Source organism: Notamacropus eugenii, chromosome 2 (genome assembly GCF_028372415.1).
Source record: "Notamacropus eugenii isolate mMacEug1 chromosome 2, mMacEug1.pri_v2, whole genome shotgun sequence".
In the NCBI taxonomy this organism is placed as follows: Eukaryota; Metazoa; Chordata; class Mammalia; order Diprotodontia; family Macropodidae; genus Notamacropus; species Notamacropus eugenii.
The window spans coordinates 515481204-515625382 of NC_092873.1; the positions used below are offsets into that span (position 1 = coordinate 515481204).

Consider the following 144179-nt stretch of genomic DNA (forward strand, 5'->3'; position numbering starts at 1 on the left):
AGATCTATGAGTCTCAAAGTGCCATCTGGGGATCCCTGGGAGTCCCTGAGATCCTTTTGGAGGTCTGTGAAATCAAAACTATTTTCATTATAATACTATACTTCTGCTTCTAATATAGTAAATATTGGCAGATATAACCCACAACAATAAACACATTTGGGGAGTGACTCTCAGTAACTGTCAAGAGTGTAAAGGGATCCTGAGACCCAAAAGTCTGAGAAATGCTATTATAGATAATCTGAGATTGGGAGGATGTTGGTCTCTTCAGGAGTTCGCTAAGAAAGGTCACTGAGTTCAGCTTCTCAGCATTACAGACCATTCTAGTTGCAACCCTCTTTTTCCAGATGGAGAAACTAAGATCCAGAGAGGGAAAAGGATTTGAGAGGGACCAAGTTAATGGCAAGGTTGACATTAGAACCCAGGCTCCCTGAGTAGTGGTTCAGTGGTGTTTACATCACAAATGAGATCTCAGATGGCAGAGTGACAAGTGCCACAGAGGCCTTCAACTGATTATTGGGGAGGGGGTAGGGAGGAAAGGGGAGGAGATGGCAGATAGAATCTAAATGACCTCTGGGTCTAGCTTGTCAGGCATCAAGGACCTGCTTGATCCTGATGAGCCCCTGGAGGCCTTGGAGGCAATCAAACCTCTTAGGCCATCTGCCTCTCCTCTTGGATGTGTGGTGGTCAAGCATCCAGCTCCAACTTTCTTCTCTTTTTGCTCCTACATGGTAGTGTGTTTTGGTGATGATATTTTGTCCAGGTACCCTGGAAATACCTATTGGATTTCTGCCCCTTGTCTGTTTTGTGGGATGGACTCAAAGTCACCATCCTCCTCAGGTGGGTTTCATTATATTCTGCTCCCCACCCTCCACTCTACTCTGATACATCAATGAAGAAAGCACTTTTTGCCCATTCTGGGTGGAATGGGGCTGGCTCGTGGTCCGTGGATTGGTCTAGGAGGGGTCTGGCATCTGAGATAGCAGCCTGGCTGCCACTTATGACTCTTGTGACCTTGGGCGAGTCATCCCTTTCCTTCTCTGGGTCTCAGTTTGATCATCTATAAAAGGGATGGTTGGGTTAGATGATATCCAAGGTCTCTTGCAGCTCTATCTCTGTTAGATAATACGACTTTAAAAATAAGTCACACCCTCATACCCTCAGAAACGCTACTTACTTGATACTTATAATAAATCATGCTCAGATTGAGGTACGTGAGCACTTGTTATTATTATCCCCATTTTACAAAGGAGGAAATTGAGGCAAGTGGTGGTTAAGTGACTTGCCGAGGGTCACAGAGCTAGAAAGTGATTGAGGGCAGATTTGAACTCAGGTCCAGATCTCTGTGAACTACGGCACCCCCTAGCAGCCTCTGGTTTAACACATACCTGGATTTGGATGACCTTTTTAATATATGATGGAGATAGAAAGACAAAATTAAGAATCTGATTCTTTAAGGAGTTTATACTCTACTAAGGTCCCATAATCTGAAGCTCTGGGAGCCTGTCCCTGTGGAAAAGCAGTTTCTTTTTTTGAGGAGGTTGTGTTAGGAGCTAGCTGTGGCTGTGGGCAGTGCAGGAGAGTTCTCAAAGCCAGATAAGAAAGCTCCAAAGGTAGGCTTTCAATGTCAACTTTACATTACACCACAAAAGCCTGGTGGAACTGGGAGGGATTTGAGAGCTCATCCAGGCAGATTGCTTTACTGATGAGCAAACTGAGGCCCAGACTGGAGAGGTGACTTGCTTACCGTCATGTGGAGAATTTAGTCAACAGTTCACAAGGATTTAAGTCTTTACTTTGTGCCAAGCACTGTGCTAAGTGCCAAGTAAGTAGAAGATTTTTATACCAAGGGAGCCCAATGTTGTTAGTATTTCTTATGACAATAATGTATCTTCCTGTTCATTAACAGTTCTTATATTTTTTGGTCTCTGGACCCTTTTACACTAAAAATTATTGAGGATCCCCCTAAGAATTTTTGTTTATGTGGGTTATCTCTATTGATATATACTACATTAGAAATTAAAACAGCTTAGTATCATTACAAAAATTGTTTTGACCTCATGGATCCCCTGAAAGGGTCTTTGGGGACTCCTAAGTGTCCTCGGACAACTCTTTGAGAACTGCTACTCTAGGTTTCAAGAGGCAGTTGTAAAGTAATGGCAAGAACATGTCATTTGGATTGAGAATGGTGTTCAGAATTCTAGAATCTCAGAGACAAAGATGACTGAGATGACTTAAGACTCAAATTTTTAGCATATGGACTTTGGCGAGTACTTGTCTTTCCCAAACATCGGTTGCCCTCATCTGAAAAATGGGAACCAGAGAATCTCATAGTTAGCATGAATTTTACAGGTTATCAAGCCCAATTCCATAATGGGAAGAGAATCTACCTTTTAACATCCTAGACAGGTGGTCATCCAACATTTTCTTGAAGATTTCCCATGAGGGGAAAGCTGCTGTCCCAAAGCAGTCCAATTGGTTTTTCAGACTTTAGGCCTAAATTTACTTCTGCAGTTTCTACCCATTATTCTCACTTCTGCCTCTGGGGTCAAGCAGAGCAGGTCTATTTCTTTTTCAATGTGATAACTTTTCAGGTACTTGGAGGCAGCTCTGATTGTCCCCCAAGACTTTTCTTCCCTTGTCTCAATAGCAGTTCCTCTAATTGATTCTCACATGGCATGAACTGGCAACCTTTCCCCATCTTGGCTGCTCTCCATTGGATACTCTCCAGGTTAGCAAAGTCTTTCTTGAAGTATGATACCTAGAAGTGAACTTATTACTGTGGTCATACTCCGATAAAAAGAGGGTTCAGGAGTCTCATCACCTCCTCATTTTGGGGTGCCATGCATTTTAAAATGCATTCTGATGCATTCTTCAAGTATTGACTCACCCAATTGAGTTCGATGTCCAACGTAACTGCCAGACTTTTTCCAGGCAAATTTGTCTGCTATATTGCTTACATCTTGTTCTTGAGAATTTGATTTCCTGAATTTAAGTATAAGACTTAATTCTTTTCCTCACTCAGATACGCTCCTTTGAATTGGACTCTGCCATGTTCATGCCCCCAGGAACCTCATCATTTGGAAACTCATCATTTTTCTAGATTTCATCAACTTTGTTACTCAAACCATATCAGTATCTTCTGCCCCTCTGATCAGAGGGCTGGAGGATGGAGCAAAAGATTCTCCCTAAAACCTCCATTTAAAGAGGGGTCCCAGGGTAACTACTTCTTTATTTTCCATCTAGCTGCACTCTTTGGGCTGAACTCCAGTATGTCCCTAGCCAAGTACTATCTCCCTTATTCCCTCACCCCACAGCTTTTCAGCTTCTTTTTGTGGGTTGTCTTCTCCCCTTAGATTCCCTCCTTTGAGAGAAAAGAGAATCTTTTTCTGTATTTGTATCCTCAGTGTATTAGCACAGTGCTTGGCACATGGCTGTTGTTCATCTTTTGTTTTCAGAGGACCAGCAACATCACAGGTGATGTCTTGACTTACACCATGGATTGGATTTAAGTGAGGCAGAGCTGCACAAAGTCATCTTCCAGATCCATCCAAGTCCATTGGTAGGACAAAAAATCAAGATGGCTGGAGACGGTCTGGGATGTAGTGGATGACTTTGGCGTCTCTGAAGTCTGACCAAGCTCTAAGGGCTCCACAGTGCCTTCTTCAGTTGTCTTAATGGCTATTGGAGAAAACTGTTCTCATCCACCCATTCTGCTGGGGTAAGTCTTCACATGCTTGGGGTAGATACCCTCTAACTCACTGATGGGTTTGAGGTCTGCCAGTCACCCTCAACTTGGCTTAGCCTGTCTGCCAAGACAGTTTCACCAGGGTATGGCCCCTGCAACGCTACAGCTTCTTGCAGCCACAGTTACAAGGAGGGTGACAGGCAGACCCCAAAGGTGTAAGAGCAGACCTCACCCCAGAGGTGCCAGTCCTCTTGAACATCACTGTCAGCTTGGAAGACATACTAGAGTGATGTGTTTCACAGATCTCTACTGGGCCTGGGCCTGTTTCATATTTTTTTTCAGTGACTTGCATAAAATCATAGATAGCATAGGTAAATGTTTATCAAATCACACAAAACTGGGAGGGATTGTTAGTACCCTGGATAGCAGAATAGGATCCAAAAATAACTTGGTCCACTAGAACACTGGGCCAAATCTAATATTATAAAACTTATCCTATTTTTTATCATAAATTCTTCACTTAAATAAAATCATTGTCACTATTACAGGCTATGGGAGGTATGGCCAGATAGAAGTTGGTCTTTAAAAGACTTGTGGTCTTAGTGGTCCACAAGGTCAGACACTTAAAAAAATCACTGTCACTCTTATAGACTATGGGAGATGTGGTCAGACAGAAGTTGGTGTTTAAAAGACTGGAGGGAGGGGATTCTGTGATGATGGCAGAGTAGGACAGAAAATTCCAAACTCTCAAGATTTTCCCCCTCAAAAATGATAAAATAGTGTCTCAGGGCAAACACAGAGCATAAAAATAAACAAAAGTAGGGGCACAACAGGGTCCTCCTGGAAAAAATAGGAGAAGATCTGAAGAAAAGTCCTAGGCAGAGATTTTGTTCCAGTGAAGAGCAAGCACCTCCAGGCTAGGACTGCTTGGACAACAAGCAGTGAGCCCTGGGTTACCAGTTAGCTGGGTGGGGAGGCTGCCTTGACTCAGCCACAGGAACTTTAACCCCCAGACAGTGAAGGGAATTGGATGCCAGGAACAATCTAGGGAACTTCTGCTGACAAGGAATGCCAGACCCAGCTGTGCTGCAGAGACATTTCTGGTGAGAAGGGACCAGCACATGCTTGGGAGTGCAGAAGCAGTGGGGCAGGGGCACCACTGACTGTGGGCACTAGAGGCCTTGTTTCCAGTTTCAGGTCAGAGAGGAAAACTGAAGATCTGAGGACAGAGGTACCATCCCCCACACTCCAGGACTAGAAGTGATTATGGTAATTAAAGTACTATGAAAGTATTAAAGCACTATTGCTACAAAACACAAAAAAAGAATCCATTCACTATGGGAATAGAGAAGACTGGAATTCATCTTGAGAGGAGGATATTGAAGCAAAGCAATCCTATTCTATCCCAAAGAGTAACACCAAATGGTTACCTGCCCAAAAACAACTCATAGGAAAACTTAAAAATACTTTAAAAATCAATGGAGAGAAATAGAGGAAAAATTAAAAAAAAATAAGAACAATCCAAGAAAAACAAAAAGATTATGAAAAGAAAGTCAACCAATTGGAAAAGGAGATCCAGAATCTGGAAAATCGAATGGGATAAGGGGAAGCCGGTGAAGTTATAAGAGATCAAGAAAGAATAAAATATAAAGAATGAAAAAATAGAAGAGAAAGTGAAACATCTCTTTAAAAAAACAACTGATCTGGAGAATGGGTGGAGAAGAGAAAGCATAAGAATAATTAGACTACCTGAAAGCTATGATCAAAAAAAGAATCTTGATACAATAATCCAAGAAATAATTAAAGAAAATTGTCCTAAAGCATTAGAACAAGATGGGAAAGTAGAAATAGAAAAAATCCACCAATCACCACCTGAAAGAGATCCTATAAGGAAAACCCACAGGAATATTATAGTCAACTTCTAAAACCCCCAGTTCATGGACAAAATATGATGAGCAACAAGAAAAAAAAATCTAAATATGGTGGTGCCACAACTAGAATCACACAAGACCTTGCAGTAGCGACATTGAAAGACCACAGATCTTGGAACACTGCATATCAAAGAGCAAAAGAATCAGAGTTCTGGTTAGAAATATCATACCCAGCAAAGATAAGCATAATCCTAAATGAAAAAAAATTTGGACATTTTATGAACTATCAGTCTTTCAGGGCTTTGTTAAAAAGCAAAAAATAAGGAACCTGAACTTAAGAAGCTTTTACATACAAGAGCCAAGAGAAATATAAGCTACATATCAAAGACTAATTACAAAGGGCTCACTAAGACTGTTTACTTTTTATGCATGTAAAATGTATGTCTAAGATTGTTATTACTAATTGAGTAGTTCGTAAGAAAGAGTGGGGTAGACCTGAGTATGATATAACTTTAAAAAATAAAAACATTTAGGAGCAGCTAAAAAGAGTAATTATACAAATGAGGTGAAAGAGGAAGAACAGATTCAGAGAAATTAGATGGGGGAGGATGGTAGTTCTGGAAACCTCCTTTCCTAGGGAATGGGTTCAAGAGGGAACAATACAGATATATCTTGAAGAGGATAAATGCTCCTAAATTCAGAAAAAAATAAAATGTTAAGGGGATAGGAAGGGGAAAGAGGATAAGGGGGGATCTGTAGAGAGGAGGGTGAGGGAATAGGTTAAGGGGAGTTATAGAAGATCAATGGGAATGGGAGGATAAGGGAGGAATACTTGGAGGGGGGTAGGTTAAGTAATAGGAGGGCAAGGTAGCAGGTAGAAGTAAAGTAGAGGAGTCAGGAGGGATAGGAAATAAGAGATACACACAAACAAGAGAGAGAGAGAGAGAGAGAGAGAGAGAGAGAGAGAGAGAGAGAGAGAGAGAATGGGATGAACGAAGGAGATGAGAGTATAGATTGCTGCTCTCTTGCCCTGGAGAGTATTGTGCTCAGATCTGGACACCATATTTAGGAAGAGCATTGACAAACTAGACATCACCTATCAATTGAGTGGGGAAAGATGGATTATGAATGCATGTGAAAATAATTAAATTTGCTTAAATTAGAAAACATAGGGCAGTATGGGGTGTGTGTGGCCAGGAGGGTAAAGGGCCCTAAGTCTATGTTCTGTGAGAATAGGCTGAAGGAACCGTTGTTGTTTTTATCCTTCGTTCTCCAAGAGGATCTTGGCATCAGAAAGGTGATGCCATGACTTGCAAGCGAATTGGATTTAAGTGAGAGAGGGCTGTGCAAAGTCACAGAGATGCTTAGAATGGAGGAGAGAAGATGCAGAAGGGACAAGGCCAGTGATTTCTGGGATTTGAAGGGCTGTCCTGTGAAGGAGGGTGTGACTTGTTTTGCTTGGCTCCTAAGAGCAGAACCAGGAGAAGCTGGAGAATGGGAGGAGAGATGGGAATTTAGGCCAATTTAGTTTTGAGGTTAAAATAAGCAAACAAACATTTCATCACCCTTAGAGTCATTCCTGTGGTACATTGGGCAGCCTCAGGGGATGGGGGACTCCCTTCATTGGTGGGCTTTGAGCATAGGCTGGAAGACCACTTGTCAGAGGTGTTTCTGGAGGGGGTTGATTCTGGACCCACCAAGCTCTCTAACAAGTTTGAAGCCCCGTGCTTTGAGGGTCCTTTGAGAGACGGAGAGCTGAGAGGGAGCCTGATGGATTATTACTCAGAGAAGACCAAAAGAAAACACCTAGTCCTCATTCCAGTTGGCACAGGAATTTAATTAAATTTTATGTAGCATGATGAATATTTATTGAGTACCTACAATGTGCAAGGCTCTGTGTTTATGAGTGAGTAATAACATCTCTCGAGAAAATCAGAGCCGAGAGGGACCTTAGGACGTAGAATGCTTGGGCTAGAAAGGACCTGAAAGCACAAAATATCAGGGCTTAGAGAATTCTTAGACCCTGGACTTAGAACTGGAAGAGACCTTAGTACCTAAAATGTAAGAACTTGGAAGATGATAAGAACAGAGAATGTTCTACTGGGGCCCAGGGACTTTGAACATAAGAGTGTTTGTACTAAGAGGGGAAAGGGGTGTTAGGGATCATCTAATTAGACACCCTTCTTTTAATTTTGGCCACTTGGCAGCCCTTATCCCAGTTTGGATGGGGAGGAAAAGGAAGCCCAGACATGAGGAACAACCTTCTATAGGTTCTGTGCTAAGTTCTTTGAAGCACCTCCTGATCTGTTTAATAAAGCTCATGAAGCTGGGCAGAGCTCTTCCATGCATCAGCTTGAATTCTTATGCATACACCTGACAGAGCTGCTGAATGCACACTGTGTGTAGGAGGCCCTACATATTTTATTGCAGCAGTTATCAAGCACATGGCAGATTGCTCCTGCAACACTCTCTGGTGGGGGCTCGTACCACATTAAAATAGAATTGAAAATTTAACAAAATAAACAGAAATACAAGAGGACACAGGCAATATTAACATGTGGTTTTCTATGCTGCCTGCAGGGATCCTTTTGTACCACTGCTTCTGAGTTTGATACCACTGTTTTCATAGGAAAATGCTGCATAGTTCCAATTCTATCACTTATTAGCTGTGATCTTGGGCAAGTCACCTTAGTCCTCAGTTTGCCTATCTGTCAAATGGGGAGAATAGCTACTATTTATATGGTGCTTTTGACAGTACTTGACACCCATTATCTTAGTTGATACAATTCTCCTATTTTACAGATAAATTAGGTGAGGGGGGCAGCTAGGTGGTACAGTGGATAGAGTGCAGGGCTTGGAGTCAAAGTTGAAATCTGACCTCAGACACTTCGTGGCTACATGACCTTGGGCAAGTCACTTAATACTGTTTGCCTCAGTTTCCTCATGTAGAAAATAGGGACAATCACTCTCATTTTACCTATCTCCTGGGGGTGGTTCTGAGACTTAAGAGAGAATATCTATATAGAGAGTTCCATGGCCCCAAGAGAGGATGTTTGTAAAAGGTCCAAGAGAGAGACAGTGGCCAAGCAGGAGCCAGGCCCAAGGCCTCCTTCCTTGGGGTCCAAATTGGGATAAAGGCTGCCAGGTAGCCAAAATCAAGCCTGACAGCTGCCAAGTGTTTTTATAGCTTCCCCCTTCCTCTTCTCAGCCTCTCCTTTTTCAGATTTAAATATAATCCTGTCCAGGTCTAGAGAGGAAACAGTCATTTGCCTCTGAACACGAAACAGCATTTTCCAAAGACCCCATGAGCCTCCCAGCTGGTGTGTCTGTCCTTTGTAACAGCAGAGAGCAGCTTGTTCCAATTTGAGCCTGTGTCGGCCCTTCTTTTAGGAGGAAAGCTGCGACAAGTTCATGTGGACACACACACACACACACACACACACACACATACACACACGTCCAGGGCACACTCTGTTCTACCCAGGACTTGATGGAAACTTTTTTTGGGGCTGGCAGGAGAGCATGGTTGTCTTTATTTCTTTCTATCCCAAGAAAGGTTTTGGTTCTGAACCTCTGGGTGCTTTATGAAGGCCTGGGAAATGACCCTCCATGAGATGTCCTGGGCTTCTACTGGAGAGCTACAGGGCAGAGCAGGGATGGAGGATAGAAGGGGAGTCCCAGGGGATGGTGTCTCACACACAGATCCCATTAGCAGTGCCCCAAGGGGCCCTGGTCAGGAGAGGAGAGAGGGAGAAGTGTAAGCAGCTCCCTGGCTGTCAGGAGACATACCTGGCATGTCCAGGGCTCTCTTCTTGCCCCAAAAAGCTCCAGCTCGTAGGATCACTTCCTTCATGGAAGCTTCCCGATCACCTCTGCTGACAGTGACCAGGACATCAGACTTAGGACCTTAAAAGCTCTCTAGTCCAACCCCTAAATTTCACAGCTGAGGAAACGGAGGGCCAGGATCACACAGGCCCAAGAATCAGAGCTGATTTTCCTTTACTCTGAATTTCTACAGTAATTAGAGGTGGAACAGCAGGATTTTGGAGGCTGTTGTGTATAACACCTTCTCTCACAGATAAATAACAATTAAACTTACCCCAGAGATGAGAACTATCTCACTGAGGTCTGACAGTGACTTCATGGCAGCCTTAGGATAGGAAGCTTGGACCTAGTCATTCACTGGCTTCTTCATTTCTCCACCGGGCCTTGAATCTCATTTTCAAACCTTGTTGTCAACATCACAGCTCTGACTTTGCCTCTGGAACTGGGGGCTCCGAGAAGGAGTCCTTGTCTTGCCTGGAAACAGCCCCTGCCCCCTTCCCCACTGACAAACCAGACCTTAGTTCTTAGTCCCTGTCTTTCCCGGCCGCCATAGTTTCTAATTCTTCTCTATGTGATGCTCCTTCATTGGAATATAAGCCCTCTGAGGGCACAGACTTCCTGTTCACTTGTATTTGTTTTCAGTGTTTAGCACAGCACCTAGCACACAGTAAGCTTTTTTTCATAAAATAATTGATTATTCAGAGGCAAAGCAGATATACCAGGTCCTGCAGCCAGGATGGTCTGGGATGAGATCTTGCCTTACACAACACTGAGTTAGTCAATTAATCTTTACAAACTTCAGGCCTACTCTCTGTCTAGTAGGCTATCCTCCCTATACACTGAGGGAGAGAATTATCATGTACACATACACACACACACACATATACACACACCTGTACTAGTCAGCCAGACTGGTTTAACACAAAAAGACCTTGTATTGGACTTAGAATTCCTGGTTCTGTCTTTTAAAGTTGTGCGGTCATCTATAAAATGGCGACAAGACTAGCCCTGTGGCCTTCATAAAGTTGCCAGCATGGATCCAATAACATCATAGTATCAGAGGATTTAGTTCTTCTAGTGGGGTCTCCTGCACTCATCTCCTGGTGTCCTCCTGGGAAGTTCTCATAGTCATCTGAAATCCCAGCCCCTCCAGGCAATCCCACAGTTGGGTCTGAACCAGCCAGTGGCCATCAGGGGCTGCTCTCCAAGGTTCCATGAGTTCTAACTGGATCTGGGAAGGCAGATGGCAGCAATGGTCATGAATATGAGGTGCCTGCTTCAGGGCTTACCTTAGGCACTCACAAAGTGTAGAATCTCAGAATTATAAAATCTTGAGTCACAGAATCTTTGAGTTGGAAAGGATCACATAACCCATAAGTTGGTAGTACTCAAACCCCAATCTCTTGGCTGCCACCAGTCCTCCCAACACTCTTCTCTAGAACTTATAATAAAAAGACCCTCTGGCTAGTGGGAAGAGGGGTCTTTGTTATTGTGGTTGAACAAACTAGTGAAGAGTTTTCTTGAAGAGGATTTGGGTTGTGGGGAGGCGGGTGAGAAGCTACTTTTATAATTAGGTGTTTCATTTTATTGGGTGTTCCTTGGGGAGTCTGTCCTGTGTCTAACATCCTATTTTAAGAATAGGAGGCAGAAAGAGAATGAGTGAGGGGGAGAGAGAAGAAAAGAGAGAAGGCAAAGAAAAGGAAGAAAGAGAGAGAAGTCAGAAAAAGAAGGGAAGAAAGAAAAGAGAGAAGGAAGGTGAGAAGAGGGAGGGAAGGAGAAAAGGAGAGAAAAAGACAGAGGAAGGAGGGAAGAAAAAGGGAGAAAGGAAAGAGAAAGGGGGAGGGAAGGAGAAGAGGAAGAAAGAAAGGGAAAAGAAAAGGAGGGATTAGGTGGAAAAAGAAAGAAAGTGGGGGAGAGAGAGAAAGAAGAAAAGAAAGGAAAGGAAGAGCAAGAGGACAAATAGGCTTGAACAGGCTGCAGACTCAGGAACAGAGAAGTCGGATTCCAGGGAATGAGAACAATCCCGTCTTTGTTTGTACTAATGGGACTTCCTGAGAAGGAGCCTGTGTGAATTTCTCTCGCTAGTAAAGCAATGGCCAAATTAGCCTTTCTTTTTCTTTACCATTTTGGTCAGAAATACTTTATTCTCACAAAAGAAAATAAATCTTGTTGGAAATTTAGGGCGGCGATTAAGAGAAGGTGTTTACGGAGGTAGTTCAGACAGGTCTGTTCACTTAGAATACCACTAAACATTAAGTGCCTACTGTATGCAAAGCCCATCAGGATATTAAGAGAAGGGAGAGCGTTTTCTCCAAGTCCTGGTCTCTGCCCCTTTGGAGCTGAGTGGGAGCCTTAGTGGGGGGAGGGAGGAGGTGGGGAAGGTGAGTTAAGACACCAACACACAACTGGAGCACACAATCCTATGTGAGAAGCACACTAGACAATGGCTAAGCCAGGAGCTCAGATCTTCAGACTTGACAGAGCTGGAAGGGTCTTGAGACGTCTACTCACCTCCTTTGTTTTTCAAATTTATTGATAAAGTGTATTGCTGCACTTGGATTTATCATCTGTTTATACACTATCCTTTTTCTTTATAATCAAGAATAAAAAAGAGGGAAAAAATAGATCAGCATTTTAAAATGAATAATTATAATTATTTTATAATTATATAATATTATATATTATATAATTATTAGTAATAATAATTAATTTTAATTAATAGATGCAAAAAGTCCAATACTTTATGCACCATTCCATCCCCATAGACCTCCATCTTGGCCCAGAAAAGGGAGATGCCTTCCTATGTCTCTTTTGTCGAGCTGAGGCCAAGCCCGATCATGCCAGTTTCACAGCTTGTTTTTAGTGTTTTATTCTTTCCATTTACATCTTTGATGTCATGATGTATGTGGCTTTTCTGGTTCTGAATCAATTCATGTAAGTCTTCTCACACTTCTCTGTATTCATCATTTTTACAATCTAGTAATTTGCCATGACGCTTATGGATGACGATTTGTTTACCAATGAATGGGGATCTACCTTGCAACTCTTTCATTTCTTATAATGAAAGTGAGGAGAGCTAGAACAGAGCAGTGACTTGACTGAGGTCTCATGGATCACAAATAAAAGAGTTAGGATACAAACCTAGGTCCTTTGACTCCAGAAGTAGACCTAAGGACCATTAAGCTAGTGCCTGATGGAATGCTTTGCACTCAGTGGAGAATTAATAAAATGTGTTAAATTGAATTTGTTGGTTAATATAAAGTGGCAAAGGAGAAAGAGAAGTGAAATTGCACTTAGGAGATGAGTGAAGACCTTGTGCTAGAAGTAATTATGTGGCTTTAGGCAAGACAATTCTTTCTCTGGGTCTCAGTTTCCTCATCCATAAAATGGGGAGTATAACACTAGAATTACCTGTTTTATGGAGTTGTCCTGCAGCTCAGATTAGGATATAGAAATATCAAAGAGCTTTGTAGAGAATAAAGTTCTGGATATCTCTGGGTTTTTTTTTACTCCCTGTGTGACTTCAGACAGACCAAAGGTTTGTTCTCTAAAATCTCCAAAGTCTTTCCCGGCTCCCAAAGAGAGATTGCTATTGCCATCCTATTAATGACCCAAGGTTAGCCTTGGATCAGGAGGGACTTGGGATTCTAGTACAGCCCCCTGCCTGGAAGCATTAGAAGGGACATCGGCTATCTTTAGCTCATCTGTTTCTGTTTCCAAAGGCCATTCTTAAGAAACCATTTGGGGACTTCCTTGACAGTAATGGAAGGGCTGGGCCTTCTCTCTGGCTTTATGATTTTATTTTCCCTTCTCCCTTGTGGCACAACTTCCCAGGAAAAATTAGCTTCATTTTGGTTGTGTTAATCTGAATACTGAAAATTCTAAACACTACAACTGGAAGGGTTTTTAGAGGTCACGATCCATACCTGAGGCCCCAAAGCTTGTAAATCGGTAGAGTTGAGATTCAAACTCAGACCTTTGTACCCAAGGACTGCCCTGTTTCTCTGACATTAGCCTGCCTCTCCGGTAGAGTCAAGTGGGTTTGAATTATCTACTATGTTATGTCATATAGGACATGCTGGACAAAGAGCTGGACAAGGAGTCAGGCAGACCTGGGTTCAAACCTTGCTTCTGACATATACTGGTTAGAGGATCCTGGGCAAGTCATGTTAACCTGTTAGCACCCCAGGTAACTTTCAAAGACTACAGGTGTGGAGCAGGTGTTGGTAGATGGAGCTTTCTTACCCTATACCAATATAACTTCAAGTCTAGATTACCCTGTAGGAAAAAAAAAGATTGAAAGCTAAAAGATTGTAAGCTATCTGAGGATGGCAACCTTGCCTTGTACTTTCCATGCTTAAAGATTTGTGAAACATGTTCCCCATAACAACATGGGTCAAGTAAGCAGATCAAAGATGATTATGCCCATTTTACAGGTAAGGAATCTTAGGCTCAGATCAAAGCGACATGCCTATGATCAGAGTAATACAACCTCAGTCTCCTAGCTCTGAGTCTTGGGCTCTCTCCATCCTCTGTCATGTACTCAGTCTCTCTTAGATATCTCAGTTTCCCCTGCAGCTTCTCAGACATGGCTTCCACAGACTCATGGGATCTCAGAGTTGGAAGGGAGCTCATCTAGTGTAATTCTTACATGAACAACAATTTCTTCTACAAAATCCCCACTAAAGGGCCACTTGTGAAGACCTCCAAGGAAAGAGAAGACCTCACTCCTCCAGGCATTGGGCCCTGGAGCAGTTGCAAGGTTAACAGTGATAATGCAAATGACGGAGCAGGCAAGGGGAGCAGAAACGACCACCACCCTGCTGCTCAGCTCAGTGAGTGGCCCTGTTCACAGAGATCTCAAGATGCTTGCAAATTGTTTTTTTTTAACTGCTTATAATCATTTCATGAATCTTTATTACCTGATTTCCCCTTTTTATGTTGGAATAAAACTGCCCCTTCCATATCTGTTTTCACATTTGTAACTGTTTTTATTTCTACTTTCTTGTTGGGGATGACCCATCTGACGAGGGCCCCAATGAGCATGGTTCCTCAGGAATCTCAGGTGGAGGTAAAATGGAAAACTGAGGAAACAGGCAACCCCATGGTGGTGGACCTGGGGCAACCAATGAGAGCTGGTAAAAGGCAGAGACTGGCTTCAGTCTTCAGTGCCCAATCAGGCCCAGTGATAGACTTCTATCTCTAAATTCTATGATTCTCTGATAGAGAAGAAGATGGGAAGCCATGCAGGGCACTCTGAGAAATGGAGAGATGAGTAAGACACTGCTCCTGACTCCTTGAAGCTCATAGTCTAGTAAGAGGGATGAGACAAAGATTCACAAACGTAATTTGAGGTGTTGTAATAAATGTCTCAGGAGAGGAATAAATGACCCTGGTCATGCTGATACATTTCCAAGTGGATTAGGCTACGTGGAGAAGTGCTGGGCCTCCCCTTCTTGGAGGGCTTTAAGTAGAGGCTGGGTGACCACTTCTCCACAGCACTGAGGAGCAAGGAGGACTTTTCTCATGCAGCAGCTGCTGAGGTCCTTTCCAACCCTCAAATCCTATGACTGTGAAGTTATCATTATACTAGAAGGAAACGGTATCAACAAAGCAATCCCACTGATCAAGGAAGCATCCATTAAGAGTCTGCCTGGTGCCAAAGATATGAACACAAAGAATGGAACAGTCTGTGCCCTCAAGGAGCTTTTAACTAGTGTGGATCTGAGTATATACAGAATAAACATAGAAAGAATAAATGCCAAAGCACATGAAGCTGTCCAATGAGGAGAGCACCAGCTCTTCGGGGAGCAGGAAGACCCATGGAAAAGGTGGTGCTTGGCCATGTCTTGAAGGAAGAGGGGGATTTTATAAGCAGGAGTGAGGAGGGAGAGCATTCCAGGAATGAGGGACTGTTAGGGCAAAGGAGATGGGGAGATGCATGGCATGTGTGAGGAACAGAGAGAAGCCCATAGAAGGCTAGAAAATGTGGGAAGGAAAGGTGTGGGTTGGACGACATAATTCCTGAGGCCCCTTCTAAGAGTGATTTTGAGATTTCGTGACTTAGAGCCAGACTGTCTTTCTCCTCCCCCCTCATAATTGGGTGGGGGCACAGGGGACCAAGGATAGGTTGCTGGAAGAGTTGGCAACTGAATTGGACCTTGGAAAATGAGAGTTTCAGCAGGTGGAGCAGGTAGAAAAGGGCATCATAGGCAGAGGAATATTAGGGCCCAAAGGCCAAAGACAGGTTGGAGAAAATGTTGGGAGAACAGAGAGAGTTAGTCCAACTTAGTTTTAATACTTGGAGCTATGCTACTGGTGCCACCATGTTAACTAGCTAACATGTTAGTGTTGACACCAACCAAGGTGACCTTGAATTCACTTCCTTCTTGTGCTTCAGTTTCCTCTTCACTTAAATAAGGGCATCAAATCCATGAGAAACCTTCTAGATCCTTGCACTGACATCATAGGAGGAACTATTGAGGACCTGGAGAAGACAGACTTGAGGGTTGGGAGTGGGTCATGAGAGCCACCTTCAGGCATTGGAAGGGAGGTCATTCAGAGGATTTAGCCTAGTTATGCAGGGGTCTAGGGGGCAGGCCCAGGAGTAAAGGGAGGAAGCTGCCAAGAGGCAAATTTAGGTTAGATGTGAGCTGTCCCAGTGTGGAGAGGGCTGCTTCTGAGTCTGGTGGTTGCCCCTCTTTGGATGTCCACTTGGAGATTTCTTTTGGACACAAGTCATATCCCAAGGGGACTGTTGAGACCCTTCCAACTCTCACATTCGGGGATCCCTGTCCATTCTGACCTGCAGCTCTTGGCTCCAGTTCACTTGACTGGTCTATTGTGACTGAACTTTCTGCTTTGGTTTCTGTCTGTTCCCAGAACCATCCACAGGAAGCTCACTCAAAGGCACAAATCAGACCCCAGGGACCCTTGGCTGCACTGACTGCCTGGGTTCCTTTTCTGTCTCCCAAAGGCATTTTTTTTCAAGGTTTGAACATCAAATGGAGACATTTGGCAGCAGAGCTCTTGCCAGACTCATTTCCTGCCTTGGACTCAAACAGGGATGCAGCCACGTCCTCACAGGAACCAGGCCAGGCCTTCCACGTGGCCTGCCCTGCCGTCCCCAGAAGATTCTGATTCACTCTCTTGTGGACCGCTTTCCCCTTCCCTGGCTGCACCCTGACTGGCTTCAGTATCCCAACATTTTGTCCAGCTCTCACTGCAGGCCTAGAGAAAAGAGTCAGGGTAAGGGAGAGATGCCCCCCAATGTAGGCTGGGCAAAAGAAGGGTAGAGTGGAAGAATCCCCAGACTTGGAGCCTGAGTCTTGGGTTTGGATCCTGGGGTTTGAAACCTAACCAGCTGTATGACCTTGAACAAGTTGTAGGGTCATAGGTTTAGAATTGGAAAGGACCACAATGCTCATCCTGTCCAGATCCTTCATTTTACACAGGGGAAACTGAGTCTCAGGGAGGTAAAGTTACTTTTCTAGTCACACAAGTAGTAAACAGTAGAATGAGGACTCAAACTCAATCTGGTATTCTTTCCACTTTACCTCAATTTCCCATCTCTGAGTCTTAGGTGTTTTTTTTATCTGTTGAATGAGGGGTCTAGACGAGATCAGAGGTTCTTAACTTTTTCTGTTAGAGATCTCTTTGTCTAGCCAGTCTGATGAAGCCAGTGAACCCCTTCTTAGAATCACATTTTTAAATGCATCAAATAAAATATGTAGGATTAGCAAGGAAACCAATTTTATTGAAATGCAGTTGTCAAAATATTTAAAAAAAATTCATGAACTTCAGGTTAAGACTGGCTGTTCCCGGTCTAGCTTTAAATCCCATAATCCTATGAAAGCCCAGAAAATGAGGAACACAGACAGACACAAGCGGTCTCTCCTCCCCGCCTGGCAGCTTGGTGTGAGTGGGCCTAGGGGAGACTTCTGCTCACCTTTGGCCTGGAGGGATGAAGGATTGAATGTGCTTATGTGTTGGGGCAGCAGATGGAGCCTTCAAACTTCATGTCAGTAAAGACAGAAATCAAGGAGAATCTTGTACTGGCAATGATAAGGTGCTTTAAAAAGCTGAGGTTCTTTATTAAAGAAATCTGTACTCACAACTTGGGTTCAGGTTACTCTCCCCCAGTGTGCTTAGCGTGTACAGATGCAAATTCCATCAGAGAACCAGAAAATCTTAAAACTTATAGCAGAATGGAATCCAAAAAAATGGGGTCTTTGATGCAGAAAATCTTAGAGTAATAGAAAAATTGAGTTGTAGAATCATGGGAACTTTGAATCATAGGAGCATTGGGTTTTGTCATAATAGAACCTCAGAATATAAAAACTTTAACATTTTAGAATAGTTAGCAAGCAGGGCAGCTAGGTGGTGCCATAGTGCAGTTAGTGCCATAGTACCATAGTGCAGGTTCCAAGCACTGAGCTTGGGGATCAGGAAGACATCTTCTTGGGTTCAAATCCAGCCTCAGACACTTACTACCTGTGTGACCCTGGGCAAGTTATTTCACCCTGTTTGCCTCAATTTCCTCATCTGTAAACGAGCTGGAGAAGGAAATGGCAAATTGCTCCAGTGTATCTGCCAAGAAAACCCCAAATGGAGGCAAGAAGAGTCGGACACAACTGAAAAACAACTTAACTAAGCTATTAGCGCCAAAAAGAATTGACATGGTATCTTGGAAAGAGTGCTAGTCCCAGAGGTAGAAGACCTTGCTTTAAATCCTAGCTCTGACCTTTATTAGCCATGTGATCTTAGGCAAGTGCTCTCTGTCTCTGAGCTACAGGCTCCTCTTCAGTAAAAAGAGGTCTAAAACGCTAGAATGAGTTCCCTCACACTTTTTTTTTTTTGAGGAAAGTGATTTGTAAATATTGTAGGAGAATATAAGGGGGTATTGTTCATTTTATTTAACCCATTCTTTTTCCTAATGCAGAAATTCCTGACAAGTATCCAGTTAGCTTCCATAAATACCTCTTTTGATGGGTGTGATCTCCCAAAGCAACCCATTCCAGCCCCTCAGATAGTTCTGATATTTAGACAGTCCTTCCTTTTATTGAACAGAAATTGTCCTTAATGTAATTCAGTTTTTAAAAGGCACTTATTTACCTGTTACGTACAAGGTATTTTGTTTGGTTCTGAGGATGCAAAGTTTAAAACAAAGCAGTCTCTGCCCTTAAAAAACTTGTATTTTGCTCCTACAAGAACCATTCAAATATTCGAATTTAGCTATTATGTCCATCCCCTCCTCCAGTCTTCTGTTCTCCAATGTTACCACTTTTTTTAACTGATCCTCATATGACATGAACCCATGGCTCTCCACTATCCTGTGTTTCCTCCTCTGGTTGCTCTTTGACTTATAAACATCATCCCCAAACTGTACACAAGACTTTCTATGCCTTCTGAGCAAACCTGAATACACCTGGACATTTACTTCTCTAGGCTGGGAAACAAAGTCTCTCTTAATGGATCCCCAAATATCATTGGGTTTTAATGTGACAATGTCACGTGGTTGAGTCACACTGAGCTCTTTTTTCAGATAATTTGCTGTCTAACCAGCCTCCCCCATTGTATACACTGAGTGTTATTACACTGGGGGACCTGGAAAGTGTCCTGATCTCTCTGCTTGAAGATCTCAATGAAATCCTGGGAGCAGAGGTTGGATGGTTGCTGGTCAGGGAGACTTATGGAGGTGCTAGTTGGGATCCATGGTCATGGAGACTCCATTAAGCTTTGACACTCTGTTTCTGACATTTTAATCTCTGAGCCTAATCTGCAACTTTTTCCCATTGCTCATGTGACCAAGCAGAAGGAAGCTAATCCCTCCTCTCCCAGAGAGCCATTAAAAGGCTTGTATTCCTTCAAGGATTGACTCAGGTGCCACCTTTTCTGGGAAGCCTGAAACTGTTCTCTATTTCTTTGGGAGAATCATGGCGTAGTGGAGAGATTGCTGGTCTTGAACATAGTGAGCAAGCTGCTTAACCTGTCTGAGCCTCAGTTTCCTCATCTGTAAGACGGAGAGAACAATCCACACACTACCTATTGTGAGACAGCACAGTGTCCAGCACACATAGGTATTTCATAAATGCTTGTTCCTTTTCCATTTGAAAATGTTGAATCACCTCTTAAATCTCAACACAGAGGGCCTAGACACTTGCTACCTAACCTGTTGGTGAAGTTTCTAAATCATTAAAATGTTGGGGTTGGACTAGGCTACTTTTGAGAGCACTTCTCAAAGTCTCAAGTTACCTTGGTGGTCATCTACCCAATCAGACTAGGGTCACCAAGAATGGTATCTACAATATACCTGAAGACTGTGAGTATGTGTGTGTGTGTGTGTGTGTGTGTGTGTGTGTGTGTGAGTGGGGGGGGGGGGTGTGGCTGATGCAGGGAGGGGAGCCTTCCATCCCCTGAGGCAGTCCGTATCAGTTTGAGATGGCTCTGATTTGTAAGAGAATGTCTTCTTCATAAGGAGAGAGATTAGATTTGTGATTTCATTGGTATTAGGAGGCTATCCTTATGTAACCCACAACACTCCTGAGACCCCCTCAACTAGATTAATATGTAATTGGGAAATAGTTAAAAAATATATAAAAATAAAATAAAACATAGATAACATTTTAAAAGTAAGTCAGCATGTAGCTGCAAGAGATCTTTATGTATGAATTAGGGACTCTTGTTTCTAATTGAGTTCAACAACACTGGTATAGGGAATCCCATGTGGGGAACAGCCCTCTGCCAAGGCAGACATGCAACTTTTCTGTAACTTACTGTCTCAGAGAGCTTTGTAGAGTGATAAGTGGTTAAGTGACTAGCTCAAGGTCAAAGGCAAGTCACTTAAGATACATAGATTGTTCATCCTTCATTTTCAAAGCAGACCAATGATATAATGGGTGATGACTTGTGAGAGAATTCTAGATATAAGTGAGGCAGAGTTGTGCAAAGTTGTCAGTCTCACTCTCTCTTCCTGAGTCATCCAGGTCCATTGGCAAGATAAAAGTCAAGATGACTGGTATGGTCCAGGGTGCAGTGGATGACCTTGGCATCTTCTACATGCGATAAAGATGGGAGCACTCTAGTACCCGCTTCATCTCTGGAGAAAATAGAAGGGGGATAGAAAGGAATATACCTTTTTCTCAGGGGTAGATGGCACATATACACAAATTGACCATGAACTATGGCATAAAAACCTCACAATCCAGTGCAGAAAGGCAGATAGTCAATGCATTCTTCTCACATCATAATGCAATAAAAATCATATGTAATGAAATGCCAGGGAAAGGTAGACCAAAAATTAACTGGAAACTAAATGATCCAATCCTAAAGAATGAGTGGGTTAAACAACAATTCATAGAAACAATAAACAACTTCATTCAAGAGAATGACAATAAGGAGACAACCTACCAAAACTTATGGGATACTGCAAAAGCAATTCTTAGGGGAAGTTTTATATCTTTGAATGTCTACAGGAATAAAATAGAGAAAGAAGAGATCAATGAAATGGGAATGAAGTTGAAAAAGATAGAAAAAGAACAAATTGAAAATCCTCAAGTAAATATCAAATTAGAAATATTAAAAACCAAAGGAGAGATTAATAAAATTGAAATGAAGAAATATATTGAACTAATAAATAAAACTAAGAGTTGGTTTTATGGAAAATCCAATAAAATTGATAAACCTTTGGTCAATTTGATTAAAAAAAAGAAAGAAGAAAACCAAATTACCAATATCAAAAATGAAAAGGGAGAACTCACCTCCTACAAGGAGGAAATTAAAACAATAATTAGAAATTACTTTGACCAACTGTATGCCCATAAATTTGACAATCTAAATGAGATGGATGAATATTTTTAAAAATATAGATTGCCCAGATTAACAGATGAGGAAGTTGAATACTTAAATAACCCCACCTCAGAAAAAGAAATTGAACACCCCATCAATGAACTCCCTAGGAAAAATCTTCAGGGCCAAATGGATTTTCAAGTGAATTCTATCATACATTTAAAGAACAGTTAATTCCAATACTATATAGACTATCTGGGAAAATTGGTGAAGAAGGAATCCTATCAAATTCTTTTTATGATACAAATATGGTTCTGATACCTAAACCAGGAAGAGCCAAAACAGAGAAAGAAAATTATAGACCTAGTGCCTGTTACTGGGGAACATCTTTACATGTTTGGGGGAGCCATCCCTCTACCTCACCAATGGGTTTGAGCCCTATCAGTTAGTTACCCTCAACCCGTTTTAGCCCATCTTTTGACATGGTTTACTGGAATATGGTTGCTGCACATGCTATAACTTCTTGGAACCACAGGTGAGAGCTGGGTAAAGGTGGACACCAAAGGTGGATGAGTAGCCCCAAAAAGGACCTGACAAGCAGACTAACTCCAGATTCCATGATCACAAATGTGTGTTTCCTAGGCCAAGGCTTATCCATTGCATGTTGGATGAGTTGAACCTTGTGATTTCCCCAAGTATAGAAAACTCAACTGCATAATTTGTGGTCATAGATACACAGATATACAGCTAATATCTGGCAGAGATAGGACTTGACCACAGGTCTTTGCAGTTCCAAGGCTGTCTCTTCTCCATTCACCATTTTACACTGCCTTTTCCCTTGTGCCATGCCAAAATTTACCCATTAGAAACTTGGACAAAACAACTGTCTTTTCCAAACTCAAATCTCTAATTCCTTAAGGTACTCCACTTACAACGTTATCCGGAGTCCTCAGTCCTTGGACAGAATTGATCAGACTAGTTCTCTATCAGAGATCAAGCCTGAAGCAAGACAAGATTTTTTAGTCAAGTACTTAGGAAACTACCATACACACTCCAAGTCCTTGGTTAGGATAACCTATTAGCTTACATATTGTCTCCCTCCATTAGATTTTGAGTCCCTTGTGGGCAGAGACTGTTTTTTGCCTTTTCTTTGTATCCCCATCACTTAGCCCCATGGCTGGCACATAGTAGGAGCTTAATAAATGTTTGTTGATTTTATAGGCATTTTTATAGCACTTTTATGTATGCTCTCTCATTTAAGCCTTACAACATCCTTTTGAAATCTGTACTATGATTGTACCCATTTTTTGCATAAGGTTGAGAGAGATAAAACAAGTTGCTCATTAGTAAGTGGCAGAGGCAGAATTCACACTTGTGTGAGATAAGATCACTGAGGGCTGGAGCAGGAGGGGAAGGCTCCATGGAGGGGATGTCTTGGCATTCTCAGGACCTAGCACAGCCCATTGTATTTACTCCAATGAGTCAATGTATCATCGGTGATCTTAGCAACCCAGGCAACCCTCCAGCATGTGGATCTCCACTCATTTACTGTGGATCTTGGTGACCAAGTCCTCCTAAAGGGCTGTTTTTTTTTTTTTTTTTTGCCACTTTCTCCTGGCATAGCAGAGATAACTAGGGAACCATGGGGGTTTTCACTTACCATCCCTAGTTCCTCAATGTGTGAGTAGCACATTTCTGTGATTTCAGCCCATTCTTAGCAGTTACAGCCTAGGCACCTTTTGAAAGCCCTCTGTGTGACATTCACTCATTTTTCATTCCTTAGGGCTATTACTCAGTCATACAACAATAGAAGAATTAGTATTAAAAATTGGCATTTTTAAGAGGAGAAATCTGGGGTTACTATAAGAGCTTTGCAATTTCTTGAAGTTGATATAACCTATTTTCTTACCCTTGTGGGCTACACTAGTTGTCTACACTGGTAGCATTTGTCAAAAGTAACCTTGATCCCAGATATAGATCCCGATGGATGAGCTCTATATTCAGTCATTTGATGGAATGTTCTAATTTGAACAAAAGTCATTCATCATCCACCTGGGCTTTATTGTGTGGATAGTCAGACCATACTCTTTTGAAAGGCCCCAGATCTCTTTCAGGAGGCTCTGAAATATTCCTGGGGTTGATATGACCAGCATAACATTCTCCACAAACAGGAGAATCTGGAGAACGTCAGTATCTCCAAGGAACCCTTTGCTGAGAATGTCTCCTGTTTTAGGCCTCACCTGACATTAATGATCAGAGAGTTGTTGAGCAAGGTGATATCTCTTGTTACATCTTTCATGGAATCTTATCTAATTTTGACATGTAGATGAAATCCCTTTCTCAGGCTTTCATTTTATAAGGAGAGCTCATAGAATCAGAATGTCAGAATTGGAAGGGAACTCAAAACTTGGAATCCCAGAGTTGGAAAGCATTTGAGAGCTAAGGGCATCAGAACTGGGAGGGGCCTTAGAAAGGAGAATATTAGAACTGGGAGAGTCTTTAAAACACAATGTCAGAACTGGATGGCTTTAGGACAGGGAATGTCAGGACTGGGGAGCACTTTAGAATAGAAAATGTCTGGTGAGAGATCCCTAGAACAGGGAATGTCAGAGCTGGGAAGGGCCTTAGAACAGAAGATGTTAGAACTGGGAAAGATCTCAAAATAGAGAATGTTAGATTTAAATGTCTCCTAACTGGATAGAAACATCTGCCTTGCCCAGGATGACACTTAGAATGCTGATGATGTCTCTCAGAATGGTCACCTGGTGACTCATGTTCCACCAGTCACTCTCAGATCCCTTCCTGGAGGCAGATTTTGGTGGGGACAGTGGGAGAAGAGACTATGAGATCCTCAAGTGTCCTCCTAGCAGAAGGAACCAGAGCTGAGGAGGGAGGATCCTGGTCTCCCAAGGAAGGCCCTTGGGCCCTTGGGATCTGGGTGTGGCTGGTTAGTGTCTACCACTTCCTTCTATTATACATCCAACCTCTTAGAGGTTAAAAAAAAACCTCTTAGGTTCCTTCCCTGCTAAAAATAGTGTTTTGTTTGCAAGTCCTCCCAGCCTGGGAGCTTCCTTCCCACCTTCCCTCAGGAGGGCTAGGGGGCTCTGCCCTTGGCACTGACGCAGGAACTCGAGCAGAGGAGATGCTCATTGCACGAAAGTGGGAAGTAAGACTTCCCCTGCCTTGGCTCTGTGTGTGTGTGTGTGTGTGTGTGTGTGTGTGTGTGTGTGTGTTTAAAGCCTGTACTTATATTTGGTTTATTAATTAATTAATACAAAGCAATGAACCTATAAGTATCTTGCTATCTCTCTAGCTTATTTGGTGACAAACTCAGAGGACCATTTCCTTCATTCTTCCTTCTGCCATGGATACAGTCCAAATTCTCAAATCTGTGTTTTTCTAGAATCCTGAAATGTCAGAGCTGGCATGGCCCCTAGGCAGGAGGATGCTGATAAATGTTTAATGATTGGCTCTGATAATTGTTCAACAACCAGCTCTGAGGAATGTTTAAAGACTGACTCTCCCAAAATAAATATGTCTCACAACTCACTTTTAGGTTAAATTTGAATTATTAGCAATTTTTCCCATCACTTTCTGAAGTCTAGACAATGAATAAAACAAAGAATCGGGCTTTGATTTGTAGCATTTGCCAATTTCTCAGGTATAAATGCTCATAGTGAAAATTTAATGATTGGTTCTCTCTAAGGTCAGTTCTCTTAGAGAATGTTGGAGTTGAAAGGGGTGTTAGAACACACAATGTTAGACTGAAAAGAGTCCTTAGAACTGAGAATGTCAGAACTGGAAAGAGACTTAGGACACGCAACATTCCACCATGATCTAGTAGCCTTCCCATTTCCAGATCATTGCCCCTTTTGACCTCTTCCTCCGTTGGTCAGCTTCTCCTGCACCCTTTCTTTTAGGGAAAGTGTCCAGGCCAACCACTTTCTCTTCTTTCTGAGCTCTGCTCCTGACTTTTCAGACTTTTCTCTGCCATGTCCCAAGTGGGTAACTTCTTTTTCACTAACTCTATTCAGTTTCCTTTTATGTGTTCTCTTTTCCTATTAAAATATAAGCTTCTTGAGGGCAGGGAATTTTTTTTTTTTACTTTTATTTCTATTGCTAGCACTTAGCACTATGTCTGGCCCATAGAAAATGCTTAATAAATGCTTGATAACTTATTGACAGAATGTCAGAGACTGAAAGAGACTTAGAACACAGAATGTTAGACTGCAGAACCTTATGAAGGGATATTAGAATACAGGAAACTAGAACACAGAATGTAGAATATGAAACTGGTAGGAACCCTAGGATATAGAATATGAGAAAAAGATATTAGCATTTGAAGGAATGGGACAATATTGAATGTTGTTATAGATGATAAAATATTAGATATTAATATTAGATGATGAAATATTAGACGTGGAATGGACCTTAGGATTTTACAAATGAGGAAACTGAGGCCAGAGAGAACAAGGGGCCCAAGGGGCAGTCAGAATCGGAATCCAGGTGTTCTGGCTCCATTTGCAGTGTTTTTTTCTCCTCTGACTATGGCTACTTTCCATCAATCCCCACAAACACTCAGTGTAACTCGGGGCCCCATGTGCCCTCGTCTCCTCCCCAGTAGAACCTGCGCTATTATCTATCCCAGATGTTGCCTAAAGAGAGGAATGAACGTTCTCCAGGGCTCCAATTCTCTGTGGTTGATTTATTGCCTGGCTTCAGTTGGAAGAGTTACCTCGAATAACACTGACAAATGATAGCCTGTTATTTCTGGGCCAGCTCAAGGTGGATGAAGATATCAAGGGAGAAAGTGGAATGGGTTAACTCTTTAGCCCCTGAGTCCCTGTGGCTCAGGGCTTTGTTCTCCTGAAAATGTGGCATTCAGACAAGTCAGGCCTCTGGCTCTGGGGACCAGGTGGTACAGCTGAACAAGGAGAGAGAGGGTGGCTGGAAAGGGTGGTTACTTGGGGCTGAGATATGACAGTCTTTGGGGGCTTGGCAGTTTCCCTCCTAAAACTGCTCCTCCTTCAGACATCCCTTTGTCTTCTGAGGGCACCCCGTTCTTCTGGTCACCCAGGTTTGATGTGTAAGAGTCAAAGGAGTCATCTTCATGGCTTCATTTTCCTTACCTGCCCCTCTCCCCTCCCCATTATGTAGCAAGTGGGAGGAGGGAGAGAGGAAGGGATTCCCCCCACTCCCTTTCCCCATAGTGGTTGATAGAGACTTGTGACTCAAGCACTTGGCATGAGAGATCTTTTCTTGTTTAACCAGTTGGAGAAACCAGGACCCTCAGTGACTTCTACACAAGCACAGAACAGAGATGAGCATGACTGGGGAGAGGAAAGTTCCATCTTAGGAAGTCACCTCTTGAGTAAGGTCAAGTTGATCTTCTTATCTTTTGTAAGGAGCCTAAACCACAGTGGGTCCGAAAGGCTTGGATGGCCTCACAAATTGCTGTTCGTCCTTAGTTCTTGAAGAAGATCAATGACCTTAGGAAGGTGATGTCTTGACTTGCAGATGAATCAGATTTAAGTGAGGCAGAGGTACAAAGTCATCAGCCTCACTCTCTCCTCCAGGAATCAGAGTCCAGTGGCAAGACAAAAGTCAGGATGACTGACAATGGGATACAGTGGGAGATCTTTGCCTTTTCAAGCTAAGGTTTTCCCCAGGTCTCAGTTTGTCTGAGGGAACACCCATTCAGTGGTTAAAGACTAGGCAAGAATTGAGTTAAAAGATGTCCTTGTTTGCCTTCACAAAAGAATCAATCCACTGACCGTCTAGGACTTAGTGAGAAAGAACATCGTTGGAATGTCACCTCTTACTCTGATAACGATTCCAGTCAAGTTCAGTTCTTTAGGAGGGTGTGGGATGAACACAGACTGCTATGTGCATGCTCTAGGTGTCTCTATATCTGTTCATAGACTCCTCTGGGCCCTTTTTATTTTTTTCATTTAAAGGCTCATCCATATCTGATATCCACATTGACACAAGTTATATACTTGTAGGAGCTTGAGACTCCCTTCCCCCATATTTGGGGGAATTTAACAAGTTTGTTAAGGGGATGCTAAGACATAAGCTATACCATGGGGTTTTTTTTCCTGAGACACCCTAGGTGGGAGCATTGGACAAAAGAGAGAAACTAAGCCTCTCAGGGTCCATCCCCATGACTCACTAATTATAATCCCAGAATCCTAGAGGAGTGAGGGCTTCCATATGGGTTATACAGATAAAAGATGAGCTCTTCATTCAGCTCCTTAAGATCAGGGGGTGTTTTCAGTTGGGTCTTTGTTTCCCCAAGGCCTAGTACAATATCTGAAAACACTTTTGAATTGAACTGAATTTTTTTGAGAGAGGGACTAGATGTGGGGGCTTCATGGTAAGCCCTCTTTTTGTCAGCTCCCAGGTCCCAATTCCCTAGAGTACAAGCAGAACTCAAATCTCATTCTCATTGGCCCTCCTCCCACCCTAGCCTCAATCACAGAGCCCTGTATCCCGGAGCTGTGGAGCTATGTGGCAACTGAAGGATGGTTTCCAAATTAGCTTGTTTCCAATGACTTCTGATTTTAGGAAGTCTCTTCTGCTTGGCATTTCTAGCAATCACTGATTGTGCTGGTCTGGAATTATTGGGATCATGGTGCAAAGAGAGAAATGCCTGCCATAGCATAAACAGCCTTGACTTCTCACATAATTCTAGTTGGAAGGAGCTGTGTTGGCCATTTAATTCCACCCATAATAGGAAAGAAATCTTCTCTCAGTAACAAGGAGTGATTTAGCTGTGGCTCAAAGACCTCCAATGAGGTGGGGGTGGGGAACCTCTTGAGGTGACCCATTCCAACTTTGGGCAGCTCTCATGTTAGGAAGTATCCCCAGACAGTCAAGACCAATTCTGCTCATTGATTCTTGTTCTACTATCTGAGCTGAAGCAGAACAGTCTTTCACATGACTGCTTTTTAAAGATTTGAAGGCAGTTGTCATATTTCCGTAGGCCTAAAATCTTCATTTCTCCAGATTAAGCATCCCCAGATCTGTGAGTCAATCAAGCCTTATATAACATGGACTCAAGGCCTTTCATCACCCTTATTTCTTCCTCTGGATATCATCCACTTTATTAGTGGCCTTTTAAAATGGCAGCCCCTATAACTAGGCACAGGTTAGAAAGTTTCTTTAGGCAGCTAGGTGACTCAATGGATAGAAATCTAGGCCTGGAGTCAGGAAGACTCATCTTCTTGAGTGAAAACTTGGCCTCAGACACTTACTAGCTGTGTGACCTTGTGCAAGTCACTTAGCACTATTTGCCTCAATTTCCTCATATGTAAAATGATCTGGAGAAGGAAATAGCAAACCACTCCCCTACCTTTGCCAAGAAAGCCCCATGGCCAGTATTGGCATACTATGTATAATCTATGAGGTCATATAGAGTTGGACACAACTGACCAACAACAGTTTCCCTGTTCTTGGAGCATGTCTCTCTCAGTGCTTCCCAAGATCACATACATCTTTAGTTGTCAGATCAAAAGGTTGTTGACTCTTGAGCCTCAATTTAGTCAACTGAAAAGTATCCTACTAGGTTCTTCCTAAGCATCCTACTATGTGCCAGGCATTGCGCAAGGGCTGGGGATACAAGAAAGGCAAACACAGTCTCTGCCCATGAGGAACTCACATTCTAACGGGGGAGGCGAGAGCCATGAACAAACAGGAGTCCAAGCACATCTTTCAGAACAACTGTTAGCTCACTGTGCTTCTCCCATCCTGTAATAGTGGCTAGCCCAAGTATAACACTTTACATTTATTACTTGTGTAAAAGTTTCTGACCCAAGGCAGGGCCTACATTTATTAATGATTAGGGAGGGTGGGAGAAGGTGATTCTGTCTCTGGGGACAAAGGAGATGGGATCCAAGCTGGGAAGTAATTGTAAAGCAAAAACCAGGCAGGGTTTGATGCAAGGTGGTCACTGAAGGGCTCAGTTCTAAGGAGCAAAGGCAAGTTAGACACTTAACTATAAGAACAGGTATTTGGCCTGAGTCACTTAAGACCCCATTTGGGGTTTCCTTGGCAGAGATACTGGTGTGGTGTGCCATTTCCTTCTCCAGCTAATTTGACAGAGGAGGAAACTGAGGCAAACAGGGTGAAGTGACTTGCCCAGGATCACACAGTTAGGAAGTATCTGAGGTCAGATTTGAACTCAGGTCCATCTGACTCCAGGACCCTGCTCTATCTACTGTACCACGAAGCCATATCTTGAGATGCAAGCTAGGAGGACTATACTATCTGAGGAGGTAAAATATAAGGAATGTGGTGAAGATGACCTTTTGTCTGACTCAACCTGGCTGAGGTATGCTGTGTTTAACAACTAGCTTTCTGAAAAATACAAAGGATGCACTTTTAAGTATAATATACTTTACTGACAATTTCTCCAACTTTTTTCAAAGTCTAGAAATCAGCATAATAATACATCAAGGCCTGATGTGAAATATTTGCTGATTTCCAAAGTATAAATGCTCACATTGAAAATTGGACAATGAACCCACTTGATCTCTTTGTGATCAAGAAGAACAATGCTGTGAAAGCCCTTTGGAAGTGATCAAGCGCCCCAGGGGGATTATTAGTATAGTAAAGGCTCAGCAGAGACTCTGGGGGTGAATGTGATCGTGGAATCACTCATCAGTGCCAGGCTATTTAGAGGCGACTTCCTCCAGAGCTTTGTCATTCCGAGTGTGAATCCGGAAGCCCTACAAAAATAGCCAAGGAAATACAGGGAAACAGGATGATATCCGACGGACAGTCCTGGAGAAAGAGGACCATGGAGGGGCCCAGATCCGGGAGCTGGAGGAAGGACGAAGGTGTTCCAGCTCGAGTCTCTCGTGGGGCCTTGAGGCCTTCCATGCTGCAGGGAAAGAAAGGACCTTGAGGCTGTGGGAGGACAGTGAGTTAATTGGCCGGTATCTCCATTCGGGCTGCCCAGGAGCCCAAGGACTGTGGGAACACAGTGTCCAAACTACTGCGTTCAAAGGGGTGGGGGTGGGGGCCTCCTTGAATCAGCCCAGATGAAAAGGGACACACTTCTGTTGCCAAGGTCTCCAACAATATTTGCTTCAATTCAATAAGTTTGTACTGAAACTCTTATGTGTTCAGCTCTGCAGTGGTCACGAGGGGGGCATTAAGAGAAGTAGATTGAATCTAAAATGTCAGAGCCAGAAGGGACCTTGGAACAAAGTTCTCTGTCTCTGTCTCTCATGTTGTAAAATATTGTATTCTGTAGCATATCATATATCATACTATATTGCTTTGTGTAGCATCATATTATATTCTAGCCAGCTAAGTGGTGCGGTGGATAGAGTGCCAGGCCTGGAGTCAGGAAGACTCACTTTCCTGAGTTCAAATTTGGCCTCAGACACTTACTAGTCCTGTGAACCTGGTCAAGTCACTCCATTCTGTTTGCCTCAGTTTCTTTACCTGTAAAATGAACTGGAGAAGGAAATGACAAACTACTTCTGTATGCTTGCCAAGAAAATTCCAGTTGGGGTTGTGAAGAGTTAGACATGACTGAAATGGCTGAATAGCAACAAAATGTTATGTTATATCATATTATCTTTTTATCTGACTCTGTTCTAAGATCCCTTCCAATTTAGACATTCTATGTTCTAAGCTACAGATATTATTTATAATATAAATATTCTGATCAAGATATTATATACATACATATATATGTATATACATAAACACACAAAGACAGAGAGAGGGAGAGAAAGAATGAGAGAGAGAGAGAGAGACAGAGAGACAGAGACAGAGAGAGACACAGAGAGAGAGACAGAGAGAGACTGGAACCATTTTGAGGGAAAGCTTTGAATACTGAAGAGTTAAGAGAAAGTTGAAGTTGAAGAGAAAGAGCTTTTATCCAGACTATCTGAAAAGTCTTAGTGCAGGCTTAAGCTAGTAGATCCTACAACTCTACTAAGACTTTTGAGACACCTTGTCTTACACAGATGGGACTAGTTGGGGACAGAGGAATCCTACTCATGTTTGAGCCAAACTGGAACCTAACAAATCGCCCCACATTATGACATCTGGGGGATTGTTATCGGGGAGAGAGCAGCAGGAGCTATGACAGTCCTGGCCTCAAGTTTCAGAGCAGTTTCTGAGTTTTAGAAAGCTTAGTTGGTGACCCTAACCAACTGAGAAAAGAAGAATGTTTTGGTTACATTCTAATACCCAGGGACTATGCCCGCCAGCAAGGAGCTCTGGGGGTATTCCACAGGCCCTGGATATGGGCTCAGAGGACCTGGATTGCAGTGCAGATGCTGCCATTCACCTCCTGTGTGGTCTTGAAGGATTTCTTACCTTCTTGGGTGTCTGGGCTTCTTCCTGTATAAACTGAGGGAGCTAGGGATGACCTGGGCGACCTCTGTGGTCCCTTCCTGCTTCAAGTCTGTGGAATGGGGCTGCCTGGTCACAAGGACCCTGAGATTTTAAATTCTTCCTAGTTTGGGAAGAGGGAATGAAGCAGACTTTGGAGGGCAGAGGTTCTTCCACATGAGGGACTCTTGAGGGAAGGAGGAGCAGGGAATGGAGAGGCAGCTGTGGCCCATGGCATGGTGGGAGCCAGTGTCGGCCATATCTAGAGCTGCCTTCTTCGAGACCATCAGAGAAGGCTTCTGAATGGACAAGCAGGGGCATGTGTGGCTGAACATTGTCATCTTGAGCCGTCATTCCTGGACTAACGAGGAAAACAAATCAACCTTGTGCCAACTCTGCCTTATTTCTGTTTAATTGGGCTTTTTGTTTATTCTATTAAAAATATGTTTGTCCAATTTAATACTGTTTCTCATAAACACCAGTGGTGGGCCCTGTCCTTATGTTGCCTCACATGGCGTGAGGCTCCAATGGCAGCCTCACGGGAGACTGGCCTTTCCCATGGAAGGGCTGGGGTCTTAACCTCCTCCAGCTGATTGCTGGAATTGAGACCCCTAACTAAGGACACTCGGGCAGGAGCCATGCCATCATTGTACTTCCAAGGGCAGAATAACTAGGAACTTGGGTTATATTTATAAATCTATAAAGTATCAATATATTTGTAAATATGTCCTGTAGACAAGAGCCTACAAGTAACTGATAGTTACCTCAGCAATATTCCCTTGCTTTAAGCTTGGAGGGAGGGAGGGATAGCATCCCCTAAGGTCCCCAGGTTCTCTCCTCTTCAGTTTTAGGAAGTTTATTTTAGAGCAACAGTTATGGAGTTCAGTCACAAACTTTTTGAATCCTCCAATTAGGAAAATTCCTCAGACATTATTTGGACTCTAATACGTAAACACATATGTACATACATATACATACCTGTATATACATATATGTATATAGAACACATTATATATGTGTATGTATGTATCTGTATGAGGCTTCTGACTCCAAGTCTAGGATGCTTTATTTCACTTGACCACCCCAGGTTCCCTCTTTATGCTCAAATCCTAGAATTTTAGAGTTAGAAGAGACTTTACTAGTCTTCTAATTCATTCCATAATCAACAAAGGATCCCCACAACCACCCACCCACTAAGTGGTTGTCCAGCCTTTACTTGAATGCTTTTCTCTCCCTCGTGTCATGAAGGTCTCGGGTGCCAGGATGAGATTTAAGTCCCAACCTTTCATCTGAGTCTGGTCATGAAGGAAGACTGAAGGAGACATTCTATTGGGATGGTGCAGTTCCTGAAGACATCTTCCTCCTGAAAGACCAGAACCCTTTCTGGGTCATGCAGAGTCGCCATTGTGCGGTGGTCAGAACACCGGTCAGTAGCTCTGATGGTCACTCATCTTGTGACTTCCCCTAATTGAATCTCAGTTTCCTCATCTTGAAAACAGAAATGATGAGAATATCACAGCTTATAAAGGCTTATATAAAGAATATCACAGCTTATAAAATATGACAGCTGTAAGAAGCCTCAGAAGCCAACTGGTTTGACCCATTCCTGAACAAGCTTCCCTCTCCACCATCCCTGGTAAGTATGTACACAGTCTTTGCTTGCAGACCTCCAAAGAGAGGGAGCCCATCACCTTTTGAAGTGACTCAGGCTCCTTTTGAATCTCTCCTTGTTGGGGAACCTCCAAATCTGCCCCTTCATACCTCTGCCCCACTGCTCCTGGCTTTGCTCTCTGGAACCAAGCAGAGACACCCTATGATCTGTTCTACGTGATAGCCCTGCAGATGCTTTGAGACAGCACCATCCATCTGAGCCTTCTTTTCTCCAGGCTGATTGCCTCCTCTTTCCTTCAGTACATCTTTATATCTGTGTGAGTTTATTTTGTGTGAAAGACTTTTAAAACCCTAAAGTGTTATTTTTATGCATGTTATTAATTAGGACAGTGATATAAATACAAGAAGGGCAACTAGAAGGTGTGGTTGGCAGACTGCCAGGCCTAAAGTCAGGAAGACTCCTTTTCATGAGTTCAGATTCAGCCTCAGACACTGACTAGCTGTGTGACCCTGAGCAAGTCACTTCACCCTGTTGGCCTCAGTTTCCACATCTGTATAATGAAATGGAGAAGGAAATGGCAAACCGCTCCAGTATCTTTGCCAAGAAAACTCTAAATGAGGTCAGGGAGAGTCAGACACAATGGCACAGCAATAATGAAAGATAAATTTGAGGAGATATTTCCAAGCCCACCTCTCATCTTTCCCCTTGGGTCCCTCATTCTAGAGCCTGGGATGTCAAGTTCTGTTTTGGGGGATAGTGTGGGTTTCCCTTCTTCTCATTGACAGATCACTGGCCAGGGCTGTCTGGAGGGCCAGAATTTATGGAGTCATTTTGAGAGGCCCTAACCCAGTCCCATAATGGACCATTCTGGGGGTGAACTTTCTCCACAGATAGTCTGAATTTCTAGGTCAGAGAAAGTTGATGGATGTGAAATATGAGGCTTAGAAGCAGTAAGCAGCTTGCCTAGGGTAACACAGTGAGCTGGGGGCAGACCAAGCTGGGATTACAACCCAGGCTCCCTAACTCCTGACTACTCCTGGCCTTTATCACACACTCTTGTCTTTGGTGTTTATGTATATTTCCTATCTCCCCCTCCCTTCGCCCTAATCCCCAGCTAGGCTGTTATTCTTGGACTGCGTCTTCTTCCTATCATCTTCCTATCCCGTCTCCTCGGGGCCCCTGGACCTAAACTTTGGGTCTTGTTGGGTTCAAGGGCTTGGTAAAGTTTAGTCCATTCATTCATGGTAGTGTGTATGATGGCCACTAGAGGGTGGCATGGACACACTCATATGGATCTAAGGCCATGATGGCTGGCTGGAACAGGCAGGACAAGAGACAGCTTAGATCAGCATGTCAGAGCTGGAAGGAATCAGAGACACAACCAATTCCAATCCTCTCAATTTACAGTGGAGGAAACTGAGGCACAGAGGGGGCATCGGAACATAGATTCAGAGCCAGAAGGGTCATTTGGTTGTCCAGTCATGTCCAGTTCTTGGTGTTCTCATTTGGCGTTTCCTTGGCAAAGATATTGGAGTGGTTTTTGCCACTTCCTTCTCCAGCTCATTTTACAGATGAGGAAACTGAAGCAAACAGGGTGAAGTGACTTGCCCAGGGTCACACAGGTGGTAAGCATCTGAGGCCAGATCTGAATTCAGGAAGATGAGTTCTTGACTCCAGACCTGTCACTCTATCCACTGTGCCACCTAGCTACCCCTCTTAGAGGTCATAGGAGCATCGATTTAGTCAGTCAGTAAGCATTTCTGAAGCACTTACTATGTGTCAGGTAGTCTGTTAAGTGTTGGGGATACAAAGAAAGGAAACAACTTTGTCCATAGTCTCCTGGGGGCTCACAGTCTATTGGAGGGAGACAACATGGCAACAATGGTATTACAAGCAAGATATCGACAAGATAAATTGGAGACAATCAGCAGAGAGGAGTGAGGAAGGACTTCTTGCAGATTTCTCTCACCTGGACAAGAAGATAACAGCCTCTTAACTGGACTTTTGGCCTCTAATCTCTTCCCATTCCTGTCCACCCTCTGCTCAACTGCCAAAGTGATCTTCCCATGGAATAGGTCTGACCATGTCACTCCTCTACTCAAGAAATTCCAATGGCTCCCTCTTACAGCTAGGCTCGAATATATAGTCTTGTGTTTGGCTTTCAAAGTTCTCCATGACCTAGCCCCTTTCCAGTCCTCTTCCACATTAATCCCTGCCAGGAATTCTAGAATCTCCCCATGTTGGCCAACTCTCTGTTTCTCCAACATGAGATCCCATCTCCTTTGCACTGATGTCCCTCAGTCCTACGACCCTCTGCTTTCTTACCTCTACCTGTTGTAGACTTCCTCAAGGCTCCTGTGTCATGTATCAACTCTTCCAGGAGGCCTTTCCTCACCACCCTACCCCAGCTCCTTCTGGTCCCTGTTCTGTGGCTGCCTTCCATCTGTTCTGTATTCATCTAGCATGGTTTGGTTTCCATGTCATCTCTCCCATCTTAGAGCTCCTCGAGGACAGGGATTATTTTTGCCTTTCTTTGTATCTCTAGCATTTGGCACAGTGCCTGACACACAGTAGGTGCTTAATAGATGCTCTTGGTTTGATTGGTCAATTGTGTCCAGTGCCCTTTTCCTGGCACTACATTACATGCATGACCCTATAGTATCAGGGGAGAAAAATACAAGATTAGGTTCCAATGGACGGTTGGGGATCCAGAGTCATGTCCTTGAATGCCAGTCAGAAGAGTTTGAATTTTATTTGGAAGACAATAGGAACATAGAAACCAGGTCATAGGTCATAGGAGATTCTCTTCTGTTTAGCTTAAAGAAGAAGTTTGTCTCATGTAAAAGGGAAGAGCTTTGTTCTGATTAACCTCAGATGGCAAAACCATGGGCTAGGGGCCTTAAACCCATCATCCAAGCTACAGACTGACTTGACTCAGCAGCTCATCACCAGGGTAGCCATTGGAAGAAGAATTTTTCCAGTCTTGACAACTTACTATGTTTTAGATGGGACATTCAGAGTCAGAAGGGACCTTCGAAGTCATTTTGGTGTTCAGTCATTTCAGTCATGCCGAATTCTTGGTGACCCCATTTTGACAGTGATACTAGAGTGTTTGCCATTTTCTTCTCTAGTTCATTTTACAGATGAGGAAACTGAGGCAAATAGGGCTAAGTGACTTGCTCAGGTCACCCAGCTACTAAGTATCTGAGGCCAGATTCGAAGTCAGGAAGATGAGTCCCATGGATGGTCCCATGAAAAGAATTAGGTTGGGATCTGGGCAAGCAGGGTTTGATTCTTGGCTCTGCTACAAATTTACTGGATGACCTTGAACAGGTCCCTTCAGTTCCCTGGACCTTCTTTTCCTCATTGGTGGAATGATGAAGTTGGACTAGGAGCAAACAGCAAGCTGCTGAGGCCCAGGGATTCCTTCTCTGAATAATTGTAAATACGCCAAATAAAATACACAGGATTACAAAGAAAACTGATTATATTGAAATGAGCTATCAAAATAGCTATAAAAAACCAAGTTACTGGTTAAGAACCCCAGGTAAGGAGCCTTTTATGGTGAAGTAGAGGATGAAGTCTTCAGCAGAGAGGAGAAGGAAGCTGGTGGTGTTGGAGGCTTAGGGAGAAAAGAGACAGCTTGGCAGCTTTGCTGAATGGGAGAAGAAACCAGTTAGGGACAAGCAGTTCAATAGCTTTGCTATAATCAGGGCCCACTTGAGATCGATTCATGTAGAATGCATTTGGTGCAATTTCACGATTTCCTCTAGTTCTGTTCATCAGTACATGAGTAGGATGGAAGCGGTGGCTTGTGGGAACAACCTAGGCAATCGACCCTGCTACTTAATGAAAATAATTGCCTTATTGTTGTTATTTTTAGGAGGCTGTTTGAAATGTTCCCAATATAGCTCTTATCTCATCCATGTGTGAATGGTGCCCAAGAACCCGACAACTAGCAGGGTCTCCACCATCACTTGTCACTTGCCCCACCTTCAGCCTGGCTCCTACCTAAGTTCCTTGACTTTACCATTTGCCCTGGGACAGCACTCTTGATGTCTGGGGATTCCGTGCCACTACGTGGTGGTGGCAGGTAGGGGTAGGATGGGATGGGTGGGTAGGGAAGTGGGATGGGGGTGGGGCCTCCCATCTGCCTTGGAGCTGAAGTCTCCTAAGTATGATGTTTTTTCTGATTAGAAGGGGGGCTCCTCGAAAGCAAAGATTGTCTCACTTTTCTATTGTAACCCCATGAATTTAGGACAGTGTTTCATACACTGATGAGAGCTTAATAAAAGCTTTTTCATTGTCATTACTCATTCAATCAGTGATCCATTCTAAAGAATTATAAATAAACAAATTTCCTGCATTGTAGGACTCCAGAATAGTATAGTAGGTTCTTTTCTGTTTTGTTTTTCATTTGGTATTTTATTTTTCTCAATTATATATAAAAACAACTTTTAATATTCATTTTTATATAGTAGACTCTTAGTAAACATTTTACAGCTTCATGGAAACACAGAATCTCTGAATTAGAGTGGACCTCTGAGGACATCTAGTCGTGCTACCTATCACAGAAATCTCCTGTATAATATCCTTCCTAGATGAAAGCCAGCTTCTGCTTGAACACCTCTAGCGATGGGCAGCTCATTACCTGTAAAGGTAACCTATTCCATTTTATATTAGTAAGTTCTTTCTTGTATTGGATTGAAATCTACCTTCATGAAGTTTTCTACCATTGTTCCAAGATTCTACTGTCTGGGGCCAAACAGGACAAGCTGTTCCTTATACTGAAATATTTGTTGAATGAATGAATGGATGGATGACTGGCTACTTTCTGAGCCCTCCTATAGTGCTGAGTCTATGTGAGTCATCTGACCTGGAGGTCTTGCTTCCCAGAAAGCACCAACTTTTCCAGGGTTCAGCTGCTTGAGTATTCCAGTAATGGGGAAGGAGGTCTGCTTTAAAATCCAGATGTTCCCACTTCAGTTGCCTGCTCTTTGAAACCCACTGGTCTTTGGAGAAGAATTTCACTTGGTTTTCTTGTCTGACATTAATAAGAGCTTAAGGCAAGGCACTTGACCCCAGAGGCAGGGGCAATCCACTCCCAAGGGAAAAAAAACCCAACATGTCATCTAAGATGATGGTAATTCAATTGACCCGAAGCCAGGTCTGAACTAAATTAACATGATTTTCAGTGGTTGATATCGAGGCTTAGAATCGGAGACTTGACTTTGAGGGGTCAGCTGGATCATCCTCCTCCCTCCTGGCAGGACCACCTGGGAACTACTGTTCTACAACAGGGAAAAGAATCCAGTCTGCATTTACAGACCTCCTGAGAAGGATGGCTCCCTCCCTCAGCCAGCCCCCAATCCCCACAAATAGATACTGCAGCGCTTAGGAATCTAAATGTCAGCAAGTTCTCCATCATTTCTATTCAACAAGCATTTATTAAACATCTAGTAGTTTTTTAGTTGTTTGCATCAGAAGGCAGGGAGGTTTAGATTCACTGTATCACGAACCAGGTGCCTCTGAAGGCTTGAGCAGGAGATGGAGGTAATTTAAGCAGTGATTACACTAGACTGGTCTGGTAGTCCTTTGCCTAATAAGGGGTAGGGAGGACCCAGAGTCCAGAAGTTCTGCTGGGAAGTTGTAGTAAAACAGGATTGTGCAGTAAAGAGAGAAAATCTTGCAGGTAGAGGGGAAGGTCTAGAGAAGAAGGGAAAGATAGAAGAAGCATTAAAAAAACCCATTGGGACATGATAACTGAAAAATAATGGAGATAATGTGGCACAGTGGATAGAGTGCTGGGTTTGTAGTCAGATGACTGGAGTTCAAACCCAGCGTCAGAAACATCCTGGGCAAGTCACTTAAACTGTGTTTACCGCTGGAGAACGAAATGGCAAACCGCTCCAGTATCTTGCCAAGAATATCTCATAGACAGAGGTCCATGGGGTCACAAAAAGTTGGACTTGACTGAAATGACCAAATGACAAATGGGGATAAAGGAGAAAGTTAGGTCAAGAAAAATAGTTAATGGGAAGGAGAAGTCTCGAAAGCAGCAGAATACGATAGAAAGAGCCTAGCTTTGGGAGTCAAGAGACCTGGGTTTGAATTCTAGCTTACTATTCACTTGCATGACTCTGGGGAAGTCCCCCAGCTTCCAAAAGCCTCAGTTTCTTCTTTTATAAAATGAAATGTTTGGACAAGGTGGTCTCTGAGGCTCTTGGATCCGTGATCCCTGGGTCAGCACTCGATTCATGGTCAGACTTGATCACAGGTTCCCAAAGTGGATGATGCCACCCCATGGGGGGCACTGGAATGATTCAGGGGTGGTGGTAACCTCTGGTGTGCATTTAGCATTAGCGATTGGGGCATTGAATAAAAACAAGGGAGAGGTGGAAGCATATGGAAAAAAGAGAATATAAGAAAATTTTGAAACACTTTGTACATGTTTCATCTGTTCTGTAATAGAGTTAAAGTCGTAGTGATTATATTATTTTCCAAATAAACACACAAAATGCAAGTTATAAACAATCGGTGGTCAAATCCACTGACAAGTCTTAACAAGCACGCATCCAAAGGCGAACATGTAGCACATTGTCAGAAAGTCCAACATGCATCAGCAGGAATACGTGCATGTAATGACTTGTTTACAGTACAATACTATAAGGTTACACAACACCATATTGCATCATCCAAGTTTCAATACAGGAAAACCCCCACACATTGACAATAAACTATTAAATTTAAGAGGTGCTATTTAAAAATATTTTATATTTTTTGAAATGATGCAAATAAAAAAAAAATTAAAGGGTTAAGGGATTTCCAGGGGGGCACTGAGTAATTTTTTGTTTTAAAGTGAGTGGCAGGCCAAATAAGTTTGGGAACCTCTGGACTGGATGGTCCCATGATCTTAGTGACAAGGCAAAGGTGAAGTGGAGAAGGAATTTTGGGATCAGAGGATCTCAACTGGAAGGGAGCTTGGGGCTATCGAGTCTGACCTGTGGCTGAGCCGTAATCCCCTCTGCATCATACCTGAGGAAAGGTCATCTGGCTCCTGCTTGGAGACCTCTGGGCAAAGGGAACTCACTGGCTCTGCTGTCATTTCCATTTCACTTTTGGACAGCTCTCATCGCTTGGAATTGAGTTTTTTTTTCCTTCTGATATCAAGCCTAAATTTTCCCCTACAGTATTGAGACTTTCCCTCATTGCTCCTGGTTCTGTCCTTTGAGGTTAGTAGAATAAGTATAATCTTTCTTCTAGGAGACTTGACCCTGAGCAAGTCATTGAATCTCTCAGTCTCAGTTTCCTCATCTGCACAAGGGGGATAATAATAGCACACAACTCACAAAGTTATTATGAGGACCAGGTTAGATAACATGTGTATAGAGCTCTGGAAACCTTGTTGTGGTTGTTTAATCACTTCAGTTTTGTCTGATTGTTTGTGACCCCATTTGGGGTTTTCTTGGTAGAGATACTGGAGTGGTTTGCTGTTTCCTTCTTCAGTTCATTTTACAGATAAGGAAACTGAGGCAGAGTTAAGTGACTTACCCAGGGTCACACAGCTAGTAAGCGTCTGAAGCTGGATTTGAACTGAGGAAGGTGAGTCTTCTTGATTTCAGGCTTGGCACTCTATCCACTGACCTACAGAGCTGTCCTTAAAGTGCTAAAATGTTATTTTTATAATTATTGTATTATATATAATAATTAATATATTATATTATTAATATTATACTATATATTATATATAAAATATATAATATTAATTATTGCCAGGCCTAGAGGCCTGTATTGGGCTACCCGAGTCTTTCTTACCTGTCCCAGGTCTTCGGTTGGCCAAACCGGATAAACGTATGAGAGAAAGGACGTTCCAGAGTCGAACAGGGGTTGAGCTTTATTTCAGGGTCTAGTTACAAGTGCAGGGGGGTCTTCCTTAGGAGGAAGAGGGGGAGATTTCCTAAGGAGGCTAGGATCTTAAGGGCTTGGAAATAGAAGTACAAGAGGGGAGAGAGGGGGAGGGGAGAGAGGAGAGAAAAGAAGCGGAGCCTACTGTCTTCTTGGCTCCTCACGTGCTAAGAGAGCTTTCAGGCTTCCTCAATCCTACTTAACCTTCAGCCACACAGTTTGCATCTCAATACCGTGCTGTTAGGTAACTAGGTGTGCTCCAATCCGGGACGACCTCGAGGGCAGGGAGACTCCACCCATCACGTATCTCCCGGGGAGAGGCGGAAATACCCGAGCTAGCCGAGCTAGCTCAGTCTGACCTTCTCGAATCCCCGCTGTTCATGGAGGGCCTCGTAAGACTCTAAGATTTAGAAGTCCCACTTTTACCCGCCCGAGACCGTCCACACGGAATTGAGCTTCCAATCCCAACAAATCATACATTATATAACTATTATAATTATGTAATATTTATACCAATGAAATATCCGGCATGGTACACTGGAAAGAGTGTGAGATTTAGGTGCAGAAGTCTGAGTTCAGATTTCGCCTCTGCTCTTTCCCAACTGTGAACACAGTCCTTTACCTGATCTGTCTGAGCCTCAGTACCTTCACCTGTAGAATGAGCCAGTAGAGGACTTGGCCACAGACGTTGCTCCAGGCTCTTGTTCTAGGAGTCTGTGATCTATGACCCATGAAATACTTGAAAGCAGTGATCACATCCCCCTTGTCTCCCAGAGGCAGCTTGGTCTGGAGCAGAGGACAAGGTTTGGAGATCATAAAGACGAAACTGAAGAGAGTCCAACTTGCCCAACTTCATTTTACAGATGGGAAAACTGAGGCCAAATAAGGTGATGAGGCTCCCCCAAGACTGCACACATGCCAGGAGGCAGAGTCAGGTTTGGAATCAGGCCCATTGGCTCCAAATCCGAGACCTTCTCCCTCCACTCCATGCTGCCTTCTGCTTGGTAACCCTAAATTTGACTTCTCCCTTAGAAAGCAGGTGTGGGACAATGGCAACCATTCCCTGCTTTTGTGAGTCTATCTCCAGCACAGCCTAGCGCTGAAAGCATTAACATGGGTTTTGTCTTTCTTTACTGGTTATTGGTGGAGTAGGGACGGTTGGACACTGGCTGCTAGGTGTCAGTTATCTCATCTGTGAAATGGGAATTATGATTCTTGTTTACCTCACAGGACTGTTGTGAGGATCCTGACAAAATGTATTTTAGAAACTTGTGGTTACAGGATGGTCACTATGACCCATGTGACTCATATGCCCCAAACCTCAGCCAGCTGAGGATCAACCCCTACTACTTTCCCCCTTTCTTTCCTGTCCCCAAACCACATGCGATGTTCCCAATGTGGAGCCCCAGGAGGTCCAGCAACACTGACCTTCCAATACAATGTCTCATCTCCCAACTCTGTGCTTTTGCACTGGTGGTCTCCTATACCTGGAGGGCTCTCTCTCCTTGCCTCCCCATCCGGGTTTCCTGTAGATGCAGCTCAAGCCCCGCCTTCTACAGGAGGTTTCCCCCATCCTTCCTGACTACTGAATGTTCCTTCCCTCTGAGATAAATGCCAACCTACCCTTTAAATATCTCCTATACATTTTGGGGACTTTGTCTCTCTTATTAAAATGTGAGTTCTTTGAGGCCAGGGGTTGTTTTGCTTTTTATTTTTGTACCTCACACTTAGAGCAGCTTCACATATATAACCTGCACTTCAGGAATGTTTGTTGACTGGCTGACTAATTGTCTGGGGATAGCTTGGGGGGCAAGGGTGTGGCCTTGACTTGTCCATTCCCTTCTGGATTGCCTGGGTCCTTGATTTCATCGTGTGTGTGTGTGTGTGTGGGGGGGGGGGGGGCAGGGATACTTGACCCCTCTGTGATGCAAGGCTTGGGTGGTCCAAACTTCATCTTCAGGACAGGCTTAGAGGAACAGAGGAAGGTTCTTGCGGATAGACGTTTAACTGGCGTTCAAAAATGTGTGTAGAGCACGCTTCGAAGTTTAATTTACATAATTAATGTTCTTCCTATCATTTAAAAAAATCTGGACAATTAACAAAACAATCAAGTGCTGATTTGAAGTCTTTACCGATTTCATAGGTGTAATTGGTCACACTGACATTTAACTGCTGGCCCCTGGGAGCTGGTGAGATTGGCTGCAGCTTATTAGAGCCTAAATGCCCCTTGCTGGAGCCTGGCAGAGAGAAGAGTCCAAGGCTTATCTTTGGAGGCTGCCGTGATCAGTTTCAGAAGGGAGGGTCAGTCCGGCCAGCCTCAAGCGACAGATCATGGTGACTCTGTGGCCAGTATTCCTCTGGGCACATTCATAGAAGTTGGACTGGGAGACATCACTGAGGCAAGCCTGGGGCTGGGATTTGCTGTGTCCCCCCCTTACAGTCAGGACAGCCTGGAAGAGCAATGGGAAGACTTAGGAGGCTGAGTCTTCAGAGGTAAACATTGAAGTAGCTAAGGACCAAAGAGTCTCTGAGAATCAGGGAATGGAGGAGTGGTCTCTGCTGACAAGAAGCAGCTGGTGAAGAGGGGGAGGAAGGCAGCTAATGAAGTGATAGAGAAGAGGCTGTAGGGTCTGTGGCTTAGAATAATGATCTCTGACATTTATGTAGCTTTCACATCTGAAAAGCACTTTACATCTAATACCCAGAGAGCATCCGTCATTTGCTTACTAGTAAATTTCAGAAGTGGGTTTTGAACTCAAGTCTTTCTGACTCAGGACCCAGAGCTTGCTCTTTGTCTCTCAGTCCAGAGATGAGTCTTGAGGGCAGGCTCTTTCCCCCTTTTTATGGAGATCAGGATAACACTTTCCCTTCTGGTACTTCTCTCATTCTTCCAGATATTTCAGTAATCACTCATGAGGTTAGTCCAGTAGTCACATATAGCAGTCTCTTCAGAATATTTGCAAGCCAAAGGAATGTGATTCAGTGCATATGTATTAATACGTGTGTATGTGTTTGGGTGCTAAGCTCCAGACAATTTGTGGGTATATTTCTGAACTTTAAGTTTTGAGTCCCTGAAAGGTCTGGGGATTAAGGAGCATGGGGATTGTGGCCAGTTGGTTTAGATGGAGCTCCTGCTAGTAGGTCCCCAAAGTATTAATTCTAACATTTTGGGAGCTGTGATGAAACCCTGGTCGAAGCTACTTGGTTGTGTGCTTTTGTCCTGATGGACCAAGAGGCTAAAAGCCTGTGTCTCCATTTCTGCATCTGTAGGGTTGGATCTAGGCACTTAGAGTCTGGGAAGTCATGCTATCCCTCTACTTCCCTAGAAGCTGCTGGATGGTGGATAGTGAGGGAACTCAGTCTGTGGGGACGTGTACCAATGCACACGTGCTTCCCCAGGGTCCAACATCTACTCGGAGGGGCCTGTTCTGTCTGACCTGTGCTCCAAAAAATTTGAGTCTTTGATAAAGACCTCCTTTTTTTTTGGTCCTGGCTCAAAGGGTGGCTCCTTCCCATGAGCATCTGAGCCAATTGAATAACCCCAAGTGATTAGATAAGATCAAAAATCCAAACAAAGGTTCCCCAGATGGCTAGCTCATTAAATTGATCAGGGAATTCTTTCAATGTCTTCCATCTGATGGGCAAAGGTTGAGTCTCCATTAGTTTCTGTATGGGAAAAGACATATTGGAGCAGCTTTAGGGGAACAAATGATCTGGAGCTTAGTGAATGGTTGATGTGGGAGCTTATGTGAGAGGGATCAGTGCCATCAGAGGCCAAAATGAGAGCCTCAGGGAATGGGTGGGATGCTACAAAGAATGGGTAAGTGTAAGGTAAGACTTCTCCCTAAGTGGGATGAATTATCTTGAGACATATTAAGTTACCTGTCATTGGAGCTTTAAAAGATGTAGACAAGCAGTACAGAGGATAGACTCTGGGAATTAGAGTCAGGACCTGCATTCAAATCCTGCCTCAGACCCTTAGTAGCTGTGTAACCTTGGGCAAGGAAATTAATTTGTTTTGATTATTCTTCTGTACAATGGAGGTAATAATAGGTCCTGTGTCCCAGGGTAATAGTAAAGTTACGATGAGACAAAAGAGGTAAAGAACCGTGAAAACAGGGGCTATTCACCCTTTTTGTGTGTGTTTTGGACCCGTTGGACATTCCAGTGAAACCAGTGGGCTCCTTTCAGAATCATGTTTTTAAAAGAATGAAATGAAATACACAGGATTACAAAAGAAACCAAGTCTATGGAAAAGGTATCTATCTATCTATCTATCTATCTATCTATCTATCTATCTATCTATCTATCTATCTGTCTGTCTGTCTGTCTGTCTGTCTGTCTGTCTGTCTGTCTGTCTATCTCTCTCTCTCTCTCTCTCTCTCCATCCAGATTTTGTTGTTGTTGTTGGTCCTTTGTTTACAAAAAGGACCAATGAGATAATGAGGGTGATGACTTGTGGGTAATCTATGTATCTATCTATCCATCACCTATCTATCTATTGATCCATCCATAAGTATCTCTCTGTCTCTCCCACAACAAATTACCCAATACCAAGTTGGAAAGCTCTGCCTTAAATCATTGTCTAAATTAAAGGATAATAAATCTTTGAGCTGGAGAGTTCCTTAGAGGTCATCAAGTCCAACTCCTTCATTTTGTAGATTAGGAAACTGAAATGTTAGTCATTATTCTTTAATCACATCAATCAATACTTATTAACCACCTAACCAATACTTTAACAAAAGAGAATTTGTATTACAAAGATAGAAGTCAGACAGCCCCTGACTGCAACAAACTATTCTACACAATTCTGTACAAACCACCCATAGAGCAAATACTAGGTAAGTTTTGGGGGAGGGGGACGTTAGCATCTGGGGGTGGCCTCATCCTTTGAGCTTTTACGGAAGCAAAGGGAGAGGTAAGCCAAGGCAGGATGATACCTAACCACTCAGTGGAGATTCTCTGCTAGGCTCAGGTTGGCCAAGCTGACCACGAAGGTCCCTTCCAGCCTAGAGATTCTGGATTCCTATAAATATCATTGGGCCAATGGAGTGAATTCAGACAAAGAGCTCTAGGAAAACTCAAGGAAGAAGTGTTTACCTCCTTCTTAGAGGGGTCTAGGAAGGCTCCATTGACCAGCAAGGCCCAGAGGAGAGGGCACTGCCTTGGGAATGAGAAGATCTAGACTTAAACCTTGGCTCTAACACTTTGACCTAAAGTGTGAACTTCAGCAAATCATTTCATTTTCCTGGGCCTCTGTTTCCCCATCTGTAGGATGAGGTAGTTAGACAAAGATATTTCTAAGGTCCCTCCAGATCTAAATCCAAATCCTCTGATTTCCATGCCTTCCCATATCAAAGGAACCATCTCTGGCCATCACTCTCCCACATGTATCATCTTCTGTTATTAAAATGTAAGTGATCTAGATGACACAGTGGTTAGAGCACCAGGCCTGGAATCAGGAAGACTCACCTTCATGAATTCTAATTTGCCTTTAGAAACTTACTAGCTGTGTGATCCTGGGCAAGTCACTTCACCCTGTTGACCTCAGTTTCCTCATCTGTAAAATGATCTGGAGAAGGAAATGGCAAACCCCTCTAGGATCTTTGTTGAGAAATGGGGTCATAGAGAGTCAGATGTGACTGAAAAGTGACTAAACAGCAAACCCCTTGAGGGTAAGAACTTTTTGGTTTTTATATTTGTAGCCCAGTTTATGGCACACAATAAGTGCTCAATAAATGCTCTTTCATTCATTTGCTGGTCAGTCCTTCATACGTCTTTTCATTGATCATTACTTCCTTTGTTGGTGGGTTGGTTAGTTCATTTTTCTGTTCATTCATTCAACAAGGAATGCAGGAAGGGAAATAGTATAACAAAATGCTAAAAAGGCAGATTGGAGACAACCATCATGCTGAGGAGCTTGTGGTCTCACCTTAGAGGCCACAGGGATCCAGAGAAGGGGAAGGCAGCGAGACAGGTGTTAAAGAAAGCTGGGGGTTTGGTCAGGAGATCAAGTGGCCATCTCTGCCTCTCATCCCTGTGTGACCTTAGGTGAGTTGCCACTTCTCTGGGCCTCAGTTGCCTCAGCTGTAAAATAAAGTGATTGAGCTCGATGGCTTCTAAGGGCACCTCTAGCTCTAGACTCTGTGAGGGTTTGGGTTGGGGATGAATGTGGCAGCTCTGTGTCTTAGGCAGATCATCATGGGGGCCATGTGATAGGTGAAATGGACAAGAGAACTGGGACCCATGAGACCAGTTAGGAGAACTGAAGATCATTAGCCTCCTCAGTCTGACTCTAATTTAGTGAAGCCCAGAAAAGTGGGAGTGGGGGACAGGAGGCCAGCTTGGAGGGGAATGGGAGGGAAAATGGTCCTGAGGCTTGGGACTGGAATTCAATGGCTGATCAGCTGTTAGCCAAAGGAAGTCCCATTTTGCCTGGCCTGGTGGAATCACCAGAGGGACTCCAGCCTGTGGAAGGCCAGGACATTCCCCTGTTCTCCAATGATGTGGCATCCATCCAAATAGACTCCATGTTGCTCTTGAAGCCCAAATCTATTCCAGATGTGGCAAGTGAGCTCTTTTCTCCCCTCCCCACAAACTGGAGCCAAGTCCTGGCGCTCAGGCTGGGCCCCATGACCTTCAGGTGTCCTGAAAGTGATGGGGGGGGGGCGGGTCAGAAACTGCTAAATGGTGTAGGACTCCATTCCCCCCTTGCCTCTGAACTGAAGCATCATTAAGGGGAAATCCCAGCCTCCCCTTTGGAGAGCCAGTGGTTAAGACTTCTCAAGTCTCCACAATTAGCTTCCTGAGGGCTCCTGGAAACAGAACATGGTGAATATCTAGGTTCCCTGAAGCCCCCTCCTGCCTCTCCTCTCACAGCAGCCCAGAATACCAGCTGAAATTTACCCTCCAAAGAGTAGGCTGTCACCCTGTGTCCCTACACTTAGCATGGCACCTGGCAGATAGTAAGCACTTAATAAATGCTTGTGGATTAAATATAATAAATTTTTAGGAGAGGGAGACTGTGCAGGGCATCTAGCACAAACCTTTCATTTTATGGTGAGATGGAGGCCCAGAGAGTTAAAGAAACTAGTTCAAAGTCATATAGGCAGTGAGCAGCAGAGAGGGAATTCAAAGCCAGGTCATCTGACTCCAAAGCATTGCTCTTCCCACTGGGCCTCATTGTCTTTCCTCTCACCTTGGGTGATATCTTCAAGATTGGGGTTAGCTTTATGCTTCAGGCTCTCCACACTATTCTGAGCAAAGAATTGGATGAAGTCTCTTATATTATCCTAGATGAGATGGGGAGATGTGGGCCAGACATTAGTATATTTGGGTTGATTCAGAACCAGATGAATGATTAGTCATTAATAGTTTCATGCAGAGGGACTGGCAAATATTTAACAACTAACTTTCTCAAAAAAAAAGTGCACAAGACCCACTTTTAAGTGTAATCTGCTTTCTCCATCATTTTCTTAAGACTAGACCATAAACAAAACAATAAATTGTCTGGATTTGCAGTTTGCTCAATCCTGAGGTAAAAATGTTCACACTGAAAAATTAGCAATTGACTTGAACTGGCTCTAGCACATCCCTAGTCCCATGTCAACTTGGAAGTAGGTTGGTAGTGGAGTGCTCTAGAGATCTGTGCTTGGTCCTAAAGCATTGAACATTTTTATCTGTAATTTGGATGAAGGTATGGATGGCAGGTTTAGCAGATTTGAAGATAACAAAAAAACCCTAAGGTCTAGCTGAATGACATGGTCAAGAAATATCAACCAACCAAGTGATAAACTCTTGAATTAATTACTACTCAGCAGTCTAAAGGCCAGGAGGCCTGGTTAGAAACTATTATAGTAGTCCAAGTGAGAAGTGGTGAGGGCCAAGACTAGGATGGTGGTGATGGAAATAGAGGAGAGGAATGGAGGACATACCGTGAAGGAAGGACAGTATGAGGCAATAACTGCATTTACTTCAATTTAAATAAGCATTTATCAAGTCCCTACTATGTGTCAGACACTGTTCTAGGCCCTAGGTATACAGAACAAGATCAAAAACAGTCTGTCTTCAAGATGCTTCCATTTCTTGGGGGAGACAAGCAACACATTCAGAAGTAGGTGTGACTTCATGGTTAAAAGTCAACTGGACTCTAAAGATGGAGACACTAGAAATAGATACAGGATAATGAAAAGGAAGAGGGGAGTATTTCAACTGTTCAGTTGTGGATGTGTTGAGCTGAGGTTCTGATGGGACCAAAGAATCACAGAATCACCAAGTCTCAAAGTTGGAAGGGACATTAGAGGTTGTTTGGTCCTAACTAGACCTGAACAAGAATCCACTCTTCATTATTCCAAACAGTGGTCATCCAGTTTCTGACTAAAGAACTCTAGTGATGAAGATCTCACTACTTCCTGAGGCATACAGATGTTTGGAGAGGTAATGCTGGGAGTGAAGTAGGATTGCAGATTGAGATTTTTAAATGCTAGAAATCCCAGGAAGTTTAAGGACTCCTACTCATCTTGTGAATGAATGAATCAATGAAGTGAATTAAAAAACCAAAACAATTGATAAGCATTTATGAAGCACCTCAAAATTCCAGGCATTATTCTACATGTTAAAGCTATGAAGATAAAAACTGAACAATCCATGATCTCAGGAAGCTGACATTGTAGTGGAAGAAACAAGATGCACGTGAATAATTATATTTAAGATGTATTCAAAGTAAACCCAAGATAAATTGCTTTTTTCTTCTTTTTTAAAAAAAATTTAATCAATTTATTTGTTTTCAGTTTTCAACAATCACTTCCAATAAGTCTTAAATTTTCTCCCCTTCCCTCTCTCTTCCTTCACTTTCCCCTTCCTCCCTGAGACAGCATGCAATCTTATATGAGTTCTACACATACATTCTTATTAAACCCATTTTCATATTAGTCATGTTGCATAGAAAAATTAAAATGAATGGGAGAAACCATAAAACAAAACAAAACATAATACAAAAGAAAATAGTCTGCTTCATTCTGTGATCCCGTTCCATAGTTCTTTCTCAGGATGTGGAAGGCATTTTGCCTCAAGAGTCCTTTGGGGACGTTTTAGGTCCTTGCATTGCTATGAAGGGCTTAATCTATCAGAAACAGTCTTCCTACACTGTGCCTGTTACTGTGTATAATGTTTTCCTGGTTCTGCTCATTTTACTCAGCATCAGTTCATATATGTCTTTCCAGGTTTTTCTGAAGTCCGACTGTTTATCATTTCTTATAGTATAATAGTATTCCATTGCATTCATACACCAGAACTTGTTCAGTCATTCCCCAATTGATGGACATTCCCTTGATTTCCAGTTCTTAGACATCACAAAAAGAGCTGCTATAAATATTTTTGTACATGTGGGACCTTTTCCCATTTTTATGATCTCTTTGGGATACAGTCCTAGAAGTGGTATTGTTGGGTCAAAGAATATGCACATTTTTGTAGCCCTTTGGGCATAGTTCCAAATCACTCTCCAGAATGGTTGGATCACCTCGTAGCTCCACCAGCAATGAATTAGTGTTCCAACTCTTCCACATCTTCTCCAACATTTATCATCTTCCTGTTTTGTCATGTTAGCCCATCTGATAGGTGTGATGTGGTACCTCAGAGTTGTTTTGATTTGCATCTCTCTAATCAATAGTGATTTAGAGCATTTTTTCATATGACTATAGACAGCTTTAATTTCTTCCTCTGAAAACTGCCTGTTCATATCCTTTAAACATTTATCAATCGGAGAATGACTTGTATTTTTGTATATTTGACTCAGTTCTCTCTATATTTTAGAAATGAGGCCTTTATCACAGATACTAGTTGCAAAAATTCTTTCTCAGTTTTCTGCCTCCCTCTTAATCTTGGTTGCATTGAATTTGTTTGTGCAAAACCTTTTCTATTTAATGTAATCAAAATTATCCATTTTACACTTCATAATGTTCTCTATCTCTTGTTTGGTCATAAAATTTTTGCATTCTCCATAAATCTGACAAATAAGCTATCCCTCCCCTAATTTGTTTATAGTATCAGCCTTTATACCTGGGTCATGCACCCATTTGGACTTTATCTTACATACAGTGTCAGGCATTGGTCTATGCCCAATTTCTATCACATTATTATCCAGTTTTCCTAGCAGTTTTTGTCAGACAGTGAGTTCTTATCCCAGAAGCTGGGGTCCTTGGATTTATCAAATTGTACACTGCTATATTCATTGACTATTGTGTCTTGAGTACCTAACCTATTCCACTGATCTACTCCTCTGTTTCTTAGCCAGTAACAAGTGGTTTTGATGGTTGCTCTTTTATAACACAATTTGAGATCTGGTATGACTAGGCCACCTTCCCTAGTATTGCTTTTCGTTAATTCCCTTGATATTATGGACTTTTTGTTCCCCCACATGAATTTTGATATTATTTTTTCTAGCTCTAGAAAATAATTCTCTGGTAGTTTGATTGGTATGGCACTGAATAAGAAAATTAATTTAGGTAGAACTGTCGTTTTATTATATTAGCTTGGCCTACCCATGAGCAACTGATGTTTTTCCAATTACTTAGATCTGACTTTACATGTGTCAAAAGTGTTTTGTAATTGTGTTCATACAGTCCCTGGATTTGTTTTGGCAGGTAGACTCCCAGATATTTTGTAGCATCTAACGTAACCCAAGATATATTTCAATCAGATTGCTTCATTTTTTAAAATTGTAATAGATGCCTTTTGTTTTCTATATCACTAATGTTTCCTCCTGAATCCTTCCCTCTGCCTCTTTCAGAGAGCCATCCCTTATAACAAAGAAAAAGAAACTAAAAACTCAACAAAACCAATCAACAAGATGAAAGAAATCTAACAGTATATGCAATATTCCACACCTGTGGTCCCCAACCTCTACAAAGGAGCAGGGTTTTCTCAAATATGTTTTTTGTGGAAGTAGTTTGGTCTGTATAATTTTAGAATATTCTATTTTGATTGTTTTTTTCTTATTTTATTTTCAATTTACATTTTTGTAATTGTTAATGCATATTGCTTGCCTGGTTCTGCTTACTTTCCTTTTTATTCATGCAAATTATTCCATGCTTCTCCATATTCATCACTTTCATTGTTTCTTAGAGAATAATATTCTATTTCATTCATATTCCATATTTTTTTAAAGCTATTCCACAACCAATGACATCAACTTTATTTCTGCTACCCCAAAAGTTCTGCTCTGGATATTTTGGTGAATATGGCGACTTTCAAAGACACACTGATCTCCTTGAGGAATATGGTTAACAGTGGAATCTCTTGGTCAAAGGCTATAGATATTTTAATCTTTTATTTGCTTAATTCCAAATTGCTTTTCAGAATGGTTGTATGTAATCAAAGCTCTTTTGGGAGCTCTGTTCCTAACAATACCCTTGTGTGTGTGCACCTGTTTTTCCACATCTCCTCCAACATTGACTCTTCCCTCTTTTTGTCATCTTGGTGCATTTCCCAGATATGAGAAGAAGACTCAGAGTTGTTCTGACTTGTATTCTCTTATATTAGTGATTTTGAGAATTCTTTCATGTGGTTGTTAATAGCTGGCCATTTTTCCTTTGAGAACTATTGGTTCATATTCTTTGACAACAAATTCATTGGGGATTGGCTTTTGGTATTATACTGGGTATCCCAAAAGTCTTAGTTAAGCTATTAAAGTTTAAAACTGCACTAAGACTTTTGGGATACCCTCTATATTTCTGTTAATTATCTATCTTGGATATTAAAGCCTTATCAGAGCTCTTGGATGAAAAAAATTTGTTTTAAGTTGACTTTTCCCTTCTTAACCTATCTGAATTAATTTTGTTCACACAATAGCTTTTTGATTTTATGTAGATTGTTTCATTTTTTATATTTCCCTGAGACCTTCCATATTGAAGGAGTGAGAGTTTTTAATGTGGTAGAAGGAGGTGTGGAAAGGACAGGGGACAATAGTGGGTTCTGGAACATTGCTAGGGGCCTAGGTATGGGACAGGAAACATAGTGGAGGGTGGTCTCTGGGCAGTCTGAGGGCAACGCCTCTTTGGAAATTGGGTTGAAAAGGGGGCTTGAAGGTGGAAAATAACCCCTAGGAAGGCTGATTGGAGAATATCAAAGACAAATACTAAGCATTTTCCACATTTAATTCTAGACCCAGGACTAGACAAGATTGTCTCAGAGTCTAGGCATGCTGGGATTTGGGGAGATGCTAAGCAACATTTGGATTTTAGGTCTTTTAATGGGGAGTACTGGATCTCTTACCTTTAAGTAATAGTACAGGTGAGTAGAAGAGCTATCCTGAACAGAAGGTGTGTATAGGAATCACTGACAAAATATAATTCAGTCAGCTATTTCAGAGTCATAGAATCTTACATTTTGGGCCAGACCTAGAGACCATCTAGTCCCACTCTTACCTAAAGAGGCATCCCCATTATAAGAGACAGGGATAATGGGCATCTAGTCTTTGCCTGAAGGCCTCCAGTGAGGAGGAAGAGCCTACTGTTACTTCTTGAGGCAGTACCTTTTGCTTTTAGATACTTTTTTATTGTTAGGAAGTCATGTCATTCCTGACATGCAATCCAAATTTATTTCTTTGAAATTCCTGTCCATTGTTCCTGGTTGCAGATCAATCCTCCATCAGTATGGTAGCCCTTCAGATACTTCAATATGCCAGTTACATCCCTTCCCTAACCCCTAACCTTCTCTTCTCCAGCCTAAACATTGAATTTCTTGAATGGAGCCTCCTGTGTTATTGCTTTGAGATCCTTCACTTTCCTGGTTGGCCTTCTCTGTACAGTCTCCAGTTTATTAAATCCTTCCTAAAAATAAGACCAAGAACTAAACTCAGTAATTTTCCAGATGTCTGACAAGTTCCCAGGGCAATAGAACTATTATTTACCTAATCATAGGTACTGGGCTCCCATTGGTGTGGCCAACGTTGTATTGGTTATTTTGACTGCCATGTAACGTTGTTGACTCATATTGAGCCCATATAACTTTGTCTTTTCCAGAAGAAAAGCATGAGTGACTTTGTCCAATGTTTTTTCAAAATCCAGGTAACCCATCTCTATAGCATTCCTCTGATCTCTCAGTTTAGCAATACTATCGAAAAAGGAAATTATGCTTGTCTTAGATGACTTGTTCACGATAAAGCCATGTTGACTTTGTGATCACTGCTTCCTTTTCTATATGCTTACTAACTATCCTTTTATTACTTCATTCTAGAATTTGTGTAGAATTTAAGTTAAGCTCATTGGCTTATCGTTTGTAAACTTGGTCTTCCTTTCCTGAAAATCAAGCCTCCATCTTTTCTCTAGTCCTGTGGCACCTCTCCTATTATCTAGTCTCTCACTGTTCCAGGAATCGTTTTCCAATTCTTTTGGAATTTCTCTTCTTCCCAAAGAATTGTAGGTACATTCTTTTTAAAAAATATATTTATTTTTTAACATAAAAATGAGCCAAAAATTCTCTTTCTCCCTCCTATCCTCCCCCACTCGCTGAGAAAGGAAGCAATATGCCAATTATACATGTGAAATCATGCAAAACACGTTTCCATGTTACATACATTCCATATCACAAAAAAGCAAGAAAAGTAAATTGAAAAACTTATGATTCAATATGCACTCTGACTTCCTCAATTGTCTTCCTTGAGGTGGATGGTATTTGTCATCATGAGTCCCTTAGAATTGTCTTGGCACATTGTATTGATCAGAGTTGCTAAGTCTTTCACAGTTAATCATCATAACAGTATTGCTGTTATCATGTATGATGATCTCCTGGTTCTGCTCATTTCATTTGTATTAATTCATAGAGGTCCTTCCAGTTTTTTTTGGAAAGCATCCTGCTCATCATTTCTTACTGTAGTATGACATTCATACCATAGTATGACATCACAATAAAGCACCATAACCTGTTCAGCCATTCCTCAATTGTTGGGCATCCCTTCAATTTCCTATTCTTTGCCACTATAAAAAGAGCTACTATGGATATTTTTGTACACATAGGTCCTTTCCATTTTTCTTTGAACTCTTTGGGATACAGACCTAGTAGTGGTATTGCTGGGTTCAAGGGTATGCATAGTTTTATGAGCATAGTTCCAAATTATTGTTTAGAGTGGTTGGACCAGTTCATAATTTCCCCAAAAGTTTTTAGTGTATCCTCATCCTCTTCAGTATTTGTCATTTATGTGAGGTGTGAGGTGAGAGGTGTGGGGTGGTACCTTGGAGTTATTTTAATTCCCATCTCTCTAATCAATAGTTGACTAGAGCATTTTTTCATATGACTATAGAGAGCTTTCATTTCTTCTTCTTTAAACTGGCTATTCATATTCTTTGACCATTTCTCAATTGGGAAACAGCTCTTATATTCTATAAATTTGATTCTGTTCCCTACATATTTGAGAAATGAAACCTTTATCAGGGAAACTTGCCATATATTTTTTCCCCTATCATACCTTTTAGTACAATGTAGTTTCCCTGATTTTCTTTTAAAATTATTTTGGCTTTTGCTTTATCTGAGATCATGATTGCTACCCCTGCTTTTTTTATTTTTTACTTCAGCTGAGCATTATCAGTTCTTCTTCAGTCCCTTATTTGAACTCTTTGTGTGTTTTTCTGTTTCAAGTGTGTCTCTTGTAAATAACATATTGTTGAATTCTAGTTTCTAATCCATTCTGCTATTTGCTTCCATTTTATGGGTGAGCTCATCTCATTCACATTCACAGTTATGAATATTGTCTATTTCTCTCCATTCTCTTTTCTTCTGTTTATCTCTCTCTCTCTCTCTTTATCCTGTCCCTTCTCTGAAGTCAGTTTTGTTTCTTACCACTGCCTGCCTCCCTTAATCCACCTTCCCTTATCAACCTCCTACCCAATAGCTCTTATCCATTTCTCCTCCTATTTCTCCATTGGATAAGATAGATTTCTATACCCAACTAAATATGTATATATTTTCTTCCCTCTTCCAGCAAACTCTGACAGTGAGGTGCGAGCTTTGCCACCCCTCCATTTTCCCATCTGCCTCAAGTGGCAGTTTTAGCCTTTGACCTTCCTTTCCTCCCAATATAACTTTAAAAGCCTGCTTCTCTCTCCCTCTCTCCCTTTCTCTCTCTCTCTCTCTCTCTCTCTCTCTCTCTCTCTCTCTCTCTCTCTCTCTCTCTCTCTCTCTCTCTCTCTCTCCTTCCCTCTTACCCCAACCTTTGGTATTCCTCATTAGCATTAGCTCATTTGATCTTCAGTGCTCATGTTGGACTCTCTCTTATTTTATTCATTCTCCATTCTCCTTCTTTCTGGACATGGCTTTTAAAATCTAAGCTGGCTGATAACTTTTCTGTGCATCTTCATTGATCTCTGCAGACAGCACCACATTTTCTTTCTTTTCAGAATTGTTTCCATTTGTGTCTTCAGAAATTCATCCTTGAGAGTTTCTGTCCTTCTTGGGGGCCAACTACTCTTGTAGGATTTTTGGCCATAGGATCTGATCTGTCCGTTCTCTGCAACCACTGGAATATCTCTCAAAATCTGGGGTGCATGTCAGACTTCTCCCACATTTTTGTCCTTCATTGCAAACTCTATAGAGTGACTATTTTACCCAAATCTTCATCATTTCCATTTGAGCAATTTGTTTCTCCTTTTTAAGGGAGAGAATTAGATTCAGAATGGTGGTTTGCCTCATTGCTTCTTCCTCCTTTTGAAGGATGAAATTATCATTAAGACAAGCCAAGAAATGATTATCTGCTATGCTTTTGGCTCAGAGATGTCCCAGCAGATGTCTGGGTAATTGAATTCCCCACCACGACTCTGGTCATGCCTTCATGCCAGGCTCAGGATCCATTTTCTGTACCCCTTATCTATTTCCCTTTTCTGTCCAGGTTGTCTGTAGTATGTTTGCCAATGACAATATTATTTCTGTTTCTACTTCTGGTGATTTTTACTCAGTTCCTCTCCCAAATACTTCTCCCCAGTTCCTAGATTTCCTCATCTAAGTAGTTTTTGCTTAGTATATAATGTGATATTTGCCATCCCCTCACCCCAAGCCTATCTCGTTCCAATCATGTGTCCCATCCTAGCAACCATAGCTAACATTTACAAAGCATTTCAAGGTTTACAAAGTGCCTTACATCTCATTTGATGCTCACAACAAGTCTTGGAGGGAGATGTTGTTATTTGTTTCTTTATTATAGATGAGGAAACCGAGGCTTGTGTTAATGATAGTCTGAGGCAAGATTTGAATTTGTGTCTTCCTGATTGACTCTCAAGTCCAATAGTCTATCTAATGCACAACCTGAATGCTGAGATCTAGCTGTCCAAATTTATTTGCAGGCATTCAAATCTCTAGGACACCTTGTTTAGGTAGGGGAAGTATGAGACACTGGATTGCATCTAGATGCCCCAGAGGGCATCTACTCCAGCTCTAATCTGCCATTATGTAGATGAGGAAACTAAGACCCAGGAGGAAAGGTGACTTGTCTAAGACTCAGCAGGTAATAGGTGGATTGTATGGTTGCAGAGTCACTCACTGCTCTTTCCAATTGAGTGCTGTCCACTGATAAGGATTTTGTCCTGGCATTAATGACAACTCTCTAAGAGTTGTTTTTGTTCTTCAGTAGTTTCAGTCACATCCAGCTCTCCATGACTCCATTTGTTTTTTTGGCAAACATATTGGAGTGGCTTGCCCTTTCCTTCTCCAGCTCATTTTACAGTTGAGGAAACTGAGGCAGACAGGGTGAAGTGACTTGCCCAGGGTCACACAGCTAGTGAGTGTGCCAGGCCAGTTTTGAACTAAGGTCAGGCCCTGTGCTCTAGCCACTGCACCACCAAAGCCGCTCCTGTACAAAACAGAAAATGTGGCAATTGGGTGTTTATCCAGGATGGCTTCTTTTTTGAGGGATATTTTCAAAATACCTTATCTTTGTATGCATATTGTGTTTTTATATTAGCAAGGATAATGTAGAGGGGATACTTATATAGCTACAAGTTGGATCATTATTAAATTTTTTATTAAAAATTTTGATTTAAATATTTTGATAACAGTATTTCAATATATTTGACTTCCTTTGTAATCTTGTGTATTTTATTTTATGTGTTTCAAAACTTGACTTGGAGAAGGGTTTCTTAGGTGTCTCCAGATGGCCAGAGAAATCCAAGGCCCCCCAAAAGGTTAAGAGGTCCCTGAGACCCTTCCCAGGTCTAAGAGTCTGTGTTCTGGTAATAGCATGACTCTGGGACAACAATCCAAGCAGATGGGCCAAAAGAGAGAGAGAGGCAGTGTGATATACTGGAAAGAGAAGGCTGGATTTGGAGTCAGATGATGTGGGTCCTAATTCCAGCTCTAACTCTTAGGAGACCTCTTGCCCTTCTCCTCAGTTTCCTTTTCTGTAAGATGGAGGGAGGGCTGGACTAGATGACCTCTAAGGACCCTCCCTGTTCTTCACGGATGATTCTAAGGATGTGGCATTTGCAAAGTCTCTGAGTGAGTGACATGGCTGATTGGCTTCTCAATGGCTTGGAGAAACATCCTCCCCAACAGCCTCCCTCTTCCCTGCCTCTGGGCTTTGAGGGGGATGGGCTTATAATGTAAAAAGTCTCTGTAATGCCAGCCATGCCCGGGAACTTCCTTCAGGGACAGAAAGTGGGCGCCCCATCAGCTCTTAGAGCTTTGTTTCCTAATGAAGCCCTAATAAGGGTCTTGTCATGCTGAGGTTAGCTGTTTTTTCACCCCTAGCTTCAACCTAATAGCTTGCACATGTTTGATTTTCCTCCCCCTCCTCTGCTGGGTACAGCTGAGCTCCAGGCCTCTCCCCTCTGGAAAGTGCCTGCCAGCCCCCTCCACTCCTCCTCCTCCACGCACTGGGCTGCCTTCTTCCGGAGCAGCTTCTATCTCCCCATGGCAGAGAAGCCATTTTTCATCTAGAGAAAGGAGCCCAAGCCTTAGCTCCTGGGTCAGTGAAAATACAGCTGGAAAAGGAATTGAAACCTTCACATGAGATATGATAGAAAGCCAGTAGGCAGGCCTGGAGCTCATTGGATGATAGGATCTTTGACTTGAGATCCAAAGAGACTCAAATCCACCCCCTCATGCTACAAAAGAGTCCCAGGGAAGTTAAATAACTTATTTACAGGTTCAAGATTGACAGAATCAGAATTTGAGAGATGGAGGAGACTTCACTGACCATCTAATCCAGAGGTGGGAAACCTGTGGCCTTCAGGTCACATGTGACCCTGTAGGTCCTCAAGTGCAGCCCTTTGGATGAATCCAAACTTCACAGAATAAAATCCCCTTAATAAAAGGATTTGTTCTGTAAAACTTAGACTCAGTCAAAAGGCTACAACAGAGGACCTAGAAGGCCACATGTGACCTTGAGGCCTCAGTTTCCCCACACCTGATTCTAACCCATACACAAAAGAAATTCCCACAATAACATACCCAAATGATTTATTTATTTTTTTCAATAGGATCACATTTAGTTTCTTCTCTAACATTGGGAAAAAAGAAAAACAAAAACCTCTTAGAAGCAATATGACTGGGCAAGCAGAGTATGGGTCTCATTCTGCATCTTGAGACCCTCCCCACACTGGCAGGAAGTGGGCAGCCCTCTTCATCATCAGTCCTCTGGAGCTGTGCTTGGTGTTCCTCAAGCCTTTGTATGCTGTTTTTCCTTTACAATATTATTATTTTAGGACTACTTGTGGCTCTATGTCCTTCCCTCAACATCAGTTCATAAAAGTCTTCTCATGCTTCTCTGAAACCATTCCTTTCTACATTTCCTACAGCACAATTATCTTCTATCCTATTCACATTCCATGATTGTTTTCAGCCATTCTCCAAATGATGGGCACCACTTTAGTCTCTATTTCTTTGTCACCACAAAAATTCTACTATAAATATTTTGTAAATATGTTTTGTTTGTCTTTTAATACCTTTGACATATAGACCTAGGAGTGATATCACTGGGTAAAAGGGAAAGCACAGTTTAATAACTTTTGGAGAGTAGTTCCAAACTGCTTTCCACAATGGTTCAGCCAATTCACAGCATCACCAATAATAGGTCAACATGCCTGTTTTCTCATGGCCCATATATTATGACTTTCCAAGCTATATTCTGGACTTTTTCCGTCATGCTTGTATGGCATTCTAATCCCTCCTCCTTTTTTCAGCTCTGTTTATGTGTTATCTTTACAATTGGAACACAAGCTGCTTGAGAGAAGGGACTATCTTTCTTTCTGCTTGGATTTGTATTTCCAGTGCTTGGCACATAGAAAGTGCTTAATAAGTGCTTGGGCACTGGGCCTGGAGTCAGGAAGATCTGAGGTCAAATTTAGCCTCAGACACTTACTAGTTGTGTGACCCTGGCCATGTCATATAACCTTGTTTGCCTCAGTTGTCCTATTTGTAAAACGAACTGGAGAAGGAAATAGTAACCCACTTCAGTATCTTGGTCAAGAAAGCTGGAGAAGGAATTTTCAGTTGGACATGACTGAACACAACTAAAAAACAGTAAATGCTTGTTGGTGGACTTGTTTCTAACAGGTGATTGTTCAGCCTCTGTACACACAACAAATGGAAGGGAGCCCACCACCTCTCAAGGAAGGTTCTCCCACTCCAGGACAGCTCTACCTATTTGGAAGTTCTTCATGATGTCCTGCCTCAATTAGACTCTTTTCAGATTTTCCCCAATTTTCCCATCTCTGTCATCTTGGGACAAACAGAATACATCTAGTTCTGTCTCCATGTTCTTGGAGACAGCCATCATTCCCCACTGAGCTTCCGCTTCTCCAGGCCCAACATGCTCAGCTCTTTTAACTGATCCTCACATGACCTGCTTTGGATGCTCTTCTCAATTCTGATGACCCTCTTCTGGGCTCTCTCTATCTCATCCACTGTCTTCTTAAACGATGTCTCACAGAACTGAAAGAACACTACTCTGGTAGTGCCAAGACCAGGACAGAGTGCTGGGGTACTCTCACTTCCTGGTCCCTAAAAGTTATTCTTCTCTTGTCCAGTCAATACAAGATCACATTATCTTTCTTGGTTGCTGTATCACAAATGGGGACACTGAGGTCCACCTTGAGGTTGAATCCCAGAATCACACAGTTTCAAAGTTGGAAGGACCCTCAGAAGTCACTTAATCCAACCTGGCTCTCAGCAGGAATACCTGCTTCAGTGTCTGACAATAGTAACAGCAACAGAAATAATAATAGTAAACATTTATAAAGCACTTTAAGATTTGCAAAGAACTTTATTTATACTATCTCATTGAATCCTTACAACAACCCCAGGAGCTAGGGGCTATCATTATTCTCATTTTACAGATGAGCAAACTGCAGTCCCAAAAGCTGGTAGGGTCTGAGGCAGCATTTCAACTTGCCTTCCTGAATCCAAGGCCAGTACTCTTTACCATATCATCTAATTTATCTAGCTTTTACTCAGTTACCTCTCTCTGGGGCCTATTCCTCTTTTGGATAAATGTAATTGCTAGAGACCTTTCCTTTATATAGAGCCTGAATCTGTCTCTCCCCTCTTCCCCATTGTTTCCAATTCTGAACAAGTCTAATGAATGAAAAAAGCCTGTATTGAATGCCCACTGTTTTTCAAGCACTGTTCTAATCACTACACATCAAAATATAAAGGCCAGATAGATCCTGCTCTTAAGGACCTCACATTCTAATCTGGAGAGAAAAGAAGAGAAGAGTTTCTTTGCAGGGTGGATGGCAAGACCCACAGGTCCTTAGAGGACAGTGGAGCTAGAAGACAGAGATATTGTTGGGACTGAACATGGGATCCCCATGTCCTGGCAAAACAAGTTCAGCAGTGGAAGTCAGTGATGAAGGGTGCAGGGATGGGGCCGCTTGGCCTAAGGGAATGTTACTGGATGCCTCCCAATCCAAATCACTGACTCTTTTGATGAGTAAATCACTGTTCTTTGTTGTAACATACAGTTGTACTTTAGCAGTTTCTGGTGCCAGTCTCCTCTGAGTCATTGCTCTGGTGTCTGGAGGGCACAGTGTCAGGGCAAATGTTAAGGCCTAATGGGCCCATTTTATTGGGAGTATTGTAGTTGATGATTCCCTAGTCAATGAAGAAGTGTGAGCTGTTGTGTCTACCCTATATCCCAGGAGCTAGAAGGATCTGAGCCCATGACTGCTGGAAAGAGGAAGGAGGTCCAAGGGTCGGAGTGGAGCAGATGCTCTGGGTTTCCAACTGCGGAGATGGAAGGGGAGTGAGATCAGCATCCAAGCAGGAATGAGAAAAGACAGAGTCTTTGGGAGAGAGGTTGGGAGAAAGGGAAATTCTGGTAAGATCTTGCTTGGAGATTGTGAAAGGGTCTCGTGTCCTGATCTGTTCTGCCATCCAGTGCCTGGGGGGGTCATTGAAGATCTTCAAATACTTATGGAATTTATACACACACAGAGATAGACAAATATAGGTACAGGTAGATAGATAGAGATATAGATATATAGATACACACATATGTACATATATATATGTGTATAAAGTTTTCAAGTGTATTCATTTATAATATTTATATATAATGAATTGGTCCTTGAAAACCCAGGATCTAATAGAAAAAACACTGATGAGGAAGTAGTAAATTAATTGTAAAAATATGATTGGGCCAAATGATCCCTTTATGAGGTACAAACACTTCCTTTAAGTGAGTCAGAAGGGAGCAACACCTTTGGACAAGCACAAATTGGGCACACCATGGCAATTACCTACATAACTGATCCCTGGAGACAGTTGGAAATTAGAAAGAAGCCAGCCCCTGAGAGGCAGTTACTTTTGGGGAGATGAAGAGATTTCTCCTTCCTCCCTCTCACCCGAAGACTTGCCTAGAGGGAGACAACCAGCAGTTTGAGTCAGATTGAGAAAGTTTAGGAGGAATCGTTAAGAGGGCAGAGACGTATATATCTAAACAAACATGGATCCAGAGAGTCAGTCACTGGAAGAAGAAAGTAGCTTTAATGAGTGAGACTTCTGGTAGCAGAAAAGAGGCCATGGACCCAACAGAGAGCTATGGAGTAAAGGGAACTCTGAGACCTTGGTTTAATACACAACAGATTTGTGGGGCTCTAGTGAAGAGAAAGATCATTGAGGCTCCACAGTTCTAGGATTGTCAGTTGCCTTGGCCACATGTGCTACCTCTATCAATCAATCAATCAATCAATCAATCTATCTATCTATCTGTCTGTCTGTCTGTCTGTCTGCCTATGTCCTTCACTATCAGTGTAATATAAGTTTATGCTAAATCTTCCCATAGATGCTACATGTATTAGGGGGAACGTGAATCCCAGGTTTAGGGGGGAAATTTTCAAGTTACTTTTTTATTATGTCATGAACTTTACTATACTCTTACATCTTTGCCATGACCTAATTGTGTCTACTGGCTTATTGTTAATAGGAAGAACACTAGTAATTGATAATGTATATAATATACATATATATATATATATATATATATATATATATATATATATATATATATATATATATATATATACATATATACACTATTATGTATACACATAAAATCCGATGCTCGGAGAACATTTGTTTTGCTCATGGTCACCTGACTTAGACATTTCAGACCTAGAATTGAACCCATACATCTCTTGCCTTCATGTCTAGTACTCCAGATCCTGCAAATGATACCTATATGACTTGTCCCTCACTTTTCCCTTCATTATCTTCATCACCAACATCACTACCACCACCATCATCATCGTCGTCCTCATCATCATCCTCATCATCTTCTTGGCCCCTTTCATCTGGTCTGTATCCTACCTGAACTATTATACAAAGACTAAAACAGAATTCTATAGACTTTGTTTTCCTAGGCCAGGGCACAATGTGACTGTCTCCTCCCTCCTTCAGCACACTCTATCTCCATGAATGATACCTAGAATCACACTGTTTCCCCCCTGCCCTATTATCTATCAGCTGTTTCCTACTGAGCTTGTTTTCCATGAAAACTCTCAGATCTTATTCACATCATCTGTTTTCTATTCACACCTCTCCCACTTGGTACTTTGGCAGTGAATTTTTGGAAGTCAAGTGTAAGATTTTACATTTATTCCTGCTGAATTTAATCTTTGCTTTGCGGAACTGGACACAAAATTCCACCTATGGCCTTTAAATTTAATATTCTTTGCAAGTCCCTGCAGGTGGATGGTGAGTGGGGCTCAGAGTTGGACAGGAGAAAGAGAAGGGACTGGGCTATATTTGCAATATTGCACAAGACTTCCCCACATTCCCAAATGATCTCTTGAAATCTCATCTTTTTCAAAATTAGATTTTAAAAACATTTAAATATTTTAGTGACATTATTGTTGTTTTTAGATTGTACATTGAATCTATTCCTTTTTCTCTTTCCTATGCAATCAATCTGTCAATGAGAATTTTAATAGACCCACTATGTGTCAAGCCCCATGTGAGTTGCTGGAAATATGAATACAAAGAATGAAACAAACTCTACTCTCAAGGAGATTACATTCTATAAAGGGAGATAACATGCACCTATGTAAAGATACATAGAAAAAAGATGATAAGCACAACCTAATAGTGAGGGAAGACACTAACAATTAGGCAACCACGTATAAAATGACACTTGGAGGGGAAGAGGGCACACATGCAGGTATGGTGGATAGTTAATACAAGGGCACGGAAACAGGAAATGGAGTCCTATATGAAGAACAGAGAGAAGGTCAATTGGATCAAACATTGCAGACCATACCCAAAAAGCCACCCCTTGTTACAAAGATTAAAAAAGAAAAAGAATTAAAGGAGTTAAAAACTAAACAAAGACATCCTATGTGTCTGACAGTAATGTGCAACATTCCACATCCATAGTTCCCACCTTGGCAAAGAAGGGAGGAAGATGCATTTTTGTAGCCTCTACAACAGTTGGGTTTGGTCATTATAATAATATAGTATTTCAAAACGTTCATCTTCTTTTTAACATCAATAGTCTTCTGGGAAAGCTACATGGACTGAAAATCACCAGTGTAACAAGACTGATCTAACACATACTAGGAGGTTGGGTTCCCAAATCCAAGGTGGCTACACTTCTTCTCCAGGATTTCAGGGTAGCTTTGAGGGCTTGGGGGTATCTTTCTCTAGTGTTATTGGCTTAGTTCTCTGTTCTAGAGTGTTTTACTCACTGTTAAGTGCCAGTGAGTGATTAGTTCCTTTTAAGCAGTTAGCACTCATAGTCTTTACAAAGGTATATGTACTGTTAGGACAAAGTGGGAAAAGGAGTACAAGCATCCCTCTACTCTCTAAACACATTACTCAAATTTAAAATTATTTTTACCTAGGGGGAGGAGCCAAGATGGTGGACTAGAAAGACACACTTACGCAGGGTCTCCCATAAAATACCTGTAGAGAGGGACTCTCAACAAATTCTGGAGCATCAGAGTGAAGAACAACAGAGTGGAGGAGATTTCCAGCCCACAGTGACCTAAAAGGCCCACAGAAACATCAGTTGCACCGGATGTGGAGCCCAGCACAGAGCCCAGCCCAGCCTTGGCTGCTTGGCTTGAGGAGACTACACCTCAGGGGTGGAATTTCCAGTTGCGGCAGCAGGCCCACAGGCACCAAAGGTCAGTGACAGGGTTTTATCAGCTGGCCAGGAAGGGAGAAGGGCCTTCCCATAGCTCTGGCAACAGGCAGCAGCCACAGGGGTTGCACAGCAACCCATACAGACTACGCCATTGTTGGAGTGTAAAAACCCGTCGGGGCATTGAAGAGCTGAGTCTTACCTCAGCCCTGGGTGGAGGCCCTGGCTGAGCTGGTCTTTGTCTCACACTGAATGGCAGCCCTGCCCAACCAGCTTATCTGAAAATCAGCCCCCAGTGTTGACTTGGCGGAACTGGAGGCCAAGTGGCTGTGGAGAGGTATCTGCTAAGATTCTGGGCACAAAAATCCCTCTCTGCATCCAGATCAGTACAAGCTTGATCGTGCCACCTTGAAGGAACTGAGATCTCACAGATTCCCAGAGTATATCCTACTCTTGACAAAGGACCCAAAAGTCAAGTAACTGGTTGGGAAAATGCCCCAAAAAGAGAAAAAAAATAAGACCATAGAAGGTTACTTTCTTGGTGAACAGATATCTCCTCCCATCCTTTCAGATGAGGAAGAACAATGCTTACCATCAGGAAAAGATATAAAAGTCAAGGCTTCTGTATCCCAAACATCCAAAATAAATATTCATTGGGCGCAGGTCATGAAAGAGCTCAAAAAGGATTTTGAAAATCAAGTTAGAGAGGTGGAGGAAAAACTGGGAAGAGAAATGAGAGAGATGCAAGAAAAGCATGAAAAGCAGGTCAATACCTTGCCAAAGGAGACTCCAAAAAATGCTGAAGAAAATAACACCTTGAAAAATAGGCTAACTCAATTGGCAAAAGAGGTTCAAAAAGCCAATGAGGAGAAGAATGCTTTAAAAAGCAGAATTAGCCAAATGGAAAAGGAGGTCCAAAAGCTCACTGAAGAAAATAATTCTTTCAAAATTAGAATGGAACATATGGAGGCTAATGACTTTGTGAGAAACCAATAAATCACAAAACAAAACCAAAAGAATGAAAAAATGGAAGATAATGTGAAATATCTCATTGGAGAAACTACTGACCTGGAAAATAGATCCAGGAGAGATAATTTAAAAATTATGGGACTACCTGAAAGCCATGATCAAAAAAGGAGCCTAGACATCATCTTTCATGAAATTATCAAGGAAAACTGCCCTGATATTCTAGAACCAGAGGAAAAAATAAATATTGAAAGAATCCACACATCCCCTCCTGAAAGAGATCCAAAAAGAGAAACTCCTAGGAACATTGTGGCCAAATTCCAGAGTTCCCAGGTCAAGGAGAAAATACTGCAAGCAGTTAGAAATAAACAATTCAAGTATTGTGGAAATACAATCAGGATAACACAAGATCTAGCAGCTTCTACATTAAGGGATCAAAGGGTATGGAATATGATATTCCAGATGTCAAAGGAACTAGGACTAAAGCCAAGAATCACCTACCCAGCAAAACTGAGTATAATACTTCAGGGGAAAAATTGGTCTTTTAATGAAATAGAGGACTTTCAAGCATTCTTGATGAAAAGACCAGAGCTGAAAAGAAAATTTGACTTTCAAACACAAGAATGAAGAGAAGCATGAAAAGGTAAACAGCAAAAAGAAGTCATGAGGGACTTACTAAAGTTGAACTGTTTACATTCCTACATGGAAAGACAATATTTGTAACTCTTGAAACTTTTCAGTATCTGGGTAGTTGGTGGGATTACACAAACACACACACACACAGAGCATAGAGTGAATTGAATAGGATGAGATCATATCTTAAAAAAATGAAATTAAGGGGTGAGAGAGAAATATATTGGGAGGAGATAGAGAGTAATGGAATGGGGCAAATTATCTCTCATAAAAGAGGTAAGCAAAAGACTTTTCAGTGGAGGGAAAAAGAGGATAGATGAGAGAAAAACATGAAGCTTACTCTCATCACATTCCACTAAAGGAAGGAATAAAATGCACACTCATTTTGATATGAAAAACCACCTTACAATACAGGAAAGTGGGGGAGAAGGGGATAAGCAGAGTGAGGGGGATGATAGAAAGGAGGGCAGTGGGAGGAGGGATCAACTTGAAGTCAACACTCTTGGGGAGGGACAGGATCGAAAGAGAGAATAAAAGCAATGGGGGGCAGGATAGGATGGAGGGAAATATAGTTAGTCTTACACAATACAACTATTATGGAAGTCATTTGCAAAACTACACAGATATGGCCTATATTGAATTGCTTGCCTTCCCAAAGGGAATGGGTGGGGAGAGAGGGATGAAGAGAAATTGGAAGTCAAAGTTTGAGGAACAACTGTTGAGTATTGTTGTTGCTACTAGGAAATAAGAAATACAGGTAATGGGATATAGAAAGTTATTTGGCCCTACAGAGCAAAAGAGAAGATGGGGACAAGGGAAGGGAGGGTTGTTAGAAGAGAGGGGAGATCGGTGATAGGAGCAATTAGAATGCTTAGCTTTTTGGGATGGAGGGAGGGGAGAAATGCGGAGAAAAATTGGAACCCCCAATTTTGTGAAAATTAATGTTAAAAGTTAAATAAATAAATTTAATTAAAAAAAAGAAAAAAAATATTTTTACCTAGCAGTGGCATAACCAAGTTCATTTCACTTCCAAATGTAGCTTAGCTCCTGGATGAGTCTGTATTCCAGCTCCTAAAGAGCTGCGTCCCTCAGGGGCTTTACATCTAGCTTGCTTGATTGCAAAGTTTTGGGGGTTGGATCCCAGGAGCAGTGGTCTGGGATGCACTGAGATCCCAGATTATGAATTGGAAGTCACCTTGGAGACTAAACCCTCAACTTGACAAATGAGAGAACTGAGGCACAGAGAACTGATATAGCTAGTAAGAATGGGAAGCACATTTGGAGCCAAGTTCTCTGTCTCCAAAGTCATGCTCTTAACTCCTCAGAGCAAATAGGAATTCTATTCTTGCATCCTAGGGAAGAAAGGCCATTCAACTTAAGGGTCTCTGCGTGGTTGAAATGGTTCTCACTATTGGCTCACAAGTGTCTCCACCCCATCAGTTACGGAGACCCTTGGAGAGTGTGCTCTCAAAGTTGCAAGCTGGGCAGTATTGGTGGGGGAGTGAGTGTTATTGGAACACAGTAAGTTTGGTGAAGGACATCTATTTTAGAAGTCATTCATTTTCAGTGACTTTTAGTTCAACAAACATTTATTAACCCCCTACTCTACATTAGGCCCTTTTCTGGAGCTGGAGATACAGAGATGAAAAACAATGGAAGTCTTGCCCTCAAACAGCTTACAATTTAAGTCAAAGAGAAATAAATATATCTCTAGGATTTCACGCACTGATGAAACCAAATGGAGATGGACAAGAGAATCAAGAAGGAAGGGAGCTGGGTAGGAGGAATACTTCATTAGTCTTTCCTAATCATGACTGGTCACTACATTTCTCAGAGTTCTGAAACGTCTCCAAATTGTTTTCTTTTAAATTATCATGGTCATTGACCAACTAAACATTCCTGAAGGGAGGATGGCAATGAAATTCTTTGGCTAGTATCTAGTTAGGGACACCTTTATATGAAGTCACTCGGACTTCCCAACTTCTAGCACAGAGGAAGGGAGAGAGAGAGAGAGAGAGAGAGAGAGAGAGAGAGAGAGAGAGAGAGAGAGAGAGAGAGAGAGAGAGAGAGAGAGAAGAAGAGAAGAGAAGGAAAGGGAAGGGAAGGGAAGGGAAAGGAAAGGAAGATGGCAGCTCCTCTTTCTGTCCTCCAGAAGAGTAGAACGTCTACCTTTTACAGAGATAATGATGGATCGCAGAGAAAGTGAAGGGTCAAAGTCCTACATGATGTTCTGTCCTCTAGGAGAAAGGAAGATGCAGGTCCAGAAGGCACCATCTTTGTTGCTGTAGTACAATAGGAAGAAAGGGTTGGAGGAGCCTACTCTTCTGTTAAAGCAGATAGAGAGAGTTTGAAGAAGAAACCAGATCCTTCTGAGATCTACTACTCCCATTCTGGTTAGGATGTCGGCTCTTAATTGTGCTGCTTCTTACTAAGATCTCAGCGCTGGCTTTTTGATGGTTGTCAGCCACATCTGAAGTTCAGTGGAAGTAGTCTTCCTTTCCCAAGGGATATGCCAATTTTGAATCAAATTCTACTCTCTTCATTCCAGGAACCCACCTCTTCAATCCATTGACTTGATTCCCTGGGACCCATTATTTTGATTGTGGTCAAATGGAGAATCTTTCTGCCTTGCTCATTCCATTCCAGATATCTGGAGGGTAAGAGTGGGAATCAGCAGTTAATTTGGACAATGGCGTGGATGGCTAGCATACAGACTCCTTCCTGCAAGAGCATCATTTTTGGCAGCTGTAGAGTGAAAAAGTGAATGACTGGCAGGAGGGACACCCCTTAGCAGGCCATTACAGTAGAGCAAGGGAGAGATTATAAAAGCCTTTAATAAGTGGTAGAATTGGGAGCAGAAAGAAGAGAACAGATGTAAGAGATATTGCTGATGTACAATCTTTGGCTCTGGGACCAGAGAACATGTCCAATCCATCTTCCACATGACAGGTTTTGAATACTTGAAGACAACTGTAATGCTCCCTCCTCTCCCACTCCACCCCGCTTAAGTCTTCTCTCCTCTGTGCTAAATATCTCTAGAACCCTCAGTGATGCTTGTATGGTGTGGTGTCAAGATCTATTTCCACTCTAATCAAACTCTTCTGGATGCTCTACAGCTTGTCAATATCCTTCCTGAAGTGTGATCCCTGGAGTGGAGCAGAAAGCTCTAGATGGGGTCTGACTAGGGCAGGGGACAGCAGAACTAATACTCTGCCTCTCCTAATGTCCCTAGCTTTGTATTAATTTTTGAGGTAGTAGGCAGAATTTTCATTCAGTTCCTGGGTATTTCAGAGGGCTGGAGTGTAGCACAATGAGCTAAGAGCTCCAGAATCCAAATCAATAAAGATCAGTTAGGTGCCTGCTTATATACAAGATTGTCCCTAAGGGCAGTTAAAGGAGGTGAACATCTCCTAGAAAACCTTAGCCAATGAAGAGACAGTCAGTCAATCAATCAAGTAGAATTAATTAAGCATCTACTATATTTCAGACGCTGTGCTAAAATTATAGTCATCGTTCTAAGGGAACTCAGGCTGATGGGGGAGATGACATGAAAACAACTATGTCCAACCAAGATATAGACACAGAGTATTCTAATGATCCTGAAAATCTGCACCAAGCCACAATGTTGGAATTTCCATCGTTAGGATTTCTTCCCTTTGGCTGAAAGTTCTGATCCTTATTAAGAGGACAAACCCTAGTGCCTATTTCTCAACATCTTCAAAACTGAAGACGTGGCAGTGGAGAAGCTGACTGTCCCAGGTGAAATTGGCCACAACCATCCTTACATACGACTGAGTAGAATTCATATAAGTGGCTGGCAGCCATGCCTACCTGGAAATAGTTAGGGTTCTGCTTTAAACAGCAGTTCTAGAGATTTTTCAGCGCTGATAGACCACTTTCCAACTCTTTGGGGTATTATTTAAAAACATTTTCTTTTGAATTTAATGAACATAAAAAATAAATATTTCAATATAGACAGAAAAAGAGAACAGGACTTGTGAAGCTGTAAACTTCAGTCATGTACAGCATGTTGACCTTTCTTACACATATAGTTTATTGGATTTTTTGGGGTGCAATTCAAATGTAACTTTGGTAGTTCCAACATTGTCCTGCTTCTCTGTGTTCCCTTCTGATTTCTTCTATTTCATTTCTGAAGTGATTCACTGACTCCTTTCATTCTCCCTTTTATTAGTATCACAATTCCTATTCCCCCATCTCATTTCTTCCCCTAACTTTCCAACCCTCAGGAAGAAGTCTTCCTTTGTAACAAATGAACTACAAATTCACACTTGACTGTGTCTGCAATTACGTTTGGTACTTCAAATACTTCACATCTGTGAAAAGAGAGGTGGAAAGCACGAATCACCATCAGTTTTCTGGAGTTATCATTTGCCTTTGGGTTTGTAACACCAGTGAGTATGGTGGATTCAGGGACAGGTCACTGTGAATAGTGTGTTTGGCTCACTATTACCATCTGCCTCTCCTTCCTCCTCCCTTTCTCTCTAGATATTTAAGCAGCTACACATTGTTAAAATTGACAGTGTTTTAGTCAAGGAACAATAAAATGGCCCCTCAGTTTGGTATGGACCCTGACTCTACTGAGTTATGGAGTTTCTATTAAATTAAAAAAAATTGAGAGTATAATCACAATAACTCAGAGCCCCCATTTAGGAAAATTCCCAACATTTAGGCAGAAGGTCAGAGTTTAAATTCATATTTATCCCTGGATAATCTCTGGCCTCTTTGTGATTAAGGACAAATTTAGCTTATCGTAAACATTTCAGTAAAGAAGCCAGTGGATTATGTAATAAAGTTCGTTTATAGATCAGAGGGAAAGTTGAGGAACGGGCAGAGTTTTTCTTGCAATTTCCTTTAGGTATTGAAGAGGTGAATTTAGCCTGAACCTACTGCTCCAAGATGCTTGGAGGGTGCATAGCCATCCTCAGCCTCTTAGTTCTCTGTGACAGCCAGCTCTGCTTCTCCTTTCTCTTTTTTCCTGTTTTTTTCTGTTGATTCTTTCTGGATTAGCTAATGAGACCCCTATTTCTTCTGCTGCTCTCTAATTTTCTCCCTCTTTCTCTCTACCTCTCTTTTCTGTCTCCTCTTCTCTCCTCTCTTCTCCTCTCCTCACCTTTCCTCTCCTCACCTTTCCTCTCCTCTCCTCCCTTCTCCTTCCCTCTCCTCTTCTCCTTTTCCTCCTTTCTCCCTCTCTCCTCCATAGCATTTGTTCAATTTTTTTATTTTGAGAAGTGTCCATCTATATCTATGTATTGGCAAATGGCTCTGGGTTCAAAACCAGTCACAAACATTTACTATCTGTGTGATCCTGAGCAAGTCACTTAATTGCTGACAGCCCCATTGCCCAACTATGCATTGAATACTGAGATAAAATATGACAAAGACCCTGACTTCACAAGCTGACAATCAATTGAGAGGATGTGGAATGAGCACAAATTACTATCATCTAATCCTAGATTTAGATCTGGGAAGCACCTTAGACTTCATCTTGTCCGACACCCTCTTCCCTCAGTTTTACAGAGGAATGAACCGAAACCGAGAAGTCAAATGAGACCTACTCAAGGTCACCCAGCTGGCCAGTCAGTCAGGATTCACACCTGGGGCCTCTGGCTCTAAATCAAACACCTTTTCTACTTACTGCACTGCGTGGAGTCCCTTGATATGAAGTCAGTAGGGTAATGAGGAGAGCAATGAGCCAAAGAACTGAAGAAAAGTTGAAGGAGATAGAATTTACCCTGGGCTTTATAAGTAGGCAGGGGCAGGGCAGGGGCAGAGGCAGGGCAGGGGCCTCAGACAGGCCCCTCAGAGCTCTGTCTCCCCTTCACATGCCTAGTCTCAAGTTCCAACGCTCTGGGACTAAACTAGCCACCTCCACTTTAAAAAAAATCTGGCCCTAATTTTGTTTCCCCAGTTAAGGAAACAAAGCAACTGTTGAAACAAACTAATTAGCTCTGGGCCTTCTCTCTGCCTGGCTGCTTTTGCCCTGGGACAACATTTTATAGATGCTGCCCCCATCCCCCTAACCCAACAGCAGGAGCTTATAATGGAAACACTGACAGGCTTAGCCCCACTCTGACCATAATGGAACCCACTCTACAAGTGGTTAATTACATATGGCCTCCCTGGGTGGGAGGCAAGAGGTCGAGATGTCCTTGAGAGTTGGCACTTTGAGTGCCTGAAGGTGACAGTGCTGACAGAAAGCCATTTTATATCATTTTTATAAGGTTGGGTCTTGTAAGGCTTTCAATAATGACCTGTATGTTGCCAACAAAACCCAGTAGGAGGAAATAACTCAAGAAATTCTACTCAAAAGAACTATAGAATAGAAAAAAATATTTGAGTCCAACTACTAAAACACACAGGAGTTTTATGGGAAAAAAGGGCAAAATGGTTTTTATAGAAGAAAGATAGCAATGACTGGCGACATGGGGTGAGTAACAGTGAGACATCAAGTGTAATATGGTGGTTCTGAACCTGGGGCATTGGAGGGATGGTGCTGGTCTCTACAGAAACAAGGAAATCAGGAAGAAGGGTTGATTATGGGGGAAAGATAGTAAGTTGTATTTTGAACATGTTGAGTTTGAAACAAAAGGAAAAATAGGTAAAATAGGAAGCCCCCACATGACACTCTTCCATCTTCTCCACTTCATGACACCATCCCAGGTGAGCTCTTCTTTAGCCCATCTCCTTCTGCTTCTGATCTGCTTCTGACCCCAGGTGATTATCTCCCTGCCAGTGGTTTCCTCACCTCCCAGAATCTCTGCCTATAAGTGTCAGCATTTTAAGGTCTTTTCCCATGAATCCTTTTAGCACAAGGACTCCCATTTTGCCCTCATATTCCCATCACCTAGCAACATGGTCTTGGCACATGGTAGACTTTTAATGAATGCTTGTGGATTGCCCTCATAAGGCCTTGAATCTGTCTTTGCTCTTAATCTGAAAAGGATTTGAGGGCTGCTTGACCTGGTATCAAAATTGTTGGGTTTGATCCCCAACTTCTTGGCTTTAGGTAATCTCCCCATGCCTCATTTTCTTCTGATAAAGTATAAGTCTTTTCTGGGGTATTAGGTAACTCTGATAAGAGACATGAAAAAAATCCCTATTTAAATAGAATCTCTGATTATTTTGCATAATGCCTTAGTGTGGTGATTTGTGGGACTGAATGCTTGACATCTATTATCTAAGGGAGGGGAGGGGAGCCTCTCATTTGTTTTGTGAAGTTGGGCAAGTTTATCCAACTCCTCGAACTTCAGTTTTCTACTGTATAAGAAGATGAGATCTTTTAGGTCTCTTTCAACCCCAACATTCTGTGACCATAATAGTCTCCATTTTACAGATATGGAAACTGAAGCCCAGAAGGATTTCATCCTTCCACCAAGAGCTGAAGTAAAAGTAGGTTCTTTTTAAGGTCTATTCTCCCCTTTGGATTCCACGATCCTCATGGAATATAGCTGAGTGAGGTTGTTGTTCAATACTTTTAGTTATGTCTGACTCTTCATGACCCCATTTGGGGTTTTCTTGGCAAAAATATCGGAGAGGTTTGCCATATCCTTTTCCAATTCATTTTACAGATGAGGAAACTCAGGCAAACAGGGTGAAATGACTTGCCCAGGATCACACAGCTAGGATAAGTCTGAGGTCAGATTTGAACTCAAGAAGATGAGTCTTCCTGATTCCAGGCCCAGTGCTCTGTCCATGATGCCATCCAATAGGGTAGAAGGTAGCATCAATATTATCATTGTTTTGTAGTTCCAGAAAAGGAAACTGAGGACTAGAGACTCAAGTTTTCATAGAAACAGAATTGGACTTTGAGCCAAGGTCATCTGCCCTCTTCTGTCCATTTTCCCATGATTTGATGGATGGCAATATCTGGGAAGCTTGTACTAAACCTTAACATAAATTTAGGTAGCCTAGTGAGTAGCAGGTAGAATGAGCCAACCAGAAATGGACAGATAGATGAAAGGAGACATTGTCATGTAATGATGATGATGGTGGCTAGTATTTCTATAATGCTTTAAGGTTTGCAAAGTGCTTTATGCAAAACGACTCATTGGGTGCATTTGAAGAGGCAGTGTGGACTAGCTCAAAGACAGTTGGCATTTCAGCTGGGAAGGCCCAGACTTATAGCCTTCCTGGGGTACTGAAGCTCTAAGTGTCTCTGAGCTTCTCTGAGATGAGTTTCTTTCTTTGTCAAAGGGAGATAACATTAGCCCACAGGGTCTTTCTGAGACTCCAGTGAGATGAGTAGGCAAGGACTCACAAAGTCCTTGTGCCAGACTCACAAAGCTGGTGGTGTTCCTATTTGCTTTTTCTTTAACTTCTACTCAATATCTCCTTTTTCTTCTTCTGCTTCTTGGTTCCACTTTCTCCTCTCTCAGGCCTGTTCTGTTCTGCTCCATCCTTGGTCCTGTATAATTGACCTTGCACCCAAAAATTCCTCTTAAAAACTGATATTTACAGCCCCCTATTCCAGGCACCCAGCCCGAAGCACCCTACCAAGGGACTAGTAAATCTTCTAAGGTCCCTTTTATTGGCTCATCTTACTAACATTCATAGCAACAAAACAGAGTGGATTGCTCAGGACTGGGACTGCTTTGGGGCTTTTCCCATGAGTGATGGAGGGATGCCTCCCACTCAAAGAGCCTTGGCTCACAGGATTTTCTTAACCTTAGTTTTTTTTGTGGGGGGAGAGGAGGAGAAGGAAGGCCGATTCTTTCTGGTGGCTATGGGCTGTGATAAAGAGCTAAGAAAAGCTTGGCCGCTGGTCAGGTAGCCTCACAGGGAGGGAGGACAAGAAGGGATTTAATGATGTCCTAAATCTGTCCTGTTCTAAGCAACCATGACAACAGTGTTGGGCAATAGAAAGAAGGTTAGATGAAGATTCAGGAGGCCTGGGTTCTTGGCTGTGCTGTTGGCTTGCACTGTGGTGTCCAATAGGTAACAGCTTCTCTAGGCTTTAGTCACCTGGTTTATAAAATGATGATCATGGTGGGCATTATAATCTGGAGGGTTCCTTAATTCTGACATTTTATGTTATTAAAACTTTTTTTAAAAGAAAAATGATAGGTCTGCTTGGCAGCTTAGTGGGTAGAACACCTGATCTGAAGTCAGGAAGACCTGAATTCAAATCTGACTTCAGACACTTATTGGCTGTGTGACCCTGGGCAAGTCATTTAACCTGTCTGCCTCAGTTTCATCATCTGTAAAATGGGGGTAATGACACCTGCTTCCCAGAATTGTTGTGATGATCAAATAAGATAAAACAAATATCAATAAATATATAGAAGATGGCCCTTGAGCTGACTATAGCTGAAAGGAACTAGGGATTCTAATAGGAAGAGGTAAGAAGAGAGGCAAAGACATAGAGGTGGTAGATGGAGTGTCTTGTGTGAAGAACAGCAAGGAGACCAGTATGGCTCTGTCATAGTATGCAAGTAGAAGAATACAATGTAAGAGAATTGTGGCTAGGTTGTAGAGAGCTTTAAATGCCTAAAAGAAGAATTAACAATTAATACTGGAAATAACAGAGATCCACTTAGTTGATTGAGTAGAGGGTGACATGGTCAGATGCAAACTCCAGAACAATCACTTTGTCAGTTGAGAGGAGATGAGCTATAGCTGGGGGTAACAAGTCCAATGGTCAGGCCATTGAAATAGGCCAGGTGAGAGGTAATAAAGGACCAAATGAAAGTCATGTGAGTAGAGAGAAGGGGACATATATGAGAGAGATTGTAGAACAAGAAATGACAAGATTTAGTGATTAATTAGCTATGTGGGTCAGTCAAGAGAATGTAATCCCAAATGATGCTAAAGTTGAGAATTTAGGTGATTGGAATAATATTAGTAACCTCAGCAATAATAGGGGAATTCAGAAGAGGGGAGGAGCCTTTGGGGAAAGATAATGAGTTCTTTTTTGGACATGTTGCATTTGAAATGCCTATTTTGAAATATTTTGAGATGCCTATTTTGAAATATCTACTAGACAGTTGGAGATGTAGGGCTGGAATTCTAGTAAGAACTGAGGAATGTTGGGAGGGAGAGTATTCCAGGCATGGGAAACAGCCAGTTCCGATGTATGGAAGGAGAGCATCTTCTGTGGGAGAGATCAAGGTCTGCTGAGTGGTAATAATTATAAAGCCATGGGAGCTGATGAGATCAAGTGAGAGTCATTCATAGAAGGTGGTGGTCCCTCCTGAGCTACGCTGGTCTTTGGCTTTGCTTCAATCATGGGACCCTGGGCCAATTGACACAGTGGGATGGCAGGATGGGAATGAATGTCCTTATATATCCACTGTAGGCTTTACAGGCGCAGGAGAGATGTTCATTTATCTCTCTCTCTCTCTCTCTCTCTCTCTCTCTCTCTCTCTCTCTCTCTCTCTCTCTCTCTCTCTCTCTCTCGTCCTCTGGACCAAGCTTACTCACACACTGCCATCTCTCTCACATGCTGCTTTCCCCCTACCCCAGCCCCTTGAAACTGTCTCCCCAAGAAGGCACTAAGTATTTCAGGAGCAAGGGGAAAACTGAGTATGTCCCACTCATGGAAATCTAGGAAATACCACTTAGAGTAGGGGTCATTAATCTGGGATCCATGGATCCCCAAAAAGTCTATGGATAGATTTCACAAACTTGGATTGGAAAAATTATATTTTTATTTCTATATAATTGGTCTCCTTTGTAATCCTGTGTATTTTATTTTATACTGTTAAGAACATGATTCTGAGAAGGGGTCTGTAGGGTTTGCCAAAGTAACCAATGGGTCTAGGACACAAAGTTCAGAACCCCTGGCTTATCAAAACTTGGAGATGCATTCATTCAGAGACTACACCCCTTACATGTAGCACACACACACACACACACACACACACACACACGGAGAGAGAGAGAGAGAGAGAGAGAGACAGACAGACAGACAGACAGACAGACGGAGACAGAGAGAGACAGAGAGAGAGGGGGTGCAAAAGTAGCTATTAGAGGCAGAAATTAATAACAACTGGAGTCATCAGGGCAGGCTTTGTGGAAAGGCTAAGGACTTTTGATGTTCCTTCAGTTGATTGGGAGATTATGTGGAGAAAGGATTGGGGAAACTCACCTGATGACCTCAACAAGTCCCATAGGTTCAATGGTCATATCTGCACTGATGACTCCCTGATCAAAAACTACTTCTAGTCTCTCTCCTGAACTCCAGTCCCAAATTACTTCCTGCCTCTTAGACATCTTGGATGTCTTTGATACATGTCAAACATAACCTGTCCAAAACTGAACTCAGAATCTTCCTCCGCAAAGCTCCCTCTTTCAGACTTCTTTATTTGAGGTCTTTATTTGAGGTTCTTGCCAGAGTCCTCCTTAATAGCTTGATCCTTCATCTGGAAGATGGTCATATACCTAAGAGCCAGTGTGGCTTCAGAAAAGGCCGAGGAACAGTCAATATGGTGTTTGCTGCCCAACAACTCCAGGAGAAATGCCAGGAGCAGAATAGAGGTCCGTACACAATCTTTGTAAATCTGACCAAGGCCTTTGACACTGTTAGTTTTGAGGGCTTATGGAAAATTATGTCAAAATTTGGCTGCCCGGAGAAGTTCATCAGTATTCTATGTCAATTTCATGATGGCATGTTTGCCAGGTTTTTGTATAGTGGACAGTGCTCTTGTGCCTTCCCAGTCACCAGTGGAGTGAAACAGGGCTGTGTGCTCGTTTCCATGCTTTTTAGCATGATGTTTTCAGCCACCTTGTCAAATATTTTCTATGAGGATGAACGTGGCATCAAGGTCAGCTACTGCACTGATAGGAAACCAACACCAAAATGGAAGGAGTGTCCACGCATGATTTTCTGTTTGCAGATGATTGTGCACTCAGTGCAGCCTCTGAAGCTGAGATGCAACAGAGTATGGATCAATTCTCTGCCACCTGTTCTAATTTTGGCCTAATAATTAACATCAAGAAAACACAGGTGCTCCATCAGCCACCACCGCACCATTCATATGTGGAACCACTGATTACAGCAAAGGGAGAAGTTTTGAGTATTGTGGATAAGTTCACTTACCTTGGCAGTGTACTTTCCAGGGATGTACACATTGACAATGAGGTTGATGCATGCATTGCCAGAGATAGCTCAGTGTTTGGGAGGCTCCAAAGAAAAGTTTGAGAGAGAAGAGGTATTAGACTGACTACCAAAGTGAAGGTCTACAGAGCCGTTGTGCTGACCTTATTGTTGTATGCTTGTGAAACATGGACAGCCTACCAATGCCATGCCTCGAAACTGAATTGCTTCCATTTGAACGGTCTTAGGAAGATTCTGAGGATAAGGTACCAGACACTGAAGTCCTTGCTCGAGCTGAACTGCCAAGTATTCAAACTATGCTTCAGAGAGTGCAACTCTGATGGGCTGGCCACGTTGTTCAAATGCAAAACATACTCTTGCCAAAAATACTACTTTATGGAGAATTGCATGGGGCAGGTGATCACATGGTAGCCAGAAGAAATGATACAAGGACACCGTCAAGGTCTCTCTCAAGAACTTTGGATTTGACTGTGAAACATGGGAGACACTGGCACAGGACTGCTCAGCATGGTGTGCCCACATCAGAAAGGGTGCTGATGAGCTAAGCAGAATTGAGACAACACAAAGTAAACACAGGATGTGCAAATTCGGAGTATCTACCCCAAATATTCATATCTGTGCCCAATCTGTGGTAGAACATTCTGAGCTCGTATTCTTCTGATCAGCCACCGTCGAACACACTGAAACTTCACTTTATCGTCGTGATGTCATTTGGGTACTCTTCAAAAATGAAAGACAATAACTGTTTGAGGTCACCACTATCCTCCCATTCCTCAGGTGTGATCTAGGTGTCATCCTTGATTTCTCCCTCTTCCTTGCCCCACATATGCAATCATTTGCCCCCCTCTCTCTGTTCCTATAGCTTCTACCATAGTTTAGTCCTTTATTAACTCTTTCCTGGCTAGTCACAGAAGACTCCTATCTTTGTTGTCTTGGCTCAAGTTTCTCCTCATTCAATTTTCCACTAAGGTGACAAACTCATTCTCTTAAAATGTAGGACTGATCATGTTACTCCTCTTTACAACAACTTCCTTCTTACTTTCAGGATGAAGTCTAAAGTGCTTTGTTTGGCATTTAAAGCTCTTCACAACCAGGACCCTTCCTGCCTTTCCATTCTTCTTACCCTTTACTCTCCTCTTTCCTTTATGAAATCCAATCATCCTGGTGTACTTGCTGTATTCACACACATGGTCACTGGACCTTCCATCTCTATGCCTGGAATGAACTCATTCCTCATCTCTGCTTCTTAGAATCCTTGGTTTCCATCAAGACTACTCAAGAATCACTTTCTACATTAAGGCTTTTCTTATGCCCCCGGAAATTAGTGCTTCCTCTCCCCAAACTAGCTCGTATTAATTTTGTACCTATTTTGTACATGTTTATAGAAATATAAGTTCTTTGAGGTCACAGACCTGTCTTAGTTGGTCAGTCCACAAGCAGTTATTAAGCCTTTCTATGTACCAGGAATTGTGTTAATCCCTGGGGATACAGTGGAAAGTAAAAACAGTTTCTACCCTCAAGGATCTCACAATTAATTGAATCAGAAGATCAGATGAAAAAAAATATGCACAGAAAAGATGCATGCAGGTTAAACTGGCAGTCATCTCAGAGGAGAGACACTAATATATATGGGGACCACGAAAAACTTCTTTCAGAAGGTGACATTTCTTTTTTTTTTTGTCTTATCACAATGTTGGGCACATAGTAGGTGCTTAATGGTGTTTGTTGACTGGCTATAAAGGATGGTCTTAATTGGAAGAACAGGAAGAGTAGATACATAAAGGCAGGAATGAGGTGCAGATCATTCCCTATTCTTTCTCTCTTGGAAATTTTACTTTTCCCAGGATTTCAGCTATTACCTCCATGCAGATGCTGCTGAAGTTACATTTCCAGCCCTTACCTCTCTCTTGAGCTTTAGATACACATCTTCAGTTGCCTAGAGGGCTTTCCCATTTGTATCTCCACGGGCACCTAAAAGTCACTATGTGTAAAGCCAAGCTTATATTCTTCTCCAATAAACCTTCTCTTTCTGTCTTCACTATTTTATATTACTGTCACCATTTGCAAATTCGTCTCCCATCTTCAAAACTGTGCTGTTACCATAAAATCACAATTTCATATGGCCTCAGAGGTCTACCAGTCTACAGTGAACTTGAATCCCTACTACGAAATTCCTCCTAAGTGGTTACCTTGCCTTTTCTTGGGATCTTCTGTGCCAGGGAGCTCAGCACCCTTGACATTCCATTCCAATTTTAGACTGTTCTCATCCTAAGGAAGATTTCCCTTAAAGCAAATGGAAATCTGTCCTTCTGTAACTTCTGCCCCTTGTTTCTAAATCTTCCTTTTAAAGGACTTTCTTTGCATCCCTAGAACATAGTGTAGTACTTGGCATACAGCAAGTTCCCAATAAACCTTGTTAATTTGACTCAACATGATATGTGGCATGATTATTAACTACTTAAACAATATTTGTTGACTTGTCTGCCATGTACAAAAGAGATTAGATTAGCCTTCTTGTTCTGGGAGAGGTTCTAGCTCATGGGGTTCCTGAGGGCTTTGCTGGTAGAATCCATAGTCTGGAAGGGTTGCCCACATGGGAGAAGTGGACCTGTTGTCCAAGGACCTATCCAAGTTCCTAGTTAGCCTACTGCCAGGTTGTTTGTGGGGTGATGAATTTCTTGGCTGCACTAATTCTCAAAGGCCATACACCAAGTCACAGCAGGGCTTCCATCTGTATTGTTGAGGGGAGGGCTCCTTGAGGTGTTGATGTATGGAAGAGTTATTATAATTGTTAATATTATTGTAGGGAAGTGAACATATTTCTGGACTTGACTCTTTTGGGCATTGCGGAATGCGCCATGTGGGTGGCCACGCAGTGACCCACCACTTCTTCTTTGCACTCCATCCCCCCCAAATCCTTTCCCCTCCTGAGAAGTAGAGGCAACACACAGCAGGCTTGCCCTCCTCTGGGGCTGCCTGTTGACACATTTATAGCATCATAAAGTAATAGAATAATCGACCCCATGATTTTAAGAGTCCATCACTCTGTGTTGGGAGGAGACATTGAATTAATCCATCAAATCCAACCTTGATCTAGCTCATGAATTCCATCCCTAAGGGAAGGGGGGGACACACACATTTATTAAACACCTACTATATGCCAGGCACTGTGCTAAGCATTTTACAAATATTATCTCATTTGATCTTCACAATAACCCTTGGAGAAAGGTGTTATTATTACCCCCATTTTACAGCTGAGGAAACTGAGTCAGACAGAGGCTAAGTGATTTGCTCAGGGCCACACAGCTAGTAAATGTCTGAGACTGGATTGGAATTCAGGTGTTTCTGAGTCAGGGGTTAGTGCTCTATCTGCTTCACCCCTTAACTGCTTTCTAGACCTACTCTAGTACCCCAGATAAAAAAGTTGAGGTGACAGAGGGCTCACTACCTTACAAAATGTTCTGTTCCATAGTAGAACAGCTCTCATTCTTAACAAGTTTTAATTAGATCAATTGCTCAAACAACAAACATTTATAAAATGCTAATGAAGTGTTGTACACTGTGCTGAGTACTGGGGATGCAAATGCCCAAAACACGTCTCCATCTAATACTGTAGAGACTTTGTGCTTGATAGCTCGCAGTTCAGCTGATTTCAGTTGTGTCCGACTCTTCGTGATCCCATTTGGAATTTTCTTGGCCAAGATACTGAATTGGTTTCCCATTTCCTTCTCTAGCTCATTTTATAGATGAGGATACTGAGGCAAATAGGGTTAAGTGACTTGCCCAGGGTCACATAATTAGTAAGTTTCTAGGGCCAGATTTGAATGTAGGTCATCCTGACTCCAGGCCCAGATATACAGGGGCAACTTTCCTCTTCACTCTTCATTTTCAATAGGACTCCCTTGTAGAAAATTTTGACTTCTTGACCACCCCATCTTGACAATGTCCTTGGCTCCTACTTTGGTTGATTTCCTCCTTGGTTCCATGGTGGCACCTGCTTACAGCCAACATGCGCCTCTCTGTTTCCCATGATGCACTGCTCATCTTTGGGTCTTTGGAGATGGAATGTGCCACTGATGGATGACATATAACAACATCTGCAAAATATTAGTAGCTGAGATAGTAAAATTTTAATTCTCCCTGGTACTCACTCATGACAAAACCAGGAAGGGGTTTGATGCTTCAGTTCCACCCCTTCTGCTGCCCTCTGCCCCCCACCCTTAAAGAGACTGGGAAACCACTTTGGATCTTTTGAGTAATGGGCAACTAGACTTCTAGTTGTTACTTGATCTGAAGTGACAGCAATGGAGAAAACCAGGGGCTACCTCAGTGAGAGGGGCAAACATTACTAGGAAGTGTGCCCCTTCCCTGGGGGGCTGCGTGAGAAAGAACTGCAGAATCACCTAACCCATCATGGGGGTGGAAGACTGACTTGCAAGTTGTAAGAGGTAGGGTATTTTTACCCTCGAAAGGATATAGGAAGGCTTAAGAAAGGAGAACACTGATCTGAAGATCAGTCAATCAGCATTTCGTAAGTGCCTAGGGTAGTTAGGTAGAGAAGTAGATAAAGATTTGGGCCTAGTGACCAGAAGACTCTTCTTCCTGAGTTCAAATCCAGCCTCAGATACTTACTAGCTGTGTGACTCTGGGCAAGTCACTTAACTCTGTTTGGTTTAGTTTCCTCATCTGTAAAATGAGCTGCAGAAGAACATGGCAAAGCACTGCAGTATCTCTGCCAAGAAAATGTCAAATGGGGTCACGAAGAGTTGGACATGACTGAAAAACAACAGAACGAGAAGAACAAAATTAAGTGCCTACTGTGTCCCAGGCTCTGTGTGGAGTGCTGGGATATAAAGACAAATCATAAAACTGTTTTGATTGGTAACAGAATGTACCATGCTGGGAACTAGGAAGAACTTTTCTCTTTTGGAGTATGTGATGGAGATCTGGTTTCCTAGGAAAAGGAATAATTAACACCATCTGTGGGGAGCCGAGAATCGCAAGAGACACAACATGGAGGATGGGACACTGAGCAGAATGGCAGAAGAAGTCCAACTTCGTTTGTTAGGGAACTATGAATAGAGTTCAATGGAATTATGGGATGAGGCACAGGATGTGAGGCAAAATGGGACACTCAGTGGTGATCCTCCCATTCTACTGGGAGTTACAGAGATTTACACTCCAATCAAGTGAGCCACTAGGCACACACAGATAGCAGCAATGGTGGGAAGCAACCCTGGAAGCAGGTGATAGGATCCATGTGCTAAGAAACCACTCTAAAGATAGAGTCTTCTAGAAGTTTACCTAGAATATGACTGTGATTTAGGCTCCAGAGGTGGATACTCAACTCTCTCTTCTGAGCAGCATTGCTCGTTGTTGACTTTCGTCATTGTAAACTTTTGTGATGTCTGAAAAAGTCGTATTAATTTTTTGTTGACCTTTACACAAATCTGCTTACCCTTTGGACCTAATGAACCATTTGCTTGCAAAGGGATTCAGTGACAAGAGCCTGGGTTGTTTCAGGTGATGAAGTTGCCAGGTTACCTGAGTGAGGAACAAGGATTCAGGGAAGTGAGAATCCCATCAGGGTCTGTCTGGGTCTTTTGTATCACATGAGAACTTCTGAATCAAAGACTATTTCTCTATCTACAAAATGGGAAGAGGAATGGCCAACTTGCCTCCCATGTGCTGGGCTGCTGTGAAGCTCAAATGAGACAATAGTTCCAAAAATGTCTTGTGACCATAAAGTCCTAGTTTTTTTTACTATGTTTGTGGGGTGGAAGAGCTATAACCAAGGCTGAAAAGGGAGGCTGGGTACAGATCCTAGAGAATGGTGACCAGAGACTCCCTCTCAGAGGCAGCCAGGTCTGAAGGACAACTGAGCACTGAATGTTGAGCTGGCCTCCCATCATCACGATGTGATCTTGGACACGTCACTTCCTCGGTCTTAATCTCAGTTCCTGTAACTGTCAAAGGAGGGCCTGAATGAAGTTACCCCAGGTCCCTTCCTCCCTCTGGATGAGATGAGGCTTTGGTTTCCCCCAGGTCTTCCTGCATCTTCCATGCTGCCTTCTTCTTTGTTGGCCCAGAGGTTGGCATCAGGAGAGAACTGAATTCAAATCCTGCCTCAAATGCTTACTGGCTATGTGGCCCTGGGCATGTCTTTCCACCTCAATAAACCTCCCATTTTTGTCTGAAAAATGGGGATAACCACTGCACTCAATGCGGTGCCATGGACAGTCAACTGGAGCCTCACTGGCCACAGCTTCCCTCTACCTTGGAAACTCGAGTGAGCTGAGCCTTCATATTGTTTGAATTATGTCAATATGAAAATACAGAAAAACCACAGGGAGCTGGCCTTTCCCCTCACATAAAACAAGATTACGACCATATAAATCCCATTTAAAGGGCGGACTTTAGCCCATGGCCTAATTCATGTGAATTAAAAAAAAGTGTTGGCAAACGGTTTAGTTTAAAATGATATCTCTGCTTGCTATTCCCTTTGGACTCTCCCTTCCTCTTCCCTCCCAGACTTCACATCTCTGTAGCAAAGGTTTAGGGACCTGGACCTGAACATTGAGGTTACCGTTCCCCTTTGAAAATAATGGCTTACTCAGGAGAAGGTAACCTTAAAATTGGGGGATGACCCACAGGTTGTGGGAGCTAGAAGGGACCCTGGAAAGGAGAGTATAGAAAAGAGAATGGCAGAGCTGGAAGGGCCCTTAGAACACAGGAGGCAAGATGTTAGCCCTAGACATTTATCAGTTCAATCAGTCTGACTCTTGGTGACTCTATTTGGGGTTTTCTTGGCAAAGATATTGGAGTGGTTTGCCATTTTCTTCTCTAGCTCATTTTACAGATGAAGAAACTGAGGCAAACAGACTTTCCCTGGGTCACACAGCTAATAAGTGTCTGAGGCCAGATTTGAACTTAGGAAGATGACTCTAGATCTGGTGCTCTATGGACTATGGCTCCCCCTAGCTGCCCTGTTAGAGCTAAAGGAGTCCTTAAAACATAAGAAACAAAATGGAGCATATTAGAGCTAGTAGGGCCTTAGAACCTAGGTTGTGAGAAAACAAAATGAAGTATTGTAGAGACAGAGGGGTCTTTAGCACACAGAATGTGAGAACAGAATTTAAGAACGAGAAAGATTCTTAAAACAGAATAGTAGCACCCAAGAGTGTTGGAAATTGGAAGGACTGGAGAATGTAGAAAATGAGACCAGAGACTGTTAGTACTGGAAACATAGAATAGAACCTAGAATATTGGACCACAGGACTTCAGAAATCCAAGGCATGTTAGAGTTCATCTAGCCTAACCCTTTTATTTTACAAATATGGATATTGAGATCTGGAGAATGGAAGAGGTCCAAGAACATGCAGCTAGGTAGTAGTAAAGTCAGAACTAACACCCAGGTCCCTTGGCTTTTAATCTTGAACTTTAATGCTAAAACTAAGCACATTTTATCTATGATTTGGGAGTCATGTATGAAGAGGATGGTTAGGGAACATATAGAAAAGGAAGCTGGGATCCAAGTGGGCCAACATGGCTTCATTAAAGACAAGTTATGAAGACGAATGCCATTTTCTTTTTAAATAGGGGTTATAAAACAAGGGAAAGCCATAGCTGTGGTTCATTTGGATTTTTGCAAAGCATTTGATAAGGTTTCTCATATTATTCTCACACAATCTGATGGATTTGAAAGTGGTTGAAAGAAAGGAGCAGAATGAGGTCATTGATATTTTGCTGTGTTTTGGTAAGTGTCTCATGGGATGCTGTTAAAAGTGTCAAAATATTAGGAGACGCTTTTTCCAGAGCTAAGGCCCAGTAAGCAGGCTATGCCCTGAGCTTGGCATAACAACAATCCTTTGCTCTCACCCTTTGGATGATCTCAGCAAAGTGTAAGAATTATTTCTGGTCATGAAATCCTGCTCTGAATCACACTTGTCCCATTGTTGCTGGCTGTTCTCCCTCCTTGTCAGGACTACACTGTGTAGGCATAGGTATAAGAATTGAGAGGGCTCTGGTATATGTGTTTGATCTCCGTCCTTGCTTGTAAATTGTTTCCCTCACTTTGAAATTAAACTTCTGTTTGATTCCTCATTCTTCTGTCTCTAGGCTGCCTTGTTCAGTTCTGGCCACCCATAGTTTAGAGGCTGGTTCCATCCAGTTGACATAAAGTGGTGTCAGAAGTGGGATTAGACACAGAACTGGGCCATTGGACTCTCTGGTACAGTGGGATTGGATTAGGTGCCACCGAAGATTTACTTCTCCAGAGTCCAACACCCCTCATCTAGTGAGTCCTCTGCCCTAGTCCCTGCTGCACTCCTCCAGGCTCTCAGCTTGGTTGAGTTCACTATTCTTTTTGAGCAAAACTCAAGGGCCCCTCCCTTGACTCAGTTCATCCAGGGTCACTCTGGTAAGGGTATCCTTTCTTAACTGCACACCTTTGTTAATTGGCCTCTCTACATGCCTCTGTAAAATTGTAACTGCTTGGTTGAAGTTGAAAACTTTACTCAAAAGAAATCCTCATTCAAACCTTTGCTCTGACTAAAGAGTTTATTCAATATGGCAGAAAATTGTTGGGCAGGCCAGTTCAATTCCAGCTGTGCCTAGCTTTTTATAGACAGAAGTGAGAGTATTCTGTATAAGGGCAAAGGTATTTTGATTGGATCGTGCAATCACGAGGGCATGAGAGTAATGCTGCCTCAGCTCCTTCCTAAATATTTTGATTGGTTCACATTTCAAAAGAAGAGATGGGGTTCTTGAACATGACACCACCATTTTATGCAGGCTACCTGCCACATATTCAGGAATCAGTGAGCACAAACACCACAGCACGCACACCACCATCTTAGATGACTGCCATGTACTCAAGGTTTTCAAATGTTGTCCCTTATTCTGACTCAGCACAATAACTGACTTCCCACAATGCCTCAGGGATTTTACTTGGCTCTGTGTTGTTGAACATTTAATAATAATGCAAATATCTAGCCTTTGTAGAGTGCTTTAAGATTTGTTAACCTCTTTCCACATCTCATTGAAAATTCCATATTCCATATGTCATTCTGTATCTCAAGTGAGATATTCCATATCTCGTTGAATTGCCCATATGGAATATTCCATATCTCATTTCCATATCTCAAATGAGATATCCAAATTTCATTCAAACCTTACAACAACCTTGTAAAGGAGGTGCCATTGCACAACTCAGGAACCTGAAGTTGAGATACATTAAATCTTGCCTGGGGTCATACAGCTAGCAAATTCTTGAAGCAGGATTTGCACCCAGATCTTTCTGGCTCCAAGTCCAGGGTTCTATTCATTATGCCAATTATCTACATCTTGAGGGTAACTGAAGAGCCTCAAACCCATTGGTGGACTAGGGAGGGTGTCTACCCAGAGCATGTGAAGACTTTCCCCAGTGGAATGGGCAGATGAGAACAATTTATCCCAGAGGCCATGAAGGTGACCGAAGCAGATACTGTGGAGTGCTTAGAGCTTGGTCAGGCATTGAAGACACAAAGGTCATCCTGGGTCATTGCCAGTCAACCTACTTTCATCTGGCCATTGGACTTTGAAGACTCTAGGAGAGAGAGAGTGAGGTCAATGACTGTGCAAATCTACCTCACTTAAATCCAACTCACAAACAAGTCAAGACATTACCTTGTAATGTTACTGGTCCTCTTCAAAAATGAGGGACAAGGAACAATATCTGTCTCATAGCAGCACCTTGGCATGGTGGATAGAGGAATCTTTCTATTATCCTCCTGCCTGATAATTGGGAGCCTCAATGCTAGGAAGACCTGGGCTCAACTCTTTCTCTGACATTTTGGTTGTCATCCTGGGCGAGTCACTTAACATCTTTGCTTCGTAGACACCTGTCTAAGATAATTGTTTGTAGAAAAGGGGCCATAAAATTGCATTGGTGGAGGGAATTTATTCTCTGGGAGTTCCTGACTCCAACGAAATACCAGTTCTAATTATGGAAAAATCTGCCTTGCTGGTCTGTTGTGGAGAAAGCCTGCAGTAAATCTTCAAGTGCTTTATAAATGTGAGGTTTTTTTCCAGGTCCAGGTTATTGGGTGAAGGGCTCAGGAGGATGGAGAGTTCCAGGAAACTCTCTCTTTACCCTGGCTGGCTAGAGCTCAACACTGATTTCACTGATTGATTATGAATGGAGTCACTGTATCTCTCTGAATCTCTGTTTCTCTACCTTCCAAATGAGATAGATTGAATGATCCTTTGCATGGTTCCCAGCTCTGCCTCGATGATCATCTGGCAGCTTCCTACTGTCTTTCACATTTCATAAACTGGCACAACCTAGACTTCCATGACTAGCCTTTCTGCCTGGCCAGAAACTCAGGATCAAAAGGGATCTCACTGTTCTTACCAGATCTCTTTGCTGCCAACGTCCTTGGCAGGCACATCTTCCTCAGAAGGATGGAGGACTTCCCAGGGGAATTTCCCTATCCTGGGGGTTCAGGATGCTCTTCACTGTTATTTTCCTCTGATTTCTCAGTGAGTGTCTTCATCACTGGGCCCCTGACCAACCTCAGTTTTAGGTCAAATATGTCTTATGGTCCAACTCTATATTTTCATATGATACACAGGCTGTAGATATATTTGGTGTTCCTGGTATGATGGAGCACAGAAGCAGCATGAAGAATAAAACTACCCTGGCCTCTCTATGGAAGTAGGCTCTGTGCTCACTCTTCCAACACCATATCTAGTGGCAGCTAGGTTCCTAGAACCTGTCTTTCCTCCCAAGGCCCATTCCATCTCAGATACACATCTAAGAGCAAAAAAGATTAGACACAGCAGTAACAGAAGAAATACAGATACCATGGATTCCTGGCCACATGGCTGCTAGATGAGGAGATAAGTTAACCACAGTAGTACCCCTCCTCCCCTGCTACTGCTATTACTTCTGTCTCCACCCAAGAACCACTGAGTTTCTTCCTCTTCATTTGATCTCTGTCAATAAATGGAGAAAGTTGAGTTTCTCCATCAGTGATTTGGTATGCAAACTCAAACTGGTTCAGCATCCATTTTAAGTAAGAGACAGGAAACAGTCTTAAAATACCTGCATATGCTCTGAAGTGGAAGAGGGGGGCCCTCCATCACACATCATTGCACATTTCCTGAAGTAGACTCCCCAGGTCTCCTTGTGGGCAGGCACTAGGCAGAATATACAGTGTGTGCTTGAAGGCCTGGGCCCCTAGTGGGGACCCAGTGACATCTGCAACATATCAACAGGTGATCAGCCTCATCTGAAAGATCTTCAAGGAGGGGTGTCCTACTACCTTCTGAGATAGTTTATGACTTTTTTAATTTTTTAAATCAGCTCTAATTGTTAAGAAGTACTTCCTTCCATCATGCTTAAATTTGCCTTTTAAGAAAATGTTCTCTTCATTCTGCTCTCTGGTAACAAACAGAAGAAAAGTTGAATCCCTCTTACACACCATAGTCCTTCAAGTACCTGAAGATGGTTATTATATCACCCTGCAGCTTCTAGGTGGTATATTAGACAGAGTATTGGCCCTGGAGTCAGGGAGTTGTTCGGTTATGTTTTATTCTTTGTGACCCCATTTGGGATTTTTTTGGCAAACATACTAGACTAGTTTGTCATTTCCTTCTCCAGCTCATTTTACAGATGAAGAAACTGAGGCAACCAGGGTTAAGAGACTTGCCCAGGGTTCCATAGCTAGTAACTATCTGAGGCCATATTTGAATTTATGAAGATGAGTGTTCCTGATTCCAGGCTTGACACTCTATCCACTTACCCTATCCTCTGTGTTGTCCTGGAGTCAGGAAAATTGGAATTCAAATCCAGCCTCAGACACTTAATAGCTGTGTAACCCTGGGCAAATCACTTCACCTCAGCTTGCCTCAGTTTCCTCAACTGTAAAATAGGGATAATAACAGTACCCACTTCCCAGGGTTGATGTGAGGATCAAATTAAATACTGTTTGCAAAGTGTTTAGCTCAGCACCTGGAACGGTGTAGGCATTACATAAATGTGTATTCCCTTTTCTTCCCCCAAATCTTTCCTTCTATATAATTGATGGTAAAACTAGCTTCAAGTCTTAGCTTTGCTGTGTATTGGTTGTCTGACCTTGGATAAGTCCTTTCTCTGTTTTCCCATTCTAAGTCTCATTTTTCTGCATTTGACCCCCTTCTAGAAGATTTGACTGCTGCTCTCAGAAGTTTGTAGCTGTGACATCCTTGGTATTAGAAAGCATCGTTGGTCAAGTTTGTGATTTATTTGTGCTGGTCGTTTGCTCAGAGACATCACTGACCATAACTGCACGATTTCTGTGGGAAAACTGGGTCTGCTTTGCAGTAAACTGCTTTACAAGGCTTTTTTTTTCAGGAAGTGCATGGCTGCCCAAAGCCTGACACCTCTGTAGGTAAATTAGAGAAGACTCAAAGCAGAGAGAGTGCTGCTCAAGGGGATGGACTGAATCACCTCCAGACCTTCATTGCTAGGCAACTAGGGCCAGAGCTGCCATGACTGAGTCACATTGGAGATGAGGAAAGAGAGAGGAGTTATTAGGTGTCATACAAATGGGAAACAATTGGGATCGAATTGTAAGGAAAATGTCGGCAAAGTTCCAAGCAGTCAAACGATTAGAATATAAACCTGTCTTGCAGCACGAAGTGGGGGGAAAATGACTCCTTAGGCAGAAACAGATGCTGCTGGCAAAGAAATAGTCACTTACATTCAACCCAACAAATGCTGATCAATTGCCTGCAGTCGACAAGGAGCTCCATTAATGCTCTCCTCTGATGCCCCATCATGGCACTGGAGACCAAACTGCAGCAGGTTCCACTAAGCTGAAAAGGCTTGGAGTGTAGACTGTTGGTCTGTCCAAGGAGGAGACCAGTTAAGTTTGGAAAGGCTTGTCCTCAGAGAACTAGATACCACGGACTTGGAGATCAGGAAACCAAGAAGTCATCTCATGGATGGATGCCCAGTGCCAGAAAGGACCTCAGAAAAATATTTTGCTACTATCTTGCCATACAAATGTAGATCTATTGGTGTGCATGTAGCTATGTAGAGAGCTATATAGTGTATATATTTTGTATGAACACAGTTGCACATCCACATGAAATGCAATATAAATTAAGAGCATGATTATTAATATTAACTGTTAGATACAACATAGTCATCCTATAGATAGGATAAAATGAGATTACTTCTCCTAGACCCAAATGAGCTTACTAAATGCAAGACAATGCAGACTGGCTAGATTTTTTGGGGGGTGGGGGGAAGTGAGGGAGGAAGCAGAGAAAGGCATTAGGGAGAGAGACAGAAGAAAAGAGGAGAGACAGGGATGCAAAGACACAGAGATAGAAACAGAGAGCAACAAAGGCAGAAAGACAGAAATAGAAACAGAGACAAAGAGATAGAAACAAAGCGACAGAGGGATGGGAAGAGAGAGCGAGAAGGGAGACAAAGACCATGATATACATATATATATATACACATGTGTATATGTGTATATATGTATGTATGCAAATATATGAAACTACATATATACATCCTTAAAAACTATATAACAGAAGTTGTTTCTCATAAAATTCCCTTTTTTGTTCTTTATATATTGACATATTATGTTTGTTAATGATCGTTATCTTCATAATAACAAAGAATTTTTTTAATAAAGAGTATTAGACTTATTATCAGAAGTCCTGGGTTCTTGTCACTTGTAAGCCAATTATTTCATCTCCTTTTGTATCATCTTAGACATATCAGACCCTGCCTCCCTCCTGTAAGGAAAATTCTTTAGGACCTGAAAAACCCATCATAAATGTGAGATATACTGTTGATGTTCTCAGGCAAGTGAGTATCAACAAACACTGTAACTGGAAAGAGAAGGTAGCTTTCTGTTGTGAGTAGGATAGGACCTCCTTGATTCACCTGAGAAGGGGGAAGTGGAACTTCTCTCCTGTCCTTCTTAGAGGGCAAATAACTGGAAAGGTAGATGTTATGATGCTGACTTGAATTCTTGGGAGGTATGAAGAAGCAGGTTTTAGCCAAAAGGAAGTTAAACACATGTGACCTGACCAAAGAGGTAAATAGAGCTAAAAAGGTGTCTTGGTCTTCTGGAAGTTAGTCCTTTGTGTCTCTTCTACCTTCTTCCTGGAGGATAGAACAGTAAGAAGAAATTCTCTTCTTCATTTCTCCTTCCACCCATTCATGGAAGATAGGCTAACAGACTAAAAACATGCATTAAGTGTTTAATATATGTCAAATATTGTGCTAAGCACTAATAAGGCACCATCTCAGCAAGTCTCTGTCTCCAATCTGTTTGTTACTGGGTCTATTTGTCTTCCTCTGTCTCTATTTCTATTTCTGACTGTCCATTTGTCCATCTGTCTGTCTCTGCTAAGAGGTGGTAAATCTGCATGGTCTTGTGTTGTCAGGCCAAGTCGGGTCTAGGAGAAATCATCTCATTCTATGCTATTTGTAAGAACACCTACCTATCCTATATCTCTAGGGTTACTATGAATAATTATATTCCCAATTTATATTGCATTTTGGATGCAGTTTAAAGTTTGTACTGAGGGAGACATTTCCCTGAATGTCCATGTACTTGTTATGCCTCATTAAATATTTTTGTTCCACTCTCTTTCAAATAAATGTAGGTATTTCTTCAGTGGGATCTGCCTCATCAAGTGGCCTCATGTCCTTTGTGAAAATGCAGCTCAAGGTCCCAAATGGGAATGGGGGGCAATTGCATCTCTCTAACTCCTTCCTACACTCATGACTGGATGGCATGGAGGTGGAGTTTGAAAGAGAGTAGTTCTTTAACAGCATGATTGCCTTCTCCCCAGAACACCTAGTTTAGAGAACATGGGAGTATTTCACTCTAATTTCCTGTGGAGCATATTAAGGATATTAAGCATATTAAGGCCAGGACCTGGACAACCTCAGATAATAAAACAGTAAATAGCAAACAGAGAACAAAACAGCTCTTCTGTCTACGTACAAGCTTTCTTTTGGTTGCTTGTATGTAATGAACTGTTTAGGTTGGAGAAGTAAAGACTTGGGTATGTGTGGGGGTGGGGTGGAAGAGGCTGGGGGAGGGGGAGGATAGAGGAGAGCAATCTTCACCTACCTAAAGCAGATTCTATGATTCTTCAAGGATCTCCGGTTGGTAAGCTGGATGACCCTTGGTCTGAACTGTTGTCAATTCTTGTTGAAATATGGGTTGAGTTAAGTCATCTCTGAGCTCTCTTCCAGCTCTGGGTGTAGTATAGTGGATCAGACACTAGACTAAGAATCAGAAAGAAGACATTTGTTTAAATCTAACCTTGGATACATACCAGCTGGATGATCTTGGGTAAGTGGGCCTAGTTATTTCACCTGTAAAATAAGAGGATTGAATGATCTCAATAACCTCTACCTTCTAGCTCTAAAATTATGATCCTATGATAAATACATGCACATAGAATAAGTACAAATACAAATGTTAAGTCAAGGTAGTTAGGGAGGAAGGACAGTTGGGGTGAATCAGGAACAGCTTCTTGCAGAGGCTTATGTTTTAGCTGAGTCTTGAAGGAAGAGAAGTACTCTGGTGCAGAGGTGACAAGGGACTGGACTAAAAGACAAATGGTACCAGTAAGGTAGGTTGGTGTCAGGGTGAAAAAACTTTAAAAGTGAACCAAAGGAATTTACATTTTATCTTGGAGCTTATCTAGTAGGAGAGCCCATCACTCACTACTCATTGAAGAAACTCGTTCTGCTTTGTGACCACTTGTTGGGATTTCTGTAGTGGGTAAAGTAATCCTAGTATAAAGTAGGAAGTGGGAGGAGAAGACCTCAAAGACCCTTAGAATTTATAGTTGAGTTCTTCCTCACTTACTGGCTCACTTAAAGAGATAGAAAAGTCACTTATTTATATGATAAGTCAAGTCCAAATAAATCATTAGTAATGGGAGACACCATCAGGCTCAATGGAAAAGGCACTTTTGGGAATCAGGAGGCTCAGGTTCTAGACCTGGCTCTTGTCTTGCTTTGTGACCTTATGAATGTTGCTTCCCCATTCTGATCCCCAGTTTTCTCATCTGTCATACTAGGGGCTGAGACCAGGTGATCTCTTGAGTCCCTTCTGGAACACTCTAATTTTGGTCTATTGTTATCACATTTCAAAACAAACGCTACCCTGGGCCCTTGCCTGCACATGTGTAGGCATTTAGTGTTATTATTGCTGTCAATCAAGGGAGCTCCGTGGGAGTCATTATCATGATTTTCTCCTTCCTTTCTCCCAAGCGTTACAGTAACCAGGAGTCGTGGAAAGAAAACTGGACTAGAAGTCAGGACACCTGGGTTTAGGTTTTAGCTCAGACACATCGGGAAGTTAATAAAACTTGCCTAAAGTTGCTCAATTGATTAACCTCATTTATAATGAATTAAACCAACACCATCAACAACTCTATAAGTTTAGGAAAGGTGGGTCTAGAAAATAGTTTAAGTCCAAAAGACCCAGGAGCTTTTGGTGGACTGCATGCTCAATGTGAGTCTGCCATTTTCTTGGGCAGCCAAAAAAACCTTAGGCTAAAAATGGCCTTGGGCGATGGGAAGGAAATCTTAGTATAGAAAGTCTTTCTATGGTCTTCTTCTGGGAAGACTGAATGACAGAGCCCTGAAACAAACATTATAGCCTCCCAAGAATTAAAATGGAGATCCCTCCTAGAACCATTGAAGGGGGCATGATGGGAATTAGCAGGCTACATATGTATAACATCAAAGACCTTTGATCTCATTGGAAACTGAGGCTCAGATTGGGGAATTGATTTGCCCAGGGTCCCACAGAGAGTTATAGTAGCATCAAGGCTGATTCCCTTGATAAGTGGCCCAATTTCAGGCACACAGGAGGCACTTCATAAGTTAATTAATAAATTCTTGTTAACTGACTGACTTTACTCTGCATTAACCACTGTACTAATAATGATGACATGAATTGATGCTTCCATGGCAATTTATAGTTCACAAAGCACATTCCTCCAGAGAACCCTCTGTTGTAGGTAGAGGACATATTCTTTTTCTAAGTGAGTACACAGAATCTCAGAGGTGGACAGGTCCTTAGGAATCTTCTATTTTTTAATCTCTGTGTCCTTGGCTCTTTGCACAACACCTTGTCGAATTACTGAATCAAATCCAACCTGTTGAAGTTAATAAACTGTATCCCTGAATCAGATTCATCAGAAAACAAGATCTGTGAGTCACATCAAGCAACTGCTTAGAAGACGGTTGTCCAATATATACAAAAATGTCTCTATCAACCAGGGTCCTGGTTTGGCACAAAGTCTGGGGATTAAATACCCTAGGCTTCCAGGGAACTCTAAGTAATGACCTTAGACAACAAAGAACAGAGTGTATATGTAATAGAAAGAGAAAACAAGTCAAAGATATTTTGGTGATGTTAGATCATGATGATAATATACAAGCAGCTCCAAGGACTCTGGGAGAAGATTAAAGTACTGCAAATTACAGAGATTCATAGAGCAGTAAATGAGAATAACAAGCCCAATTGGGTCTGGTCACATACCAAAAAAATGCTAACATTTTCCCATATCTCACAGCTTTGTAAATTGATATGAGTGGGTACTGGAGGACGAGCAGCATCACGTCCATTCAACAAAGCTTTGGGTCTTTCAAAACATTCATTTGCCTTGGAATTTGAAGTCCTATTTCTGCCAACCTGAATGAGAGTTGGAGACTAGATCAACTGATCAATCAATAATAATTTCTTAAGTACTTACAATGTGCTTGCCATTGTCCTAAGCTCTGAGGAGACAAAGGCAAAAACACTGCCCTTGTCTTCAAGGAAGATGAGAGGAGAGAAGGAGAATACAACTACATACCCATGTAAAATATGCACATATACACATATACATACATGTATATCTGCTGTAACCGCTGTCCCAAAGTCCATTGGTATGCGACTCTCTTACTAGGGATGATGAAGGCCCTGCTCTACTTAAGGGGTGGGGTCAAGTTGCAGAAGTTTTAGTTGTCAGCTAGCCCTACCTTGAGAATTCAAGTGGGGGTCCTTTTGAGAACTCTTCAAGCTGGAAGAGTCCCCTTTGCAGAGTCATCATGTGGGAGCCCCTGGCTTCTAACTCCTAGGAAGTAGATGGAAGATGCCAACCCCGCTTGGAGTGGCTGAAGGAAAAGACTCTGGGAAGGCATGAGAGGAGCTGGAAGCCCCATCTTATCCCTATTCCCACTTGCTACTCTGAAGACTTCAAGGCCTTGGATGGAATCCAGGATCTTCTCTCTTGATTGAATGGAGTTATCTCACTCCCAGTGGGAAATATCCTTCATTCTGTATTGTTTGGTATATACGCTCCAGTGGATACCTTCTCTGATTTTTGAATAAATGGGTTTCTTTGCTATTTGCTATGTGTGCTCAGTGTGGAATTGGTATTTGATGGGGAAGGAAGGGGTCAAGTTTGGGATATGGAGCTTGGGGTCTCCTTGAACCCCCAAACAACAAAGTGTTGAAAAGTTAGATGGAACCCAATCCTATTCCCTGACAAACAGTATTTAGGGGAGCAGCTAGGTATGCTTCTAACCTGTATCCCTTTGCTCTGAGGAGAGCTTCTGACCCGGATCTCCTGCTTACCCTCCTGGCAGGGATGCAAGTTTCTTTTGGAGAAATGTGGGGGGAAAAGGGGGATAGAGGCTCTCTTTTGAGTCACCTCTTCCAGTGTCCTCAACATATAAGGACCCTCTCTACATGTGGGAATCACCCTCTCACTCTGTTATTACATGATCCTAGATGAGCTTATGGTATTAGAGAAAGATAACGTCAATCCTCAAGGGGCACCCCTAGACATGTAACTGACCTCAACCCTGGTGTCCTCTGGGACACATACTTTATCTCATGTGATCCTCACAACAATCCAGTGAAGGAGAAGCAATTATTGTCCCCATTTTACAGATGAACAAACTGAGTTAGGCAGAATTTAAGTGATTTGCCTAGAGTCACACAGTTACTAAGTATCTGAGGCAGGATTCCAGCTTAAGTCTTTCTGACCTACATCTTTTAGGCTATCCCTCTGTTCTTTTTGCTTTTAAGCCACTACTTTGGGGGATAATAGATTTGCCAGCTGCAAGTTTTTACGTTACTTCTTATGGACAAAGCATTGCCATTCTCCTTACATGCCCTACGTCTCTTCGCTGACTGTTGGGTACCACACACTTGGGATTCTGTGGAGATGGTGCTCCATTACTCAGTGATACGACTGGGTTGGGAAAATGTCTGTTAAAGAGATGGGCTGGGATCCCAGGGAACAGCTGGGGACTATTGAAAATGCTGAACAATTTCCCAAATGGAAACTTGCCCACTTTCTTTCTCCTCTTCCATTTTAGGCCCTGATCACTGGCCTCCAGCAGATCCTGTCCAAGTACATGGTTCACAAGACTCCAAGAACTGATAGCCTGAAGATAACCAGACAATAGAGCTTCATGAGAAAAAAGGACAGGTAATGTGAAAAAAACCCCCAGTAATAGCATTTCTAGAGCTAACAAGGGCAGCTCTTCCTGAGCGTCAATCTGGTCTCAGACACTTGCTACCTGTGTGACCCTGGGCAAATCAATTAACCCCGTTTGCCTCAGTTTCCTCATTTGTAAAATGAGTTAAAGAAGGAAATGGTAAACCACTCCAGTACCTTTGCCAAGAAAACCCCAGATGGGGCCACAAAGAGTCAGATGTGACTGAAATGACTGAACAACAAGAATTTCTAGAGTGCTTTAAGCTTTGCAAAGTGTTTTACAAATATTATCTCATCTGATCCTCACCATAATGTTGTGTAGAAGAAGGTATTATTATTCGTATGTTTCAGATGAAGAAACTGAGGCAGACTGGTTAAGTGACTTGCTCAGGGTCACACAACTAGTAAGCTTCTGAGGCTGGATTTGAACTCAGGTCCTCCCAACTCCAGATCCTCTCTCTGTTGTGTCTCTGAGCTAGATCATAGGACAGACTGTCCGAGTAGAGTCTGAGAGTCTTAGAACAGACAATGTCACAGTTGGGAGGGACCTTAGAACATCTATTATTAAAGCTGGGAGGGACCTTAAAACACAACATGTTAAGATACAGAAGAGCACAGCAGGGAGTGTCAGAATGCAGAGGACCCTTAGAACACAAGACTATCCAAGCTTAGAAGGACCTTAGAACATACACAGAATATCAAAACTGAATTTTAGAATGTGGAACACAGACTAACACAACCAGAGGCCCCCAAGAACAAAGATGGTGATTTTAAAGATTCTCAGAATAGAGCTAGAATAGATCTTGGAGCTCATCTGATCGAGCCATTCCCTTTACAGATTAGACTTGGGAATGGCTGGCCCAAACTTATCCTGCGAACTGGGTGCTGAACTCAGAGTCAAACTGAGACCTCTTGCCTGCCAGTTCCAAGACCATTCCAGTGATTCCCACTGCTTGGTGATACATTGGATAGGCTTGGCGTAAGGAAGGCCTGAATTCCATTGCCTCAGATATTTACTAGTAGTGTGAACTTGGGCAAATCATTTCACCTCTGCCTGCCTCAGTTTCCCCATCTATCAATTGAGAGGGTGATCCCTAAGTTTCCTTCCAGCTCTAAATCTATGAGTACCATGTGGTTCGAAGTCCAACAGAGCTCAGCTCATAGTAAACCTTTCTCTGGTCTCCTTCATGGAGCCTAGCACAGGGCTCGGGTGCAAAGTGCTCCTTCCATCTATGGATGCACCATAAGGTGGGAGAATCCAGTACTTCTCACATTCCCCAGCTGAAGTTGGTGCTCAGCACCTGATCAGAGGGAGTAAAGTCCTTCATGAGCCAGGACTTTAGAAGATGGTAGAAATGAGGGCTTAATGTAGATTGAGCTCTGGGTTTGGCATCCAAGAGTCCTGAATTCAAATCCAGCCTCAGACATTTACTAGCTGTGCGAACTTGGGCAAATAACTCAACCTCTGTCTGCTTCAGTTTCCTTAACTGTAAAATGGGGATGGTAACAGCACGTCCTCCTCTGGGGTAGGTGTGATGATCAAGTGGGATGATAATATTTGTAAAGCACTGAGCACAGTGACTGGCACGTAGTAGGTGTTCTAAAATGCTATTATTATTATAATTATTGTCATTACTTCTGTCTGTGCCTCAACAGTGGTTCTGGGCTAGAGCTAGGGGAGTTTGCAAGTCGGAGCTGCCTGCTATAGGAGGGGCATCTGGACAGCTGGCTACACCCTGCTTATGCAAGAGGCAGCTAATTGAAAGTCAAACCTTGTTGTTGGAAGATTTTTTTTTGTATTTGACCCTCGAAATATTTCTCAATAAAATCAGAGTACATAGTTTACTCTCTGTGACTAGAGATAAAACACAAAGAGGCCGTGACTGCCAAGACCTAATCGGTTGCACATGGAAGAGAACTCTGCTTTCCTCCCCTCCCCTTTCCTTTCCTGCCTTGCCCAATTCTCCCCTTCTAAGATCTGGGAGGAATAAATGGGAAGACCTACTGAATCCCAAAATGCAGCTTTCCCCATTCCCTTCTTCTCCTTGTTTGTGCTAATGAAAAGGGTCAGATCCAAAGTTGATTAACTTTTCTCTAAAGCATTCATTCATTAATTCATTTCATTCATTCATTCGACAAATGCTTAAACACCTCCCGTTTTCAGGTACTCACTTAAAGTGAGGTTATGCCCATCCAAATTTTCTTTTCTATTAAAGGGGCCACCCCCTGATTATCTTTTAATGGTATGTCATTTGCAAGAAATATACTTGAAACAAAGAATGACATAGAAGGCCTTCTCCAGTCATCCTGATGAATATCTGGCCACTGGATCCAGATGGCTCAGGAGGAGAAAGTGAGGTTGGTGACCTGCACAGCCCTCCCTCACTCAAAACAAAATCAAGAGCAAGTCGTATCATCATTTCTCTGATGTCATGGTCTTCTTCGGCAACGAAGGACGAACACAACAACAAACACCTCCCATATGTGGAATAGTATGACAGGCATTAGGGTACAAAATTTAGATAAGAGATGGACCCTTCCCTCCTAGAATTTACATCATAAATTGAGTCATAACCTTCTAGGGGAATCAGGGACTTCGCTCCAGGTGGGATTCCTGATGGGAAGTACTCTGCAATGGTCCTGTTGATATCTGCCCTTTACTTTTTCTGGGGTCTCTGCAGTCTCCCACATCACATTAGAGTGGAATGCCCTTGAGGGCAGAAGCTGTTTCATTTTTACCTTTGTATTCCATTGTTTGTGACATGGTAGATGCTTGGCAAATACTTGTTGATGATCAATTGACATGTTGAAGGGGTCATCCCAAGGGGATTCTAGGCTGGGTATTGAGAGAGGGCCCATGGGGCCAATATGCCTTGGATTGCTTTCCAGGTTTGATGTTCTGTCTTGTTGTAATGGAAGGCAAAGACTCAGACTGATATCACTTAAGCATGTCCTAAGTAGAAAAGCTTGGGGTCAAAGTCACATTATGAGTCTATCCTTCTTGGAACCCAAAAAGGTTGAGTCACATCCTCAGTTTTCCTCTATGTCTTGCAGATGGCTAAAGCAGAAAGTAGCCTTGGTATAAGGTCTCTTTCCCCCAAAATGAACATATAGGACTAGTCTCTTTTGCTCTAAGACCTACAGAGACTCATTGAAGGAAAGAAAAGAGCAGAGCACTATGACCACAGTGGGAGCATTCCTTGGTCCACACCCCCTCTCCCCACCCCATTCCCAACTGATAAGCAATAAATCCAAATTTGCAGCAGAACACAATCCCATCCTTCTTCAAAATCAATGCCAGCTCTGTGTGGCCATAAATAGCCTTTTAATGCCTTCAATGAGTGACACTGAGAAGGGATAGAATGCAGTTTCCCTTGGGTGACTGGCCAGCTCCTGATCAGCCAAGCCCTTCGCATGCTCTCTCACCATTGCTGTCTCATGGGGAGCACATTGACTCCCACAAAGTCCTGTGATGCTTAGTCTGGGAGGGGAAGAGGCTCAAGTTTGGGAAGGCTATAGAGGCAGGAAGCTAAGGCTACCAAGATCAGAAGGCTCCAAGAATGACCCTGGCTCATGAACACTCTCCCTCCTCATCCCCTTCTTCCAAGTTTCCTTTAAGACTCAGATAAAGCACTGCCTCCTACACAAAGTGTTTCCTGATTTTCCCAATTCAGTTCAATTCAGCTCAGCTCAGCACAAACATTTTTAAGCAGGTACTATGCCAGGAGCCAAGACACAAAGACAAAAAAATGAAGCAGTGCCAGTTTACAAGCAATTATTTAATCAACAAACCTTTATTAACTGTCTGCTCTTTGTCAGGCCCTGAGTTAGGTATCTGGGATAGAAGAACAAAGAATCAGACATTTCCCACTCTCAAGGAACATGCACCCTAGCCATCAGATTGGCCTGATCCTGAGAGAATGAATAAGCTCCCTGCCTCAGTACTGCTGATCCTCTGTTGTACTTAAAAGTCATATCCACTGCTTCAGACCCTGAGGAGTTGGAGAGGTATCGCCAACCCTCTTTCATGATGATGGCCCTCAGTGGAATGAAAGTCTTCTGGGACTCCACATGTCATGGCCTTCTCCCCCAGTTTGGGTGTGATCCCATTGCCAAGGCTTCTTTCCATCTCCAGGTTAGTATTCCTCATTGCAAGGCCCCTGAGTGTTTCACTGTGGTTGGAAGACTATGGGCAGGATGGATGGGTGGGGATTGGGAAGATCAGAGGAGTTGTGGAATCACTAAACAAAGGGAAAGAGAGAAAGAAGCCTCCCCATTATAGGTGGGAAAGAGAGGCCTGGAGGTAAGAACAGCTGGAGTCATAAATCAATGAGACAAGTGGAGATGAGCGAGGCAGCAGTGGGACCTGCCCAGGCCTCAGAGACCCCAATCTAGAGTGGGAGAGATGAAAGCACGAAGAAGATGGGGGTGGGGCAGTCTCCAGAGACTTTTCTCAAAGTCAGCATAAACAGATGGGCCAGTGATGGGGTCAGTTAGAACTGGGCCCACTCATGTCTCATTTGTTTTCTGCTCTTCTTCTGCTTCTGAGATGTGGGGTTCAGTAATGAAGGGGGCTTTCACTAGTTGCTTTCCTTAGTGCCACACTGTAGAATGGAAGTGCCTCGGGCTTCAAGGCTCTGAGGACAGGCCCAAGAATGGATGGTGTGACTGATCTCTCCCTTATTCTATAGAACCCTCAAGTTCCTAGATCTTGTAACTGATTTCTCCAGCACATCTCAGTTGTGTGTCCCTTCTCCACATTCACACAACCACCATCCTGGTACAGGCCCTCATCCCCTCTCACTTAGAATATTGCAAGAGCCTGCTTTGATCTCAAGTCTCTCCCATCTCCACTCATCTGGAAAAATGATTTTCCTGAAGTATAGGTCTGATCTTCCTACCTCCTGCTCAGTGAGTGCCAGTGTTTCACTATTACATCCAAGATCAAGTCCTCTGGTGATTAAAGCTCTTTCTAACCTGCCCTTTCCTACCTTTCCAGTCATATAAGTTCCTCTCCTTCATGAACTCTACAATCAACTGAACTGGAATGGACAGTTCCTCCAACATGATTCTCTGTCTCCCATCTCTAGTTCTTTATTCTGGCAGTGTCTTCCACTTGGAATACTCTGCCCTTCTCACTTCTACATCTTAACATCTCTGGTTTCTTTCAGCACTCAGGTGAAAGCCTACTTTCTACAGAAAGCCCATCCTTGCCACTGCTCCAGCCTTTCCTCTGAGATGACCTCCTACTTACACTGTAAATTGACACCGACATGTACATGTGATCTCCATCAGTAGAAGGGACCTTTCTGTGTATTAGTAATTAGCATAATTCCTGGCATACAAGAAGCACTTAGCAAATGCATATTGACTACTGATTGATCAAATGTTGTCCATCAATGAAGAGAAGGCCACCCCCAAAATGCCTTTTTATAACGGCATAGAGTGAGTTGTGATTGGAGTCACAGGAGTCCTTCACTAAAAGGATGCAACCACAGATCCTTGAAATTAGTAAAAATGCCTTGATGAAACTTCCCTTACAACCACCTTGTTGGTGGATAGTGTAGGTATCATCATCATCTTCTTCCTCATTTTCATCATCTTCTTTATCCTCATCTTCCTTCACCTCTTCATAATCATCATTATCCCCATCATCATCTTCCTCATCTTCATCATCACCATAATTATCATCTTCATCATCTTCCTCCTCTTCATTTTCACCACCACCATCATCACCATCCTCATTTTATCCAACTGATAATGATCATATAGAAAGCAGATGGTGGAGTCACAACTCAGACTCAGCTTTTCTGACTTCCTGTCCAGTGTTCTTTCTGCTCCTCCATGCTGCCTCCTTAGGGTCCTCTAAGGTCCCTTTCAGCACTCCTTGTGTCTATTTTTAGAGTTTTTTTGAGTAGTTTTGAGTTATGAGAAGTTGTACATGAGAGTTCTCTCAGAACAAAATGAGCATGAATGGTAATGATCTCTGTTTACTGGAGGTCTTCAAGCAAAGCCTGGATGGCCCCTTGGTGAGCCTGGGGAGGAGAGGAATCTTCTTTGAACAAACCTTGGGCTAGATGTCTTCTGAGGCCCCTTGTAGAGCAGAGATCCTGGTATTCTGTTTCTATGCTAGGTTTCCATGCTAGGTTTCCAAGATGGGCAAAGACGCTCAGTGCTGCAGGAGCCCTCACACTAGACTTGTGGCCTCCACCTGTACCTTTGCACCAGACAGACATGCTCTTACCTTCTCTTCTCCAAAGCCCAGCTCAGTCACTACCGTCTACATGAAGGTTTACCTGATTCTCCCGCCCCCAGGGGCTGGCGCCGTCCTTCCTCCCCTCTTTTTCTTATACTTGATTTACATTGATATCCGTACATGCTGCGTGTGCTGTCTCTCCTAGTAGAATGTAAGATCCTTGAGGACAAGACAGTTTATTTTTGGCTCTGCCTACCCAAGGTCTACCGCAAGGCTTGGCACGTAGTTCATACTGATTCTCCATTGTGTCCAGGTGCTTCCTTTAATGTGGCCCCCAGAAATGAACGTAATACTGGGAATATGAGATGACCTGGGATGACCAGGGATGCATTCAAGACTATTACTCCCTTATCCTGGACACCATGTCTTTCTTAATGCAGCCTAAGCTTGCATTTATGGGGAAATAGTGTCAATCACCACACTACTGATACATATTAAGGCTGCAGTGCCCTGGACCCTCTGGGGAGTCTTCTTATGAACTGCTCAATAACCATGTCTCCTAGCTCTCATCTTTTTGTAGCTGATGTTTTGAACTCTCACAGAGGACTTTACATTATCATGTAAATGACTATTCACTTCCCTTCAGCCTCAGAACAACCTTGCCCACAACCCCTTAGCTGACTTCTCAGGCAAATGTGGAGAAATCCAGCAAGCCTCAATTTACTTTTGTTGGGAGGGGTCATTCTCACTCTACAATTCCACAGAGCAATTCATGCCATCATTATGGGATTGAGAGCTGTAGGGGGCTTAGAGCTAATCCAATCTCCTCACTTCCACCTCAAATATTTTCTCATATTCTTTGTTCTAACTCCCTCCCAGTTTTGACAGCATTTGCATAGAGGCAGCTAGGTGGCACAGTGGATGGCACACAGGGCCTGGAGTCAGAAAGAACTGAATTCAAATCCAGTCTCAGACACTTACCAGCTATGTGACCCTGGACAAGTCACTGAACCCTGTTTACCTCAGTTTCCTAATCTGTCAAATGAGCTGCAGAAGGAAATGGTAAACCACTCCGGTATCCAAAAATTTGCCAAGGAAACTCTGAATGAGGTCATGAATGGAACATGATGGAATGATGGAACAACAATTTACATGGAGTTTTAAGATTTGCAAAGCACCTTATACTGTGATCCTCTAAACAGATTCAAGAAGGAGGTGCTATTATTTTCCTCATTTTATAGATGGTGAAACTAAGACACAGAGAGGTTAAATGATTTATCCAGGGTCAGATAGCTTGTAAGGTTCTGAGGCAGGATTTGAACTCAGGTCTTCCTGACTCCACATCTATCTACTATCTACCTGTTTATTCTACAGTTCCTCCCGCTCTACCATTTCATCTTCTAAACTCCTTCCCACCTAGGAAATTGCCTTTTCTCAGGTTCTTTCCAAAGCTATGTACCTAGGAAGACTGTTCAGGCTAGCTAAGAAACTAAGTTGCAAAAAAGCTACCATTTGGGATTTGTTTTTAGCTGTGGTGCAGCATCTAGAGCTAGGGGTGGGCATTCCCCAGGGAATTTTGGAGCAGGTCAGGTGGCTATGGGGTAGGGGTGCCCTGCTGAGTTGGAGACATTTGCTTTGGGTTGTTTGCTCTGGGTTTTACTGTGGAGTTGAGCTTTCTCTTGGACAGAGAAGAAATGAATCCCTAATGTAATTTTGTTTTCCTTCCAGGGTGACGGCTAATAAACCAGGGGCCGACCTTATTCAACAGCGAGGGAGATGAAAGAGATGGTACACGAACATGCCTTCCTTGTGTGCCACACTCTTTCCTGGGCTGTATCTTATTACATGCCTAGGGCTTGGTTTCCTAGAATCTTTAGGACCCAGATGCTCAGTGGGTTCATGCTGTAGTTTCTGCACTTCTTGCCCTGAAAGATTTCTGTGCACAGTCATGACATCCTGAAAAAAACACTTGAATGAATCAGAGAGGTTGGGTTAGAATTCTGCTTATCACTTGTGGGACCTTAGACAATGTACTTACCTTTCTTGAAATGAGTTTCTTCGTTGGTGAAATTGGCCTAGATGAGCCCCAAGGCCTTTCTACAACAAAATCCTACCTGTGAAAACAAGATTTTGCCAGAGGAGGGAACTCCCTTTACCAATGTGGATTGAAACCCACATATGACCCACTAGCTAATTCCCAGGGAGTTTATCTTCCAGGGTTAAAGAAGTGGCAATCATGCCACTGAACTATGTCCTTGTCAGACCTCACCTGGAATATTGGGTTCAACTCTGGGCACCGGAGATTAGGAAAGGTGTTGATAAGCCTGAGAAGCCAAGAGGAGCATGATGGATGTTCTGAAGGACCTTCAGTCCATGAGGATTGGTTGGAAGAAGTGACCTGATCAGGATGGTGAAGAGGTCAAGGAGGAATAAGAGGCTGGCCTCAGGGTTTTAGAGGTCAGGGTCCTGTGCCAGGGAGCAGAGCTGGGATCAATGGGGCGGGAAGGAGAAGCAAATGGAGCTTGAAGGGAGGAGAAAAGGCAGAACTGAAAGGGAATGAACTGCTTCAGGAGCTGGGGGATGTCAGGGCTGGCAGGGAGCTTAGAACAAGTGCTGTCAGGGCTGGGAGAGGTCTTAGAACAGAGAAAGTTAAGGCTAGGAGGGCCTTAAAAAAAAGAAATGCAATTTTTTCTTAGAACAAGAAATGTAATTTTTTTCTTAGAACATCAGACTAGAATAGACCTGAAAATATAGAATTTTTAAAACCTACCAAGTTAGAGCTGGAAAGGGTATTAGCATTAGATTATCTGACCTGAAAGAGACTTTGCTTCAAGGCACTTTGGTACTTAAAGGACCTTAGAAAATGAAATGTAAGGACAAGAAATGTTAGAGCTGAGGAGGACATTAAGGAATATCATTATAGCCACTGCCATTTATAAAGTGGTTTCAAGCTTCCAAGTGGCTTTAAATTCACTATCTGATTTCCTTTTCATTACAGCCTTCTCATGTAGATAGTGTAAGAATTATTGTCATTGTTGTTTTTGGGCATGTAGGTGATGCGGTGGATAGAGCACTGGGTCTGGAGTCAGGAACCCAGCCTCAGATACTTACTAGCTGTGTGATCCTGGGCAAGTCATTTAACCCTGTTGGCCTCAGTTTCTTCAAAATGAGTTAGAAAAGGAAATGGCAAACCACTCCAATATTTTTGCCAGGAAAACCACAAATAAAGAATCAGACATAACCAAATAGTATCTCCATCTTTATCATAGCCCTATAAAGTGGATAGGGTAAGAATTATTATTCCCATTTTACACGTGAGGAAATTGAGGTGCATTTGACATATCCAGGGTCACACAGAAAGCATCAAATTCAAGATGTGAACCTAGGTACCTAGAGACTAGCTCCCCTTCTCACTTCATACTCAGCTCCATCTGGATCAGGGGAGAGAGGGAGACAAACCTGACCCTATTCAAGGCTCTGCCTCAGGCTAGTTCTGGGTGGTGGTTTTTGAAAATAATCGCAAACATACGCTTCCAACATCTCCGTGCTGACAAGATGTCCACCGGGAAGAAATCATGGGGTGTCCAGGCCAACTGTGTTCACCCAGAAGATCTGATGAGAAGCCTACCCTTTGAAAAGGCTTTGCTTACTGGAGGTAGGAGCCTACCAGCAGTGCACCCAGGGCTGGAAGGATGGGCTTCTGCCAGTGTGTACAAAGGACTCTGGCACAGTATCTGATGAAAAAGAAGTTTGGGGATTATCTGGTGCACAAAACTTGAACCACTTACCTCGCCTCTTGCTTCCCCTCCCTGCTTAAAATCCTCCTAAATTTCCATCCTTGTCTCTTTGAATAAACCTAATTCCTTGCCTTGATGTCTGGGTGCTGCCCCAGCTCGCTGGAACAGCTGGTGCACAGCTGCTTAACCTTCCAAATTCTGGCCTCTGGCCCATTCACAGCTTCACCTTCCAATTACAGGTATTAACTGTAATCAGGCTTCTTGCAGAGAGCCTTGGGGGAACCAGGCTGAAGGCTTTAAACTTGCCTCCACCTGGGGTACCAGCTATCACTGTGGAAGGTGCAGCCATGGAGGTGAGAACCCCAGCTGCCCATGGCTGGGAGACCTCAGTTTCATTTCCAGTTTAGGCAGAGATTCCAAAGGAGCCCTACATAAATCACTTCCCATTCACCCTTTAAAATTCTGTGACTGGGTGACAACTCTGGAGGGCTGTTGCCAGAATGATGCAGAAGGCTTTGGAGTCCAATGAGCTGAACCTTCTTGTGGCAGAAACAGAACATTTTAGACTCTTTATAGATCAAGAGGCATTTAGTGCTGAAAATAAAATCATACTAGTCAATCAGTCATCCAATCAACATTCATTAAGCACCTACTATGTGCCAGACACTGCCCCAACAGATGTGGTCACGGAGCCTTTTCCTGAAGATCTCCAAAGAGCAGGAACACCTTGCCTCCGGTAGTGGTCCATTTCATTGTTGGGTAGGCTTAAGCATCAGGCCTAACGTCAAACCTCTTTATATCCTACCATCCTGGTTTTGCCTTCTGGGACCAGACAAAACAAGTCAGCTTCCTTTCCCACAAGACAGTCTTTCAGAAATTTGAAGATAGTTGTCCTATTCCCTTTGAGTATTTTATTCCAACATTTGGGGTTAAAAAGAGCCCTATTTCCTTCAAGTGGACCTCCTGTAGAATGGATCAGACACCCATCACCATCCTATTTATCCTCATTTATCAATGTCCTTCCTTGAATGTGAACATACAGAATTGTCTCTCCTCTTGGCCCGTCCTCTTTTTAAAATCTTCCAAAATGTCAGTCCCTGGGTATTTTGTGACCTAGGATAGAATCCACTTCCCTAGACCTGGAAGCTACACCTGTCCTATGAAGTTCAAGATTACATGAATTTTCTTTTTTGCTCCCTCCAGCAATCTTACCCTGCATCTCATTGGTACGCAGCTGTTTGCATGTTCTCTTCATCATTAGAATGTGAGTTCATCCAGAGCAGGGGCTTCTTTTGCTGTTCTTTGTATCTTCAGTACTTAGCACAGTGTCTGGCATACAGCAAGTCCTTAATAAACGATAGCTGTTTTTGTTCATTTTGTGTTGTTGTTCATATTCCATTCTTGAAGAGGACCAGCGATGTTAGGAGGGTGATGTCTTGTTTGGCTCATGAATTGAATTTAATGGAGACAAATAGGCACAAAGTCATCAGCCTCACTCTCTCCCTCAGTCATCAAAGTCCAGTGGCAAGATGAAAGTTAAGATAACGATGGCCTGGGATGCACCAAATGATAGTTGACTGGCTGACTGGCTGCCATATTGCTCTCTTGACTCACACTGAGTTTGCAATGTTCCATGACCCCCAAATCTTTTTTAGACAAATTCATTAGGAAATTACTTAATCTTCTGTACCCCAGCTTCCCCTTCTGTAAACAAGGGGGTTGGACTATGTGACCTCTCAGGTCCCTTTTAATTTATCGATCCTATAAATCCTAAGATTTTTCAGATTTGGGGAGGACAGAGTTAAGATGGTGGAGGAGAAATATGGATCTGCTCTAGCTCTCTCCCATAGCCCATAAAATACCTGCAAAAATGAATCTAAACAAATTCTAGAGCAGCAGAAGCCACAAAATGACAGAGGGAAAGAGATTTCTAGCCCAAGGCAGCCTAGATGGCCAACAGGAAAGGTCTATTGCACTGGGCTAGGAGTGAAGCACAGCCCAGCCTGGGCCATGTGGCAGGGGCAGGATTGCAACAGGCTTCAGGGTGTGAAATCACAGGTGGCAGCTCTGGCTCCCACATTTCTCAACCCACAAACACTAAAGACATTTTCAAAGGTCAGTGAGAAAGCTCTTTCACCTAGGTGATAGGGGTGTGCGGTCTGGCCCCAACCCCAGCCCCAGGATGGGAGCAGCCACTGCAGCAGCAGCGTCCACTTTTGGAGCCCTCAGTCTAAAGACCCTGGGGAAATCAAATGGCTAATATGGGTCTGAGTCCTGAGTGATGGCCCTGGGGTGAGGAGGAGCACTGGTGTGGTATAGCTGGTGGAGGCTGTGGTTGCTTCCAGACCAGACTGCAGGCCAGGGGAGGAGTAAACTCCTCTCCCTTGATTGTGCCACCTTGGAAGAACTGAGAACTTACAAATCCCTAGAGTATACTCTCCACTTGACAAAGGACTCAAAAGTCAAGTAACAGGCTGGGAAAATGCCCAGAAAAGAGAAAAAATAAGACTATAGAAGGCTACTTTCTCGGTGAAAAGGTATTTTCTTCTATCCTTTTGAATAAGGAAGAACAAAGCATACCATCAGAGGAAGACATAAAAGTCAAAGCTTCTGCATTCAAAAACTCCAAAAAAATTATGCAACAGTCTCAGGCCATGGAAGAGCTCAAAAAGGATTTTGAAAATCAAGTAAGAGAGGTGGAGGGAAAATTGGGAAGAGAAATGACAGCGACGAAAAAAAGTCATGAAAAGCGAGTCAACAGCTTGCTAAAGGAGACCCATAAAAATACTGGAGAAGATAACACTTTTAAAAATAGATTTCACAGATTTGGGACAAGGGCTATTAGGTGCCTTCAGAAAGTTTTGAAGACTAGATTCTGTTCCTGGTCTGTTCCTGGTTCACAGAAAGCTCTGTATGCATTTTGGTGCAGGAAAATCTACTTTATTTCAATTTAGAAGAAAAGTCATTACAGGGATTTATTTAGTATATTTGCTACAGGGAGAAGCATCAGCTGCCACAGAGAGAAGAATGTGTTTCTATGGGGCAAGCAGGCTTTGGAGTAAGCCATTTCCTACAGGGAGAAATGAGACTGCAAAGGTATACTGAAGTCAAGCTGTGGAGGGCCATAGCTATCAGACTGAGGATGCATTTCATCCTAGAGGCAATAGGGGGTCACTAAGGCTTAAGCAGAAAACTCACATGGTCAGACATCACCTTATCTTTGAAAGATCCCTGTGATGTCACTGGTAGCGGCATGTTTTCTGATAAGGAAACTCTCACTACTAATGGATAGTGAATATACTTGCTCTGCAATTTTTATTGAAAGGTTAACTCAAGAAATAATTAATTGGATAATTTGCTCAGGGTCACACAGCTGGGGTGTGTCAGAGGATTTAAACCCAGGTCTTCTTGACTTGGAGTTTGGAGTTGTCAGGCTACATTGCCTTCAGGCTCCCTCCTTTCCAATCCACTCTTGGGTCCGTCAAATAATCTTCCTAAAGTTAGAGGCAAAGAGCCTATTGGAATATGTCAGGCCTAGAGGCCTGAGGGCTACCCGAGTCTTACCTTACCTATCGCAGGTCTTTGGCTGGCCAAACCGGATAAACGTATGAGAGAAGAGACTTTCCAGAGTCGAACAAGGGTTAGGCTTTATTCAGGGTCTTGGTTACATGTGCAGGGGGAACTCTTCCTAGGGAGCGAGGAATCTCCCAAGGAGGCAAAGGTCTTACAGTAAGAGAATGGAAGTGGAAGTGGAAGTGGGGAGAGAGGGGAGAGGGAAGAAAGAAGAGAGGAGAGAGGGAAGAGGGGCCTTCTGTCCTCTAAGGGCCCCTCAGCACTAAGAGCGCCTTCAGGCTTTCCTGACCCTACTTAAGCTCTCCCGCTGCATAGTTTGCACCTGAATACCGTGCCTGTTAGACAACAATAGGTGTGCTCAGACCTGGGCCAATCTCGAGGGCGGGGATGCTCTCTCCCAGCACGTTTCCCACGGGAAGAGGTGGAAATGCACGAGATAGCCTGGTCTCACACCTCAATTCCCTGCTGTTCCCTGGGGGGCCTCATGAGAACTCTAAGGTTTAGAAGTCCTCACCTTTACCCGCCCCAGACTGTCCACATGGAACTGAGCTTACACCCCCAACAGGAATAGTCAAGGCAAGATCTGATAAACAGTAGAACTGGGATAGAGGCTGATGAAGGTGGAGGAGATGTAGGGGAGGTGGAATCTACAGGACTTCATCATGGCAGGATTGGTTATCTATAATAAAGGAGAGGTAAAATTCAAGGTTATAAATCCGTGACTTTGGGAAATTGCTTAACCTCTGAGTGCCTCATCTCTAAAATGCAACAATAAGTGCTGTAACACATACCTCACCAGGTTGTTGTGAGAATCAAATAGTTAATATTAAGTACAATATTTTCTAACCCTTACAGTGCTATAGAAATGACAATGAAGGCCGTTAGGTGGCTCAGGAGATTGAGCGCTGGATTTGGAATGAGAAAGACCTTGGGGTTCAAACCCAACCTCAGATGCTTCCTGGCTGCATGATCCTGGGCAAGTCATTCAATGTCTGCTTGTATCAGTGTCTTCATCTGTAAAATGGAGATAAAAGTGTCATTTACTTCCCAGGGTTGTTGTGAGGATCAGATGAGATGGCATGTATAAAATACTTTGGCACCATGTAAATCACTTCACCCTTCTTGCCTCAGTTTCCTCCTCTGTATAATGGACTGGAGAAGGAAATGGGAAGCCACTCCAGTATCTTTGCCAAGAAAACCCTAAGCGGGGTCATGACTGGAATGACTGAACAACGACAAAGTGCTAGCTGTTATTATCATTGCCTTTTGTCAATTGGTAACCAAAAAATCCTGGTTCATCCCATTAAATCAGAACAACTAAAGCAGCTCAATATAAAGTGCAAAGCAGGGAGGGGCAGAGAAGAGTGTTTGGCTCTCATCTGGCAAAGGGCTGTCATGTCCCTTTGGCAGCACTCTGCATGCATTTTGTGAAATGTGGTACTGTCATGAGAGCCAGGACTCTATCATGAGAGCCAGGGTACTGTCATGAGAGCTAGGGTTCGGTCATGAGAGCCAGGACACTGTCACAAGAGTCAGGGTTTGGCAGAACTCTCTTCTATGGCCATCATTGCCCCCTACTGAGCTCTGATTTTACTGGAAAATAAAGGAGTTTTAAAAAGAAAAACCAAAACAATCGCAAGAAAGGACGCTGTGTATTTTTTGGATCCTCCTCCTCTTAGGCACTAGTGAGAGCTAATTATGGGATGACTTGGACTTGTTGGGACTTGGCAGAGAGTGTTGTGATTCTGGAGATGCCTTGATTTAAGACCCAGAGCCTGTTTGCCGTGGACTTACTGTTCCCTGCTGCCACACTTAGATGGCCTTTGGTACAGTCCAAAGGCTCAGAGGACTTTTTTTTTAACTGAAAGGATCGAAGAGACCATAGTTGTTGTTATCATCCAGTTATTTTTCAGTTGTGTCTGACTCTTCATGACCCCATGTGGGGTTTTCTTGGCAGAGACACTGGAGTGTTTTGCCATTTCTTTCTCCAGCTCATTTTACAGATGAGGAAACTGAGGCAGACAGGGTGAAGTGACTTGCCCAGAGTCACACAGCTGGTGAGTGTGCCAAGCCAGTTTTGAATTAAGGTCAGGCCCTGTGCTCCAGCCACTACACCACCAAATCTGCTCCCACACAAAACAGAAAATGTGGTAATTAGGTGCTTGTCCAGGAAGGCTTTCTTTTTCAGGGATATTTGCAAAATGTCTTATTTTTGTATTCATATTTTGTTTTTACATTACATTTTTTCACTAATCACAAACAAAGGGGATTCAATTCTAGGTAAATATCTGTAAATTTGAAATTACTTGCATGTCACCCATGTGGGTACTCCCTCCAGTGGCACAGATCATCACCCCTTCACCCTTTCTCATCCTGTGGACTTTCTGTTTTTCCTCCATACAGGATCTAACCACCATACTGGAATGCTTTTCTTGGACCCTTTCAAATTCCAAGCATACTATTGACCCACTTGGAGAGTCCATCCGCCATCCCTCACTCTTGGTACATGAGTGGCTAACTTCCTCATTCACTTATTCATATCCTCCATGGAATCTTTCAGGATACTTCTTACATATAAGTAGGCCACTGGGAATACAAGGCAACCCCCTTAAGTCCACCCTTCATCTTCTCCATTGCTTTTTGGGTCACCTGTAATTTTAATACTTTTTTGGAGGGATTATGGCCCATGATTCATAGGAACCTTAGGGCACTTGTGCTAAAGGGAAGAATTTTTGCAACAGAAAGCAACTGGGGAATCCTTGAAAGTGTTAAGTGACTTCCCAAAGGCTCTATACTCAACTCTCTTCCTGACTATTATACGCTGGGCTTGATTCAGGTCAGGAAGCACCTGGTACGATGCCTGGCATCTTGTAAGTGCTTCATAAAAACTTGCTAATTCATTGATTACCTAAGGTTACATATACCAGAAGCTAAATTCACTGAGCTGTTCAACCAACTGCATGTAATGGTCTGGCTGACAAGTATTCTCCATTCGCTTTGTCCTATGTGGATAATTTAATTTTTTCTGAATGTATCTGGCCCATATTGGGCAGTCTGTATTGGGTTCTGGGCTCAATTCAATGACATTATATCAGATGAATATAGGAACATCTGGAGAAACCTTCCATGCATCAGAAATCCTTTTTTTTGTCCTTTGTGAAGCACATTTTCTATGACCTTGGAAAACACATTTGGTGAACACTATTTCCTTCCTGAGATACCTTATCATGTTGTGCTAATAAAGCTGGATTCTCAAATATTATACCAGTGGAATATTAATTATTTGGCCCAGATAAAATACTCTTTGGGGAGCAAAGAAAGAACTTAGCATGTCTGATTGCTGAGCACTATTGGTGATATTTGAAAGATCATGGAGAATGGGAGAGGGACCATGAAACTAGAGCAGGGAAAATGTCCAGATTTTCAAGAAGGGGAAGAGAATCCAGTCTATACACCAGAGGCCAATGTACTTGGCCAATTCTTGGCAAAATACTAGAGTAGGTGACTAAAGAGATGATTAGGGAAATTCTAGGAAAGGAGAAGATAATCCCAAAGAGTCAGAACAGAGCAAGTCAGATTAAACTTTGTTCCTTTTTTGTCAGAGCCACTAAAGGGTTGACAAAGAAACGCCATAGATGTAGTCTACTTAGACATTAGCAAAGCATTTGAGAAAGTGCTTAATACTTTGTTCAGTTATTTTCAGTCACGATTGACTATCTGTGACCCAATAAGGAGCTTTCTGGGCAAAGGTACTGGAGTGGTTTGCCACTTCCCTCTCTGGTTCATTTTACAGATGGGGAAAATGAGGCAAACTGGTTTAAGTGACTTGCCTCTGGTCACACAGCTAGTGTCTGAGGCCAGATATGAAGCCAGAAATGTGAGTCTTCCTGACTTTAGGTCTGGCACTCTATGTAGTGTGGCACCAACCAGCTGGCTCTGTTACTGTAGCCTAATACTATTATGGAAAAATGGAGAGGTACAGTCTCATACAAATACAATTAGATGGCCACAGAACTAATTTAATGGATGGAGTCAAAGAGGAGCCATCAGTGGTTCAATGCCAACTTGGCAGGCTCCAGCACTGTGCTTCAGGGATCAATGTCTTGTCTTGTCCTGTTTAACATTTTTATTGATAACACCAATAAAGCACCAGTGGTATATCCATCAAATTTGTAGAGAACACAGAATTAGAGGCACTATTCTTCCGCTGGAGGACAGACTCAGGATCTGGTAAGATCTTGACAGATTAGAATATTGGTCTGGTTCTAAGAATATAAAATTCAGTTGGGATCAACACAAAAAACCTTCCTAAGTATGAGATGGAGGAGGATGAGAAGAGAGCAGTTTGTCTGAAAAGCAGTTGGGGTTTCAGTAGGTCAGCAGCATGATGTGGCTAATGTGAAAAAGGAAGTGAGGAGTACAGGAGCTCTGTGCTTTGCTGTGGCCAGACCCCCTGGGGACTATGGTGCTCAGATTCCATGCTTCTGTTTAGGAAGGATGCTGATGAGCCAGAGAGGGTCCAGGAAAAGGCGAGTGGGATGCCAAGGGGAGCCAAAGGAATTGGAGATAATTACTCTGGAGGAGGGAGGGACACAAAAGCTTTGTTAAAGGATTTTAAGGACAGTCACATAAATGGCATATCTGATTTGTTCTCCTTGGGCATAGAAGGCTGGACCAGGATTTGGAGGCTGCAAGAGGGGCAGATTTTGGCTTTATATCAGGATGATGAGAGCTGTCCAAAAGCAGAATAAGCTGCCTGTGGTGGTGGTGGTGGGGCTCCCTCTCAATGGAGGGTTTCAACCTCTTCTAGTGATGCTCTAGGAGATCACTTTGATTAAATGGCTGTTGAGGTCCCTTCTAACTAACATTCTGTAATTCTGTGATATAAACTCAGCCAAGCTATGTTGAAATGTGAAGGTTTTGAGCATAGATAGGCCTAGGGCCATATGACTGAGGAATATGTGTGTGAAGGACCATTACTGCAAAGTTAGATGCATATGATGATGAGGATGATGGCACCAATGATGCTATAAGCTGAGGAAGACTATGCACGAAGGCCTGGAGGGACTGAGATCTTTGTTCAACCCATTTCCAGTAGTCACTATGTGCAAGTAGCTATTCTGGACACTGGGTGGCTAAAGAAAAGGTCGCCTGTGTTCTAAAGGGCCTTTCATTCTACCAAAGGGATATATCATGTAACTAAAAGTATAAGATAGTCTGAGGAGTATGAGGTGAGGGGAAGGGGGTTGTAGAGAGGGAAGGAGAAGCAGAAAGAGGGGGAGAGAGACAGATAGAAAGAGAGAGAGGGAGAGAGAGAGACAAAATCACAGATACAAAGAGACAGAGACAGAGAGAAAGAGACACACACATGACAGCACACACGCACACAGAACAGCTAGGGGGAAGGAGAAAGGCTTCTCTTGGGGGGATGTGACATGACATGAGTCTTGCAGGAAATCAGGGATTCTGTTGATGGCGGGAGGACTCGCAGTCCTCGAATAATGCATCTGTTGAAGTATGATTCCCATTAATACTGGGATGATGTTATACAAGCCCCAAAGCCCTTGCCCCCTGACTGTCCACCAAGAGAAGTCTTTTGCTTGGATCCTCTACTCTGGCCTCTTTGTGAACATGGAATTAATTCACCAGGCAAGGTTCTTGCAGAAGGGGGAGGTCAGAGAAGTTCTCCCATGTTTGACATTTTTCGATCCAATCCGAGTTGGTGCAAGATCTTCGTCTGATGTTCACAGTGATGGAGCCAGCTCCTGGGGGGCATGACTCAGGAATTAGAGGCTATTTTTTCTTTACAACAGTTCATAAATCTGGTAATTACAAACAAAGGGGATTCTGTTATGGGTAAATACCATTTGAAATATAATTCCTGTAAATGTCTTTATTTCAGTCATGAATTTTCAAAATTGTTGGAGTAATTAGCAGGGCATAAAACAGCCCTCCTTCTCTGGCCTCCCCCTTTCCTGAATGCAGCCCTTGTGGGGATCTGCCTGAAGAAAGCTCAGAGTGGCAGTGTTGGGGATCCACTCTGGGATGCTCTCAGGGTTGGATAGGGTCCTGTCCTGGGGTTTGGGAAATGAGGATGCCTTAATGAACAACATCCCTTCCCCCACCAAACCCTTCAATTTCTGAGCTGTAGTTTAACGTGCTTATTGGAGGTTTCTTATGGGCATGTCTTGGAGATCTCCTGGGCGCCTTTCCCTAATAAATTATAATAGAACGAGGTACCCTTGCAGCAACGAAGGTGTTCGTTCTGTGGTGTTTAAATCAGAAGTGAGCATTTTTTTCTTTTGCTCTGACATCATGTTGCTGGGGCATTTTTGTAAATCCTCCTAGTTTTCTCTATATTAGGTTTTCTTTTTCTCTGGAAAACTGTTCAACCTTGTGTTAAAAACACAGACCCCCATTCATGAAAGAGACTTTGGTTCATAGCCAAACAAATGAGACCTTCTACAAACCAAATAAGACCCAGAGAAGAGAAACTCAAGTCTTTCCCTACTGGTTCTCACCACTCACCTGTTTCCAAAGCTCTCCTCTGGCTCAGTCCCTCCCCTTCGCCTGCACCAACTCCACTTAATACCATTTTCCCTTATTCTGCTCCACAAACATTGACTGAATGCCTACTGTGTGTGTACAGCAGATCCCCTCTTGGATCATTGCCTTGTGGTGGTGGAGGGGTTTATGCAGCTCAATGAGACTGAGCATTGCCATGCAGGGTTACCCAAGATGGACAGGTTATAGTGGAGAATTCTGGCAAAAGGTGATCCACTAGAGAAGAAAATGGCAAACCACTCCAGTACCCTTGCTAAAACTCCATTGGCATATGGTGCGCTGTGGTTCATGGGGTCACGAAGAGCTGGACACAATTGAATGAAAGAACAGCATGTGTGTAAAGCAGAGTTCTCAGTGCTAAGAAATTTACACAACTCAGATCAGACAATCCCTGCTCCCATGAATCTTACCGTATGGCCACCATTTTGTCATGGAGACAGGTTCCACCAAACTGTCCCTAGTGCAGTGGCTTTTCCTCTTCTTCTCTTTTGTGAAACCTTATGTTTCTAGTATCCCTCTAACTCGGTTCCTGTTTCTGGCCTCCTTGTTCCTTGTTCATTAGTCAGGCTGAAATAACAGACTGAGCCTAGATTCAATTGATAATGACCAACATTTCTCATCCTTTCCTCTTGCTCCATCCTCCTCTCTAGGCCTGAGGGCAGATAGAATGTTCTTAGGACCTTCCCAGAAGGAAATAAAGGATCATAGATTTTAGAACTGGAAGGTGCCTTAGAAGTCATTAAGTTCAATTCTTTCCCTTTACAAAGAAGGAAATTGAGACTCATAGAAGAAAGGAGAATCTGCTGCAGAACTCCTGGCCTTTGAATAGCAGTCAGGACTAGATCCACGTCTTCTACCAAAGATGATCTAGTCCAACCCCTTTCCTAGTCTTCCCCCATCCCATAACCTCCCACTGATAACACCTTTCCTCTGAGATGACCTCTCATTTACCTTGTTTACATCATATATGTACATACTGGTTTTCATGTTTTCTCTCACTTTAGAATATAAGCTCCTTAAGAATGATATACAAACTGCTCCACCTGGCATTTCAAACCCTTTGCAATCTGGCTATAGCTCATCTTCCCTAGAAGATCGTTTATTATACCCGCTTATGCAGTCTACACCCCAACTAAACTAGGCTATGTACTCTTTCCTTTACTGGACAATCCCTCTCCTGTCTTCATGCCTTTGAAGGCTTTCCCCATCTCTGGAAAGCTCCCCTTTCTTACCTTCATCTTTTGAAGCCCTGGGTCCCTTTAGGACTCAGCGTCATATTCACCTTTAACAAGAGGTTGTCCCTAATCCTCCATTTTTAGCTTCCCTCCAGTTGCCATGCATCTACTCTGGGAATATTTGGCACCAGATGATCTGTGCACATGTGAGTTCAATGAAGATGGAGGCTAATTTGTTGCAGTCTCTCTACACCCTGTCCCTGGAAGATAGTAGGCTCTTAATGAATGTTTGCTCAGATGACTTTCCAGAAAGGGAGGAATGGGTGGACAGACTGGGGTCTGCATGGGTTAGGGATCTCCTTGTCCAGAATGCAACAGGTCTGTGAAACCAGTTACTGATTCACTTGAAACATCTGTATCCTTTTTCCAGCCTGAGGAGTTGGACGCATGATTCTTGCGTGAGTCGTGGCTGTAACAGAATGATCCAGAGAACAGCCAAGATGTGCATATCATTGTGGTTTGAGCTAACGGATCTGCTGAATGTCTCCAAGTGCACTCAGGGAAATCTGAGCCCCACAGCCTGGGAACTGAGCCTTGGCATGGAGCGTGCTGAGTGCCCCTCCCAAACTGTGTCCACTCCACTGGGGCTTAGGGACAAGGGGTTATGCTTACATGCTACGTCCAGAGGTTACTGCAGTCTAGGAGCCATAATGCACTAGCCTGGTTAACACTCACCTCACCGGGGAGGACAAAGAGTCCTGGTTTTGGAGTCTGAGGATTTGGATTTGAATTCTAATTCAGGAACCTCAAAGCACAACAATTGTAGCCCAGTCTCAATAGGAAGATACAGATTTAGAAAAGACTGGCTGAAAAGGCAAGCTGAATTTCCTAACAATTATTGCTGTTCAAAAGTGGAATGGACTGCCTCAGGAGGTGTGGGTTCTGCCCTACGAGATGTCTTCAATCCCAGTGACCTTGGATCACCTGTGTCTATGCTCTCTCTAGATCTGAATGTGTAGATAAGTCTCTGTGTGTGTGTGTGTGTGTGTGTGTGTGTGTGTATGTGTGTGTATGTGTGCTGTTAGCTTCATTGGAATGCAACTTGAGGTAAAGGCCTGTTTCATTTTTCATTATTCATTTGGCTTTGTATTCTCAGCACTAAGCGGAGTGTTTAGAATATCGTTAAGTGCTTAATAAATACTGGTTGATTGATTGGTTGGTTGATCCTGCTTGGTGACCATAGACTACTAATTTGCCCTCTCTGAACCTCAGTGTCTGCCTTTATCAAATAAAGAACTTGGTTTCTAAGTTCTCTTGGAGGTTTAAATACTTTGATCCCGTCCACTGAAGTTAGAATGAGAATGCATCAAACTTCTCTCAAGGAATATACAACCCACCGCCAAATGACTCCTGAGTCTGGCATAGAAGCCCTCTGTGAAATTGGGCTAGTCTTCTTTGGCCAGACTTGTCTTGCGCCTCACCATGTTTACTACATATAAGCTGAGAGAAATGATGATTTTTCTCTTATATTAATAACCCATTACTAATTAGGCTCCAGGCTTTTTATTTCCTCACTGAGGTTCTAGCCCCTGTAGATCAGCCAGGTCTCTGAAGGACAAGGAGGTTAGATGAGATTGGTTTAATCCTTGGGGTATATGCTCCAAAATCTTGGGTGGGGACACCCTACTTCTTTTTTCCTAAAATTTATTAATTTATTTTCAGTTTTCAATATTCACTTCCATAAGTTTTAAATTTTCTCCCCCTTGCTCCAACCTCCCTCCCCCAAATGTCATGCAATCTTGTATGGGCTCTACAATACATTCCCATTAAACACATTTTCATACTAGCAATGGTGCACAGACAAATTATTATGAATGGAAAAAACCATGAGAAAAACAAAACATTATAAAAGGGAAAATACTCTGCTTTTCCCATGTTTATGATCTCTTTGGGATACTGCCCTAGAAGTGGTATTGCTGGGTCAAAGGGTATGCACGTTTTTATAGCCCTTTGGGCATAGTTCCAAATTGTTCTCTAGAATGGTGGGATCAGTTCACAACTCCACCAACAATTCATTAGTGTAACTATTTTCTTTTATCCGTTCCAGTATTTGTCATTTCTAATGGGTGTGAAATGGCACCTCAGAGGGCATATGCTAAGAATATGTGTCATTCCCCAATTAATAAATAGTCAAAGGATATAAATAGGCAGTTTTCCAACGAAGAAATCAAAGCAATTTATAGTCACATGAAAAAATACTCTAAATCATTATTAATTAGAGAAACGCAAATTAAAACAACCTTAAGATATCATCTTATTGGCTAAATTGATAGAAGGGGAAATTGATAAATGTGAAAAATTGGGACACTAATTCATTGTTGGTGGAATTGTGAACTGATTCAACCATTTTGGAAAGTAATCTGTAATTATGCCCCAAAATTTATTTAACTACCTATCCTTTGATCCAGCAATACCACTACTTGGTCTGCCTCTGAAGATAATTATTGAAAAAAGGAGAGAATCCGTCAATGCCCATCAATTAGGGAATGGCTGGATGAGTTGTGGTATCTGATTTTGATGGAATACTACTGTGCAAGAAGAAACAATGAGCTCAATGATTTAAAAAAAAAACATGGAAAGACTTGCATGAATGACGAAGATGAGCAAAACCAAGAGAACAGTGTGTGTGTGTGTGTGTGTGTGTGTGTGTGTGTATAGTAACAGCAAGAGTAAGAATGACTGCAAGTGAATAAGCTATTTTTAATATTATAAATACTCAAATTAATGATAAAGGACATTTGAAGAAAGATGCTATCTGCATCCAGAGAAACAACTGATAAATAGAAAGTATGTGTAGAATAATTATATACATACATATATATGTGTATGTGTGTATATATATGTATGTATGTATGTATGTATATGTTTGGGTCTAATGGTAGCCATCTCTGGAGGTGGGGGGGGAAGGAGGAAAAAAAGAAATTTACATGATAATTTTGTTGTATGTTTGAAAGGAACAGGTTGTACATAGTAGTTTCACGTATAATCATCTTTTTTCTTGTACCATGTTATGGAAATGCTTGTCATAATCCAAAAATTAAAAATAAAATTTAATTAAAAAATCAATAAGTTAAAAGAGCAGTTTCACAGTATCATATGCAAGTCTCCACAAGTATTCTTCATGCAAAAAATGTTTACATTTGTTAATGTCTTTATGTTCACAATAATATATTTTTACAAATAAAGATTAAGTTAAGAAAGAAAAAATAAAAGTATGTCAAAGCATTCATTCATTCTCTCCAAAGAAGTCTTTGGTTATCTAGAGAAACTGACAATTATCAATTTAGTAATTATTAGCTCATCTAATTAAAAATTGATTATTAATTACCCCAAAATTCCGTCTCTTGGGATTTCCATCACAAAGGAAACTAACCACCCCACTGACCCCCATACACACCCTCTCCAACCCTGACTCTGTCTTTCAGGGCCATTCAAGTGTATTCCTGACCGTGGAGCTAAGCCTTAGCTAATCCACGTACTTGCTTTTACTTTCAACCCTCAGGAGAGCCAAGGGATAGATTTTAGGAAGCATGGATATAACAGCATCTGCTAAGATCACAAAATGGTGGTCATGCGGACAGGCTCCTGTGGAAAGAGCACTGAGTTTGGAGTCAGAGAACCTGAGTTTGAATCTCAGCTCTGATACTTAATCCTTGCTTGACATTCACCTCATTTAATCTGTCTGGGTCTCAGTTTCCTCTTCTATAAAATGAGGTGGTTACACTCATGCCCTCCAAGGTCACTTCTAGCTCTCAATACCATGGCCCTGTGGTCTTTGCATTTGGTTTTCCTTGCCTCTTCTCTTGCTATTTCTGAACTGCAAATCTTCTATGTTGTTGTTCCGGCATTTCAGTCATATCCAACTCTTCATGATCTCATTTGGGGTTTTCATGGCAGAGATATTGGAGTAGTTTGCCATTTCCTTCTCCAGCTCATTTTACAGAGGGGGAAACTGAGGCAAACAATCCTAACACGCATTGGAGACAGAATTAAAATCTAAGTCTTTCTAACTTAAGTCCAGGGCTTGAGTCTATCATGTCATTTGCTTCTGAAGTTCAGAGAGGCGCATGCATTGCCCACAGTCACACAGGGAAAAAGTAACAAACCTGGGATGAGCTATAACTCTTAACTTGTCAAGATCATTTTAGAGCTTGATTTGGTCATCTTGAGCAACTCCGACAAGGAGTCCAGGTCCTCTGACTTCAAATCCAAGACTCTTCCTGTTGCCCCAAAGCCCCACTCATTCCTAGGAGCCCCATTGCCCCTCTGATCATGGAAGCAATATTAACTATACCATCTCACACTTTCATAGTGTCTCTCAACTCTGAAGTACCAAGTATTATTGTCATTCTACAGATGGGCAAACTGAGTCTCTGGGAGGTAAAGGGACTTGCTAATGGCTCTAGTGTTAGTGAGTGACAGAGATGGGAAAGAACACATTCTTTGGAAGCCTTTGAAAACTGATTTGTTGTGAAAGCTGAGTTTCCCACACCAATGTGGATTCAGCTTAATAATGCTGGAGAGTAGGAGAAGGTAGAGGGGCAGAAAGGGGAAGGAAAGGGGAGAGAGAGAGAGAGAGAGAGAGAGAGAGAGAGAGAGAGAGAGAGAGAGAGAGAGAGAGAGAGAGGGAGGTGGGGAGAGAGAGGTGTGTGTGTGTGTCTAAAATACCAGGCTGTCCTTTGTGGAAACAGACACCTAGGCTGTCAGTAGCCCAGCCCCTCCCTGCTGGGCTGTTGTTGTTTTTGAACCTGACTACAGAACTCAGGGCCTCTTTTCCCTCCCATCCAGGGCAGGGATGATGATTTTCAGGTGGGCAGCAGAGACTTGACCCATGCTGATAACTCCCAGATACAAAGCTGGCTTTGGTAGATGCTTTGGGACAGTTATTTCTAGGAAGGGGAAGACCTCACTTACAATGCCTTGTGCCTATGGGATGTTATAGATCCCCCCTTCCATTTCCATAGTGTCTTCCATCCATATCAAGGCTCCATTCTTAATCCCAGTCCTCATCAGAGGCAACTAGGTGTGAGAGTAGGAGTTTTGGAGCCAGAGTCAGGAGTATCTAAATTCAAATTCTGTCTCAGACACTTACTAGCTATATGATACTGAGCAAGTTGCTTTCCTCAACTTGTAAAATGGAGATTAAAATAGCAGTCAGGGCTATTGAGAGGATTAAATGAGACAATATTTATAAAGAGTGTGGCACATAGTAGGTGCCTAAGAAATATTTTTTCCCCTTCCTTCTTTCATCAGCTCTCACTTGGACTATTGGAATCACTACTGATTGATTTCCCTGACTCCAGGCTCTTTCCTTTCCGATGCATCCTGAACAGGCTACTACGTCTCTGATCGCAGCCTTCCTTTCCTCAAAACACCTTCAATGGCTCCCCATAACTTATTGGATCAAATTAAAATTCCTTAATCTGGCATTCTAATCCCACCATGAAGTGATTCTTACTATCTTTCCCTCTGCATCTCAAATTATTCCATTCCAAACATTTTACTCTTTAATTGGTCTCATCCCACTCATGCCTCATGCTGTCCCATTCAGCTGTCTAACCCATCCTCTTGCTATTCACCCTGATGCTTCATCCTGTGGACCACAGGAATTTCAGAGACCAAGTCCTGGGAGTCTCAATCTCCTCAGCTTTGGGACTCCTATCCTTTGGACAAGGCATCCTGATCTGTGAGTTAGCACAAAGACACATAGTCCATAAAATCTAGCCTACTCTAGTCATGCTTCCTGTCCTACCCAGTGGTCCAGCCTTTCCCCATTTACCTTAGCATCTCCTCCCCTCTTCTCCCCCCCCAATCCCATCATGCTTGCTTGGATTTTCATTCATTCATTCACTCATTCCTTCACCCCATTGCCCTAGTTTACGCCATTCCCTGTGCCTGTAAAACCTTCACCTTTTCTCTTCTCTGTCTCAGTCTGTTGAAATCCTACATGGCATGTGAAAAAAGCTCTTGGTTTGGGGACAGTGGACAAGGGTTTGAATTTCATCTTTGTGACCCCCTCTGTGATTGTTATTTCACTTCTCTGAGCCTCAGTTTACTCATCTATAAAATGAGAAGGTTGTCTAAATCTATGATCCCATGAGCCATCTTTCAAGGCTCAGTCCAAATACCAGGCTCTCCACAGAAGGAGGCCTTCCATGGGTTCTCTGGCTAGAAGTGTCCTATTGATCAGTTTCATTTTTTGTCTGTATCTCTGGTGCCCAGTACTATCTTAATAAATGTTTGTTGCAACTGGCTGATTGATCTGATGTTGTAGAGGTCTGAGGAATCACCTGCCATAATGTCAGAGGCATTTTGTTGTCATTTGACACACTTATTCTGCCAAAAGTCATATTATGTTCATCTCTCTATATGTTATCTCTTCTACTATGTGCTAATATGAATGCCCTACTTTAGTGCCTCATCATGGCATAGGAGAGACCATGGGTTCTCGAATCAATGTAATGGCATTTGCCCATGGAGTGCAATTTCCAAGATGGCAGCCCAAGAGTACTGGTCTGGTGACAGACTGGGCATCTGTCATCTGGGGACTAGTTTCAGTAAATTCAATGTGGGTCTTCACTAGATAGTTGACCACCAATTGTTACAACAGCTCATAAAGAATAATTTACTAAGGTATAAGAATGGAATTCATATTGATGAGTGGAGTGCCTTGCATATAATAGGCCTTTAATAAATGGTTATTGTACTTGTATTGAAGGATTGTGATCTGTACTGATGGATTAGAGGTAGCTAGGCTGCTCAGGGAATCATCTAGACCTGTGGTCACAAGGACCAGGTTCAAATCCAGCCTCAGACATTTACTAGTTGTATGACCCTGGGTAGTCGTTTAACAACTGCCTGCCTCAGTTTCCTCATCTGTAAAATGGGAATAATAATCGCATCTTCCTCCCAGGGTTGTTGTCAAGATAAAATGAGGGTATGTTTGTAAAGCGCTATAGAAATGTTAGATATGACTGTTGTGGCCGTTGTATCAGGCCCTGGAAGATCCTGGAGGCTACAAAAGCTGCTTTAACCCTGGGAATCCTATCCGCCGTCCAACTCCAAACTCCATGTTCAGATACAGTTCTGGGGAGGCCAGACTTTAGAAGGCGTAGGTTTACAGCAGGAGGGATGCCCTAGGGATCCAGGGGGTCTCAGGAGAAGCCAGCAGCATCAGTGCCTCAGGAGCTGGTGTTTTCTTGGGCATGGGGGTCCTTTCTCAGGCGGCTCGTCCTCATGGAACAGGGTGAGTGGACTCAGGGCAGACCCCAGCGAGGAGAAGCCTGTGGTTGTCACAGACCCCATGCATCTCTTTGTTGGTTATGTCCCTCCCCTACCAGGAGGTTTCTTCCTATATTGCCTCTTCTCTCACTGGTCAAAGTCCCACCTCTCCTGTCAGGGCTGGGGTGGGCAAAGGGAGGGGCTACAGGACGAGAGGCATCTGGACAGATAATTAAATCAACCTTCAAAGTTATCTCTTATGACCCACTCACCTCACAGAGGCAGAAACAAGGCCCACGGAGGGCATCAGATTTGTTATCATTGTCCCCTGACCCATCACATGGCAAGTTATTGGCCCAGCTGGGATGCTGGCTCCTAGCCCCCAATGTCTGCTAGGCCTCCTCTGTCACAGCTGCCTTGCTTTGGGCCTCGAAGACAGAGTCTGTGGGTAGAGCAGCGAGCTCCAAACCCTTCCCTGGGGCTCCAAGTCTCTTCTTATCCCAATAGCCTCTTAATCGTTCAAGGAATCAAGCAGGGCCCATTTGGTGTTGATTACAGCCAACTTGGGTTCCTCTGTGCAAAGGAAATGGTACCTCATTTCTCTTATTAAAGTAAAATATGACCCATTTCTGTGCATGGGTATATTGTTGCATAAATTACAAGTATCCTCCTCTCTGTTTATATGTAACGTAGAAATGTAATACCGGGAGGGCCAGGACACCAGGGCTCAGGAAATAAGAAACATCTGTTCCCTTCTCTTTTCTTCTCCACTGCTCAACCCCCTACTTCCCCATAGCAACCATCTCCTTCTCTCTCTCCCTCTCTCCCTCTCCGTCTTTCTCTCTCTCTCCCCCTCCCCCCTCTCTCTTTTTCTCCCTTCTCTCCTCTCCCCCTTGCCCCTCTCTCCTATTGCTCTCTCATCTCTCTCTCTTTTCTCTGTCTCTGTATTTCTGTTTCTCTCCGCTTTCCCATTATTTCTCCCCATCTTCTACAACCTTTACCCAACCCCTTTGGTCATGCTCCCATTTAATTTTTTTTCTAGTTCCCAGCACAAAATAAGTGATTAACAAATGTTTGTTGATCAACTAACGTGTCTATATAACTGAGATGGAAGAGCAAAGAGACACTGAATCTAGTTTAGATCAATCAGCTGAACCAGACAGGTGGACCTGGTTTGAGGCCTGGCTCTGTGGCGTCTGAGCTGTGTGAACTTGGGCAACTTGTTTTCCTTCATGAGCCTTAGTTGTACCATTTGTAAAATTGATATGCAGTGACATGGTAGCTGACACACACTTGATAAATAATAAATACATTTACAAGCAGTAAAGCGTTTAAATGGTAAATTCATAACCAAATTTATAAACAAATAAAAACACTTGATAAATAATAAATTTATCAATCAATCAATAAGGCACTTAATAGATGCATATCAGCTGACTGACAAGGGCATGGGATTGGTAATGAAAGGACTCTGGTTCCTATCCCATCTCTGCCAATCATTGGCTGCCCTTAGATGCATCACTTCATCTTGTTGGGCCTCACAGAAGAACAGAACGGCATTGCAAGGGACTTCTGAGGCCACCAAGTCAGTCCTGACAAAATCCTCCCTCTGTAGGTGACATGCCCAGAGAGTGGCCAGGCAGCCTCTGCTTGAAGGCCTCCAGGGTCCGAGGGAAAGGTAAGAGCCACATCGTGTCTTGACATCCATGGTAGACGAACAGCATGGAAGTTCTCCAACCACCTGCAGGACTAATATGAGAAAGTCTCCATCCTCTACTGAAGAAAATAAAATATAGAAAACTTTGCAATAACATGGTAAGATGGACGTTCTTATTCACTGTTGTAACAGTTCCTTGCCCTTGGATGAGAGACACTGCAGTTTTGTCTAAAAAGGATTTCTTTCACAATTAAAAAAATATTTGGTCATTCCCCCTTGTCTCCTGCTCTTGATCAGGGAATGTTTTCTTATAATAAATCCGACCAGTTGAATTCCAAGCACTCTACTTTCCCCCCTTGGCTGATCCCCTTCTTTCTCTACCTCTCTTTCTCCTGTGAAATTCTTTCCTTATCTATCCGAGGTTGCCATAGCATGCTGCTGATTGGCTAGACATTCTGAGTGGGCCTGAAAGGTTGTAAAAACCATATTTGTACCCTAGAAAGGTGAACCTGCTATCTTTGAGATATCCATCTTCCTTAGAATGTTAATAAATTTTTGGTGTTCAGTTTGGCCTCCTATCTTAGACCCACAATTATTGGCCTCCTAATTATGGATATATCTCCCTCAAGAGGTCCCATTGCTCTGGTAGGAAGGGTCCGGATTGTAATGGTTTTAAATGCCAAAGAGAGAAAATCCACAGGAGCTGTTTCCCTGGTTAATTTTTTCACTTTTTGGACAATTAAATTTCCATTATGTTACGTCAAGATATAATTGGCTACTTTATTTTTTGTGGGATGGAGGAGACAGAGACAGAGAGAGAGAGAGAGACAGAGACAGAGACAGAGAGAGAGAGAGACAGAGAGAGAGAGACAGAGGGAGAGACAGAGGGAGAGACAGAGGGAGAGAGAGACAGAGACAGACAGACAGACAGAGACAGAGAGAGAATCTCCCATAGATGTCCAGACACTTGAAGTCCCCATCACTGCTATGTCCTGCTCTGTGGATGGTTTCCTGGACTCCTCATCTTTCTTCTGTCTAGGGTTTCTGTTGCTGCCTCCTTTTGGTCTACACCACTGTATCAGAACTGTACAACATACATCACATCTCTCAGGGACAACAGTAGGACACAGTTTGCCTTCAACTCCACAAACTCCACATTGTTTTCTATTCCTCATTCTACCCACATTCTTACCAGTTGAGGTTGCTCCTATGAGTGGTTCTGACAGTCCATGGATCTGCACCATATGTACCCTCAGATGACCTGGGGATCCACACTAAAGCACTGAAAACAAACACACCTGCCAACCTTTTCTCAGAGTGCACAGAGTGCCATCTCTTAACTTATTGCACTTACAAGTATAACACTAACTTCATCCATTTTCTAGTGTCTCTACACACCATTTCCTCAGCATCAAGGTCTGTTTTCCTAGATATGCTCATACTACTGATTATCCTCCACAAAAGAACATTTTGGATGATCTTTTTTGTCCTGGGGTAGGAGAGGTTGGTAACCAACAGCTCCAAGCAGGTGAGAGCCCTTTTGTAGGTCAATGCACAACTGGCTGTGACTTGTTCAGTCTATCAATCAGACTGTTATCTGGAGAATGCCTTGTAAGTCTTTTAGTGCCATAGAAATGAGAGTCACCACCATTGTCACCATCATTGTCTTTGTCATCTAAATTTAGATCAAGATAAAGCCATTGCTTTCATTGTATTATACCCTATGTTCCACTGCCCCTCGTATCTAGCCACTGCCATAGGACCAAGTTCAACAATTTCAGCCTGGCCTTCAAGTTATCCTTAATAATGGCTGAGGGGCCAGCTAGGTGGTGCAGTGGATAGAGCACCAGTACAGGTGTCAGGAGGACCTGAGTTCAAATCTTACCTCAGACACTTGACACTCACTAGCGGGGTGACCTTGGGCAAGTCACTTAACTCCAACTGCCTCATCCTGGGTCATCTCCAGTCATCCTGATGAATATCTGGTTACTGGATTCAGATTTCTCTGGAGGAGAGGTGAGGCTGATGACCTGCACAGCCCTCTGTCACTCAAAACAAAGTCAAATGCAAGTCATGTCATTATTTCTCTGATGGTGTGGTCTTTGGCAGTGAAGAACGACCACACACTAATGCCTGAGGTATAGCAAGATGTGTCAGTTTAAGGAAGGCAGGAACTGGGAATCTAGGACAGGAAGATCTCTATGGTTGAATGTGGGTGAGGTGTATAGGGTATAGGCATAGGTGTAGACTCAAATAGCTAAGACGCACCATATAACAGGAAGAACCCTGGAATTGTAATCAGAGAAACCTCATACTCATGTATGACCATGGGCTAGTCTCTTCCCTTCTTTGGGCATTATTTTTCTCATTTTTAAAATGAGAGAGCTGAGCTAAAACTTTCTCAGGTGCCTCCTAGCTTTGACATTTGATATTATGAAGTTCTTTCCAAATAAAAAATGACATTCTCAGATCTCTTCCAGCTCTGACCTTCCTTGTTCTCAGAGCCCTCCCAGCTCTGATAATCCCTGTTCTAAAACCCCTTCCTGCTCTGACAATCTCTGTTGCAGGATCTTTCTAAACTCTGGCATTCCCTGTTCTAAGGCCCCTCCCAGCTCTAACATTCCATGTTTAAGACCATTCCCAGTTCTGACGCTGTCTCCTCTCTAAAGCTCTGACTTTCTAATATTCCACAATTTAGAAAATCTAACTGTGCTTGTAAATCCAGAAAGCAGATCAGAAACCAAGAGCTCAGTCCACTGGGGAAAGAACAGGAAGAGCGTGATCCTCATATTACAAGCCCCTTTCCTCCCATTTTTTCCAGACCAGAAACCATACCTTGAGGACTTAACCCTTTCAGTCCTACAACTCTGGCCCCAGGGCATTGCCATCCTGATTGGTGGATATCTCATCTGACCACCATCATCAGGTCTGACTCGAGCCAGGCTTCCTGACCTGCTTCTTGAACCCTACCTTACCACTACTGACATATCTCCATCTCCCATCTCCTTCCAGCTCTCCGATCCTGGAGCCGTGATTCCATCAACGCTATCTTCTGTTGTGTGACAATTTTCTTCCCCATGGCTTGATCCATCATCACTGTGATTTTCCAGCCCTCTCCCATCATTTCTCTTATGTGTTCTTTCCTTCAGATCTGGGATTGTCTTCCTGCAATTTGCATTCTCTGTGCTTTGATAATCCATTTTTTTTCATTAAATTGTTCTTTATTCATTTATCCATCCTCCCAGTTGCATGTGCCTTTTATCCCCCAGTACTTGCAAGCCCTTTTTAAGGGCCAACTCTGTACCAGGCCCTTTGCTGAGTGCTGGGGACGTACAAAGAAAGCTAAAAATGGTCCCAGCCCTCACGTAACTCATAGCTAATGAGGGAAGCGACAGGATCTCTGCCAAGTAAATTGGAAATAATGAAGAAAGTGCCAGGAAAGATTTCTTGTAAAAGGTGGGATTTTATCTGGGATGTGAAGGAAGCGAGGAGGTGGAGATGATGATACAGAGAAATTCCAAATATGGGAGTCCATCTATGCGAATGCCAGGATTTAGAAGATGATAAAACGTGCTACAGGGAACATCTTGTACGTATTTACAGCACATCGTGTACCCCGACAGATCATAAGCTGCTTGAGGACGGGATGGCTCCATCTTCGCCTTTATATTCCTCCCATTTAGCATGGCGCCATTTATGCACATAGTAAGTGCGTAAAAAAATATGTATTGAATAACTTTGCTCTTGATTCATAACCGTAGGACATTGATAGGGAAATGTCAAGACTAAAAAGGAAACATCCCCACCCACCACTTAGCCTAAAATCAGGAGCTTGAAGCAGCTTTGGGATATAAGTGGTTTGGATTAATGTCTGGATGCTACAGAATCCTGAACTGGGAGATGGAAGGAATCCACTGGGCCCTCTGGCTCAAGCCCCTCCTTTTACAAACGAGGAAACTGAGGTGCAGGGAAGTTAAGTGGCTTGTTGGAGACAGCCAGGTTCACACTAATTGGTGCTGGGGAGAAGGATTTTATCCCCCCTTACTGTGAGGAACGTTTCTCCACCTGAAGACACGTCACACATGTCAGTGGTTCTGCTCTCTCTCCAGGTCACCAGAAATCTTTGTAGAAATAAACAAGTCGCTGACGGATCTAATCTAATGAGCTCACTGCCTAGGCCCCTCTCATTATCCCTGGGCAGGCTGGTCACGTGACTTTAGCCTTGGGAGTCTCCAGGAGCTGGAGACATTGAGCATGACATGGGGGTCTGTTCAGTTTCAGGAGCCAGCAGGGAAGCTGAGGCTTTCAACAGTGGGGAGCAGGGAAAGCATAAAGGCTACTGTCAGTGGGGGCCTGATGGGAAGGCTAACCTTCCCTTTAAAGGGGGTGGGCAGAGGGTTCTGGTTTGTTCAGGTGTTCATGGGGTATCTATTTCAAAACATGACCTGAATCAGTTTGGTGTAGGGGAAAGAACCCTGGGATGGGCATTGGGAGAGGGGTCTTCAAAGATTAGCTGGGTCCCTAAAACTCATTTTGGGACCTTTGTTAAGCTAGTTCACCACCCCCACCCCCTCCAGCTTCTGTCTGAAAGGAAGGGGAGGGAGAAAACTGCCTGAGTATATCTACCAGGCTGGAGACCCCAGGGAGTAACTCCATCTGCAGAGGTAGACTAGCAGGGGCTGGTTTTGCCTCTGGTTGTATCCTGTGCTCAGCACACTGGAAGGACTTAATCAATGCTTGCTGCCAGGTAAATAATAATAGACAAACAAATTCACAGCAGATGAAATTCAAGAGAGGAACTGGCAATCACACCATGGCCTACATGAATGCAACTGGCCCTCCCAAAGATCACTGGCACATGGTAGGCTATGAAAGGGCATAAGTTATTTAAATGAAACATAGCTGATTGAAAATAAAATGGTATTACTTATGAAGTAAACTGCCAATTCAAGGAAAACCAAGACATAGAGAGTTCTAGTCTCTATCACTGTCCCCCTTACAGAATTGAGCAAAGATCAATAAAGGAAGAAATTGAAGTTATATTGTCATTGGAATATACCATAGACTACCTGGACAGAAGGAAGCCATAGATGAGGATATTAGGTGAGAAATCAGAATCCTGGCATGATGATAAGGGAGTTCAATTATTCAGGTATAGTTTGGAGCTCTTTCCTTGCTTAAAAAAAACAGATAGTCATTTCTTGGCTTCTCTTAAAGGTAAATTCACCCTTCAGAAAATCCTGAAGCTGCCTGTGTTTGGTATGTCTCTCAACTCCTTATGCAGACACTACCATGAGCCATCTCTGCTCTGTGTACATTGCTAAGGGCTTCCATTGCTGGTGAAGACTTCTCGGATGCTTCTGATGGATCTCCTGAACTCCTACAGCTGCTTGGGGTGAGAGGTAGAGTGGGAAGGAGATAAAAACTCTGCCCTCCCCCTCCCCATACACATGTGTGTATATGCTTACTTAAAGCATGTAAATATATGCACTTGTGTATATGCTTAGTTTATACATATAGATATATACATATATGTATATATGTGAGCATGTACATACATACATACAGAAGTTTGCCTGGTTTTTTTTCCAAAAAATATCTCAGTAAGTTTGCTGACATCAGGCAATCATCAAAGTATTTCACTCCTCCCAAATTATTTAGAAATTTGTTCACACCTAGTGAATTGCTTGATCGATGGGTTTGATAGAAGTGTCTAATCCTCTTGTAATCGTATCAGCTAGGATGGGGTGTCTATATGTGTATGGAAGAAGGTGTCAAGGGGCAGCATGGCATAATACATAGAAAGTTGGTCTCAGAACCAGGAGGATCTGGATTCAAGTCTTGGCTCTGTCACAAGCAGGCTATTTGAGCCTAGATAAGTCACCGAAATAGTCATTGCTCAAGGGCTCTCTAAGGTTCTAAATTACAGAGAAGGTACTCATCTGTACTGGTGAAGGGCATTTCCTCATCTGGGAGTGAAATCTCAGGTCCAGTGCCCATCTTATCTCTCTACATAAAAGAGATAACCAAGGACAAACAACTTGGGCAGACTCCCAAAGGGTAGTGTCAGAAGCACCCCAGCTCATGATGACCTGGGTCTGTCTGTCAATGACAAGGACAATCAAAGGGTCCCTTCTAGAACATAGGGAAAGCAGAGAATCAATCGATGGCTTCTTAGGGCATTGATGACAGATAACAGAAGGCAGAAAACTTGAAATCTCACTTTTCTTCTGTTTGCCTCGCCAAGAGGAGTGATCTTTGGATGGGAAGGATAAACCAAATACGTTCCACAGTAATTTGAAACCCAAGATGACTGAGGAGATAATAAGAGATGGCCTAACTTCCCTCGGATCACCTGGGCCAGGTAAATTCCATTTCTGTGGACCCAAAGAGTTGGGAGATGCAATTATCAGGCTGCTGTTGGCCATGAAAGATGCTGGGAAATGGGAGAGATGTCACAGGACAGGATAAAAACAAATTTTATACTGTTTGCTAAAAAAGAAAAGATAAAAAGAAAGAGGGTGAAGTCCGCAAACTATAGGTCAGGAAACTTGATTTTAATTCCTGGCTCAATTCTAGCATTTAATATCCAAGGGATGGTCATTTAGAAAGGGGGTGGTAGTGGTGGTCATAAGGAACTAGCCTTGGTCCATCAAGAACAGGGGGTATCACATTTATGTCATTTTCTTTTTGAGAGGGTTACTCTACAGGTGACTCAGCAGACTGCTACATAGAATATATGCCTGGATTTCATCGAAGCTTTTGATGAAGCCTTCAAATTATCCTAGTGGACCATGTAGGGAACTCTAGGTGCTGAATTATTACTGTTGCTATCATACAGTTAGACAGATTTGGGACAGTTTGGAATTGACCAAACGAAGGTTGATATGAGACCCAGAAGAGACAAAAGAACTTCTTGTCTTTCCCCCTAAATTTCACTCCTCCAAAGTTCTCTGTTTTTGCAGGGGATACCACAATCTTTTCAGTCACCCAGCTTTGTGACTTTTTGGCCAGTTTTGACTCTCTGTTGATGTTTTTTCATTTTACGGTCATGTCCAATTCTTGGTGACCCCATTTGGGGCTTTCTTGGTGGAGACACCGGATTGGTTTGCCATTTTTTTCTCTAACTCATTTTAATGATGAGGAAACTGAGGCAAACAGGGTTAAGTGACTTGCCCAGGGTCACACAGCTAGGAAATGTCTAAGGCTGGATTTAAATTCTGGTCTTCCCTACTCCAGGTCCAGCTCTCTATCCACTGTGACATAGTTATATTCCATACAGTTACTTTACATAGCGTGCTTAACCAATGCATGGACATTTACTTTATGGCTGAAACTCCTCCTCATTTAATTGATAGAGGATTTATTTGCATATTGGATGTTTCAGAGTGAAGGGGAAAGAACAGTGCCGAGGTAGCTGGGATGCTGGAGTCTGCTACTTACTAGAACAATGTGACGTTACATTGTCCTATCCTTTCTCTGTACCATAGCATCCTATATGACGTCTAAGGCACCTCCCACCTTTTAATCAACGATCTCAAGGTTTCCCTCTGCTTTCTGAAAACCAAGACTAGTCAGTCAACAAATATTTAAGTGCCTACTATGAGCCAGGCACAATGCTAAGCAAAAAACAGTCCCTGCTCTCAAGGAGCTCATGGTTTAATGGGAGAAACAACATGCAAACAGCTATGTACATACAAGATATATACAGGATAAATAGGAGATAACCAAGTGAAGGAAGGCACTACATGAAGGGGGTCATGAAGAAGGTGGGATTTTAGGCAGCTCTCAAAGGGAGCCAGGACAGCCAGGGGTCAGATGGATGCCCCTCATAGTGGGATTTCCTGTTTGCATCCAGCGTGGACTTGGAAGTCCTATGAAGTCTCAGTTTTCCAATTCGGAGATCCTATGAGTCCTTGGATCCTCTGGTCCCTTCTGACTCTTACAGACTGGGCTAGTCTGGGAACATTGACAGAAGGACTTCCTTGTTGTCCAGGGACACTGGATCCTAGGCTCTCTCTTTCTCTCTTCCCAAGTAGTGTTCAAGATGGGTCAACAGCTGGGTTTGTCACCTTTAACTAGGCTTTCCCTGTAGGAATGCACATGGGGTGAGAGGGGTTAATGCAGAGAAAGAAGGTGCATTTTGCTGGCTTTCTGTTAGATGGACCTGCCCTTTACATTCATGCTGGTTTTTTTTTCTCATAATTAAGTAAAGTGCTGATGTTGCTTATCTGTCTCCAGGTCCTGAACCCAGTGGTATGACAGCTGTCAGCAACATGTATGAAGCGTCTCCATTGCATGGAATGGGCAGTCTTATTAATTAGGTTTAGAAGGGGAGCACCAAGGCAGAACGGATACCCAACTGGCTAGGAGTGATTTGACAGCCAAAAAAGTGGTTCATTTCACTGCTTCCATCCCCACCATGGAGAGACCTTGTTGGACTCCAGCCAGACTCTGTTGAACGATACTCTCTGGGCATTGAGCCATATGTGTTCCTGCAGGAAAAACCTGGTTCAGTCTGACAAACAACATTCAGCTGTTTGACCCATCTTGCATACAGATTAGAAGGAGATAAGGGGCTTACACAGGGCATTTTATTTTTCAAATAGAATCACGGATTCTTAGGTTCTCACAATTGGAAGATACCTCAGAGGGCATCTGATTCAACCTCCCACCCAGCGTGGGAATCTTTTCTATACCAGCTCTGGCAGGTGATCATTTCATCTCTTCTTGAATTGCATGGTGTAGTAAATTAGGGTCAGAAGACCTGGGTTTTGAATCTTGTCTGTGGTGCTTTCCATCCCAATGACCTGGAGTAAGCTACTTTCTCTTGATTGGGATTGGAAGAGAAGATGTTTGAAGGCCCTTCCATCTCAGTAGTCTGTGTTCCTGGGACTGCAAGTGATAAGAGTCATTACCTATTAGGCAGTGCTGGATGAACCTAAGTTCAAATCTTGCCTCAGATACTTTAGGTGACTTCTAAGCTCTCTTAGCCTCAGTTTCCTTATCTGTAAAATGATGATAACACAATAGCTCCAATCTCACAGGGTTGTTGAGGATAACAGGGCCAGTAATTATTATTAGTTATTGTTTCCTTCTATTGGTCTTCTTTAGAAGGAGGTGATGCTTTCCTCCACATTCCGTACTCCTTAATGGAAGTGCAAATGAAATCTGCAGGTGCTAGTTATATATAATGAATTGCTATAATTTAAACATGACAGAATGAAATTGCCAACTTTTTATTGGGGAGGGGGAACAATGGGAAGATTTTTCTGATTTCTTTTTCTTTCTGAAATTTGCTTTTGTCCATTTAGTCTGGGACTCCAAGAGGCAGTCAAAGATCATTTGAACCAAGGAAGAATCTGACCAGGAAATGAAATCAGAGATGGTAAAAATGGAGAAAAAGCAGGAATTGAGGTCGAGAGAGCTCAGTTTAAGTTCTGGTTCTGAAGCTTAAAATATGACTTTGAGCAATCCATTTCCCCTCTGGGACATCTGGGTCTTTCACCTATAAAATAAGGACCATACTCATGGCAGAGCCTGGTATCACAATGAAGGAAGTAAGGCATTTACCCACATGAGAACTCAGGGAGACTCCTGCTGATTTCCTCTGAGACTGCTAGGGAGAGTCCAAGTTTCTGGGCTGGCAATCTATAAATGGAGCCTTTTCCTATGGCCACAGAGTTGAGGGTGTTAACAGGAGGAGGAGAAAAACCAAAGAACCTCTTTGCTTCTGGGGAGTCCTGCTACCTTGTGTGTCCTGTTGGAGAAAGTTTAATGCATTGGACAGTGCTGTAAGTGGCCTGAGGTTTTATACCCTGAGTACCTCTAACTCTGGGTCACATAGTAACAATTGTATCTTTTTTTTTTTTTTACCTTTCTCTATCATCTTTTGTTTTCATTCTTGTTTCTTTCTGTTGCATCAGTGTTTCTGTTGTTTTGTTAATCCTATAAATGTCTTTCACTTTTATAATTTTGTTTCTGGGGTAGTTTAGTTTGTTACCTGTCCCTTCCTAGGTGGCTGTATTTGTTTGCCCTTCTTGCATTTTAGTTGTTGAGAGTATTTGCAAACCAAATAATTTGTCCAGGTCTGCTTTTCTTTGTAGCAATGCTTCAAATGACTCTTTTAAAATTGAATATCCATTAAAAATTATTATTATGTTTAGACTCAAGTTTTCAGGGTTTGTCACCTTGGCTTGCCTTGAATTCCTTTGGATGCAATTTCCATTCCCTCTGATAGTTTCTGGTGAGTGAAGAATAATCTTTTGGTATTCAAATTTCCTTTCAGTTGTATTTGAAAGTCTTTCTCCTGCTTATTTGTGGAATTTGTTGTTTATCATTGAAATTATTAAATTTAACCTCTATGTGCTTTAGAATTTGCAGCATAGAACTTCTGCCCTTCCTCAAGCAAAATGTGGAATCTTTTTATTGGGATTTTTTTCTACGTCTAGGAGTGTAGGAGGGTTTTCTTGTATTATTTCTTGAGCTATTATGTTTATATTTTTTGACTTGCTGTTTTCTTCTGCGAGACCTGAGATCATTATATTTTGCTCTTGAAGGGATCATGTTTTCTTTGAATGTTACTGATTTTTTCTCTTATTCCAGATTGTCCTTCACTTTTATGTATAATAACTAGCATTTCTATAGAGTTTTAAGGATTGTGAAACACTGTACATATGTTTTCTCGTTTGCTTTCCCAGTCTGCCCTTGTTCTCTCTTTTGTTTGGCGAGGTTAGACACCATGGATTCAAATTTTCTATTCCTCCAATTACTTCTGCAATTATGGTCCATGAATTGTGCTTTCATAATTCCTGTTTTTTAAACCATTTAGGAATATTATTCTGTGGCTCCATACTCTCCTGGGACCAGAGGGTCCTTTGCTTCATTAAGTATTGATTTTCTTTGTATTTGTTCATTGATGCATCCCGAAGTCTACATCTAGACTTGTTTAGATGATCTGGAAATCATCACCCTTTCTTTTAATAATACATTTTTTGTTAGTTTATCTGTTAATACTCAAAGTCTTTAACTGAATTTTTTTCTCCTGAAATCTTTAGTAATTTGAATCTTTTTTTCCCATATATTATCCCCTTGTTTACTTTCTGACTTCTTCCCCTTTAATGGTGGTTTCCCTAGATGTTGGGCTTCAAAATTGACTATACTGGGTAATTCATGCTTCCCTGGCCTCAATCTCCATTTCAGAGGGAACAGAACTGGACTCAGCTGGATGCCAGTCTCCTTTGCTTTCAACCTGGTGGCTTTACACACCTGCTGGAATCTGTGACCAGTTTCCTTTAGCTTCCCGTGGTTTTAGTACTTTGCTATTCTCTAGCCAAAAGGGTCATGCTGGTAATAATAATAATTAATAATAATAATAACAACTAACATTTATGCTGTGCTTTAAGATTTAAAAACACTTTAAATATTTCAGCTCATTTTATCCTCACAGCCCTGTGAGGTAAGTGCTATTATCCCTATTTTACAGATGCAGAAATTGAGGTGGAGAGAATTTAAATGACTCGTCCAGTGTTACCCAACTAGTAAGTGTCCGAACCAAAATTAGAACCCGAGTCTTTCTGAGGTTGAGGTCCAATATTCTGTTGTGTCTCCTACTTGCCTCAAGAAGTCTATAGGTGTAATATATTTGAGTTTCAGTAAGGCATCTGACAAAGAGTCATAGGATGTGAAAACTGAAAGGAGGAGTTTAAAATATTGAATCCAACCAATTTAATGTACAGATAGGGAAATGGAAGTGCAGAGAAGTAAGTGACTCATCAAAGATCACATAACCTAGTTAGTGGCAGAGACCAGATCAAGGATCTTTACCAGCAGATCAGTACTGTTCCAACTGTACCATGTTCTTTCCTGTTGTTTTTTTAAAATGTTTATTTATTTTTAGTTTTCAACATTCATTTCCACAAACTTTTGACTTCCAAATTTTCTCCCCATCTATCCTCTCCCCACACGTTACACCTTGCATCCTGATTACCCCTTCCCTCACTATGCCCTCCCTTCTATTACACTCTCCCTTCCTCATGCCCATCTTCTCTCTTTCCTTGTAGGGCACAATAGATTTCTATACCCCATTACCTGTACTTCTTATTTCCCAGTTGTATGCAGAAACAATTCTCAACATTCGTTCCTAAAACTTTGGGTTCCAACTTCTCTCCTTTCTTCCCTCCCCACCCATCCCCACTGAGAAGGCAAGCAATTCAATATAGGATCTATCTATCTATCCATCTATCTATCTATCTATCTATCTATCTATCTATCTATCTATCTATCTATCTATCTATCTATCTATCTGTCTACCTATCTATCTATCTATCTATCTATCTATCTATCTATCTATCTATCTATCTATTTATCTATCTATCTGTAATTTTGCAAAAGACTCCCATAATGGTCATGTTGTGTAACACTAACTATATTTCCCTCTATTCTATCCTGTTCCCCATTTATTCTATTCTCTCCTTTGACCTTGTCCCTCCCCATAAGTGTTTACTTCTAATTACCACCTCCTCCCATTTGCCCTCCCTTCTGTCATCCCCCCACCCCACTTGTCACCTTCTCCCCTACTTTCCTGTAGTGTAAGATAGATTCTCATACCAAATTGAGTGAACATGTTATTCCCTCCTTACACCAAATGTGTAAGCTTCACTTTTTCCTTCTCACCTGTTCCATTTTCTACTGCATTAAAAAAGCTTTTTCTTGCCTCTTTTATGAGAGATAATTTGCCCCATTCCATTTCTCCCTTTCTCCTGACATTATGTTCCTCTCTTACCCCTTAACTTTATGTTTTTAGACATCACCCCTTTTTATTCAACTCACCCTGTGCTCTCTGTCTCTGTCTCTCTCTCTATACATATATATGTATGTGTATATGTATGTATGTATGTGTGTGTGTGTGTCTGTGTGTGTGTATGTGTATAATCCCTCCAACTACTCAAATACTGAGAAAAGTCTCAAGAGTTACAAATATTATCTTTCTTTCCATGTAGGAATGTAAACAGTTCAACTTTAGAAAGTCCCTTATGATTTCTCTTTCCTGTTTACCTTTTCATACTTCTCTTGATTCTTGTGTTTGAAAGTCAAATTTTCTATTCAGTTCTGGTCTTTTCATTAAGAATCCTTTAAAGTTCTCTATTTCATTGAATGACCATTTTTTCTCCTGAAGTATTACACTCAGTTTTGCTGGGTAGATGATTCTTGGTTTTAACCCTACTTCCTTTGACTTCTGGAATATTATATCCTAAGCCCTTTGATCCCTTAATGTAGAAGCTGCTAGATTTTGTGTTATCCTGATTGTATTTCCACAATACTCTAATTGTTTCTTTCTGGCTGCTTGCAATATTTTCTCCTTGACCTGGGAACTTTGGAATTTCACTACTATATTTCTAGGAGTTTCTCTTCTTGGAAATCTTTCAGGAGGTGATTGGTGGATTCTTTCAATATTTATTTTTTCCTCTGGTTGTAGAATATCAGGGCAGTTTTCCTTGATAATTTCATGAAAGATGATATCTAGGCTCTTTTTTTGATCATGGCTTTCAGGTAGTCCCATAATTTTTAAATTGTCTCTCCTGGATCTATTTTCCAGGTCAGTTGTTTTTCCAATGAGATATTTCACATTATCTTCCATTTTTTCATTCTTTAGATTTTTTTTGGTAATTATTTGGTTTCTCATAAAATCATTAGCCTTCATCTGCTCCATTTTAATTTTTAAAGAACTATTTTCTTCAGTGAGCTTTTGAACCTCCTTTTCATTTGGCTAATTCTGCTTTTTAAAGCATTCTTCTCCTCACTGGCTTTTTGGACCACTTTTGCCAATTGAGTTAACGTATTTTTAAAGGTATTATTTTCTTCAGCATTTTAAAACAAGCTATTGACTCACTTTTCACGATTTTCTTGCATTGCTCTCATTCCTCTTCCCAATTCACCAAGAAAGGAACCCTCTGTAGTCTTATTTTTCCCCCCTTTTAGGCTTTTTCCCAGTCAGTTACTTGATTTTTGTGTCCTTTGTAAGGAGGAGGGTATATTCTAGGGACCTGCAAGTCCTCAGTTCCTCTAAGGTGGCACAATCAAGGGAGAGGAGTTTACTCCTCTCCTGGTCTGTGCACTGATCTGGGAGCAATCAAAAACTTTTCTGCACAGACTCTAAGAGTAGAATTCCCTCTCCACAATTGTCTCCAACTCCACCACCAGAGCTCCTCCTCACCCCAGGGCCAAGCTCAGGGCTGAGATTCAGATCAGCTGCTCAGTTCCCCCAGGGGCTTTAGGTGGAAGGCTCCAAAAATGGATACTACTGCTGCAGTGGCTGCTGCTGGAGGGGCCAGACCAAGTTTCCTTCTCACCCAGATGAAAAGGCTTACTCACTGACCTTTGAAGCTGTCTTTGGAGTTTGCAGGTTAAGCATTGTGGGAACTGCTGCTGCTATGGCTCCCTGAAGCCTGTTCCAGGTTCTGTCCCTGGCACGCCATGTCCCATGCTGGGCTGTGTTCCATTCCGCATTGGTGGGATAGATCTTCCTGTCAGCCTTTCAGGCTGTCTTGGGATGCAAATCTCTTTCAGTCTGTCATTTTGTGACTTCTGCTGCTCTAGAATTTGTTTAGAGTCATTTTTTGCAGGTATTTTATGGGCTATGTGGGGGAGCTTCTACAGGTCTCTCTTTCTACTCTGTCATTTTGGCTTCACCCCTTTCCTGATGTTTTGGAAGAAAGAATGGAGAGATTTTGGTTGAATGATAATATGGCAAGATAGATGTGGTTGATTGACCTGACCCAGAGGCTTGATTGGAGGAGGCTGCAGTAGTAAGCCTCTGGGCATTGTCCCTGACTGGGTCCTGTTCTGCATTTTCAAATGATTGGCATGATTATACAAATAGGATGTGTGTTAGATTTGCAGCTGATACAAAATGGAAGGATAATAGCTGATTGCTTGGGTCATAGAATTGGGATTTTTTGAGGCAATGAGCTCTTAGCACAGAGGTACACAAGTCTTCCCTCCGAGATTACTTTTCATTTACAATGTGGGTATGTTTGTGTGTATGTGGTGTGCATCTATTTAAATATTTTATTCTCCCCTCAATTACATGTTAAAACAGTTTTTAACTTTTTTTTTAAGTTTTGAGTTCCAAATCCTATCCCTACCTCCTTCCTTCCCCTCCTTCCTCCTTGAGATGCTAAGCAAACCAAGATACATTATCCATG

At 42.5% G+C, this 144179-nt stretch overlaps 1 long non-coding RNA gene across 2 annotated transcripts; it reads left to right on the forward strand.

Annotated features, from left to right (window-relative positions):
- The first annotated feature begins 43325 nt into the window (after positions 1-43325).
- LOC140530204 (uncharacterized) lies at positions 43326-110348 on the forward strand. 2 transcript variants are annotated; one of them, XR_011975845.1, is made up of 4 exons: positions 43326-43531; positions 98669-98781; positions 102610-102925; positions 106715-110348. It is a non-coding gene; the product is annotated as an uncharacterized lncRNA (long non-coding RNA). The 2 variants fall into 2 exon arrangements; XR_011975844.1 differs by lacking the exon at positions 43326-43531 and adding an exon at positions 77187-77379.
- The last annotated feature ends 33831 nt before the right edge of the window (positions 110349-144179 follow it).